The 144,179-nt window shown below is 48.3% G+C and overlaps 2 protein-coding genes across 4 annotated transcripts; one reads left to right on the forward strand and one right to left on the reverse strand.

Moving 5' to 3' along the window:
• The first annotated feature begins 42,976 nt into the window (after positions 1 to 42,976).
• Positions 42,977 to 64,507, forward strand: CCDC167 (coiled-coil domain containing 167). 3 transcript variants are annotated; one of them, XR_009453521.1, is made up of 5 exons: positions 42,986 to 43,066; positions 58,099 to 58,241; positions 58,410 to 58,462; positions 59,731 to 59,903; positions 63,933 to 64,507. XR_009453521.1 is itself a non-coding variant. In XM_059701810.1 (4 exons), the coding sequence occupies exons 1-4, from the start codon at positions 42,983 to 42,985 to the stop codon at positions 59,832 to 59,834; spliced, it is 336 nt and encodes a 111-aa protein (XP_059557793.1). In that variant the 5' UTR covers positions 42,977 to 42,982; the 3' UTR covers positions 59,835 to 60,060. The 3 variants fall into 3 exon arrangements, 2 of the variants coding, with proteins under 2 accessions (XP_059557793.1, XP_059557792.1); XM_059701810.1 differs by lacking the exon at positions 63,933 to 64,507 and having other exon boundaries at positions 42,977 to 43,066; positions 58,147 to 58,241; positions 59,731 to 60,060; XM_059701809.1 differs by lacking the exon at positions 63,933 to 64,507 and having other exon boundaries at positions 59,731 to 60,060.
• On the reverse strand, positions 61,629 to 118,475 carry CMTR1 (cap methyltransferase 1). The gene is made up of 24 exons (XM_059701808.1): positions 118,320 to 118,475; positions 115,849 to 115,986; positions 97,031 to 97,173; positions 95,090 to 95,248; positions 92,225 to 92,317; positions 89,911 to 89,982; positions 88,478 to 88,572; positions 88,297 to 88,369; positions 81,785 to 81,983; positions 80,671 to 80,789; positions 78,628 to 78,724; positions 78,176 to 78,308; positions 77,321 to 77,500; positions 72,066 to 72,122; positions 71,272 to 71,329; positions 70,720 to 70,788; positions 69,656 to 69,787; positions 68,388 to 68,510; positions 67,664 to 67,755; positions 66,798 to 66,866; positions 65,382 to 65,429; positions 64,392 to 64,504; positions 63,712 to 63,820; positions 61,629 to 63,007 (listed from the first exon to the last, which is right to left on the reverse strand). The coding sequence occupies exons 2-24, from the start codon at positions 115,979 to 115,981 to the stop codon at positions 62,875 to 62,877; spliced, it is 2,499 nt and encodes an 832-aa protein (XP_059557791.1). The 5' UTR covers positions 115,982 to 115,986; positions 118,320 to 118,475; the 3' UTR covers positions 61,629 to 62,874.
• Positions 118,476 to 144,179: the final 25,704 nt, after the last annotated feature.

Consider the following 144,179-nt stretch of genomic DNA (forward strand, 5'->3'; position numbering starts at 1 on the left):
GATTTGTGTTTTGACTTCAGGATAAAGCAAGAACAGAAAAGAACATACAAAAGAAACAAAACACCACCCATTCCTTGGGGTGAAGTCCCAGGCTCAGCACCCTTAGGCCGCCGTCTCCTGGGCCTCCCCCTGGAAGATGAGGAATGAGGGGACTCCTCGTCCTGAACATGGGCTTCCTGGTGAGGGTGATGCACACTTTTGGGTGCCAGTTTACAAAGCTCACTTGGAGCCCTCAGCCTGCCTGTGTTCCCTCCAGGTACCATGACCTCCTCCGAGAAATGCAGAAGCCAGGGGTGGAGGCAGTGGCAGCCTTCTCTCGGCCCGGCCCAGCCGGCTCCTTCCAATCACACCTCGAGGTCTGCACAGAAAGGACAACTAATGACCGAGCTGACGAAAGCAAGGAAAGGGGTCTGTGCATTTCAAATACATTTCAACTACAAGGGGAATGAGCTAAAAGCAAGGGGTTAACCAGAATATTCTATTAACCAGGAACACACACACGCATCCACCCCAACACTCCAGCTGGACGGGACCTTAAACATCACCTAAGGGTGCTGCTCGGGCTTCCCGAGAGCATGTGTTCCTCATGGGTCCCTCTAGCAGACTCGGGGCCCAGTGACAAACACAAGAACCCGCCTTCCCCGAGGAGCAGCTGAAGGCAGCCTGCCATTGCAGCTATACACCCACCACTTACCAAGTATACATTACTATGCTCCAGCCCTTCAGGTCACACCCTGTCATAAATCATCCCCCCCCCCACTTTATAGATGAGGAAACTGAGGCACAGAGAGGTTCAGGAACATGCTCAAGGTTACGCAGCTGGAAGTGGCCAAGCCTGGATTCATATCCAAGTTGTCAGACTCCTGAGCTCAAGTTGCACCGCTACATCCTGCCGTCTCTCCAAGGGGGTGGGGGATCAGTGAATTCTAAAGACGTAAAAAGATATATCGGTAAGAATCCATTTTATTGACAAGGTTTTAAATCACAAAGATAACAGTTGTGAAAAATCTTGAATATCCCTCTGGTTGTAAAACGTTCCTCGTAATAACATGGTCAGCGAGTGAGGCTGCAGCAGACGGCACCTCCCTTCGCCTGGTGGACAAGGCAGGGAGTGTGTTTGGGTCACGGTTACAAAACACTCCTGCCTCCCAGGAATGGCACACTCATCTCAATGGTCTCCTTTTAGATACAAAATACCTGAAGCCCAGAGAGGTTTGGTGACTTGTCAGAGGTCACACAGCAAGTTAGCAGGAGAACCTAACCCACTCAGTTCAATGAACATTATATCACATCTGCCACAGGACTGAGTTATGTGCTTTGCCCTCAGAGCCAGAGAGGAAGCCGGAGGCCAGCTTGTTAGCCGGTTGGGGGCAGGTGGGGGAGGATTAAAACCAGCCCCTTCCATCACCCCACCACAGCCTGAGTCTATTTTCTGCCTAAGTGCAGCTGTTGCTGGGGGGTAGTCACTTAAGGGTTTTAGCCCTTGGTTCTCCTCGGGTGAGGAAAAGGAAAGGCCAGATACCTACTGATCCTTTTATTTGAAGGCCAATGAATCCCTCTCACCTCTGAGAAACTTCCAAATAACCCTCCCTCTTCCAGTAATTCTAGGAGAATGAAAATTGGCTCCCACCTGCTTCTCCTACCACTGCTTCTCCTACCATTCAAGCTAATTGCTTAGGGAGAAGCCAGGAACAGCTTCTTTGTGTGCCTGTGGCCTCCCCCCCGCCCCCAAGTCTGGAGGATATTGATAATCCCCATCAGTGATGTCACAGGACCAGGTGGGAAGGAGGCCACTGTCCGGCAGGGGACACAAAGACAGAGGTCTCCAGCGAGGTGGCCAGAGTGGGGAGAGCAGAGGAAGGGATCCGGGAGTCCCTCTGAAGGTCTGCATTGGAGGCTGTCAGGGGAGGTGACAGCGGCTTCTTCCAGCTAATTTCCTTCCCCTGCCAACCAGCAGAGCTGGCAGATGCACAGGGTTTTCACAGCATATTTGTGTATCTGGCGTTCTCCACTCACGTCCCTCGGGGACCATAGAGATGCGGGGGGGGGGGGGGGGGGGGACATGGTCCTCCATAATTTCAAAGTCAGTTCCAGTTAATGATAAATTCAGAGCTGGGCCGGGTGGAGGAGGACTGGATGGGAGGTGACTTTGCCAGTGAAGACGGCCCCTCCAGGGACATCTTCTAGGAGTCAGGAGAACCATGGGGTGCTGGGGGTCAGGAGAACCATGGGGTGCTGGGGGTCAGGAGAACCATGGGGATGCTGGGAGTCAGGAGAATCATGGGTTGCTGGGGGCCAGAAGAATCATGGGGGTGTTGGGGGTCAGGAGAATCATGGGGTGCTGGGGGTCAGGAGAACCATGGGGTGCTGGGGGTCAGGGGTCAGAAGAATCATGGGGGTGTTGGGGGTCAGGAGAATCATGGGGTGCTGGGTTTGAGATGCTGAGGTGCTTCCCAAGGTCACCTGCCCACTTGACCCGGTCCCCCAGGATGGCTGGGCGGGGCAGGGGAGAATTGAAGAGCATTCTCTCCCACTTGTCTCTTTCTCCCTCCCCGTGGAGGGTGGGGCACGGGAGCAGGCCTCAGCCCCCCTTGGAGCTCCCAGTGACCCCACACTCTGAGAGAAAGGACAAGAGAGGTGTTGCAGAGAGAACTGGAAAGTTCCTCTTCCCGGTCGGCTTGACTAAACCCAGGCACCTGTGAAGAGGTCTCTAGACCAGCAGCCGAGACCAACAGTCCCAAATGCCCGTGAGATTGCTTGTTCATCGTTTGGGTCCTAGAGAGACTATGGCCGCCTGAAGGTCAGGGCTCTGCGTCAGCCTGGAAGCTGGTCAGTGCTCGTCAGAGCTCTGAGGACACTGGGCAGGTCCCCCCCAGATGGCGGCGTGGGGTGCGTGCAGGAGGGCTGTCCCGTGGCTCCTGCGGAGCTCACTCTCCTGTGCCGCCCCAAGGGCGAGAGCTGGAACCGGGGAGGTGGCACCGGAGACCAGACGTGGGCTCTAGGAAAGGGTCCACTTTCTGAGAGCGGGTTAGCGAGAGGCTGTGAGCCTCGCTGGGAGGCGGAGCTTCCGGAAGGGCCCAAAGCACCAGGTGACAGTTGGACCAGGTGGCCCTTAAGGTCCCGTCCAAACCCGAGTCGTGAGTGATGATGGGTGTTCTGATCTCACCGCCCCCCCCCCCTCGGGCTGTAACCATCGGGCGAGGAGAGGCAGAGGCAAATGGGCAGGCGGCCGCAGGGAGCCGGCCACAGCCAGGAGGCCGCTGAATAAATGAGTCAGGCCAACAGCTGCAGCAGAGGGGTGAGCACAGCGGTGGCCGCTGCCGGCCGGGAACACTTCCCCGCTGTCTGCAGCCGAACGGACAAACACCGAGGAAATGACTCTTCCTGCTGCCCAGGGTAGTGTCCGTCCTCAGCACCTCAGGGGAGCGAGGCCTCGGCTCACCCCGTTCCCTGCAGGGCACCCACTCATTCTTCACCAGAGAACCGGGGCCAGGGTGGGGGGTGACTGACCCACAGTCACACAGGTGGTGAGGGCAGGCGTGGGGCAAAGCCCCAGGGCTCCCCACTTGCAGGCCGGCGCCCTTCCCCTGCCCTTGGCTGCCCCCACAGCACCATCTGCTCCTGCAGCAGCTGGGAATCCTTTAAAAAATATGTTCTTCTCAGGCAAGTTCCAACGTGGACTCGGATGATGTATGTGTGCTTGCTGACCCCGGAGGAGCAGGCGGAGTGGGCTCCGGACCCTTTGGAATACCAGGAAGGCGTTACCCTCTGCTCTCCAGCCTCCGTGTTCCTTCCCCACCATACTCTCTCCCAGTCTCTCCGAGACGGAGAAGCGTGGGCATTGGCCATCCCTCACCTTCTGAGCCTTTGCTTCCTTCCGGGAGCCCCTCACACCTAGTCCCCCAGCTGCCTGTGGGGCTGATAAACTCCACTGGAAGGTTCAAAGTGTGCCCCCCCCCCCCACCCTCCCGCCAAGAGAAGGTGCATTCTAAGTCAGGCTCCGCCAGGACTTGACATCAAGGACTCAGGATGATGTGAAGAAATGGGGGTGGGGCAGGTCAGAGAGGCCTCCCTGGCTCCTCAGCAGCTCCCTGGTGGTTAGGAGGGCTGGGCTGGCGGAGGGGGCACTAGCGGGGGTAGGGGGGGGGGGGCGGCAGATACCAGAAATGTGGGCACACTGCCCCAGGTGGGGGCAGCCCCTCTGCAGGCACCAGTGGCAGGACCGACCTCGGCCAGGTGTGTTCTACGGGGACCAATGACCTCTCCCTCTTGGCTGGTAAACCCTGGGAACAGTGGGGGGATGGTCACCACTAATGCACATCTGGACAGACGACCACATGACCCACTGCAGACCATCTTCTTTCACCCCCCAAAACAGACACCCCCTCTCACTGACTTGGGTACCCTCCTGGGGCTCCTCAGCCACACCCTGTCTGGATGCCAGAGGCTGACGCAGCGACCCTGGAGGCCCCGCTGGAGGTTTGGGGCTCCATGGACCCCCAGGAGCAGGGAGGGCGGAGCAGAGTCTCTGTCGGGAACCCGATGGATACCGACCAATACCAACCAAGGGCGCTCGTTCGTGCTTCACCGGCTCTGCGCGGTGTCCCGGGCTCCTGTCCCCTCCCCCGCACGCCTCTCGGACCCAGGGCAATTTCCCCAGAAGTGTGCTCATGCTGCGCCCTGCGAGCCTCCGTACCAATTGACTGGATTTCAATCAGAAATCCATCTCCCTTAAGGACCACTTTGGATAAAAGCAGAGTAACCTGCAATCTAGATGCTGATGCCAAGCCATGATGGGGGAGCCAGAGAGGGCGGCTGCCCCATTCCAGCCCCCCCCCCCCCCAGCGGCGGAGACTCTGTGGAAGGCGGTAGCCTCATCTCTCCCCATCTCTGCCACTGGCCGGACCAGGGCTCCTGCCGGCCAGCTGACCCGGCCCGGGTGTCCTGGAGGGCAGGAAGGGCCACGGGCTCCCCACCTCTCCTCCCTCCCACCCGCCCACCCCACCCTCATCGCCAGCTGCCACTTCGGCCATTCCTTCCTCTCCCGGCCTATGTTACAGTCGGGAAAGGTCCCTCGGAGAGAGAGGGTGACTGCTCCAGGCCCCACCCCTCGGAGACCCCGCACGCTGCGGGCGGGGTCGAGGCTGCGGGACAGAGAGGACCCGCGGAGCGCGGGCGGCTCCCTGGTAAATAATGCGCGCCTCCCGGGCTGCTGCCGCAGGTAGTGTATCAAAGTAACATCGCGCCGCGAATTGCAGTGTAATCGCCGTAATTTAGGGCCCCCTGGGCGAGCCGGCTTCGGGAAGGCTGCGCCGGGACGCAAGGTGACTGGAGCGTCTGCGCCGGCTCTGACCTCTGGATTTCCTCCAAGCTAAGCGAGGCCATAAAAAATGCAGAGCCCAGGCTGTCTCCCAGCAAATGGGGTGTGGGCAGAGGGATGGTGCTCTCCATCCAGAGCCAGCGAGACGGATGTCCGGCCCGAGCAAAGCGAGGTCGCTGGGCGCGCTCCGCTGGACACGGTGAGTGTCCGCGCTGCGCCCACCCTCTCGCCGGTAGCCGAGGGGGCCCGGCAGTGTGTCAGGGCGACTCGGGCCGCCCCTGCCGCTGGCCGGAGGATCCGGAGGACCCGTCCCTCCCACGGACGGCTCCGCAGCCATCTTCCAGGCCCTCCCAGACCCAGCTGCGCCCAGGCTGCCCCCCCGCCCGGCGGCGCCGGGAGTCGGGACAGTTAACACTCCCGCGCTGGCTCTTCTGAGCGGCCTGCTGCCGCCGCCCCTCCCCCAGCCCCGCCAGGGAAAGTCATTCTGGGGCGGAGAGATGATAACAGGAAATGTATTTGCAGGCTCCCTCCTAACTTCTTGATGGGAGCCAGCTGGAAGCGCATGAGCTGTGTGCTGCCCTCTGGGGCTCCGCTCCTGGTGACCCAGAAGGTGATAATCATGAGCTTCTCTCAGGAAAGACAAAGAAATGGAAAGATTTATTGGGCCCTGCAGCCTGTCACAGTGCATTAGCGCGAGCCCCGTGTCCCTGGCCCCTCCCCGGCGCCACAGGGGCGGTGTGTGGCTCTTCAGAAGCCCCCTGCCCCACGCCTAATCGTCAGGACCCGAGCTCCCGTTCCTCCTCGCCCCTCTCCAAATCATTTCCATCTCTCAGCGAAGGGCTGCCACAGAGCCCGGGCTGCCCTGGACTGACACCCCGCTGGTACTCCCCAACCCCTTCCCACCTCTGGTTGTTTCTCTGTAGCGGGGCAGCGAGCCTGAGAGCCAGCCACGCCCAGGTGCATTCTTACAGCAGAACATGCCAGCGCGGCAAGACGAGGGAGGTTGATATGTGTGTGGAAAGATGTCTGGGGTACATTGTTCCACAGAAAAGCAAGTTGCAGCATAGAATGTAGAGAAGGGTCTCATTGTGTTGCATTTTAAATAAAGGCTATATATACTCACACGCTTCCATATGCATAGAAAATGTCTGGGAAGATTAAAATGACTGTTAACAGTGGCTGTCCCACGGGATAAGGAGAAAGGGACTTTAACCTCTCACGCTTACATGTTCGTACTGTTAAATTTTTCCAACAAACAATTGCATTATTTTCATAATTTAGACATAAATCTTCCCCCCTCCCCCTCCAAAAAACAAAAAAAGGAAAGGAAAACAAACCTTCCACTCCAATCCCTTCCTTTGAAACTGGGCGCAGAGAGGGAAAGGGCCTCCCCGAGGTTGCACAGTGATCACAGCCTGTCCCTGGGCCCTGTCCCCATACCAGGCTCCTTCCCAGGCACACAGCTCTGCCAGCCAGGCAGCAGGCCCCACAGGCCCACGAGGGCATCATGAGACCACCCCTTCGCATAGCACAAAGGGCTCCTGACAGGAGCGTGACCTGACTTGAGGGAGCAATCAGATGAAGGCAGGGGAACCAAAAACAAGAGGCGGAGACAAATTTGGACACCTGGCTGGGTGGCCTGCACTTGCCCACGACGCTGCCCTCACCCAGCGGACAGGCCCAGTCTCCTGATACAGCTGGCTTCTCTGGGTCCAGCCTCAGCCGGGGTGAGGATGAAGGGTCACGCCCAGGGTGACCAGCCATCTCGATTTGTCCAGAATGAGTGGGCTCCAAGGATGCGGGGCTTTCAGAGCTAACATTGGGACAGTCTTGGGCACAGTGGGACATGGCCGCTCCTGCCGCGCCGGCCACGCCTGTAGCAACCCACCGAGAGTCTGGCAAGGACATCCCTTGGCAACTCAAGGGTAAAAGCTCCAGAAGCTTGTCTCTGGGCAAAGACAGCCGGCCGCTGCTCTGGCTTTTCTGAGAAGTAAGAAGCTGCAAGAGTTAATTTATGTCTTGTCAGTTGTGATTTCCTCTGGATCCAAGCAGGAGCGCGCGCACACACACACACACACACACACACACACACACACACCTCCTTACCTCTGTCTAGATTGAGGCACGTCAGCGAGGGCCCAGATATACCACCCAGAGCTCCCTGTGCCCCTTTGAGCAACGTGATCCTCAAAAACTCCAGCGTCTTTAATTACACATGGGGCACATCACCGTTCCTCATCTCTCCCTCCCCACCTCAGGAGACAAAAAGGAAATTTCACACCCTGGTGAGCCCAGCTCCTCTTTTCCTCTTTGATGCCAGCCTGGGGTTAAAAAGCAGGGACAGGCAGCACCCGCCTCCTTCGCCTCCTTCGAGTCCCGATTCCTTTGCTGATTTTGAGATTCAAAGCATGCATCTTAAAGATCATAATCTGATTTTGCCGCGCCCGCCTTCCCAGGCGATTAATGGCCCCCTGGCTTCCGCACTGCAGCACCCAGTGCTCTGCAGAAGGCCACGTCCCAACCCCCTCCCCCACAACACAACACCTGCTCCGGCCCCACTGAGGCTCGTAACCCAGAGAAGAAAAGCCTAAAATTAATCCGGGTGGGAGGTGCATTGGGGGGTGGGGGTGAGGGTGTCAGAGATGGAATGGGCAATCCAAGTTCAAATTCTGGTTCTGTCGCTAGCTAGCTGTGTGACTTGGGACAAATTGCTTCCTCTCTCTGGACTTCAGTTTTCTCATCCACGAGTTGAAGGGATAGACCCCGGGGGTCTCTAACGTCCCTTTAAACCCAATAAACTAGACTTCCTCAGCTTAAATCCTGGCTCCCCCTTCTAGCTGGGTGAACTTGGACAAGTTACTTAACCTTTCTGTGCCCCGGTGTCTTTATCTACCTCATTGGGCTGTAGTAAGGATTAAGTGAGTTAATATTTGTAAAGTGCTTAAATAGTGCCAAGCACACGCTAAAGCAGTTACAACAGATATTGGTGGCCCTGCCATATGCCCTCGGCACAAACTAGTCGCACGTGTGGCTCTTGGACTTCCTCTAGCTCCGAGCACCTGTGCTTCTCTGCCTGACAGTCTGTTGTTGTCTTTTAAATATATTTTTATTGATTTCAAAGAGGAAAGGAGAGGAAGAGAGAGATAGAAACATTCATGATGAGAGAGAATCATTGATTTAGCTGCCCACTGCATGCCCCACACTGGGGATTGAGCCTGCAACCCAGGCATGTGCCCTGCCCAGGAGTCAAACTGTGACCTCCTGGTTCATAGGTCAAAGTTCAACTACTGAGCCATACCCAAAGGGCCGGACAGTCTGTTTGATGACCCTGCCCCACCCCAGCCTGCTTGTCCTGAGCCCCAGACAGGCTGGAAGTGCAAAGAGTTTAAGTGTCCAGAACAGCCCTTGACCAATGAGGGTTGGGAGCTGGCATATAAATACCCCAGCCCCCTCACTGAGATAAATCAGAGGCTTGTTCGGAGGCTCCCAGGGGTCCATCCAGCAAGACTGAGCCCAGACCCAGGGTGGCTCCTGCTCTTCAACATGCCCTTTCCTGGCTCCCCTCCTTCCCTGTCCCCTTGCCCGGTGCTTCCCACGGTCCCCTCCAAAGAAACCCCTGGCACTCAGGTCCTTGCCTCAGGTATCACCTGTGCCCTGCACTTTAAAGACATCACCTTCACTTGTTGCAACAGCCTGGTGACGGGAGTGTGGCTGTTCCATGTTACAGGTGCGGGAACGGCCCACGGAGCCTGGGCCCTGCCCGAGGTCGCACCGGAGTAAGTGGCCCAGCTGGGATTTGAACCCCCGTGTGTCTGACTCCACAGGCTCTGTATCTCCATCTGCCTCCCTCGTCTCCTTGCCTCGGGGACAGACACCTCATTCCTTCAGAGGCACAGCGGCAGCTCCTTGCTCCAGGCAGGGAAGAGGGGCGCAGGGCCGGGGCCATCTGTGAGACTTCCTGTCTGGCAGCCACTGACAGCCCCCCCCCTCCACAAGGACTCCTTTTCCAATCACACAGACACCCACAGAGCCCTCGGGGGGCGTAGTCCTGCAGAGCTATCAGGCTCTTGGTAGCACAGCCCCTGTTTAAGAGCTAACATATGGGGCCCCTTGTGGGAAAGTGGCCTCCCAAGGTGCCGGGCTGCTGCCTGCCCAAGGGGACACCGTGCTTTCTGCCCCCCAGCTGAGCCCCCCCTCGGCCTCTGGAAGTGTGCGCTGACATCAAGAGCAGGGGCTACTGCCTGAGGCTGAGGAGCCTCCCAGCCACCTCCCAGAGAGGACCTCGCTTCACACTTGGGCTCATTACCGTTCCTGAAGTTTTGCCAGGCAGTTGGTAATCAATAGCTTTTATACGCACGTGGTTGCAACTTCACAAAGCCTCCCTCCCTCCCTGTACCCACTTCCCCCACTGAACACAGCAGCCGCTGGTGCTGCTTTACTGTGCATCCTTCCAAGAGATCTTCTCCAGCAGAAAAGCCACAGATGGAGGCATTATAGCACACCCTTTCTTTCCACACACCCCCTCTTCCAGAACAACGGATCTTGCAGATCTTTCTATCTATATATATAAAAGCCTAATATGCAAAGTGTCCCCTTGGGAGTTTGACCGACCAGGAGTTTGATCGCTCGCTATGACATTCGCTGACCGCCAGGGGGTAGTGCGGAACAAAGGGAGGCCCCGGCTGGTGCACAAATTTCGTGCACTGGGCCTCTAGTATGTCATAAAGAACTTTCTTGTCCTTTGTATGGCTGTCTAGTATTCCAGTGCATTTTTGTCCTGTAATTGGTTTAACCAATCTCCATTGGCTGGATATTTGAGTGACTTCCAAACTTTCCCTAATACTAACCTTGTACAGTGTGATTTTTGCGCCTTGGAAGTGTATCTACGGAAAAAAATGGCTGGAGATGGAATTGCTGGGGCAAGAGCTATGTGCATCTGTAATTTGAAAGATGCTGCCAAACTGACCTTCGAAGATGGAGAATCATTTACACTGTCGCCAGGCGTGTTCCCTGCTGACTTGGATCTCACAGCAGCCCTAGGAGGGTGGCATATTATTATCCTTGTTTGATGAGAACGTTGAGAGATTCAGCGTTGCCCAAGACAGCCCGATACACAAATCTTTTATTGAGCATTTAACTATATGCCAGGCTCTGTGCTAAGTGCTTTACATTCATTATCTTATTGAACCCTCCCAAGCAATACTATGAGGCCGGCACACTTACCATCAGCATTCATTTTACAGATGAACCAGGTGTTGGAGCTCAGAGAGGTTAAGACGCTTTCCCAGCATCACACAGCTGGTAACTGCAGAGCCAGATTCGAAACTTCTCAGCGTGGCTCCTGGTCTGTAGCTTCGGCCAGGGGCTCTCACTGACTTTGTGCTTACTGTCTTATTGTGCACCCCCAAGTCCTCTAGTCTCTGTGGGGGGTACACAGGCAGACTCCCTTCAAGGCTTTTAACATATAATCGAGGAGCCAGAGACTGAGAGGAGGTCAGAGCTGGAAAGAACCACAGAAATGTTTTTTTTAAAGGGGTCTCTGTCTAAAGCAGGGAGGGAGGGGATGGAAATATGAGGGGATGGTTCTGGCTGCTTCCATGCCTTCATGCCTCGGGGCTCACTGGGGTGCTAAGCTGCCCCACCCTGCATGGGAGGGTCTCACAAAGAGCTGTTCCCTGAAAATGCCCATCGCACCCCTACTGAGAATCTCTGGGACCTTTTGTTCTGCAGAGGAGGACATACAGGGAGGATCCGCCTGGGGCAGGGACGGGAATACAGCCGGTCCACTAGGAGGCAAAGCTAGGACTAGCAACTGCTCTGCTGACCCCCAGGCCAGGGCACAGTGCTCTGAACGCTGCCTGCTGTTGCCTCCTGCACACACTTAAACCAAGAGAACCTGACCAAGCAGCTTAGTGTGTTTGGGGGGGGGGGGGGGGGGCAGGGGGGTAATTACTCAGCACCTGCTGGACACACATAATCATTTAAGTTCCATGATAACTCTGTCATTTCACAGTCCCCGGCTGGAGAAGGAGGGTTCTGAGAGTTTGAGAGCATGGTGGTATCTAAGTGGAGATTTGGGGAGAAGCCTGAAACCCAAGCAGAGGGCTTTACCTCGACTATGACTTGGGCCCCGCTGAGCTAACAAGGTGATTGTAGGTTCTTGAGCCAGGACATGACTCGGTCAGATCTGTGTTTTAGGACACAAACACCGGTGGCAGTGCCTTGCACATGCCCTCCCTGCCTGGAACGCCTTCCCAGCCTGTGCCCCTGGAGAACTCCAGCTGAAAGCTCTCTGCGAAGCACTCCTTGACCCTGGGAATTTGACCTGGTGCATCCACACCTCGTTGTTAGGTGGGAAACCCCTGAAGGAAGTGTCTGAGTCTTACCTTTGCACCCCCAGTGTCAGGTAAGCAATGGAAGCTCCATAAATGCTAATGGAATGAATGAATGGATTGATTGATTGATTGATTGATTGATTGATTGAATGAATGAATGAAGGCCTGACTGAGATAGTGGCAGTAGGAAGAAAAAAAGGAAACGTGAAGCCAAGTTGAAGGAAGATGGACAGGGCCTCTAGACTGGTTAGCTATAATAATAACAACAGTGTGCACTTATATAGCACTCACTGTATACCAGACCCCATAGGGAGGTACTATTATCGTTCCCACTTGACAGATGAGGAAACAGAGGCTCAGAGAAGTTACACACGTTACGCAGTGAAGTCACACAGCTGGTAAGTGATAGAGCTGAGATCTGAACCAAGACATTCTGGCCCTGTTGTCTGTCATACAACTTACAGGGGCTGAAACTGGGATGACGATGCTCAGAGACTTAGGTCTTCCGACCTCTGATGTGTTGCATTATTCTTGCCGTCGCCCCTCCTTCCCACTCATCACCTCCTTGAACCTTCTTACAGGACCCCAGCTCCGGTCCCTACAAAAGGCACAGCCTGGACAGAAGGGCAGAGCCTCTCCTTCTTGAGGCCCAGCGTGGTGGCTGGGGAGCCCCGAGAGTACTGACAGGAGTCAGAGCCCCACCCAGCGGCTTAGGGCCTGCCCCAGCGGGCTCTGGGCGGACAGCCAGTCCAGCGACGCTCTGTCTCTGCCGCACCTCCTCCCTCACCCAAGTCACACTCCACACGCTCAGGTTCCTTTGTGGTGGGTGTTTTGATTAATTTTATTCTAATTAATTCAGCAATCTCAAGCTGTTTGCAAAATCTGCACCGAGCGCGGCTCCGTGATGGAGCTGCAGAAAGGGGCTGCAGACAAACACACGACTCGCTTCTCCGCTGGTGCTATATATATCTACGGCTGGGAGCGGGTGGGCTGGGGAAGGGAGCCGAACGCTGCCTGCCTGCTGCCTCTCAATGTCATTTCCCAAATGCCCTCTGCTTGCCAAGGCCGGGCTTGCTGACTGTGGTTGGAGGACAGACATCCCCAAGGCTTTCTTGCAGGCAGGGGGGCAGGCTCGGTGACAGGGATGTGAGTCCCACTTCTGCCTCTTCTTTTCTGTGGGGCCTCTGGTGGTTTGCTGAACCTCATCAACATCAGCACCCTCACCCAGGAAATGGAGATGAAGCACCTGCCTGGCCACGCCATGGGCCCTGGTCGGCAAACTGCGGCTCGCGAGGCACATGCGGCTCTTTGGCCCCTTGAGTGTGGCTCTTCCTAAGCCTTAGGAGTACCCTAATTAAGTTAATAACAATGTACCTACCTCTATAGTTTCAGTTTAAAAAATTTGGCTCTCAAAAGAAATTTCAATCGTTGTACTGTTGATATTTGGCTCTGCTGACTAATGAGTTTGCCGACCACTGGCTAGGGAATGGGGCAGACCTGGGAAAATGCACCGAAGCTTAAAGTACTGCTGGCGTCGTTATTGGAGAGAGTGGAATGAGATGGTTGGGATTCAGACTGGATGTCCTCCCTTAACCTCTTACCATCTGGGCACCTCGGAGAGGTTACTTCAAGTCTCTATACCTCAGTTTCCACAGCTGTAAAATGGGGGTGAAAATAGCCACCACCTCATGGGGTTCTTGTAAGAATTCAATGAATATGAGCTTTTAGAACAGTGCTTGGCAAGGGGTCAAGCACTAAACAGAAAAGCTTTTCTTGTGGTTTACCTTAGTCATCTTTGTCTCCAAAATCTTCCCAGGCAACACAAATTCCCAGCTATGCAGGGAGCCTTCCTTCCCTGGTGATCTGTAATGACACTTGCACCTCTTTCCTACAGCACCTGCCCTTCCCTTGCTTCTCTGAATGTGTTGAAGTCTTCCTCCAGAATCTCTGTGTCCTCCTGGGTGGTCCATTTTTCTTCTTGCAAAACGAAACACCCCCGATTGCAGATCCTCTTGCCCTAAGCCTGTAGCTCCCACCACAGTAGGATTAAAGGGGCTCGGTTTATGGTTGTTCCAGAAGATCCATCCAAAGGGGCTGGAAGGCAGCAAAGTGATGACTCTAAGGGAACTCATCTTGAATCTGGGTTGGCTAAGCACACACAATGATTTTACTTAAAATCTAAATAAATATAAGAAAGATTTTTTTTCATTGAGGCAATGCCAATTGTCTATATGAATGATGATTTTCTTTTACATGGGGCAGCATTGGGAGGACTATATGGAAGTGGTGGAGGAGAATCCCTCCCAATACACCTTTGGAATCTGTAAAGTGCCACGAGAAGGAAAACAAGCCAACCAGTCAACCAAGAAGGTACCGGGATGGGGAGGGAGGCCACGCTTTAGATGGCTACTCAGGGAAGGCCTCTCTGAGGGGGTGCTGTGTGAGCCAAGCCCTGAGAAGTGAGAGGAAGCCTGTTATGTGGCCATCTGGGCAAGGAGCCGTCCAGAGAGAGGGCACAGTCACGCAAAGACCTTAAGATGAGAATAAACTCGGGTGTTTGGAGACTGGCTGAGGAAGACAGCAGGGCTGTGAGGGCACCGGGTTCAGACCAAAGGGCCTTGTAAGGATCTGGGTTTCATCCTAAATGCTCTGGGAGCCTTTGGAGGATTTAAAGCAGCGGCTTATCTATGACGTTAAAGGTCACTTTAGCTGCCTCTCTAGAATTCATCCATGCTTCCTTCAATCTGTTCATAACAAGATTTACTGCAGATCTACACTTTCTGCCAGCTGTTGCAGGAACTGGGCGTTCAGAGTGGAGCAGGACATTACCCACCCCTCATGGAGCTTAGCAATGATGAGGAAAGAAACATAGAGACGCTTTGAAGGCAGGTGGCAGTGCCATGGTGGAGCTGTGCACAGGGTGTGACTGTGGCGGGAAAGACGGGAGCCCGGGTTGGGAACAGGGAGAGCTGTTGGTTAGAGCAGTGGTTCTTCAAACTGAGTGGCATCAGAATCCCCTGGAGGCTTGTTAAAAACAAATTGCTGCTGCACATACTCTACGCACCTCCCCCCATTCTGACTCATTAAATCTGGGGCGGGGCCTGGGAATGTGCGTTTCTAACCAGTTTCCAGGCAGTGCTGATGCTACTGGTCCAGAGACTGCACTTTTGAGAACCCCTGAGTAGGAGATTGCCAGTTTCTATGGGCCAAGAAGAGCTATTTCCAGGAAACCGTTTCAGCACTCCGGGCCCTGGACAGCTCCAAGCCTCCCCCTTCAATGTTCATCTCCAAACCAAGAGCCCTCTGAGCACAGCCATCTCCCCACCATCTCCCCGCATCTGCTGCCCCTTGGATTCCACTCTCAATCCCTCCTTCCCCTCTCCTTCCCTGGGAGGCACATCTTCAAACTCTGTCCTGCAATCGAAGGAGCCATTTCACTCTCAGCTGCCTTCATGGATTCCTTTAGGATGCAGAAGACCTCAGTTACCCTGAACCCGGCTCCCAGCCAGCCAGCTGAGAGCCCTCATCCTCCCCTCCCCTTCTCAAAACTGTGTCCTGGGCTAGGGATTCCAAGTCCCTCACTCTTCATCTGCATGCCGCGGGTTTTAGTCATTTCACACCCCAGTGGTCAGCCATCTCCCCACGCCTTCCCCTCTTCCTGCCCCCCCTTTCTCTGTGACCTGAATGTCCCCTGTTCTCCCCGTTATAGTTCCCCCTCCCCCTCCCCCTCCCATACTCACCCCTTTGTCCATTTCCTTTCTGCTAAATTGGGCAAGCTTTTTCATAAAAACCTGATTTACCCAGGGTTCCTCAACGAGACAGAGCTAAGATTTCCAACATCAACCAGAGCCCCAAATTTAACATTTATAAGAAGTTCTCCAATTTGGGGATTTCCTAACTACGCTTCAAGTGCAGAACTCTCCAAGGATTTTCAATAGGCAGCTGATCCTGCTCCCCTAGCCTCCACCAGATCGTAAACTCGCGGAGAGCAAGGACCTCGGCTACTCAACTCTGAGAATATGTGCTCAGCACAGCACACAGCACCCGGTAAGTGCGAAGGAAGAGGCCCATTATGGTTACGATGATCAGGACTGCACTGTTGTTATTGATGATACTCCTCTCCTTATGCCTTGCCCAACGCTTGGCACAGAGGGTCCCGACACAGTCTTCAGGGAAACACACAACAGGGCGCAGAGTTGTGGCCCACACCTTCCTGGTCTCCCCTCTCACTGCCTCATTCGCCTGGAACTGCTTCTGTCTCATTTGCCTTTTTCTTTCTTTCTTAACTACGGCCGCGTTCCGAGCCGGCGCGTTCGAGCGATTTTTGTGCAATAACTCCCCACCCCGAACGCCCAGATTTTGGAGGCCTGGGAGATTAGTGTCAGGAGATTTGGTGGGTAATGGGTTCCGGGCAATAGAAAACGGCCCCTTTACAGAGACACAATTATGCAGGTTACACTTGCCTGGCTTCAGACACAGCCACAGACCTCAGGGAAGCTGCCGCCAGCCCGGAGGGTGCACAGGGCCACATTATATAGAATATTCTCCACTTGCTGTAAAGCTGTTGACAAATATATAAGAAACGAGATGATTTTCTTTTCCTTCTTTTCTTTCCCTTTAGCCAAACACTGCAGGCCCTCGTGAGTCACAAAAGTTTTGAGATATTACTCAGAAATATAGGAGGAAAACTCCATATTTCCCCCTGTCAAAGGTTTGGTTTTCTTATTTATTTACTAGCGTGCCACTGGGTAAATTGAACCCTGAACAACATTAAAGGGAAATAAACATATCTCTCAGCCGCTCACGAATCCAGGGCGCTCATGGGCCCAGCGCCTGCCAGGAGCTGCATTTCCAACCCGCCTCCCCAGCTGGGGATAGAGTTGCAGCCTGGGCGGGGGGGGGGGGGGGGGGGGGGGACCCAAGGGCTGCAAAGCAGGGAACCTTCAGCTCCCCACTCCAGCGCATCGGCGTTCCCTCCCCACCTGCCAGCCCCCAAGACCCACAACAGACAAACCCCTGCCCTCGGTGTGCACAGCAACTCTGGGCAGATGCAGTAATTTCCTTTTTATCCCCACCTTTCACACACACACACACACACACACACACACACACACACACACACACACACACACACCACGCGCGCGCCAGCAATGACAAACAGACCGGAGCCACAGGAGGAATGCCATCTCAGTCCTATCTGCATGGCCGCAATCAGAGGGTGGGATGCCTGAGAGCATTCTTATGGCCTGTTTACAGTCACAGAGAATCAATACTTACTTTTGGGAAAGAAAACACACACTGGCCCAGAGACACACACACATATCTGTGGTGGATGGATGGATCGCTCTCATGCTGAAAACCATGACAGATGAGTTTTGTTCAGACCTTATGCATTTTAAAGGTGCATTTCAACTCACTAAATTAGAACCTGGGTCGGTGGTGGCACCCACCCAACCCTGACCTGGCCTCCTCTGTCCCTCGGCGGGGGGGCAGCCAACCAGGGCCTCATTCAGAATTCAATCTCACCTAAACGGTGTGGCTGACTCTCTCTCTCTGCTCAGTTCCAGGACGAGAAAAGCTGGGCCCTGTGCCCAGAGGGGCAGGCCTGGACGAGATGGGTTTATAGGGTGAAGATAGATGCTCCGTTGCCCTGTGGTGTTCAGGTCTCAAGCCCACCATGGTTGTGACTCAAAGCTGATTGGGTTGATGGCAAGGAGTCACACAGGCTCCAGGAATACAAAACCCATTCAGAAACTCTCCTGCTCAAGAACCTGTGGTGGCTCCCACTTACCCACAGGAACTAAGTTTCCTCTCAGTTGCAAGTGCTGGCGGGAGCTTGGGTTGAAAAGGACTCTAGCCCGGCTGGTGTGGCTCAGTGGTTGAGCATTGACCTGTGAACCTGGAGGTCACAGTTCAATTCCTGGTCAGGGCACATGCCCGGGTTGTGGGCGAGATCCCCAGTAGGGGGATCATTGATGTTTCTATCTTTCTAGCCCTTTCCCTTCCTCTTTCTGAAATAAATAAAAACATTTAAAAAGGAAAGGATAGGAAAGGAAAGGAAAGGAAAGGAAAGGAAAGGAAAGGAAAGGAAAGGAAAGGAAAGGAAAGGAAAGGAAAGGAAAGGAAAGGAAAGGAAAGGAAAGGAAGGGAAAGGACTCTGAGGCCCCATGTGGCTCTGCAGGGAGAGTATAGTGGTTGATTAGTGGTGTCTCCCGTGAAATAGGGGGATTGGAGGCACCGGTGCTGAAGAGCTGCCTTCCTTGGATTTCAGAATTAAGTTTAAATACGTCGGCTGTTCTTCCAAACCTCCCCAATGTCTGGCCCCTCTCCAGTGTCATTGCCTACTGTTCTCCAACAAGGCGGTCCCACCCTCATACTTGGCACGTGGCACTTCGGAACAGTCCCTGTGCCTTTACTCAAGCTGGCACCCCTCACCCTCCTGCCATCTCTCCACCTTGGTGTATGAGTTTAATCCCTACTACTTCTTAAAGCCCAGCTCAGATCCTGCTCTCCCATGAGGCTTTCTCCACTGCTGCAGCCCATACTGGCTCTCGAGGTGCTCAGGGGCATCACCACGTGTGGAAATCATTGAAAGTTAGATGAGTGTCCTATTTCTAAGAGCTCATCTCCACAACCCAATTGGTCCCCCACCCCCATCATCGCCTCCAAATGACAATCACGTCTTAGTTGTTTTTGCACCCCCACAGCACTTCACCCAGTTCTTGCCAGACTCAGCCTGGCCACAGGCACCTGCTGATTACCAGGCCTTCCATGGGTTTAACCAGGGGCTTTGAGGTTTCTGGGGTCTTAGAAACCAAACCTGTGGGGCCAAAGGTGGGGTCAGATGAGCCTGCTCAGGACCAGGAGACCGCAAGACCCAAATTCTATCCCTGACTCCCTGTGAAACCTGTGGCCTGGTCACAGCTTAACTAAATTTCTGGGCCTTGATGTGTCCATCTGCAAAATGGGCACCTACTTTCTGCCCCCTTCTTCCCACCACGCAAGAGCCAGAGCTTCAATCTCTAGCCAGAGACACAGGGCCAGAGAACAGACCTCCTTGAATCCCAGTGTCCTCACAATAAAATGTGGCATTCTTGCCCTACCAGAGGTTCTCAACCTGTGGGCCGCGACCCCTTTGGCAGTCGAATGACCCTTTCACAGGGGTCGCCTAAGACCATCCTGCATATCAGATATTTACATTACGATTCATAACAGTAGCAACATTACAGTTATGAAGTAGCAACAAAAATGATTTTATGGTTGGGTCACAACATGAGGAACTGTATTTAAAGGGCCAGAGGGTTGAGAACCACTGGCTAGCCCATTTGGCTCAGAAGGGTCGGGGGTTTGATTCCACTCAAGGGCACATACCTTGGTTGCAGGCTCAATCCCTGAAGCCCATCAGAGAGCTGGTTGGGGTGCATGGGGGAGGCAACCAACCGATGTGTCTCTTTCACGTGGATGTTTCTCTCTCTCTGTCTCTCCCCCTCCCTTCCACTCTCTCTAAGAACCAATGGAAAAAATATCCTCAGCTGAGGATTAACAACAACAAAAGTGTAGCATTCTCACGGGGAACAAGTGCTTGGGAAGGTTCCCTCCGTTCTCTTTGGTCCCACTCCCTGAAGCACAGAAGGACAACTTGGGGAGAGGTGAAGTGGGGAGGTAGAGAGATGTGCGCCCCAGCATCGTATCTTTGGTACCTCTTGCCTTCCTCCAGAGCCCTTTTACACTCCCCTCCCCCCGGGCCAGGAAAGGGTTTGAGAAGACAGATGTGCTCGGAGGAATAGAAAGCCAAGGTGACCCATGTCATCAGGCCTCTCCCTGTCGGATGCGGATGCGCACGGGTCCTTCTTGACCCAAATTCTATCCCTGACTCGTTGTGAAACCTGTGGCCTGGTTACAGCTCAACCCACACAGGGACCACCCCGTGCACAGGTAATAGACAGGCACAGGGACCACTCCGTGCATACCCCGTGCTGCTCCACCTGCCCACCCCGTGTGGCCACTACAAATGGTGGTTACAAACGTCACAAGAAAGTGTCTGTGGCACAGTTGTGTGCAGAAGGCCGGACACAGCACAGTCTGTGCAGTGAGGGTCGCAGTGTCGAAATGGTGAGAAGTGACATCCGGTAGAGGCTACGAGGACAGGCTCTGGAGCCAGACCACGTGGCTTAAATGCCAGCTCTCTCCTCACCTGAGTGACCTTGGCAAGTCACTTGCTCTTCCTGTGCTCAGTTTCCTGGTCTGTAAAGCAGACATGACTACCATGGGCGAGTGAATCTTCAGAGAGAGCTGAGCGCAGTGCTTCCTATCACTGTAGAAGCCACTGGGATGTGGGCTCAGAAGGGGGCAGACTTTGTCTATTTCAGCCACTGCTTTATCCGTGCACCTACAGTAACATTTGCATCCATAAATATTCCGAAATGAGTGAATGGGGGACACACAGACCCCTCAGAGGCTGCCACACACCTGTTCTGTCGGCGAGGCAAACACATACCTCGTGACGGTCTACATGAGTCTGTCTGTGCGTCCAGAGATGTGCTAGGGCGGGGCGGGACACAGCGCAGGGATGAAGGCACCAGGACCCTAAGGCAGAGGTTGCTAGCTGTCTCCATCCCGTTCTCCTGTTCGTCCCTAGTCCTGGAACTTCTGGAATGGCCGCGCCTCCCTTGCAGCTGGACATAGCCATGTGACTGAATTCTAACCAATAAAGGGTAAAGGGAAGTGTCAAACGATAGCTTCTGAACTCTCCTTAAGAGATAGCTGGCACTCTTCCCCCAGCTGACAGGAAGATGGAGGTAATGGCTGGAACTGGAGCAGCTATGTTGGCCTGTGAGGGACCCTAATCAGGAAGTCACCCACCACAGAGTGACATGAGTAGAAGCCTCGGTAGACTCCAGACTATCACGATAGAAAGAAATAAAATGTCTAAAGGTACAAACTAACATTTGGGGGTTTGATATGACCTGCAGCCCATTTCAATCCTAGCTGCGACTGACCCCATCACTGGAAATCACAGTCAGCTGGAGGAGGCACACAGGAAAACCGACCAACTCTGCTGAGGGTGGTGGTAATAGACAGGCACAGGTAATAGACAGGCACAGATCATAGAAAGGCACAGGCAATAGACAGGCACAGGCAATAGACAGGCACAGGTAATAGACAGGTACAGGTAATAGACAGGCACAGGTAATAGACAGGCACAGGTAATAGACAGGCACAGGTAATAGAGAGACTCAGGTAATAGACAGACACAGGTAATATACAGAGACAGGTAATAGACAGGCACAGGTAATAGACCGGCACAGGCAATAGACAGACACAGGTAATAGACAGGCACAGGCAATAGACAGGCACAGGTAATAGACAGGTACAGGCAATAGACAGGCACAGGTAATAGACAGGCACAGGTAATAGACAGACTCAGGTAATAGACAGACACAGGTAATAGACAGACACAGGTAATAGACAGGCACAGGTAATAGACAGGCACAGATCATAGAAAGGCACAGGCAATAGACAGGCACAGGCAATAGACAGGCACAGGTAATAGACAGGTACAGGTAATAGACAGGCACAGGTAATAGACAGGCACAGGTAATAGACAGGCACAGGTAATAGAGAGACTCAGGTAATAGACAGACACAGGTAATATACAGAGACAGGTAATAGACAGGCACAGGTAATAGACCGGCACAGGCAATAGACAGACACAGGTAATAGACAGGCACAGGTAATACATTTGCACAGGTAATAGACAGGCACAGGTAATAGACACAGGTAATAGACAGGCACAGGTAATAGACACAGGTAATAGACAGGCACAGGTAATAGACACAGGTAATAGACAGGCACAGGTAATAGACACAGGTAATAGACAGGCACAGGTAATAGACAGACTCAGGTAAGAGACAGACTCAGGTAATAGACAGACACAGGTAATAGACAGGAACAGGTAAATAACAAACTCAGGTAATAGACAGGCACAGATCATAGAAAGGAACAGGTAATAGACAGGCACAGGTAATAGACAGGCACAGGTAATAGACAGGCACAGGTAATAGACAGGTACAGGTAATAGACAGACTCAGGTAATAGACAGGCACAGATCATAGAAAGGAACAGGTAATAGACAGGCACAGGTAATAGACAGGCACAGGTAATAGATGTGCACAGGTAATAGACAGGCACCGGTAATAGACAGGCACAGGCAATAGACAGACACAGGTAATAGACAGGCACAGGTAATAGACAGGCACAGGTAATAGATGTGCACAGGTAATAGACAGACACAGGTAATAGACAGGCACAGGCAATAGACAGACACAGGTAATAGACAGGCACAGGCAATAGACAGACACAGGTAATAGACAGGCACAGGCAATAGACAGGTACAGGTAATAGACAGGTACAGGTAATAGACAGGCACAGGTAATAGACAGGCACAGGCAATAGACAGACACAGGTAATAGACAGGCACAGGCAATAGACAGACACAGGTAATAGACAGGCACAGGCAATAGACAGGTACAGGTAATAGACAGGTACAGGTAATAGACAGGCACAGGTAATAGACAGGCACAGGTAATAGACAGGCACAGGTAATAGATGTGCACAGGTAATAGACAGACACAGGTAATAGACAGGCACAGGTAATAGACAGGCACCGGTAATAGACAGGCACAGGCAATAGACAGGCACAGGTAATAGACAGGCACAGGTAATAGACAGGCACCGGTAATAGACAGGCACAGGCAATAGACAGACACAGGTAATAGACAGGCACAGGTAATAGACAGGCACAGGCAATAGACAGGCACAGGCAATAGACAGACACAGGTAATAGACAGGCACAGGTAATAGACAGGCACCGGTAATAGACAGGCACAGGCAATAGACAGGCACAGGTAATAGACAGGCACAGGTAATAGACAGGCACAGGTAATAGATGTGCACAGGCAATAGACAGACACAGGTAATAGACAGGCACAGGCAATAGACAGACACAGGTAATAGACAGGCACAGGCAATAGACAGACACAGGTAATAGACAGACACAGGTAATAGACAGGCACAGGCAATAGACAGACACAGGTAATAGACAGGCACTGGCAATAGACAGGTACAGGTAATAGACAGGTACAGGTAATAGACAGGCACAGGTAATAGACACAGGTAATAGACAGACACAGGTAATAGACAGGCACAGGTAATAGACAGGCACAGGTAATAGATATGCACAGGTAATAGACAGGCACCGGTAATAGACAGGCACAGGCAATAGACAGACACAGGTAATAGAAAGGCACAGGTAATACATTTGCACAGGCAATAGACAGACACAGGTAATAGACAGGCACAGGTAATAGACAGGCACAGGTAATAGACAGGCACAGGTAATAGATGTGCACAGGTAATAGACAGACACAGGTAATAGACAGGCACAGGCAATAGACAGACACAGGTAATAGACAGGCACAGGCAATAGACAGGTACAGGTAATAGACAGGTACAGGTAATAGACAGGCACAGTTAATAGACAGGCACAGGTAATAGACAGGCACAGGTAATAGACAGACACAGGTAATAGACAGGCACAGGCAATAGACAGGTACAGGTAATAGACAGGTACAGGTAATAAACAGGCATAGGTAATAGACAGGCACAGGTAATAAACAGGCATAGGTAATAGACAGGCACAGGTAATAGACAGGCACAGGTAATAGACAGGTAATACACAGGCACAGGTAATAGACAGACAGACACAGGTAATAGACAGGCACAGGTAATAGACAGGCACAGGTAATAAACAGGCACAGGTAATAGACAGGCACAGGTAATAGACAGGCACAGGTTATAGGTGTGCACAGGTAATAAACAGGCACAGGTAATAGACAGGCACAGGTAATAGACAGGCACAGGTAATAGACAGGCACAGGTAATAAACAGGCACAGGTAATAGACAGGCACAGGTAATAGACAGGCACAGGTTATAGGTGTGCACAGGTAATAAACAGGCACAGGTAATAGACAGGCACAGGTAATAGACAGGCACAGGTAATCGACAGGCACAGGTAATAGATGTGCAAGGAAAAGCAGAGAGGAGGAGAAACCACGACCCAGTGGGGTCTGCAGGTGGGAGTTGGGGAGAGGGATCCAAGAAGGCTTCCCAGAGGGAGTGACACCCACACCTACATGAATCCCAAAGAATTGGGAGGAGTTTTCAGGATGGTCCGAGTGGAGAGAGAGGGGTGAATGTACTAAAACCGAGACATATGTGAGAGTTTGGGGAGCTCTGGAGAGAAAGAGAGAGAGATTGGTTTTGTCCCGAGGAACCAAGAACTGTTTAGCAGAATGGAGGAGGCAGCCTCTGATGAGAAGGGCTTTCACAGGCCAAGGTTGGGAGGAAGGGCATTCCTGGCTGCGGAACAGCAAGTGCAAAAGCAAAGAGGCCGTGGCTGAGGGCAGGGTCTGAGCAGTGTGCCCCGGAATGTGGCAGGAATAACGGGAGATGGGCTGAGTGTGTAAAGCCCATGCGGAGTAAGACTAGGATGGGGAGCAGGTGCCTCGTGGTTTCAGTGTGTAACGTGTATAAACTCGCTAACCACAACAGCCCTCTGAGGCCAGCACTCACCCTCTCCTTCCGCAGATGCAGGAACCAGGCCCAGGAAGGTTAAACCCGGGCTTCAGGCTGCACAGCAGGGAAAGGCTGGGCTGGGGTCGGAGGCTGGGCAGGGGACTCCTCAGCCAGCGTGCTCCCCTGAGACCTGCCACTCTCACAGAGCCGTGGGCTTCTCGAAGGGCGTGCTCAGCCGTTTCCTATGCCCACCGTCGACGCGCGCCCCCCCCCCCCGCCTCCCCACTATACACACCTGGCAGCCTCTGAGGGCACAGATGAGTGCAGGGATGACCTACAGGAATGCCAGGAGATTTTATGTTGGTCCCAAAGGGGAAAAGGAAGAGAAGGGTCTCCAGGGAGGCTCAGAGAAGCCCAGAGCAGCCAGAGAAAGGCACGTCTGAAAAGGGGGGTGCAGGGTGTATTCAGACAGGGTCTTCCTTCCATCTTAGGGGTGAGACTTCCATCAGGAAACATCACGTCTCTAACCTTGTGTATGTGATAGGGAGGGAGCGACCACCTACATATTAGTGCAGGTCTTACATTATCCCATTTACACCCTCACATTCATTCTACGAGGCTGACATCTCACCCTCCTCTGAGAGCTGAGATGAGGCACAGAGGTGGTAAGTAACTTGCCTGAGGTTGCCCACCTCCTAAATGATGGAGCCAGGACCCGTCCAAACTCAGAGTCGCCTCCCTCTTACCAGGTCTCTGTCCGAGATCTTATATCCATGGCAGAATTCTGTTCAGAGGCGCTGCCTCCTTCTCACAGCCCTGCCGTCCCCTCCCCCTCCCATCCTGCTCCCACAATCTGCAGTCGACATATGCCTCCAAAAGGCAACAAGCCACAGACGTCCTCAGAGGTTTTTCAAAGCGTAGTGTCGTTATGCAAGAGCTGAGGAAATCATTGCTAGAAACACCCTCTGCCTTACTCAGTCCTGGCACGTTCGGCAGAGCCGTCCTACGCCATGAACCTGAGCACCTTCGGGCACCAAAGACCTTGGCCGTTCTCCATCCCCTGCCTCTGGGAGGGAGGCCCCTTCAGTGCGCTGAGCGGGAGAAGGGCTCCTGGGGTGGAGATGAGTCTCTCTCTCTCCGGCCACGGGTCTGTAATAACCTCTCCGCAGGGAGGGGCCCACTGGGAGTGCCACACCGCACAACAGCATGGTGTGCCCTGGTCCCTGCAGCCCTGCTGCCGGCCACTTCCTCGCCCGCCTGGCCCCAGGCCTTCCGTGCCCCGCCGCCCTGCCCAGCTGCCCTTCTGGGGCTTTGCCCTGGCTCGAGACCTGCCCACTCGAGGCCGTGTGGCATCTGAGGCCCAAACTCGAGTCTGACTGTTGGCTGGACGTTGGGCAAGCGGGCTACACGACTGGAGTTCTTCCCGGGAGAAGCCCCAAGTCCAGCCCAGTAAATCAATAAACAAATTAATAAGCAAATGCTGCTGTCTGCTGAGCCGAACTGGGACTCCCGGGCAAACATTTCAAATCAACAACAGCCGCCACAGAGCATGCTGGGAGCCAGTGCACCTCTCTGGGTGGAATTTTCAAAGTCCCCGTCTCTCCCAGGACTAGAGACAAGGCTGGGCAGGCCCCACAGAGAGCAGCAGGGGGACCGGCTGCTGCAGAGGAAAAGGCCTTTGCACAGAGCGGCATCTGCCATCCTCCTGGCTCAGTCCTCTGGCTCCTGCTGAGAGCAGCTCGGTGCGCAGCGGAGGAGCTTTGATCTGGTCCTCCCCGTGCGGATGTGGGTGACAAGGCAGCCTGGGTCCCACGAGGCCCCAATTAAGGGAGCTGACTCTTTACTGCCGACTCGCAGTTACACAGCACTTCTCCGCGGGGCCTGCAAAGAGGGAGGCCAGGAGGATGCAAGGGACTGCGGCAGGGGACCGACCGCTGCGGAGGCCACCGCCATCACCCCGTTTGTGAGAGAATGGGCCAGTAGGGGGCCTGGGCCAGGGAAGACCCTAACTCCAGCTCTGGGCAGCCACCCCCAAGTCTTTCAGGCAGGGGGGCCCTGGCAGAGACCTCCGCGCCAGCTCCCTCCCTCCAGGCCAGCAGACGCCCACCCCTCGGTGCCCAGCAGCCAGGGGGGCAGATGCAAACAGAAATGCCTGGGCGGCTGAAATAGACTCACGCAGACCTCGGGAGACCAGCCGGGAGGCCTGCAGCGCCCTTTCTGAGAGCCTCCTGAATGCCCGCATCTTCTCTTTTGTGCTCACAAATGCCACCCAATCGCAGAGGCCGCTGGGGCTGAATTATAAGCAGAGAGTGTCTGCCTGGGGCGCTGGCCTCTGGGCTGTCTGCCAGGGCTGTCAGGCCGCCCAGACTTCAATACCAACAGAGCGAAGGAACAAGAGAACAGCTCCAGGACCGGCTTGGAAGCTGGGGAGGGAAGTGACCTGTCTTGTGAGGCGGAGGAGTGCAGTCTGCCCGGGGCATTCTGACACGAGGCTGTCTGCAGGCCCGGGCGCACGCTCTCCCGGGTGGGCACCCATGGTGCCCGCAGTCAGAGAAGCCGGCCTTGTAAGTGCTGCCCTGTCTGGCTGCCCGCGGCTCATGCTGCTAATGAGCCTGGGCCCACGCTTCCTCCGCGGCCGTTGGAAGGGGTCTCGTCACTTCGCCACAGCTCCCAGCAAACTCTTCAGAAGGGAGGGGAGACGTCAGCCACACACCCCAGACACTTGGCATGTTCTGGTCATGAAATGCATGTGTGAAAACCCTCTGGTGGCTCGCTGTTAGCCCACAGAACAAGGTCAAAGCTCATGAGCAGACCGGCATCTGAGGGGAGGCCCATGTCCACTTCCTAAGCCCGGGGAAGCTGCATGCGGTGGGTCAGAGCGCAGGCCTGGCCGAATCCTAGCTCCCCTCGCTAGCTGTGTGGCCTTGGGTGCCTCAGTTTCCCCATCTGTAAAAGGAAGGCAAAGAGTACCCGTGTTCACAGAGTTGTTGGGGATTAAATGAGTTAACGCGCATTAAGTGCCCAGAACAACTCCCAGCAGGTAGTAAGAGAACATTATTATTATTCTGAGAGAACAAGGTGGCGGGCCTCCTGGGAGGGAGGTGTCCTGGCCCGCAGTCAGCAGTGTGGGGACAGCGGAACAGAGCGAGAGGGGGACAGGGAGAGGAGTAGCCCTGAAACAACAGGCTGCTCCAGCCTCCTGGGGGGACGATGGAAGAAAAGTGGGAACCCGCTGGGCCCACACGTGAGGTTTACACACAGTCAAATGTGCTGATCCTAAGTGCGCGGCTTCATCGGTTTTTACGTGTGTGTACACTCTTCTAATCGGCACTCGGTTCGAGATGTTTCCCTCACCCCAGAATGTCCCTCCAGGGACATTGGCCTTTTACACAGTCCCCATCAGAGCAGGGAGCCCACACCCGGAGGGGCATGAAATAACCTATTGGGGTTATTTCCGCTGTTATCTCTTCCTTTCCATTTCTCTTCTTGTATGCACTATATAATATACATAATATATTAGCACATCTGTGCCTGTTTAGAATTTGTTAATAGACAAACATCTGCTGGAGATAGGCGCTGAATCTCTCCTGCTCATCCCCTGGACCCCACCCGCCCGCCCCTCCCCCCCCCCCCCCCCCCCCCGTGGGTTCAGGTAGGATTTGGCTAATGGAAGGGCCCATGAGGAGGCCGGTGCAATCAGGAAATTTATGCCGAGGGCTCCCTCCCTGCAGGGCCAGCTCAGGTGGCTGGGTGCCCTGCTGGGAAGCTCCCCACAGATTGGCCCTCTCCCTCCAGATGCAACCACTCCGATGCCACCCTGTGGACTGAGGGCTGGTCACAGCCCCGCTGACTGCACTGCCCTTGTGGCTCCTCCATACCCACCTGTATAAAGAGTCCTTTGTCAATAAGCCTCCTTAGTTTACCGCCCAGAGGGAACTAAAGAAATAAATTCCCTGTCCTCACTCCTCTCCCTTCCCCCAAACCCACCCGGAGCCCTGGAGAGGGCAGCCATCTGGGCCAGGGAGCAGGTGTTGGAAGCGGGGTGCGGATCTGGACGGGCAAAGGGAAGGTCCCCTGCACAGCACCGGAAACCACCGCTGCTCTGGGAAGGCCTTGCCTCTCCACGGGGCTCCCTGCCCCCAGGCCCTCAGTCCAGCTTCACACCCGGGGAAGTGGTGAGAAGTTGTGGCCCTGGAGGAGGGAGCTGCGGGGATCCAGGCACGTGAAATGTCAGAGGAAGAAGTCTGAGCTTCCCCCAGGCGGCAGGGTAGGCAGCTAAGCAATGATCGGCTAACTCCAGGGGAATCCAGGAAGGAGGTGGGAAGGGGCGGGCTGGCTGTCTGATCCCTTCCAACCTCAAAGAGACGGGAGGGGGACTGGAGGCCACAGATAAAAACGCCGGTGCCTCCAGCAAGCCTGTTAGGAAGAGCTCCCGCGCCTTTGTTCACTGCAAAATACACAGATCAGGTTCTGGCTTCCTCTCCAGAGCCGGGGGTTCTGGTGTTTATGATGCGCGGAGAGCGGGGAGGCTGGCGGAGAAGGGGGAAGGGAGTGCTCTCCCCCTCCTCCCTGGGAAAGCGCAGGCCCCCTCCCCCGCAGGCCCATCTCTGCATCTGTGTAACTGCGGCTCCAGGCAGCTTCCGGCATTTCTCTGGCCACAGTGTTCTCATCTGGAAAGTGGCAGTGATGGCACCCACTCAGTGGGTTCTTGGAAGAGTAAATGTGACAACGCGTGTGACAGCGTATGCTCCTCCCCAGAGAAACCACGGTAGTGGGCAAGTGCCATTTTATGGAATCCCTGAAAGGAAGACTTGTCTCTAAGCCTGCCTCCTTGGAATAACAGGACCTTTCCCTACGGGGTTTCTGTGTTCCCCGGGCCCAGCCTTGTTAGGGGGCTGCCCCTGAGCCTGGGAGGAGATTGAGGCTGGCAGTTGGGTTGGAGATCAAACAAACAGGCAACAAGTGAGAACTCTGGAAGGGAAGCAGTTTCCGCGGACAGGCATTCCGAGAAGGGGACATTGGGCCCCAGGAGACAGGGTGCACGGCTGAGCAGCAAGGGTGAGTCAGAATTCCAGGTATAAGGCAGAGTCTGGAACAGGAACATCACCCAGGAGGCAGGCAGGGCAGAGCGCTGTCTGTGTGGGGGGACAGGCTGGCAGGAAGGGCCCCCCATGCTCCACACGGAGTATCCTCATAACCACAGAAGCCCTTCCCAGCCCTTGTCTATCCCCTGCCCCCTGAGTCAGTCCAGCAGTTTGCTTTTATTCTTTAGGCTGCTGAGGTCAGCAGGAGAAAAATGATGCCTTCCTGCCAGTCCTGGAGTCCCTACAAATTCATCATTCATTCATTCATTCATTCATCCATCCAACAAATATTTATTTATTTTTATTTTTTTAATCCTCATCTGAGGATATTTTTACCATTGATTTTTAGGGAGAGTGGAAGGGAGAGGGAGAGACAGAAACACCAATGTGAGAGAGACACATCAATTGGTTGCCTCCCGTATGTCCCCAACCAGGGCCAGGGACCTGCAACCAAGGTACCTGCCCTTGACTGGAATTGAACCGGGGACCCTTCAGTCCGCAGGCAAACACTCTATCCATTAAGCCAAACCAGCGAGGGCCCCCAAACAAATACATATTGAACATCTACCATTTATATTCACTACTCTAGGTCTTAGGGAATACATCAAGGAATGAAATGGAGCTACATTCTGGTGAAGAGAGACAATAAACAAAATATACAGTAAATGCCGTGCAGGAAAATAAGGAGACTTGGGAGGGGGTTCAATCTGAAGAGAATAGCCAGAGAGGATCTCATCAAAAAGGTGACTTCTGAGTGAAGACCTGAAGGAGTGAGGGAGGACACATGTAGGCATCTGGAGGAACATGTTCCAGGTACAAAGCCCCTGAGGTGGGCATGTGCCTGGCTGTTTGACCAGCCGCCAAAGGCCGTGCAGCTGGGGTAGAGTGAGCAAGTGAGAGTAGTAAGAGGTGACAGCAGAGAATTAGTGGGGGATCCAGTAGGGGGACCGTGGAGGCCACTATAACATCCTCAGCCTCAACTGGATCCTCCACACTGTGCTCAGTTTCCCTCTTTTAGACACACCTTAATTTTTTCCCAAATCAAATCCCCTGTACCAATCAGGGTGCATGTGGCTGCAAGTAACAGGAAAAACAACTGGCAGTGGCTCGAATCATAAAGACATCTTATATAATAAAAGCCTAATATGCTAAGTGTCCGGTCATCCGGTCGTCCATTCAACCAATCAAAGCGTAATATGCTAATGATATGCTAAGGCTGCTCAACTGCTCACTATGACATGCACTGACCACCAGGGGGCAGATGCTCCAACCGGTAGGTTAGCTTGCTGCTGGGGTCCGGCCAATTGGGACTGAGTGAGCCAGACACACTCTGGAGCCCTCCTGGGGTTCCTCCTTGGCCCGGATCATGCACCTGTGGGGTCCCTCGGCCTGGCCTGCCCCCTCTCTCAGGACACCTCAGGGGATGTTGGAGAGATGGTTTCAGCCTGATCCTGCAGGCCAGGCCAAGGGACCCCACTGGTGCACGAATTCATGCACCAGGCCTCGTATATTTATTTTATTTATTTTTTATTTTTTTTAAAATATATTTTATTGATTTTTTTACAGAGAAGAAGGGAGAGGGATAGAGAGTTAGAAACATCGATGAGAGAGAACATCGATCAGCTGCCTCCTGCACACCTCCCACTGGGGATGTGCCCACAACCAAGGTACATGCCCTCGACTGGAATCAAACCTGGGACCTTTCAGTCCTCAGGCCAATGCTCTATCCACTGAGCCAAACCAGCCAGGGCAGGGCCTCGTATATTTATACTGGACAAGTGCCTGAAGGGAGTGGGTGGCAAAGCCAGTTTAACAGCTCACAGGTGTCATCAAGGACCAAGGCTCTTCCTGTTCTTTCATTCTGCCGTCCTCAATGTGTCCTCATGGTGACTAGACAGCTGCTGCAGCTCCAGCATCACACCCTTCCCACAGCTCCCCAGATAGAAATAAGGGGCAGGCAGAGAGGTCAAATAGAAATAAAGGAGTCACTGTGTGTGCAGTGAGAGGACAGGAAGCCGTTCTCCTCCCAAATGTCTCTCATCATGGAGGAAAACAGTTCCCCACAGACCCAGCAGACCCTCCCTGTCTCATTGGCTATTGGGGTCACATGTCTTCTCCTGTGCCAATCAGTGGCAGAGGGGTGTAGACGGTCATAACTGATCTGTACCAATTATGACTTATCTCAGGCTGAGCACATTGACTCCTGGAAGAGACGAGTTAGTCCATCAAGGAAGGAGGAATCCTGTGGGGTATATGACGGACAGTGTCTGCCGTGCCCATCCCAATCCCACTGCACCCCTTTTGTAGCACAAAGGAAACAAAAACCTTCAGGCTCGCTCAACCACCCACCTGCCCTCCCGCCCCATCCATTACCCCTCCGGGGCTACCACTCCACTGAACTCACCATTGTTCTTCCCAAATCAGCCACTCTGCCTGGCTTTCCTGTCCCAGCCAATGGCAACACCATCCAATAGTCCAAGGCAGAAAGGTGGGTGGCTTCCTGGACTCTCCCCCTCACCTACTCTCCACATTCTTTTTAAAATCACCTTCTTCATAGCTCTCCAAAATGTCCCCTCCTTTCCATCCTCACTGTGCCTGCTTTGGCTCAGCCCTGGACCATCCCGCAGCCTCTTACCTGGTACCTTTCAGACCAGGGCTGGGAGTAGAGTGAGGGGAGCGAGGCCCCTGAGGGGCAGAACATAAGATGGTGCTCAGCCCCAGGCTCGTGTTACAGCTCTGCTCCTGGCCATCTGCAGCCAGCCTGATGCTTCTAAATCGCAAATTCAATCAGGGTGCCATTGGACCTCAGAACTGCCCAGTTACTCCTCTCTGCCTTGGTCAGAAACCAAACTTTTTAGAATAATCTAGAGACTCCACCTGCCTCCCAGCCGCCTCTCCTTGTTTCCTCCTTTTCCATGCCTTTCATGCTTCAGTCATTCTAGTCTTCCTCACGCTGTTATCTTTGCCTCCTGGGTCCTGGGCCTAGAACACTCTTCACCCATCTTCTGTGCTCCCCTAACTCATTTTTTTTCTATTATGAAATATGTAGGACCTACTGAAAGCTGTAAGTAATCATGCAATTAATACCCTTGGACTGCCACCATCACTTAAGAGATAAAATATTACCAAACAGTGCAAGGCCCCTGGCACCTGTCCCCAGTCACATCCATCTTCCCAACTGTTGGGATGATCATCATCCTGCTTTCGGTGTTTGCTGTTTACACAGCATAGGTTTGAATAGTTAAGCAATATATTGTATTGTTCTGAATATTTTGAATGTTTTTAAACATCAGGGTAGCTCAGTTGGTTAGAGCATCATCCCGATACACCAAGGTTGTGGGTTCAATCCCTGGTCAGGCACATATAAGAACCAACCAATGAATGCATAAATAAGTGGAACAACAAATTAATGTTTTTCTCTCTCTTTCTCTCTTCCTTCCTCTCTCTATTTTTCCCCCCACTGATTTTTAGAGAGAATGGAAGAAAGGGAATGACAGAGAGAAACATCGGCGTGAGAGAGACACATCGGTTGGTTGTCTCCTGTGTGCGCCCCGACCAGGACCAGGGTCAGGGAAGAGCCTGCAACCAAGGTATGTGCCCTTGACCGGAATTGAACCCGGGACCCTTTGGTCCACAGGCCAACCCTCTATCCACTGAGCCAAACTGGCTAGGGTGTTTCTTCCTCTCTCTAAAAATCAATCAATAAAATTTTTTAAAAAATAAAATAAACTTTAGGGAAATAGTTCATATGGTTTACATTCCTCTGCAATGTGTTTCTTCATACAACATTATGTTTGCGAGATTTATTCATGTTGATGTTTGTAGCTCTAGATCAGAGGTCAGCAAACTTTTCTGAAAGGGACAGATAATAAACATTTTAAATTTTGTGGGCACAAGAGTCTGTTGCAACTACTCAACTCTGCCATTATGGTGTGAAAGCAGGCATAGATAATATGCAAATGAGTAAGCGTGACCGTGTTCCAATACAACTTTAATTACAAAAACAGGCAGCAAGCTGGAGAACATATCCCTGCCCCATTAACTTTGGGTTTGGCCTAACAGAATTTAACCCACAGAATGCTAGAGAATGTGATGCACGCAAACAGAGGTTTTTGGTGTTTTTTGGGGTTTTTTAAAATATATTTTTATTGATTTCAGAGAGGAAGGGAGAAGGAGAGAGAAATAGAAACATCAATGATGAGAGAGAATCATTGATTGGTTACCTCCTGCTCTCTCCCTACTGGGGATCGAGCCCACAACCCAGGCATGTGCCCTTGACCGTAATCGAACCCGGAACCCTTCAGTCTGCAGGGCGATGCTCTATCCACTGAGCAAAACCAGCTGGCGCTCAAACAGAGGTTTTGATCATACCTGTGTAACTTGGCCTGTTGCAGTCCTGCCATCTGCCCTGAGAAGAGCATGCTCCCAGCAAGCTGTTGTCTCTGGCCCAAGTCCCTAAGAGAGAGATACACGGAGCAGAGTGAACCTGAGCACAATCACCCCGGATGTCCTGAAATCCAGGAAGCAAGAAGTAAGTGTTATTATACCGTAAGTCACTGAGAGTTTTTTAAGGATTATTTGTTACACAGAACTATTGCCATAGTAGCTAATACAATGGACATTTGAATTGTTTCCAACCTTTGGTATTGCAACAAAGCACATACTTGTAATATGTCAGCTGGTGCACCAATGCCTCTTCAACTCTTCTAGTTACTGCTGATTTGTTTTCCAAAGCTTTGTACTAATCTACACTCCATCAGCAGTGCCTCAGAGTTTCCATGGCTCCATATCTTTGTCAACACTTGGTTTTGTCAGATGTCTGCTGATCTGATGGGTGTGAAATTGCATTGCTGTCTAACTCTTGATCATTTTTCCTTTTCTCAGAACCTCCTTTCCTAACTCCCCAGTCTGAACTAGATTCACATTCTCAGCGCATCCATAGCTCCTTATGTCTGCCTCTCTGGCAGTGCTGGTAACATGGCATTGCGTTTATCTTTTAGTCTGTCGCCAAACACAGAGCCTCTGTACTCCAGCCACAGTAGAGAGCTCAACACATAGCAGGCTCTTGGTAAATAATTGTTGCATAAAGGTTTGATGCGAAATCTTAATCAAACTGGTCAGCTCCTGCCCCAGGGGAATGTACAAGCTGAGACAACTAACTCAGGTCCAAGACACACACCAAGGTGGCTGAAAGGTCAGAGGCTGATTGCTTTTCATGTGGGCATCTGGTTTGGGCTTGGATGCTACTTGTTTTTATGCTAAGATGTAAGCACACCCAGGTGGGTCTCAGGAGATTAGCAGTAGCCGGGAAGCGAGCAAAAACTAAACCCTGAGGGTCTGCGAATGTTTTGTGGGCAAATAAAATATAAACAAGCAGGCAACAGCAGTTGGCTAGCATTTGCTGCACACTGTTCTAAACACTTTGCACATAGTTAGAGCCTTCCAACAACCTATGGGGGTAAGTAGCAGAGGAGGAAAGGAAGAAAAGCAACGTGCCCAAGGAACACAGCCGGTGAGCAGAGGGCCTGGACTGGCTCGAACTCGGGCAGTTTGGCTCTGCTGCTATTCACACCTCAAGGAACTTGGCACCTCCCAGAGATTTACTCTCCAAAGCGCTGAGAACCTCTTTGGATGGCATGGTTTGTTTGGTATACCCAAGGTCACAGCCAAAGGTCAGAGCTCTGACAGATCTTTAAGAAGGGCCTCTCTGCTTCCAGCCAGCATGATAGAAAGAAAACAGGTCTGGAGCCAAGAGACTTTGGTTTTAATCCAAGCTCAGCCACAGACTTAGTTTAGGCTATTTTTGTTGCAAGAAAAAAAAACACATTAATAACTTCAAATTTGCTCAAATGAAGAGAAAGGGATGGGTGGTGCTGGTGGGACACCCAAGGATCAGACCAAGAATTGGACCATGGATAGTGTTTGCATTCATTCTGTGACTTTTTCTCGGGGCTAAGACCAGCATCTCATTCCAGGTTCAAATTCCTGGGAGATGAAACCTGATTGGCCCAGCTTCAGACCGCTGTTTTCCTCCAGTCCAATCGGCTGTGAAGAGGAAGGTGAGAGCACATAAACCTCAGGAAAAGGGGGCCCTTGTGAACGAGGCGGTATCCCCAGAAAGTGTCCAGCAACATTACTAATTCTCTGCAGACCTCAGAGAAGCCATCTTCAGTTTTCTCCTTTGTGAAATGAGAGATCTGATCTGTGTCTTGTTCACCATTATGTCTACTCTATGCCTGGCATATTAGATGCTTAACAAATGTTTGTTGAATTAATGAATGGACTAGAGCAGTGGTTCTCAACCTTGGCTGCACATTAGAATCACCTGGGAATCTTTATAAAATCCTGATTTCTGGACCTCATCCTCCGGAAATTCTGTTTCTTTGTTACTCATCTTGTGGCCCCACCCCATAACAAAGAAACAGAATTTCCAGAGGACGAGGCCCAGAAATCAGGATTTTAAAAAGATTCCCAGGTGATTCTAATGTGCAGCCAAGGTTGAGAACCACTGGACTAGAGCTGTCTCTATATTACATTCTGATTCTGATAGTCTGTCTTCTAGAGTTATTGTATGTGAGAAGTGTGGGTGCTGGGAGCTGCCGTTGAGGGAGGGGAGGGTGCACGGACACCGGCTGCAGGTGCCCGGGAAGCCAATTTAAGCAGCTTTTCTCTGGGCATCTTTCTATGCCCATCCCCTGTCCTCACCACACATCCTTCTGGATGGGCTACTCTAATGGACTCTGTCCCTGGAGAGACAGTGACCTTTGCAAGCTGTCTGGCTGGTTTGCTGACAATAGCCAGCACGGAGCCCTATGTAAACGTGGTCCAGAGGAGAGGACCCGGGATTTGAATCCAATGTCTAGAATCCAGACTCTTGCACTTACTATGTGACCTGGGTGGGCCCCTTAACCCCCCCTGAACACCAGAGTCTTCACTGGTCAAACAGACATGAGCATATTTGTTCTGCCTTTCATAGCAGTGCTTGAGGAAGACTGATGGTTAAATAAATTAAACTATAGTTATGGTATGCTAACTAAGGTTTTTATTTTGTACTAGAGGCCCAGTGCACGAAATTCATGTACTCAGGGGGGCGGGGGGGCGGGTCCCTCAGCCTGGATTACCAGAGGGCACAAGCCAGGCTGAGGGACCCCACTGGTGCATGATCAGGGCCAGGGAGGGAGGCGGAAGGTTGGCCAGCTGGGGAGGGACCACAGGAGGGCTCCAGGGTGTGTCCCACCCGTCTCGCTCAGTCCCAATTGGCCGGACCCAGCAGCAAGCTAATGTACCAGTCAGAGCATCTGCCCCATGGTGGTCAGTGCACGTCATAGTGACTGGTCGATCAGTTGACTGTCTGCCCCCTGGCGGTCAGTGAGTGTCATAGTGAGCGGTTGAGCGGCCTTAGCATATCATTAGCATATTTCACTTTGATTGGTCGAATGGATGACTGGACAACTGGACACTTAGCATATTAGGCTTTTAGTATGTAGGATAATCCACACAAGAGTTTTTTGAGGTACCTACTATTATTATCCCATTTTACAGGTGGTGAAACTGAGACTTGGAGGTTAAGTACTGGCCTGAGATCACACAGTTGATGAGCAACGGAATCAGGTGCCACATTCTAAACCACTAGCTCCACTGCCTTTGTTTATGGCCCAGCTATAAAGAGGTGCATGAAGATGGGGTGGTAGTTATTATTGTTGCTTCACAGGACTTAGGCCCCCTGGGATAAGCTAAACATTGAGGTTTGAGATCCATGGCCTTATGAGACTCAAACTTAGATTCTGGGGAAGCAGAATTTTGGGGTTTATTCCTTCTGGGTGAAAAATCAGTCTAAAAACCACATGAATTAAGACATCTTTGGGCTCTCAGTGAAAGAAACCCAACTCAATCTAGCTTACTCAAAACAGGGGATTTGTTGGCCTCCCTCCTGGGAGGAGCAAGAGTTGGGCACCTGCAACCTGAGCTCCAAACATCAGTAGGGCACCCCCTCTCATCTCCCAGCTGCTGCCCATGTGTGCCGCCTGCCTCTCTCACGACCCACGGGAGCACCTCCTCAGGGAAGGCAGCACGGCTGCCGGCTGCTCCAGGATCACATCCCAACAGCCCTGTGACCAGAGCTCCATTTCCCAGCTAGAGATTAAAAATCTCAGTGAAGAACTCCTATTGGCCCAGCTCACGCCCTGGCCTCTGAGACAATCAGAGTGTGGCTCTGCGATTGGCTGCCCAGCTTGGATCACATGCCACCCACCCATGTGACCAGTGAGAGGGGTTAGAAAAGACGGATGGCAGGCAGAGATGGCAACTCAGATATGCATTCTGAAGGAATCTCTGAAGCCAGTGGTCACCCCAATTTACGTCCTCTCTAACTGGTGACCCCAACCTTGGCTTCCTCCTTGTCAGTCTACATCTACTAATAAAAAGACACCTAATGGGCTGCTAGTTTCATGTTCCTGTCTCCTTCTTCAGAGGGGTTCAGGCAGTCTTCTATGTCGATGGAGGGGTGGTCTCTCCTCCTCTGGAAGCCACTTCATGCTCGGAGGTACCTCAGCTTCCTTGTCTGTAAAATGGGGGTGATGGGGTCTGCCCGACTCCCCTTGCAGAGCTGTGTGAGGACCCACGGCGCTAGTGGATGTGAAAATCGCTCTGGAAAGAACCAAGGGCCATATTTACAAACACAGGATGTACTTATTGATTTATTATGCTCCTGTGTGTTCCAAAAAAAGGATTTGAGGTAGTTCACCAAAATGCACACAATACAGTGAGATAAAAATAAAGCGATAGAGCAAAGGGAAAACAAGGGTAGAAAACCAAAATAAAGCCAGGGAAAATGCTAGCACATGGAAGCCTACGCCCAAAATTCCAGAAGTTCAGATCTGAGCTTCCTCATGAATAAAGAAGTGGGAGGCGTGATCAGTTACAAAAGGCACTGTAGCCATAAGGTAAAAACGTACCAGCAGAGCTTGTCTAGTGCCGGGAGCCGGTCCATCCTTGCTGTTTCAAGGGACCTGGCATATATAGCATACGGTTCTTAATATGTTTGCTCCCCTTGGCGCTGTGTTTTAACCAAGGTCACCTCTCCGAGAAAGGTTGAATCCCCAGGTAGGGATTTTCCCCTGAAGTTAGGGAGGGAATAAAACCCCTCAACTAAGTGCCAGGCGGGTAATTAATCCCTTTAACTACAAACAATCATGCTTAAACTACATAATCTTTTCTCCCTGGAATGGAGATAAGAAACGCCCTAACCTTTGTAATAGAGATTGATAGGATTGAATCAACTGGTATAAATACAGTTGTAACAAGACAGAAACTCTCAGAACTTAGAAGAGAGCCAAGAAGACAGAACCTACACAGAACCTACAGACAGAAGAACTTCGCTGGAGAGAACATGGCAAAAGATCCTGGACTGAACTTGACTACAGAAATATGGTAAGAGAACCTGACTAGAACTTGGTGACTGAACCTAGCTGGAGAACCTGGAGAACCTAGCAAGAGAACATGGACACAGAACCTGGCTGGAGCTCCGAAGCAGAACCTCTCTGGAGATCCAGACCAGAACTTGGCTGGAGATCCTGGCTGGAGATCCTGGCTAGGCTGCTGATCAACTGAATGCTGTCTCCGTGTCCTTCCTTCTTCGCCGACTCCATCCACACCTTTGGGGACCCCTGGACCTGCTGGGGTTGGACCCCGGCAGTCTAGTTGAGTAAATGTTTAATAAAACTAATGTTTAATAAAAATCTCTTCTCATCAAAGAAGACAGTATGGATACCAAGATATTATGAATATTCCTATTCAACACTTTTTAGAATCCTGTCCTTTTGTTTTCATGATGTCATCTGACATGTACTTCAGGGTCGCATGTGGTTTCATCATCTATTTATGATTTGATTTAATTTAGCTAAAAACTGGATACCAATTAAATGTCAAGCAAAAACATCCCTGTCATCTCTTCTGCTTTCTTTTCTTTTTATGGTAAAATGAGTTGGAGTTCCAGGAGTGGTACCTGAGTTCCCCAGTGAGGTATGGGACAAAAAGTTTGAGCATCTTGGCGACGCTGAAACATAAAAATCACCAAGACATAAAACTGATCCAAGCAAGCCATAAAGACACTGCCTTTGCCTCAGAACTTGGACTATAATCTGCTGCCCTGGAACAAAATTCAGCCATAAATCAGCCTCCACTATATTTTAACCACCTACGAAGTTCTTCACTTCTTGCACGAAATGTTTCTGACAGTGAATGATCCCACTCTCCCCCACTCCTGCTCTGAGGAGCCCTCAGGGTGGCAGTGGGGGTCCAGGTCTGTATCCCACCGGTCAGGCAGGCCCAGGATGGGCCAAGGGATGGGATAACTGGGCCAAGGGTCTTCATGAGCGATGCGCCAGGGCTGTGGCTAGCCTGCACAGTGCTGTAGTTGAAAAGGGAGACTCCTGTAGGCATGGGAAACCCTCTGGGTTCCCACCTGGGTGCTCTCTCCCCCATCTGCACCTGATCCAATCTCGATTATCCTTCAGGCCTCAACAAATCCCGCAGCATTCTCTTTTTCCTGAGCTCCTAATTCATCCACAGTAAGTACAGACAGCTGGCATTTAATTATATGATGTCTGGTATTCACTATTTCATGTTGTCAGTCTGTCTCTCTAACTAGATTGAAGATATCTTGAGAGTAATGATTGTTCTTATTTTATATGTTTACCTTATAGCCAACAAGGGTGCTTTATGTCTGGGCACTTCAGAAATAACAAAGTCATCAAAAACAGACTCTGAGGGTGTCGAAGCCGACGAGTTCTGCCCCCATGTGTCCATTTCACAGACAAGGAAATGGAGAGCCAAAGAGACTTGACCTGCCCAAGGTCATACAGTGAGAACCTGGCCCACCCAGGAATAAACCCAGTTCTGTCTGCTAATGTAGTGCTGGCTCTATTTCCCATAAACACTTCACCCTAAAACTCCTAAATAGAAAGTTCAGAACCTCAGCTCACTAAAGAACAAAGACAGACAGACAAACAGACAGCTGGGCCACAGTAATCCATCTGTGCGTGGGCAGAATTTCCAGCACAAAGCCAGGCCGAGCTGCAGCAGGCTCGGCAAACAGTCCCCGTGGAAATCAAAGCCGGTCACTGTATGTACTGGGATGAAAGGACCTCTGCAGGCTACCTGGGCTCTTTCAGCTTCCCCCGGCACCACAGGGGTCAGCACCGTCCGCCACGTCTGGGCACAGGAAACCCATGATTGATGGTCTCAGCAGGAGGGACCAGTACAGGTGGAAAGGGCATCTCCTTTCTAGGGAGAGACACTGTGTATGTTGGGGGCTGCCTTTTGCCGTGAACTAAGAGCCCTTGATAGCAGGGAACAACCTAAGCATTTGTCCCTAACTCCTAACAACACCTACTGTACCGTAGTGTCAAAGCCGATAGAAACCAATATCAAAACAATAATCAAAATAAGAATGACGACAATTGCCAAGCGAAACCCTATCATGAAAAACTGGCAGCGGGCCCATCAGTCCTGCTGAATCTCTCCTGGTCACTCACAAGCCACAGGACTGACCGTTTAGTGGTTCTCACAGCAGCCCACAAGCCTGGCCCCTCAGCTTTGCTCTACAGACCTGGGAGCTGAGGCTCAGCCAACTTAAGCACCTGGCCCCCAATCCACCACTGCAAGTGGTAGAGCTGGGGTTGGAATCCAGGTCAGACTCATTCCACAGCCCCCCTCCCCCCCCCCCTTTCACACAACCCACCAGGGCTCTCATTCCAGTTCCATTTCAAGTATTGGTCCCATTATGAGAACCAGGGAACGAGTCTGATTTGGAAAATCCGAGGCTCTTGAGGGAGAAGGATGACAGCTCACCCTTTATTTCACGGGGAACGGGGGAGAAAGACAAAGCACTGACAGGAAGCTCACCACACCGCCGAGGCTTTTTTGTGGTGCCAAACACATGCGGAAGGAACCACTTCTAAAAGAACACAGTGTTTTCCCTCCTCTTCTCGCCTCCCCTGGGCCCGAGCCTGTGATAATTGGGAAGCACAGAGTCTGGTTTTTCTGGGGTTGGAACCAATGCTGTGAAGAGTGTTCCGACAATAAATGCTGTTGATTGACAGTTGATAGACAACGATCTTGAGGAAGTTTCTCCTGTGCTGGGTGTTAAGCTAAGCTCTGCACTAAACAACTGCTCCGCAGCCTGCTGACTGTTCAGAGAGAATTTACTATGATTTTCCTCTGTGGGCCTCAGGCAGGCGGCCAGCGGAGATGAGATCTCAGGTCGCCTCCAGCACCATCACTCAACAACTATATTATGAGAACACAGACCTGGACGCATTCACACACCGAACCCACAGGCTCACCCAGAAAGATAACTGGTCAGAAAATAAGGAGCTTCGATTTCGGCCTCATATTCTTTGACCCAATAATTCCACTTCTACACATTTATCTGAAAAATTTCAGAAAGACAGAGCGATGTGTGCAAAGATGTTTCCTTAGCATTATTGGGAGGTGATGTCCAACGCAAGAATGGCGGCATTCTCTTGGTGGTATTTGCCACCCTCACAAATAGTGATTTCGAGGACAGAGGGAATGACAGTGTTTTACAAACTGCAGCTCAATATCCATTAATGGGTCATGAAATAAACTTAATAGGTCTCCTGCCACCAACTTTTAAAAAAAAAAATATATATATATATAAAATAGGCTAGAATAGAACATGTGAGCGTGCATTGCGGGTGGTAAAGGTGTTTGTTTATTGCAGCGGTTCTCAACCTGTGGGTCGCGACCCCTTTGAGGGTCAAACGACCCTTTCACAGGGGTCGCCTAAGACCATCGGAAAACACATATATAATTACATATTGTTTTTGTGATTCATCACTATGCTTTAACTATGTTCAATTTGTAACAATGAAATTGGGGGTCACCACAACATGAGGAACTGTATTAAAGGGTCGGCATTAGGAAGGTTGAGAACCACTGGCTTATCGGGAACGCTGGTGGCAGTTTCAGGGGTAGCTAGGCCGCGGGACAGAAGCGCATTTGTACCAGGGGGCAGTCAGAACATTTCAAAGCGCTGGGTCTGCAGTGTCTGTGCAAGAGGGTGACAACAGAATAGAACACCCGGCCGACAGGAAGCCTGGGGGGGATGCACAGAAACGTGGTGTTAGGAGGTGGCAGGACGGAGGTTTTCCGTGATGTGTGTGAGCAAAATAACACCAGACAAAAAGGAGGAATAACAACAGGAGGTCGTGATCAGATCCCAAAAGGCCAAGGAACTCAAGAGAGGGCTTCTGGAGCAGCGGTGCCTCAGGATGGGCCGTGAAGGTTGCACAGGATTTAAATGGGGGGTGGGGGGGGTGCAGGCTGGCCTCAAAGTGTGCAGGGCGGTCACTAAGGGGATGACGGGCAGGAAGAAGAGGTGGGAAAGGCCTCTCGGTGCCCTAAAGGGGCTTTGAATGTGGAAGGCCAGGGGCAGCTCTGCCTGCGGAAATTGCCCCCACGCCATCTACCCGCCCCCCGGCCCCAGGCTAAGGCCAAACTAGAGGTTGCCCCGCACAAACATGGCGGCGGCGCGCTGACCACGCCCCTCAACAAGATGGCGCCCGCCCGGAGCCCCACCTCCCGCCGCTTTGGTGGCCAATGAGGGGGGAGCACGAGTGCTTGCGCATGCGTGGTGCTGCGAATGGGCGCGTCCAATGATGACTGGGGGATCCCGGCGAGCAACATGACTAAAAAGAAGCGGGAGAACCTGGGCGTCGCTCTGGAGGTGAGGGGAGGACGCTGGATGAAGCGGGGTGGGCCACGTCCTTCGTTGTCTCTCCCCGCGGCGGGTGGTGGGTCGGCCCGGTGCAGGTTGGAGGAGGGGCCTAGGGAGGCGTGAGGGTAAGGGCGCCGCGAGCTTGGGAGACGCAAGGGTCTTGGGAGGCCGCTGTGGGTACCGGGCGCTGAGGGGCCTGAGGAAGGAACCGGATGCTGGAGAGCCGGGGGGCGGGGGGACAGCAGAGATGGGAGCCGGGGGAGGGGATTCCGGAGGGAAGAGACGCGGAGGTAACCGGGGCCCCGAAGGGGGCGGGACAGAGAATGAGGTCCTGCAGGGAGACCTTCATTGAGTACCCCGAGGGGCGGGCACAGAGGGGGCGCACAGCGGGGTCGAGGCCTGCAGGTGAGGAACCCCTGCAGGTTAGGGAGCCCACACGGTCTCGTGTGTCAGTAGTGGCTTAACTTTGCTGCGATGGGACATTTTCCCTCTGGGGCCTGAAGCCTGTAATGAAACTTGCCTTGGGAACCCGCGGGAACTTGTAGAGGATCCTGGAGTGGCGGTGTCCCCAAATGGCTTACAAATAACTTGCTGCGACCTGGCGGGTCGTTCAGTTGCCGGGAGAGTCCTCTCCTACAACAGAAGGTGTGGGTTCCGTCAGGGCCTGTCATGGGAGGCTCTCTCTCTCTCTCTCTCTCTCTCTCTCTCTCTCTCTCTCTCTCTCATTCTCAAATAAGTTTTTAAAATCCTCAGGTGAGGATTTAAAAAATAAAAATAGATGCATATGGATATAGCAGCAGCTACGTGCTACTTCGTTTGCATCCTCAGTTCATCCTCAGGACAAGCCTGTGAGATTTTTAAAGACGAGGAAATTGAGGGTTCGAGGAGAGCCTAGTTGAAGCGTTGGAGGTGATTTCTCTTCTAGTGCATCTTGTTGCTGATGCGTTACAGTCCCTCAGGTCACCTCCCAGAGGCTACAGTCCCTCAGGTCACCTCCCAGAGGTTACAGTCCCTCAGGTCACCTCCCAGAGGCTACAGTCCCCTCTGGTCACCTCCCAGAGGCTACAGTCCCTCAGGTCACCTCCCAGAGGCTACAGTCCCTCAGGTCACCTCCCACAGGTTACAGTCCCTCAGGTCACCTCCCACAGGTTACAGTCCCTCAGGTCACCTCCCAGAGGCTACAGTCCCTCAGGTCACCTCCCACAGGTTACAGTCCCTCAGGTCACCTCCCAGAGGCTACAGTCCCTCAGGTCACCTCCCAGAGGTTACAGTCCCTCAGGTCACCTCCCACAGGTTACAGTCCCTCAGGTCACCTCCCAGAGGCTACAGTCCCTCAGGTCACCTCCCACAGGTTACAGTCCCTCAGGTCACCTCCCAGAGGCTATAGTCCCCTCTGGTCACCTCCCAGAGGCTACAGTCCCTCAGGTCACCTCCCAGAGGTTACAGTCCCTCAGGTCACCTCCCAGAGGCTACAGTCCCCTCTGGTCACCTCCCAGAGGCTACAGTCCCTCAGGTCACCTCCCAGAGGCTACAGTCCCTCAGGTCACCTCCCAGAGGCTACAGTCCCTCTGGTCACCTCCCAGAGGCTACAGTCCCTCAGGTCACCTCCCAGAGGTTACAGTCCCTCAGGTCACCTCCCAGAGGCTATAGTCCCCTCTGGTCACCTCCCAGAGGCTACAGTCCCTCAGGTCACCTCCCAGAGGTTACAGTCCCTCAGGTCACCTCCCAGAGGCTACAGTCCCTCAGGTCACCTCCCAGAGGTTACAGTCCCTCAGGTCACCTCCCAGAGGCTACAGTCACTCAGGTCACCTCCCAGCGGTTCCATCCTTGATTGGGCACCTTGGGAAGAAACCAGTCGATGTTCCTGTCTCACAGCTATCTCTCTCTCTCTCTCTCTTTCTCAGAATCAATTAAGAAAACATGTTCTCCACTTAAGATTAAAAAACAGAGAGGGTAATAGTGTTCTTGAGCTTCCTATCAGTTCAGTGCTTCTCACAGTTAAGGCTGCATTAAGAATCATTTGTAGAGCTTTTTACGATGGAGGGTTGAATGCTCCCCTGCCTGGAGTAATTCAGTAGGACGTGTGTGTGTGTGTGTGTGTGTGTGTGTTTGTGTTTTGGGGGGTTGGGGAGTGGTATTTTAAACAAATAATTTGATTTTTTCTATTGATAGATTGAGAGAGAGAGAAACATTGATTTGTTGTTCCACTTATTTATACAATCATTGGTTGATTGTTGTGTGTACCCAGACTGGGAGAACCCACAACCTTGGAATATTGGGACGATGCTCTAACTAAATGAGCTACCCAGCCAGGGCCAAGTCAGATGCTTTCAACAAGCTACACACACCATGCTGAAGCAGGAGGTTTTAGTACCACCTCTTGAGAAACATCAGCCTACTTGGTAGAAAAAAAAAGGTTGATGGAAATAGGTATCTCCTTCTGAAAGGGAGTAATAGATGGTCAAATGAGAAGGCACTGTGTAGTGGGACGAGAATAGACTTTATAGTCTGTGTTAGGACATGGTAAGCTGCTGTAACAGGAACCCCCAAGCCAAAGCCGGTTTGGCTCAGTGGATAGAGCGTCGGCCTGCGGACTGAAGGGTCCCAGGTTCGATTCCGGTCAGGGGCATGTACCTGGGTTGCGGGCACATCCCCAGTAGAGGGTGTGCAGGAGGCAACTGATCGATGTTTCTCTCTCATCGATGTTTCTAGCTTTCTATCTCTCTCCCTTCCTCTCTGTAAAAAATCAATAAAATATATTAAAAAAAAAAAAAACAGGAACCCTCAAAATCAGTGGTTTTAAGAACAAGAAAAGTTTTTTTTTTTTCTAACATGCTAAAGCAGGGATGGGCAGACATTGTTTCTAAGGTTTAGATAGTAAATATTTTAGGCTTTGTGGGCCATATGGTCTCTGTTGCAACTACAGTTGATCCTCATTATTCATGGAGTCTGTATTTGTGAATTTGCCTACTTGTTAAAAAGTATTTGTAACCCCCAAATCAATACTTAGAGTGCTTTTGCAGTAAGTCACAGACAAACTCAAAGCAGTAAAAAAGTTGAGCACTGGCTGGTCACGGGTTCAATTTCTGGTCAAGAGCATACACCTGGGTTTTAGGTTCCATCCCCAGCCCCAGTCAGGTCAGGTGCTGAAAGCAACCAATCAATGTGTCTCTCACATCGATGTTTCTCTTCCTCCCTCCCTTCCACTCTCCCATGCTGTTCCTCCCACTCTCTCTAAAAACAGCGGAAAAAGTATCCTCAGGTGAGGATTAACAATAAAAAATTGTGGTCACTGGAGGCCTACAGATCCCACTAAGTTTGAACAAGGTAGTATTCTGCCTTCTTATTTTTAGTTATTTTTCTTTTTTAAAAATATATTTTTATTGATTTCAGAGAGGAAGGGAGAGAGAGATAGAAACATCACTGATGAGAGAGATCCCACACTGGGAATTAAGCCCACAGCCCAGGCATGTGCCCTGATTGGGAATCAAACCATGACCTCCTGGTTCATAGGTCGATGCTCAACCTCTGAACAACACCAGCCAGGCCTTATTTCAGTTCTTATATAGTAAACAAGTGTCCTTTTTTTGGTCTATTTAGTGCCACATTTTTTATAATTCTGTGCTTCTTGCTGGTGATTTTGCTGTTTAAAATGCCCTCAAGTGTAGTGCTGTCTAGTTTTCCAATGTGCAAGAAGGCTTCATGTGCCTTACAGATAACATGTGTGTGTTATTTTGTTCAGGTCTGAGTTACAGTATTATTGACTGTGTGTTCAATGTTAATGAATCAAGAATATATATGACAGTAGGCCTTTTTAAACAGAAATACACACAAAACAAGGTTTTTTATTGATCCATTGATAATAATGATGTGACCAGAGGCTCACAGGGACCTAACCTGGTGCAGTATTTGCTTATTCATTTTTGGTAGCAGCTTTATAGAACATAACTACCACAAATAACATGCATCAACTACACTCAGATAGGCTATCTTAGCACAAAACCAGCCATAGACAGTATATAAATTAATGGGTGTGACTATGTTCCAATAAAACTTTATTTACAGAACAGGTCCACAGGCTATAGTTGGCCAACCCCTGGTGTAGAGTACTAGGACAGTAGTGGTTCCGCTGTATTCCTTCCATCTTGTGTCTCTGCCTTCCCCTAGGTCCTTGTTGTAACCTCATGAATGAAACCAGGCCACACCCACTGGCTGGGAAAGAGAGAATGGAGAAGCACACCCGCTATCTTAAGAGTCCTGGGCCTAAAGTGCCCATTTTCCATTGGCCAAAATGCAAGCTAAGAAGCAAGGCCTCACCTAACTGCAGGGGCAGGCTGGGAAATACATTCATCAGTTAGGAGGCCACATGCCCAACTACAGCCTGATTGCAATGGAAGAAGGAGCTAGTGTGTTTTAGTGCAGCGGTCACCAACCTTTCGGACCTCACGGACCACCAGTGGTCCACAGACCACCGGTTGGTGACCACTATTTTAGTGGACATTCCACAGTCTACACCAGGGGTGGGCAAACTTTTTGACTCGAGGGCCACAATGGGTTCTTAAACTGGACCGGAGGGCCAGAACAAAAGCATGGATGGAGTGTTTGTGTGAACTAATATAAATTCAAAGTAAACATCATTTCATAAAAGGGTACGGTCTTTTTTTTTTTAGTTTTATTGATTTCAAACGGGCCGGATCTGGCCCGCGGGCCCTAGTTTGCCCATGGCTGGTCTACACAGATTGCAACTTACCTCACAGTGTGGTTTTGTGGATTAAATGAGGAAATCTATTTAAAGTGCCTAATAGATGCCTGGCAGTGTTATCCTATATAATAAAAGGCTAATATGCAAATCAACTGAACAGTGGAACAACCGGTTGCTATGATGCGAACTGACCAACAGGTGGCAGACTCTCAATGCAGGAGCTGCCCCCTGGTGGTCAGTGTGCTCCCACAGTGGGGAGCACTACTCAGCCAGAAGCCGGGCTCACAGCTGGCAGGCACAGCAGCGATGATGGGAGCCTCTTCCGCCTTCGTGGCAGTTGGACATCCCCTGAGGGCTCCCGGACTGCGAGAGGGCACAGGCAGGGCTGAGGTTCCCCCCCCCCCAACCCCCCAGTGCATGAATTTCATGCACCAGGCCTCTAGTTATCAATAAGCAGTGTTCTGTATTAGCAGCCTTTGTGGTTCTTGTGGGTGTTTTTTATCATGACTAAGTCAACCCCCTTGTTTGGACTTTAGTTTTCTCATCTGTAACTTCACCAGGGTTTACAGACTCACTATGGTCAAATACAGATGACAGATGTCTTTTGTTTGGCTGACATGGTTTTAAAAATGCTTTGAATTTGGGGCGGGTGTGGGGAGATCTAATACCACCTTATACCAGTTACATTTGCCAATATTTTTTTTTTACCTGTCAATACCAATATACTAGTAGATATTTACATTTGCCATCTTGATCTCTAAGGTTACTTTTTGCTTGGATATGCTAACATTTGAGATCTGTAACTGTGCACCTTAGAAAAAGCGTGGCATCTGACTGTCTCCTCACCTCATTCGTCCATTGCCCCCAGCGGGTCTGAGTATTGAATGTGCACTGATGCTCAGTAGCAGTAGATATTGTCCTCATTAAAAGTTGTGTGCTTAGAGCCAATGAAGTGGTGATTTAATCAGAAATGTTTGTTACTCTGACCAGGGCAATAAAACCCCCACAAGTGAGTGATCTCAGCACCTGCAAACAGTCCCCACTTGTTGTAATGAAGCAATTACTGAGCGGGCAGCACTCACCCCGAGGGCTGGCTCGGGCCAGCTGTATGGGGCAGTCACCTTGCAGGACAACCAAGGCACCTCCTAGCCTCCCCCACTCATGGCTACCCATGAGACCTTTTTATCCAACTCATTTGCCACCTTGTAAGATTTCAGAGTTGGAAAAAACTGGCTATGCGTTTTAACTTCTGAGAGTTCATTCTGAAGAGCAAGAAAGAATTACAGTTCAGATGAGAAATCACCATTCTCTGGTACTGATTTTAATGCTGTGTGGGAGGAGGGGGGAGTTGTATTTCAGTCAAAACTGATAGGCGGGTTCTGGCTGAGGGAAAGGTTGCATTTCAGTATAAAGTGATAGGATTTTGGCTGGTGTCAAACCTGTTTGTTTTTAAACCTCTGGTAGTGATGAGCTGTTACTTGGTCCTTGTGCTTTTCTTTCAAAACTGGACCCTTCAACTTAATGTCTGTAGATGTTTTAGCAGACAGCTGTCTTAACAGATGTGCAGTGTCTTAGTTGACATCTTAAAGGAGATACTTGGTTGGATCTGTTCCCTAATACAAAAACATATCAGTTTGTAAAGCTTTTGGCTACAGGTTACAGAAAACTGACCTCAAGTGACCAAACCAGGACGGGAATGTCCGACCTGAGGGCCGGATGAGGCTCATGAAATCATTTGGTCTGGTCCGGCCAAGGCATTAGGGGTGAGTTAATTAAATGTTTGACCAAATATAGCAGGCTAATTTTTAAGTTGATAATTTTGAATGGCCCACAGATGATATTTATATGTCCAGTGACCCTTGGCCTAAACAAATAGGAGTATACTTCTCCCCCCACCCCCCCAAAACAGAAAATTTGGAGATTGGTGGCATTGGTTCTAAAGCGCAGCTATGCCAGGGCTGGTATTTCTGCTTTCTCTTAACTGTTTCTTCGTAGTCACAAGATAGCTGCCCTAATTCCATTCATCATATCCAACTTCAAATAAGGAAGAAGGAGAAAGGAACTACAACACTCTTTGTGCAAAGCATAAGCCCTCCCCAGTCTCTTAGCAGACTCTGGAACATCTTATTGGCCAGAACTGGGTCAGGACCACTCCTAGCTGCAGTGAGGCTGGTAAACATCTGTTGATCTTTTCTCACTTCTGTAATGGAGTCAAAGAAGGGGGTTGGTAATCGATGCTGTGTTGGCCAACTAATAGTATCTGCTGTAGGGAATAAAAGTTAATGGTAGTCGTTTAGAATTTACTGGAATCCTTATCAGAAAAAAGAGGCCCAGATCAGTGACAATTAAGCTGAGGTGGTAGGTTGAGAGGAGAAAATGGCCTAGTCAGGATGAGCGCCAGAGGAAAGGAGCCTTGACACTTACAATTATCTGTTTCATGTGAGTCCCACTGTAAGCTCCCTGAGGGGAGGAGGGGCAGAAGCATTGAGAGTGGATGAAGGCAGCCTCGGCTCTGGAGCTGACGGAGCCAACCAGTTTTCTGAGACAAGGGCTACAAGCAATAAATATCTACCCAATTGGCTTGAGTGGCTGGAGGAGGCACTTGAACCCTTGTCTCTGATACCTGGGCCTATCTGAGTGGTTTGCTGGTCAGAGGTTAGGAGGCCACAGTGGAGCAGGCAGTTGGGTACTGCCCAGCCAGGGGCTGAAAGGCTGGCAACATGTGGAGACTGTTCAAGGGCCGCTGACCATTAAATGAGCCTCACCTGCTGCCAGGCACAAGCGACAGGTCAGCAGTGAGCAGGTGATTTCTCTCGGCAGCCTGTGTCTGGCTCCGCTCCACTTGACGGGGGGTCAGGAGACTAAAACCTCATTACCTAACACGGCTGGATGTCAGCATGTGTGGAGTGGCTGTTTGCCAGCATCTTAATTAATGAATTCATAAGGCGCGGGGTAGATGCCAGTTCTTGAAAAATGCTTTCAGCCTTTCAGCGATGAAGAAGCTTTTGCTAATTTATCAAAAAATATATTTGGGGAAAGAAGAGAAAACAAACTCCAAACAACGTTCTGGCCAGGGACAGATGAAGGCTTAAGGCAGAGAGTGGCATCTCTCCTGGCAACTGCTCGGCACACGAAGGTCTCGGGGTGTCTCGGGGCTGCGTGGGCTTCAGCAGGGACCCTCGCGTTCCTGACCCAGGGCCAGGGTGACTCTCGAGAGAAACAAGCCCCTGGGCACTCTGCTTCTCCTGAAAATTGTTCATTGATTAAAATTTGGAAAGGTTACCTGTCTTCATTGGCTCAGCCTCGGAGAGGAGCTTCTCACAGGGCCTGATCTTTGGGGAGCCATGGGTGGAGGATTTTCTGCCCCCACAGAGCCCTAGGAGCCTCCTCCACAGAAAAACACCCCTTAAGTAATGCCAGAGTAATCAGCCCTTTGAGGGTTGAAGCCACTCACCGGAAAAACTGAGGCCTGTGTCCCCCATGTGGCTTGGCTGTGTGGCCTGAGGCCCCAGATGGAAAGCCCAGTGCTCTTGCCAGAGACCATCTGGGCAGGTGGTGCGGCTCCCTTGCCGGATATAATAAACACCCGGGGCCTCCGGACTGAAATGGGTGGATCTCCAGAACCCAGTTCCCAGGCTGCGGGGCTGGAGCTGGGACAGCTCACACCACTCAGCTGTGAATTAACTCGTGAAAAGAAAGACTTTGATGCCTACGGGGAAGGAAGGGCACATCAGGCCACTAGCCCACCTTTCCCTTCTCCAAACGGGGTCTGTTTTTTTTGTTTTTAAGTTGAATTTATTGGGGTGACATTGGTTAAGAAAACCATACAGGTTTCAAGTGTACAACTCAGTAAAACATCATCGCACACTGGACGGGGTGGGAGAGGTGGAAGTGGGCACACTGGGTCTGTTTTTGTGGATTTGGGAAGGCGCTTGGGCAGTTACACAGTTTCGGGGAGGGTGCCTGGGGTGCTGCAGCCGGCAGGTGGAGGGTAATTGCCTTCATGAGGGCAGATGCTCGGCTCCCGTCTCAGTGTCTCCCAGCAAATGGATCTCAGTCAGGTTCTTCCCTCACGGAACGTAGCTGTTATGTGGATAGAGACCAGCAAAGCCCTGGACACGTTTACTCAGAATATCTGTGGAGGCCAGATCGCAAGCTTGGGTGGACTTGGACCAGGACCTGGAATGGTTTCCACAGAGCCCTTCTTTGTCATGAATGTTTTCACGAGGGGTTTTAAAGGAGCATGAGTTCTGGAGCAGAAAAACTCGGATTCCTGACCCCACTTCTGCCACTTCCCAATCACATAACCTTGGGCTGGTTGCTTAAAATCTCTGTGCCAGGTGTTAGCTTCTCTCTAAAATGGGGCCAGTCCCTTCCTTGTAGAGTTGATGTTGACCTTGGGTAGCATATATGAAGCTCCCACAAACTGTCTGGCCCAGGGTGTAAGGAGCGGAGGCTGCACCCAGGAGCTAAGAGTGGCTCAGGGCTGGTGGCTCAGGGCTTTCTTGATGTAGGCTGGTAGCTAGCAGCCCGGACTCGGACTGCCTGGCTCTCCGTGGACTGGCTGTGTGAGCCTGGCAGATTCCTTCATCTCCATGGCCTGAGTTTCCTCAGCTGCTAATGTGGATACAAATAACACTGCTCATTCAGGGTTATTGTGAGCATCCCACGAGGGGATCGAGAGGCGCGCAGAAGTGCCTGCACATGGCGCCTGCTGCAGTGGTGCCTCTCCTGGGCTGTGTGGTTTAGTTTGTGTGGACCGTTGGCCTCCATGAGGCAGCTTTGACTCCTTCTGTGCCGTCTAGACACACAAAACTTGGTGATTTGAGTTGGGCTCAGATACCTCAGCACCATGCTTTTTAGTAGATCTTGGTGCCCAGCAAGGACCTGGCCAGGCAGGTGCAGGATGTGCCCTGTAACCACTGCCTGGCTCCTGGGGTGAACTCATTCCCAGCCACTTTTCTCACTCACCGGTTGGGAGCTCCCGAGAGCAAGGCCAGCAAGACCGGAAATGACTGCCTGAACTAGAAAGCAGTGGCCAGTGCCAAGCCCTGAGGGTGCCTCTGCCCTTTCCCAGAAGAAAGCTGGGCCCTAAACAGTGGCAACTTAGGGAGCGGGCAGGGAGCCCCTCCCAGAGTGTCAAGATGATCGAGGGAGCACCAGTTAGCCACCTTCAAGAGGGGAAGCTTCCATAATGGTGCCAGCCTATGGCTCGTTCTTGTCAGCAGAATAAAAGCTGCATGCCAGGCCCTGGTGGCAGCCAGGCCTGGAGCTGGCCCCGTGGGGCCTGACCCGACCAGTGTGCTGGGCAGTTTGTGTGTGAGCTGGCACTCATGTTTCTTGCCCCCAAAAAGGTCTCATCGAGGACTTTAATTCCAGGAGGCTCCATACTCCTGAAAAGATGCCTCACGGGGATTTGAGACAAATTTTACAGTTTCTCTTAACACAGTGGTTTTATGGCATATAGGACCCCAGGGAGACTTCCCTAAAGCTCTGAGAATAAGGTGTTATTCCCCAAGTCAGGTGGCAGAGGGGATTTTGCCTAGCTGCTGGGGATTACTAAACTGTCATCAGAGCGCCTTGGAGCTGCATCTGAAGGAGGGGCCTCGAAGGCCACCGGGAGCGTCCCTGCCCCTGAGGACTGAAAATGAACAGCCCTTTCTTTCCTTGGCATCTGCCAGCAGGAGCAATGGCCGCACTTGGCTGGGGTCATGGCCCATGGTGACCTTGACTGCTGGACTGACTTCAGACCTTAACAGTCTTCTGCAGGAAGCATCCCTGCGTCTGTGGAGGATCCTTGGCCTCATACTTCTCGCTGAGCCTGCCCCTCTGCTCACTCTCAAAGCCACCCGCCAGGCACCCCGTCCTCAGTCTGTGCTTGGATAGGAAGGCAGTGGTTCTGTGGCAGAATTACTCGTGGGCCTTTCCCATACAGTACAGACTTCCTGGATCCTGGCTCCAGGCCTCCTCTAGATGGTCAGCTCCCTCCTCCTTGAGGAATGCTCCTTCCCACTTCCTACCTAAGAGACCTCGTTTCCCCTCAAATTACAGACTTACCCACCAGGACACCCTGCATACTCACCACTGACTGCTTGGTCCTTTAACTGCTTGCATATGAGTTTCCACAACACCTACCGGGCACAGTTTGCGAACTTATAGGGAGCTCACACCACTGCCTTTTTTACTTCCTTGGGTTCCTTTGCAGCCATGCTGCACCCGCTGTCATCTTAGTGACTTAAAGTGTTCATTTTCCTGTATAAAAACGGGCACTTGGTCTTCTGAATATAAACGTAATGTATGGACACTTCTTAATGTTATTGTACATTGGGGGCCCCCCGTGCTGTCTGAATGAGTTCCCTGTCTCAGTCCCCTCCTTGGCTGTAACCACTTTGCCTGTGACAGTCATAGCCAGCATTGCTACCCACCTACAGTGCCAGGAAAATCCCAGCACTGGAGCCAGTCTTGGGCCGCCACACTCCTCCTGCTAATTATCCTGCTATCCAGCATGTGTCGTGGGAGTCTCCATGGCCTCCAGAGTGTAACTCTCCCCACTAGTGTTGGTTGGATCTCTTATGATGGGGCCTCTTTCTGCCTTAGTCCTGGGGCTTCGCATTCCTGCTCCCAGCTTAGCTGGGTGCCAGGACCCATAGAGCCATGGTGTGGGTGAACCGAGGCTCCCCAGAGTGACCAGACCACATGAGTCTGTTTTGCCCTTAGCACTGCTGTAGGCCTGTCATCCCTGGGTTCCACCAGGCCCAGCCTCTACAACCTGGTGCTGGCTCCAGGGCCCCAGCCCAGCTTCTCCCCAGGCCAGTCACGAAGTTCTGAGTATGCATGTCCTGAGCCAGCTGGATGGGCTGGCCTGTGGAGGCCTTGCTGTCCTGATGGCCTACCCTGCAGTCTCCACCCCTGAACTCCACCCTGACTCAGAGGATGGCCATATCCGGCCAGAGGGGTTCCTCTCCCCACTGCTACTGGCCAGTGGCCAGGGCAGATTTGTCCATCAGCCCCACACACATCCAGCTCCTTCTCTTACTCTTGCCACAAATTAACTTTTCTTTTTATTCCCCAAAGATTCAGTGAAAACTTCTCTGATGATAATGGTAGCAAATACTTGCTGAACTACTATGTGCGTTGAGTACTGTTCAAGCACCTTACATGTATTGCCTCACATCGTCCTCACATCCTTGGGAATATGAAACATGATCTTTGTTCTACAAAGATAGGATTAAGGAATATGGCATGTGAGTGACAAGCTGAGGCACCTGGGTGCAGGCCCCACTCCATGTGACCACACTTTTCAGGAGCCACAATTTCAGGTTTCTAGGCACTTGGGCTTCCAACTGCTTGCCCAGCTTTGACTCTTATGTTTCTAGAATCTTCTTGCCATTTGTCTCCTTATTCTGGTCCTAACCCGTGTCTTCTCTCCTGAGCCTTGCTATATCTTCTCTGTTGCCTTCAGCCTGCCGGCAGAGTGAAAGCTAAGGACTGCAGATTTGCAGGGACTCTGCAAAGAGCATAATCCAGGTGCGTGGCATTGAGAGTTGACTGAAAATCTAACTAGGGTCTTCTTTAAGGCCCACTTTCTGAGTCTTCTCCCCCATTCCTGGGCCCATCTTGTCAGCTCTACTCTATAGCCACCATTCCTGACCCCAGTCACAACTAAATTATGCATCCTGACCCTCCCTCCCAGCCTTCCCTGCAGCCAGAGGTCACGTGGAATCTCTGCACCCATTATTACAGCTGCTCGAGAGCCAGCTTCTGCTTCAGCAAGTGCTGCAGGGGTTTGCCAGCAGAGTCACCTTCTGCGGATGGGTTAGCGGCCTTCTAAGAGCCAGCCAGCTGCCTGACAGCCTCAGCCTCCCCCCACTCAGCCCACATCCAGCAGCTGGGTTACAAAGAAGGGGAACTTGCTATTTAGAAGGGAGTCTAGAAAGAGCTGTCAGCAGGACATAAATATTCATAGAGGGAGGTTAGAACTTGAGTCCCTAAAACCTTGATTTGTGTTAGTCTGTTTAAGCCTCATTAAAAAGTAGTAAATGAAAGTGGGGATATTCAGTGGAACTGCAGAGAAATTGGGCTTTTTCAGATAAAGGCCTCCGACTGCCAGCTCCACAGGCCCTGCCCGGAGCACAGCGGCAGATTGGCTTGGCCACTTGCAGCTTGCCAACCTCAATTTAAAGATTTTGCTTAGCATGAGTTCCTGGCCTTGCTCCGGGCCAGTTAGTACTTGTTTGGATACCTGATAGCCTTCTAGAAGTGTTTAGGGATGGAAATCCCCAAACTTTTCCTTCCCAGAATGACATGCAAACCACCGCCTGGCCCAAGGGGTGGCAGGGAGAAATCTAACCAAGGGCTAATACTGCACTAGGTGATCCACAAAGGCCATATCTATGTGCATGACAGTTGCTTCTCCTAACTTCTCCCAGCTTCTTTGGGCACAAGTGGAGGCTTTCAGTGACCATTGCTACATGAGGCCTAAATCCAGCCCAGCCCAACCCTACTCCATGGCTACAAAGACTGCAGTGGGCCAGGCCTGTGGTCTCAAAGGAGACAAATGGCCAACATGCTTCTAGGACAGGAGCTACAGTCAGCCCTAGGGGCCAAGCAGGCACATATATGACTGCAATGGGTCCATCTGGGCCAGACTTGAACCCCAAACTCCAAGTTTACACCCTCTGCCCTCGGGGCTCCCAGAATTTGGGAAGATGAGGTTTGTACACACGAAGTTGGAATGACAGTACATGCTCAGCCTCATGAGAGGACTATTTGCTGGGGGCAGGAGGCAGTACCCCTCCAGCAGAGGCCTCATGGAGGAGGTAGAGCTTCAGGAATTAAGCTTTGTGTAGGACCCAGCATGGAATTTGGTGTTCTGATTGAGGTTTCTACACCATGGAATGGAAACAGCGGATCTCAGGGTGCTGAGGGGCTGGGCTCTGTGTGTTGGGGGTGCTGCTATCAAGACCAGGCCTCCAGCTCTGGTTCCACTGACCATCGGCATCAGCCGTGGCTGTTCCTGGAGCCTGGCTCCCCAGAGCTCATCTCCCGACAGCGCCTATTCTAGGATGGCCTTTGGCCTTCCCAGGCACAGGCCCTGTCTCCTGGTTGGGGCTGTTTCCCAGGACAACCGTCCCTTTGGTGCCCATTAGCAGAGAAATGACACAATTAACCAGGCAATTAACTCAGCCCGATGCAGTCGCTCCCTCCCACAGGACCCTGTTTCCGGAGGCAGAGTTGGCAGCAGGCTGGGCTGCAGGAAAGGGGATAGATGGTGCATCGTCTGTGCCAGGCACTGGGATGAGGGAAATGGCTGGCCCAGGATGGGTGCTGGCCAGGGAGAGGGGCAGAAGGCCTAGGGACTTAAGTGCAACTCTGACACTGGCCTGACCACAGGCCTGGGACTTGGATTCGTACTTGTGATCATTGGTCCCGCCTCTTCAGGGGCCACTCCAAAAGGGACTGGAGCCGGGAACTGACTAAGACCGCTAAGAGGGGAGGAGTGTTTCGCTCTGACTCCTCAGAGAATTCTGTTTGGGGGCCCTTTCTCCCATTCGTGAAATAGAGGTCATAGTTGCTATCCTTCCCAGGGACGTGGTGAGAATGAGTTAAGTCAGATGGAAAATTGAGCATTACCGGGCCCTCTGAACCTTCCCATCTAGGCTCCTGTCAGCAGGGCATTGGTTCAAGAAGAGCAAGCAGGTCCCAGGCCCAGAGAGGTGGCCACTGAGACAGACATCTGGGGACAGATGGACACAGATGAGCTTTCAAGGCCAAATGCATACCAGGACCCAGGGTTTATTTTATCAAGTGTACATCTCTGAAATTATAACCAAAACAAATAGGAAAACTGATAACTTTGGCAACCAACCTTTCAGAAGCAATGTTGCCCCACAGGTTACAGCTACCTTGATGATGGGCAATACTTTGCCTCAAGAACCCAATCAGAAAGAAATAGAAGTTTTTGAGCTGCATTTTTTTACACTCAATACTTTGTATTGGTTCTCATGGTAAAATACATATTCTTACAACTTAGACTAGCTGAACATCAGTGGGAAAATACCTTTGGTTCTGCCCCTCGGTTTCTACCACCCACCCCTCACGTGCGTGGGGTGCTTTGGAGAGGCCGAGCCTTCCCAGAGCATCTCGTTTCATCCCAGGATACCCTTGCGTGGCTGGCGTCTGCCATGTTCAGGGCGGCTGTGAGGCCCTGAGCAACACCCCCGGCCAGTTCCAGTGGGGCTCAGGCTGTACCACATGGAGGCCGAGGACAGCATAATAGAAATGTTAGGGATGACAGGGCTCCCTCCTCCCCATCCCAGAACCCTGCCTATTTTGGAAGTTGGAAGGCTCTGCTGCCCTCTCCAGCGGCTGGTGTGCTGTGTTTCAGATCGATGGGCTGGAGGAGAAGCTGTTGCAATGTCGGAGGGACCTGGAGGCGGTGAACTCCAGGCTCTATGGGGCGGAGCTGAGCCCAGAGGCCAGGTAATGCTCCTGCCCCACCTCCCGCCCTTCTTCAGCCCCTCATAGCTAACCGGGGCCCCCCGACCTGCCACAGACACCTTGGCCCTTGTCCAACTTGCCCTGGAATGCCAGCTGCCCCTTGGGTGGGAAGGAAAAGGCTTGAGCCACAAAACTCCTTCCCCCTCACAGGAAGTCTCTGGAGAAGGAGAAAAACAGCCTGATGAACAAAGCCTCCAACTATGGTAAGAAAGTCCCCTTTCGTTACCAGCCCCACCCTCCAGTCCCAGGGTCAGGAGGGACAGACAGCCCAGGGAGCCCATGAGGTGACAGGGATCCAGGGGGCTCTGCCCCCAGGAGGCTATAAGAACCCACTATCAGCCCAGCAGCCTGGAAGAAGAGCAGGTCTGTTCCTATGTTCCAAGGGAGATAGAGAGGCCTGTGGGTCTGTTCTTCCTGGGACGAAGGGGTATGACAGTAGCCAGGCCCAGAAAAGATTCTCACATCCACCCAGACTTGGGAGGGCTGTTTTCCCTGTCCCCCGGCCCCCCACCCCACCCCCAGGAAAACCCTGTGATGGGAGTCAGGGCCTTGGGGACCTTGAAGGAGGATGAACTTGGGTGCCCTGAAGGGCTACTGGAGTGGAGCAATGCTGCCACCTTCTGGGTGCTGAGGGCACAGCTGGGTAGAACCCTGGCAGGGCACTGAGCTAGAGGGAGGGCAGCTGCTGGGCCCACCACCACCCCTTCCGCCCTCCTGCCCCTGCCTGCTGATCCGCAGAGGCTCATCCAACTTATCTGTTCTGTTCTCCCTGAGGGGCCAAACCTGGCCTAGAACCAGCTCAGAACAGTACACATGGCAGGGAACCTTCCAAAGGGACCGATTTTGAAGAAACACTCAGTGTGTGCAGTGCATGTGCACACACCCCTGCCTGAGCCTGGGCTCAGTCTGGCCTGCCCAGAGCTGGTCTGCAGGATCTCCCTGCTCCCTCTCACAGGCAGAGGCGGGACATCAGTGCCCCCCACCCTAGCAATTTTCACACAAAATCACAGCATCCCCACTGAGACGGTGTGGCTGCAGAGGACTGGCTTCTACCTCACAGCACAAACTGCCTCCTCTTAGTGTCCCTCATTTGTTGGCTGGGCGTCCAGCAGAGGGCACGGAGCCTACCCAGTGACAAGTGGAGGGACTCACCTGGTGGCGCCATGCCACCACATAGCTTGGCTTTCACATGTGGCCTTTTGGTGACCCCTCACACATTCCATCCTCAACTTCAACTGCATTTGAAGAGAAATGGTTGAGGAGCATTGTGTTGGGGCTTTTGGAGGCTGGGTGGGATTTGTAGCCAAAAGGCTGTGAGGATCAAGGACAGAGTCCTTTCCATGGATAAGGAAGTGGCCGGCAGGGAAGAGCTCGGCCCTCAGCAGTGTGTGTACCCACTTGTGGGAGAGGCAGAGGCAGCGGAGAATAGCAGATGGGCCTAAACGACCTGTCCAACACCATTTCCTCCCAGAGAAGGAGCTCAAGTTGCTTCGGCAGGAGAACCGGAAGAACATGCTGCTCTCCGTGGCCATCTTCATCCTCCTGAGCCTCATCTACGCCTACTGGCCTATGTGAGCCTGCGGTTTCTCCAGTCAACAGCCCAGTCACAGCCAAGCAGGCCCTTGAGGGCTCAAGAGGACCAAGGTACAAGGGCATTTCTACCCCACCAGACACTGAGCAGGGCTTCCTGCTGGCTCAGCCCCTCCTGCCTCCGCTCCTGGTCTCCAGGACTGTGCAGGCTCCTCCCTTAGCCCAAGGGAGAGGCAATAAAGAACACCCAGGCGGCTGTGTGCTGAGTAAATGTCACGTCTGACTGCGGCTGGGGGGGGCGGGGGAAGGGGGCGGCGGCACTCAGGAACCAAGAAGAAGAGATGTTCAAGGGAAAGCTCTTGGCTTAGAACTCAGAAGGGGGGTTGTGAATGTGAGCCCTCAACTTAAGTAGGGAATAGACAGCGGGAAGCACTCCCCAAGCCTGAACTACACTGAGAGCCATTTCCAGGGCTTGGGCATCGTGCCACGTGCCCACCACCCCCACCAAACACGTCATGCCCTGCCTGCACCTACGGCAGGAAAAGGGTAGCCTGTGCAGGAAAAGGGTAGCCTGTGCAGCGAAGGGCAACTGGGGACTTGAAGTGGTCGCTTGGCAGTCCTACGGAGGCAAGGAGTTAATCCGTCTTGAAGAGGCAGCCAGGCTGGCGAGGTCTGGCGGAGTGAGTGGGCTACAAGAGCCATGGTAATGACCAGACTGACTTATGGTGACAGTGGGCAGTAAATCAGGCGGGGTCTGCTGGGAGAAGCGGTAGAGGTGGGGCTGAAAGGATGGGGAGGCAGGAGCCGCCAACACAGACATCACACGCTGCCTCTGAGCACATCCCCCAACCCTAGTCCCAGTACAGGGCCCAGGATGCCGTGTGGGAGGCTGGAGCAAGGCAGACAGAACAGGGCAACCAAAAGGGTGAAGGGCTTAGGAGCTGAGATCGCCTCAATTAGGTAAGTAAAACATGGAAAGGAGCTGCCCTGGGAGCTCAGGAAAGGACCATGAGGCTAGGGAGAAGGAGCCAGGTAAAGTGCAGGCAGGCTCTAGAGCAGCGGTTCTCAACCTGTGGGTCGCGACCCCTTTGGCGGTCGAACAACCCTTTCACAGGGGTCGCCTAAAACCATCGTCGCCTAAGACCATCCTGCATATCAGATATTTACATTACGATTCATAACAGGAACATTATAGTTATGAAGTAGCAACAAAAATTATAGTTGGGTCACAACATGAGGAACTGTATTTAAAGAGCCAGAAGGTTGAGAACCACTGGTCTAGAGGAAACCAGCAGTGATGGGACTGGGGAAGAAACTAGCCTGGCCCGGAGTGGGAGGTGCCCTCAGCACCTGCGTGTCTCCCACCCCAAGCACAGCCCCCAGTGCAGGCACATGAAGGAGGGATGCTGGCTGGGGGTTGGCACAATCATCTCTCCCTCCCTTCTTCCTCTGGTCTAGTGGTACTAATTGGTCTGACACCTCTGTTATTTTAGTCACAGACTGATCCTGGATTGTCACAGTATCACCAGAGTGAGCTGTGTGATTTATGTAAGGGGGAAAGTGCCTCCCTACCCTGCTGGGCTGTAGGTTCATTCATCCTCCCATCCTGGCTTCTAACAGAAGCTGCATAATTTGCCGACTTCCTTGGGCCCCTCTCTGGCAGCAAGTAGCAGCTCTGAGAGCCCTGAGCTTGGACAAGGCTCCGATTAAACAAACCCTCTCTTCTTCCAGCACAACTTCCTCCCCTTCACCTTCAGCCCAAGCTGTTTTATCTAAGCCAGTCCCAGACCAAACACGGAGGGCAACCCGCAGCAGCCCCAGCACAGAGCCACACAGGCATTAAAAATATGTTTATCTTTAATGATCCAAGATTTTGCAAGACACACATATACCCAGAACTGGGTGGAAATACAACATTTTAGCAGTGCTGCTGCCAACCTGGGGGTCGGGGAAGGGGGGGGGGGAGCACGAGAGCTGGGTACTGGCTGGAGACACGCCCTCACCGCAGGGTGGAGCCAATTCCAACCTGACAGGGAGCCTCAGTGCCCTATCTCCATGGAAACCAGTCTAGCACTGGGAGGGGGCCCTCGGGAGCCCGTATGAACGTCTCTGGCGGGTATTTCCCATTAAAAACAACCACCAGTGCCATCCCTACCCAAAGCTACTGCCCAGCTTCCCCCCTTCCCCCTCAGCCAACACCACAGAATGGCAAAAGTGACTGTACCCCCTACGGGTAAGAAGGGAAGGGCAGCAAGGTGGCTGAGGCAAATGAAGTACCCTCTGTTGCAGTGGGCCACTGCTGCTGGGGCACAGAAAAAGGCAGGGCTTCGAGGGTGCTTCCTCCCCTTCTAGAGCTGCCCAAGATTTGGGTCAAAAGGGGATGGGGCCCAGGAAGGCTCTACCACCCCAGGAGGCAGTCACATCCACTACCAGACAGTGCGACCTGCATCCTGGTGTGGTGTCCCGGCCTGCGGGACTGTCAGAGGTCTAGGCTGAGAGCTCCAGGGAAGACCAAGACAGTGGGGGGACAAGACAAGAAAATCTTCTCCAACTTGGCATCAAAACAGCAAGTTCAGAGAAACACAACCTTGATTTGTACAGCAGGTGCTCCTGGCCAGCCCCCGACAGTGGCCTCACCCACTAAGGGTTGGCCCAGTAAAAAGTTGGGCAAAGCTGGGGCATGGCCACCCTCAGGGCAGTCACAGAACTCAGAAAAGTGAGTCTACAGGACACAGGAGAGAACAGCAGAGCCAAAGCCCTGCTGCTCTGACACGTCCTCCGCAGCCCCACGTGCCCTGGGCCCTGACCGCACACCACGTAGGAGCAGTGTCTTTCAGGCTGAGTCCTCGCAGGGGAGACAGTTCCCAGACAGGTCTCCGGGGAGGAAAGTCTGAAAGGTGTCCCAGAAGGAACATGTGAGTGTCCTCTGATGGCCCCCGACTGAGCTCTTCAGGGGAGATGGAGAGGAGACCATCCACCCCTCATGGCCAGGCTGTGCTCCCCTGTCCCTTTCGAGAGGGGCCCAGGTAGAGCACCCTAACTCTGAACAGCAGGGCGGTCAGTAGGAGTGGGCGTCCCCGGGCCCTCAGGCGCTGTGCGTCTGGATGAAGGAGAGGACATCCTCCTTGGATAGCTTGTCCGGGTCCTGGGGCTTCTGGGAGTCATGTACACGGATGCCATCCCCCCACTCCCAGAAGAGCCGGCCATAGTAGCAGATGCTGGGAAGGAAAGAAATCAGAGGGCTGTAGCCAGAGAGCAGGACCAAGAGATTACCACCCACCCCTGGCAACTGGTTTAGGGGATGAACTTAAGTGGGGAGGTCCCCACCCAGGACCCCAATCATCACAGCAGGTCCTGGCATCACTATTAACAATGCCACTTGAGGGTCTTCCTTCTGGCAGCCAAAACCCCAGAAGGCTCCCGCTCACTTCCTAGGAAACCACATTTTCCCAATAAAGAGCTGCTGCTGCTGTTGGCATCCATCGGAATGGCTGCTTAAACCTACAATCAACAACCTGGCAAATGGACACTGGGTCCTGACAAGGACAGTTGGGACCCGGAGTTACGAGAGGCAGGGCTGTGGGCACTCAGTGTGTTCGCACCACCAGGACAGTGTCAGCAAGTCAGGGAAGCAGTAGCTGCTCCATGGGGCAGGTGCCCTAAGTGGGATCCTTCCCGGAACCCAGGACCCCCAACCATCCAGCAGGTCCTGGCATCCCTCTCCTCTCTCTGAGCTTACTGCCCAAGCCCAGCCATGCCCTGGAGAGGCCGCCCTCCACACCCCTGTAGAGAGGAGTCTGGCCCTTGCTCAGAGGAGCCCCTGCATTGGCAGCAGTTGGTCCTAGAACCTGGGCTGTGCCCCAAAGGACTGGCTAGCATCCTGGCAGCAGTGCGGGGGACTGCTGAGGGGCAGGCTACTTACTGAAATGGGGCAATGGCGTCTGCAGGGAGCTCAAAGGTAGAGCTCTTGGTTTTCTTGTTGTAGAAGAACTTCCTCTTAAAGCTTTTGCTGAATGCCATTGTCCATGGCTCTGAGGAGAAGAAGAGGAGCCCAGGAAGGACACAGTAACCAAGGGGAACAGGGCAGCCAATGCAGGGTGTGCCCTCCTTCACTCCGTTCTTCCTTCCCTCCCCAAAGTGCAGGCAGAGACCAGCCTGTGAGGACGCAGCCCTCGTCTCCAGCCTAAAGAGGCTCCAGAGGACGACTAAGAGACTTAACCAGCCCACCCAGGCCTGCTAATCTGCACCAGGGCAACATCTGTGGGACCCCAGCAGAGGGCCCTGAAGAAGGGGGTTCTACAGGGCATGCAAATGGCTAAGCCGGACTTTCTGGATCTGCCAGAACACCCCCTTCCTGCCATGAGGACACATGCATATACGAGTTGGGCTCCTCTCTTCCCAGCCCGAACCTAACCCCAGGACCCACCACAGAACAGAAGAGGCTCAAGGCACACAATCCCCCGCCCGCCCCCATGTACCTCAAAGAAATGCCAGCCTGGCCGCTACCCACATTCATAGGGAACCCCTAGCTCTGGCATAGGCAGGACCTGGGCCAATCACCCTGAGGGAGGCGGGGACAGAAAACAGTCGCTCATCACCCACCGTTCACTGTCCTGACGATGTAGAGACCAGTGGGCACAAAGTGCCTGTCGTCCCGCCCTGTGTAGCTGAGCTTTGGGGTGCCGCTGGAGCCCTTGATGATCTTCATCTCCAACCTGGTTCCCAAGCAGGCATGCGGGCAGGAAATGGAGTGTGTGCATGAGAGAGAGGAAGCCCTAGCCATAGTTTCTTGCTATCATCAAAATCACACCAACCACAATAGTTTATCTTAGTTCAACTAGGAAACTGAGGCAGAGGCAGAGACATGAGTGAGTTGCTCCAAGCCACACAAGTGAGTCCAGTGCTGGGTTCGGAGCTCAGGCTTAGGCGCTGGACTCCCAACTAAGCAAAGGCAGGTGGGAAGGGACAGATGCCCCCGACAGATTGCTGTTGCTGGAGTTTCAGGGTGGAAGGATAAGATCTGACACCACGGTTGCCACTGGTCTACTGACTACCACCCATAACATCACTGAGGCCAGTACAGAGTTAACGCGAGAGCACTGAGAGCTGAGGTTAGAGCAGGTGCACATCCAGGATGTGACCCACAGGTCTGAGCTATCCTTCCCACCTCCCCCCGCCACCCCCTCCCCACCTTCCGCAACTAAAAATCCAAGGAAGCAGTTATGCCTCCCTCCCCTCCAGGCTCAATCTCTCTGTCAGCACCAGGAGCTGGGATTTATGGTGTTTCAAGCAGCTTGCTGCTCTGCCCTCACAGGGACAATCGTAACTATTACAGCAGCAATGAGCCCGTATTTCTGCCTGACACACACCCACCTGCTCCCCTCCTGACAGGGTGCTGAATCAGCTCTCAGCCGGGCTCCTGGCTGCAGTGCAGCCACGCTGCCCGGAGGCAAGGCAGGCAGGGGTAAAGGCAGGCTGCCAGGGCCAACTCACCACCCACCCCGATCTCCACAAAAGACAGCAAATCCTGGCCACTGCCATGCGCCCACCTCAACTCCCCAAATCCTCAGCTACCCTGCTGGAGTCACTCACCGGACAAAAATCTTCTCCATTTCCTCCAGCCTGTACACCTCCTTCACCCTGAGGGTAGAGGGATGGAGAGAGGACAAAGGTTTCCTAGGGGGTCATTCTTGTCCAGCAGCAGCTGATAGGCAGGAGGCTGTGCCTGTCCTTGCCCTCTGCCTCAGGCCCTGCACCACCAACCCTTCAAAAACATGCCCCCCACCCCCACCCCCAGCGTGGCACACTGCTATCCTACACAGACAAACACTAGCTTTCAGAGCTGTGCAGCATCCTCTCGGGCCCACCCCAGGGCAACTGGGGAGTGCAACTATGGTTATGGAAGGCGGGAGAGAGTGGAAGGGGCTGGCAGGCCAAGAGGTCTCTGCCAGCATCCACCCCAGTTCGTCATTACCATTACAGAGGCTAGACACGAAGGTGCCGGCGCTAGCCCACATCTGACCACATGGGATTTAGGCCTTCCTGTAGCAGTTACTCCCCAATAGTCCTCACAGGCCCGTTACACAGGGGGCAGGGGGACTCCTACCCAGGGTGCACGACTCCTGTTTGATGCCCAGCTCTCCACCTCTGGGGACCCTTGAACGCACCCTGGGAACTGCCACTGGGGAGGGTCCCCAGAGACCCAGCAGCCAGGCCGCAAGCAGCAGAGGCAGGGTCCCTGGGAGCTGCCCCTCAGGACCAGGCAGATAGGCCAGTGCGAGCACAGGAAGAAACTGCTTTTAGATTTTCCGAGGACATCTATAAAGTGGATTCTCAGTACTGGATTTAATTTTAAGTGAATTCATATTAAAAATAATGATTTTGATAAAGTATAAACAGACATCTCAGTCTCTAGTCAGATCAAGTCCCAGAGGAAACAACTTCAGACCCTGGCCCAGCAATGGAAAGCCGGTCTCCATCGTCTGCTCCCTCAGGACCCTGGGACTCCCACACGGCCTAACAAGGCAGCACACCCTGGCCTTGTTCCCAAGCAGTAAGGGTCCCACTCCTTCAAACCATCCTTCTCTTTTTCACGTTCAAAACTCCCATTCTTTCTGGGCCCTTTTCTCACTGGAAAAAAATGAAAAGGCCAGGTGATATGCTAATGCTGCCCGTGTGAATGAATGCGTGACTCTCAGAGGCGTGAGCTCGCAGAAGCACATAAATGAGGACAGAGCATCGTCGTAAATGAGGACATCTCTGCCCTCGGCAGGAATCTTGTGGAGGTTCACTCACTGTGACCGGCAGGATGGGGAGTTACTCTCGGGTGAAGGAGCCACCTATCTAGCACCCCCAAACAAAGCACTCATCAAGGGCAGTCTGATCGCTAACACCAACCTCGTCTGGTCCCAACACTGGGCCCTCCCATCCCCTTCAGGACAGGGAAGGAGGCAATGGCCAGAAAGAAGCAGTAAGGAAAGGGTTTGGGGAGGAGGGAGATACGCTTACCTGATGGGATTCATGTCAGGCCGACTAGGCTTGGAAACAGCTTTCACAAACTTCTCAGCAAGCTGAATTCTACAATCCAAACACTCACTCAGATCCAAGCCCGGTGCCTCCAGCTGGACCCCACCCCAGGGCATTTTCACGGCTCCAGGCTCCAATGGACAACACTCCTGAATCTGCAGCGAACTGCTCCAAGAGGCAGCTCTCATGTCCCCTGGGAACTCACCCTGCCCCTGTCCACTGACGTCTGTCTGCACGCCCTCTCCCTCTCTCTGGATTCTGATGTCTAATCTCGCTACATCTTGGTTGGTTCCCTGAAGTGTGCCTTCAGCTGCGCCCAGGCACTGCCTCCAGAACTTCTGTGTCACCTATACTGGACATGTCCGTTCTATCACCCCAACCACAGGTGCCAGATGAACCAACTCAGGGTGGCACCAGCATCCTGGTGCGAGACGCCGCTGCTTTTTGTCCCTCCTTTCAACAAAAGTGCTTCTGGAGTGGCGGGCTGCAGATGGACTGACTTCAGCGGGACCACCACACATAGGACACGTTCTTAGAGAAGATCCCTCTCCCCATAAGGTTACCCTCTTATTCAACCTGAACACACATCTCTCCTGTGATCTGAACAGCTGTAGCAAAACAGGAGTGTGCGTATCTACGAGCAGCAAGGCCCAAGCCCTAGCCAACTCTGAAGCGCCAGCACCAACTCTCACCCTGCCCTTGAACCAGCCCATGGGTGGAGGAAGGGAACTCTAAGGGTGCCCTTAAGCAGGGAAGGCCTGGTGAAGGGCCAAGGCCCGGAGATTGCTGCCACAGAGGACCCCTGGCCCACCCCTCCCTCCTCCCCTCCCCCAGGGCCCAGGTCAGACCGCTGGTTAAAGTGCTGCTCCCGCACGTCACTGCCATTCAGCACGAGGACATCGAGGATGTGGATGGCACTGATCTTCCGCTGGGCCTTCCCCTAGAAGGACAAGGACACTGCCCACCGTGCCAGGCATCGGCCAAGGGGCCCACTCCGCCCACCACTGTACCTACAGCCGGGGAAGGGTAGGGCTCTAAACACAGGGTATTTCTTTTGCCTCCCTCCCAGCTGATTCTCAGCCCGGACTGGTGAGGCTCCTGAGCACACAGAGAGCTGAGGCTCTGGGTGATGACGCCCATGCATCTCAAACCCGTGAGGCTGCCACCATGGTGCTCCAGCCAAGGGCCTGGCTTCCCTCCCCTGTCAACTGTTCCCACGGACTGTTCTGAAAGTCACCCATCTGCTGTAACATCCAAAGCTCGTGGGAAAGTTGCTTCTTTCCGAAGGGTTCCCTGGTTAAAAACTAAATCAGCAGCTAAAAAATACCCAGCAGGCCCACCGGGCCTCGATGCAGAGATGACCAAGGTTTCCTCCTTCGCACACAGAGACTGTGGTCCTTCCTACCTGAACATACCATGCCAACTGCTTCAGGGGAAGGAGTAATCAGCAGGCCTTCCCCGGCCCTGGGTGGAACAGTCAAGCACAACATACACTATAACCCCGCTAACTTGGGAGAAAGGCCAGGCTCAGCTGTGCCAGGGCCAGGACACAGGAGCAGAACCACCTCTGACCTCCCCTTTCAGCTCATGGACAATCTCCACAGAGAGCAGGGTGTCCCGGGGCAGCTCTGTCTTCAGGTCCAGCTTGACCCAGCGGTCTGACTGGCGGCCGTCCCACGTGTAGATCTGTGACTTCTACGGGTAGAGAGAAAGGGCTGGGTCAGGCAACCACGGAGATTGAAGGATGAGAGGATCGGTTCTAAAAGGGCTTTTAGTTGGTGGCTACAGCTGATGTCAGAAGAAAATGTCTAGATCAGTGGGTTGTACTTCAGTGATAAGACATTGTGTCGTCCTCCACAGCCTCAGTACTGGTGTAGGGAACAGACCCAGGGCACCATTCAAAAGGCCTAAGTCCATGATTAGTGACCCTCAAGAAAGATCTGGCTTAGTGTATATGTCTGAGGTGGGTTTGGTAAAGGGTCCAGACAGCAGAGGGGAGAAAAGAAAGTAACAGAAAAAAAGGTAAAGTGTGAGAGGACATAGAGAAAGTAAGTGAGGAAGGAGAGAGAAAATTATATAGAAAGATAAGTCGGAGTGGAAAGAAAGCAAGGATGACTTGACCCATCAAGTAACATACAGAACTGCCAAAGATTTCCCTCAGCTCACCATAGATTTCCCTGCTCACACCTGAGGGAAATCCAAGGCCCCAGGTAAGTCCAGGTAGTGTCTTTGCAAAAAGAGATGACATGGGGTGGTGGTGGTGTTGCAAAGAAACAACTACATAGCCCTGGCCAGTTTGGCTCAATGGATAAAGCATCGGCCCGTGGACTGAAGGGTCCTGGGTTCGATTCCGGTCAAGGGCACATACTCTGGTTGTAGGCTCGATGCCCAGCCCTGGTCAGGGTTTGTAGAAGGCAAACAATTGATGTGTCTCTCTCATGGATGTTTCTGTCTTTCCTCCTCCCTCCCACTCTCTCTAAAAATCAATGGAAAAATATCCTCAGGTGAAGATAAACACAAAAAAAGTAAGAATTACATAGGCTCAAGCCAGATGGGCCTGCTGACCATCCTACTAGCTCAGGAAGCTTCATATGACAAGGCAAGAGGCAGTGTTCCCATTAGCAATGCAGAGATGAGTAAGCAAATACATACATAAATGAAAGAATGAATGAAAACAGCTAACTCAGGAAAAAAGGAAGTGAAGTTTCATGAACTAGCTTCCCTGGGTTAAAGCCCAAGTTCCTTGGTACCAAGAGAACATGCACTGAGTGGCGGGCAGCTGTCCAGATTCCCAGAGGCAAGTCCCTGCCCTCGCTGGGCAGGAAGCCCGCTGCACTTACCCCCAGGCCCAGGAGGAACTTCTGCTCACTGCCAGACACCATGCAGCGGTAGTCGAGCACTGGGCGGATCTTCTCCAAGGTTTTGGAGGTGAGCAGCGTGGGCTTATAGCTGAAGATGTCGATCTCAGTGCCCTGCAGCCCCGGGTCAGAGAAAACACGGCTGGGTTGGGGGAAGGGACAGGCGCTCAGTACGGATGTGGGTGCCTGTACAGGAGTGGGGCAGGCTGGGAAGGTGAGGGGCAGGAAGCACATGCTCCCTGAAACATCCCTTCCACCCCAGCTCTCCCTAACCAAGCACTAACTGCGATTCCATCTGCCTGGAGTGTTCCTTTAGGACCGGTTAGGGGAGGCTGGGGAAGGAAACCACACCAAGTCTCCAAGTACAGATGGGTTTACCTGAGCTATAAGGAAACGTCACCAGAATATAAAAGTCACCCTTTCAATAAAGCTGAAGGCAAGGACTTGCCAGCATTCAATTTGAGAGCAAATAAGTGATCTCTCTGGCCCATTCAGAAAAACGGACACATGCTATTCTTTTGAGGCCATCTTCAACCTCATTCTCGAAACCAGCGCAATGGCCCATGACCTGGGCCAGATTCAAATGAAACCCAGGGAAGAGCTGGAAGGCGGGTGGTAGAAAAAAAGGCAGAATTCCAAGGACCAGATCATCAGAAACAGGACAGGGAGCCTAGAGTTAGGCCAGACCCATTACAGAGCTCTCCTGGCAGCCCCTCCGCCCTCTGCCCAGCTCCCCTGCCCCAGTTCAACCCATAATTCATTTCTCCTCTGCAGGCAAATCTCACGGGACCCTATATTTGCCAGCACCATCGCCTGGTCGGCAGGAATGCTGAGCACAACATATCTCAGGACAAGAATCTTCAGGGAGCCTGATGGGTTTTCGGGGACTCAACACACTACACCCCAGGTTCCCACTCATCCCAGCCCCCCGGAGCCAGTGGTGCCTGCACAGCCCTCTGGAAGCCAGGCATCTGGGGTCTCAGTGAGACCTCCCACATCTGGAGTCAGGCCTCTCTGACTTTATTTTCATCAGACACCAAACTTACCTGGATCAGCTCAAAGAACTTAGACTTCGGGTCCGAGGAGGAAGGAGCCACACGAGCCTGGTCCGGGATCTGAAAACAGGCAGCAGAGAGCTTTGGTTTTCAAATGGACTTTTGACCAAGCCTGTGTTAGTCGACGTGAGTGAGGGTGTAGGTCAGACTGGGGAAGAGCAGACGGCATGTAGCACAGGAGGCTAGAAAGAAGGGGCGGAGGTGGGTAATGCAGTCACCGCTCCCTTTCAGGCCCAGTGGTCGCACACCCCACGTGCCACTTCCCTTTCTCTGGGGCTATGGCCACGGTTGCTACACAGAGCCACCAGCGGCAAAATGAGGCCTGTTCACACACCACCTTTGTCCTTTATGACCCAGCTGTAGGGCCCAACTGGCAGTGACAGGCCCAAGGAGGTAACACCCAGCAATGCTGAGACTGCCAGCTCTGGAATGCTGTGAGGGTAGGCAGACATTTTCATGGGGCGATTGGGAATCAAACCTATTCTTCTTTATAGCTTCCCTGCCCTGGAGCACCCCCCTGGGGACTGGGGTCAAGATGCTCACCCCCCAAAGACGGAGGCACTGTTTCCGGATCTCTGCCTGCCGAGGCTCACTCAGGGTCCTGGGAAAATGAAGCCAGCAAGTGATTGGAACTGCGTGAGGTACAGGTGTGCCTCCTGTGCGCCCCTCAGAAGCCCAGAGAGGAGCCCATGAACGGACGTGCACACGCACGGAGGCCACGCTGCCGTCAGCCCAGATGCCTGTCACACTCACGTGGCTCTGCCTCTTGCAGATGGGAGCTCAGATGTGCAAAATGGACGACCTCCCCTTAGCACCACGAAGGGAAAGGAGGAGGCCACCCTCCTGACCTCTGGCTGCCAGGGTCCCTCACACCCTTCCTCCAGTGACCAGCGCCACACTCTGGCTCCTCCTCTGCTCACACAGGCCAGTGAGCCCATCCCAGTGGACATGACTAGGCCTCAGAAAGCCGAATCAGCGTATGCTTGCCCCTGCCAGAGGTCTTCCCTAACCAGCCCACCTTTCCTCTCTGACCACTCTTTATTCTGGGTCTCCTGAGTTATGTATTCTACACCCTCTGATACACTGTTAATAACTTCTCCTGCATCCTTTTCCTAGGATGCTCTCACCTTCCCAAAGACATCATAAAGTCTCTGAGGACAAGTTCATGCCAGATGCTTCTCTGGCATCCTCCACAGGCCACAGTAGAGGAGGAGATAAAAGAGCACATATTTTTAAACGTTTGTTGAAATGAAATAAACAAAGAGCTCAGGGGGAGGAGCAAAACCGAGAGCTCTTCCCTTGGAGTAGATGAATCCTGTAAAGGGGGCAGGACTCACGTGTCTTGAACAAAGGCATGGATTTTGGCCAGAGCTTTGATCTGCAGACTACAGTGGCTAGAAGAAAAAAAAATCTTGATCTCAGAGGATTACCAAGAGATAGCCAAAAGACATCAGGACAGAGACGTTTAGCAGGAACATTAACCACCTATATTTGGGGGAGGGGCTAGAGAGTTAAAGAGAAACCCCTCAACCGCACGCCAAAATACAGTTACATGGGAGAAATGAGTTCAACCCTTCACACAATCAAACCCCAAGTCCTGCTAAAAGCAAGGTTTTGATCCCATCCTTACTAACGTGAAAGTGGTGAACTGATTCTAAAGCAACAACAAAGCCCAGACCCAGTTTACAGACTGACTCAACCCACCTACACTAACAGCTGCCCTTTCTACTCTAGTCTCCACTGTTCTTTTACATACACTTTCTGACATTTAAAAAAAAAGTATGAGACGTGATAAAGCCAGAAAGTCTGACCCATTGGCAAGAGGGAAAACAGTTCAATAGAACAAGGCCCAGAGATGGTTCAAATGTTGAAATTACCAGACAGGGCCTTTAAAATAACTGAAAACCATGTCAAAAAGATCTACTGAGAAAGGTATATAACATTAATAAGAAGATGGAGAATATCAGCAGAAATATAGAAACTATATTTTTAAAAAGGAAATAAGGCCTGGACAGGTCGCTCAGTTGGTTGGAGCGTTGTCCCGTACATCTAAAGGTTGCGGGTTTAATTCCAGGTCAGGGCACATTCAATCCCTCAGTTGTGGAGCATACAGGAGGCAACTAATTGATGTTTCTCTCTCTTTTTCTTTCTCTCTCTCTCTCTTTCCCCCTTCCTCTCTCTAAATCAATACACATATCCTTGAGTGAGGATATGAAGAAAAGCAAAAAAAAAAAAAATAATAATAACAGACATGAAATATATATTAGAGATAAAGAATGATTTTGATGGGCTCATCAGCAGACTGAACACTGTAGAGGAAAGAATCAGTGCGCATGAGGGAAGACAGAAACTCAAACTGAAACATAAAAAGATAGAAAAGTGAAAACTATAATAGCTCTGTGGACAATAACAAGCAGTTTAACATAAATATTAACTGAAATCTCAGAGGAGAGGAAAGAATAGGACAAAAATATTAACAAGTTAATAGCTAAGAATTTCTCCAAATTGATAAATGAAATCAATCTATAGACCCAAGGTAAAAACCCTAAGCAGAATCCATACAAAAAACACACAACACATATAATCACATCATGGTCAGCATGCTGGAAACAAAGTTCATCATGAAAGCAATCAGAAGAGAAAGGACACTGGCATACAGGCAAACAATGGTAAGAAAAATGGCTGACTTCTCATCAGAAGACAAGGAAAGCAGAGAACAGTATCTTTAAAGCGCTGGGGGGGAAACATTGCCAACTTTGAAATCTGTATCTAATGAAAATATCCTCAAAAAGTGAAAGGGAAATCAAACATCCAAAGACAAAAGCTGAAGGAATTAGTCTCCAGCAGACCCATTCTACAAAAACAGACTAAAAGGCTCCTCTCCAGCCCGGCCTGGGCCCTGGTCGGGGCGCATGCAGGAGACAACCAATCGATGTGTTTCTCTCACACTGATGTTTCTCTCTGTCTTTCTCTCTCTCTTCCACTCTCTAAAAAATAAATGGAAAAGTATCTGCGGGTGAGGATTAATAACAACAATACAAAAAAAAAAAAAAATAGACTAAAAGAACTTCTTTAGGGTGAAAAAAAACGATTCCAAATAGAAACCTGGTTCTGCAGGAAGGAATGAAGAGCACCAGAATGGGTAAATATGTTAGTAAATATCAAGGAACCTTTAAAAATAATTAGATGTACAAATATAAGAGCCGTGTTATCTTTAAATCTCTTTAAAAGATTATATACTGTTTTAAAAAATAATGGCAATGTAAAATATGGTTTTCTATAAAACCAAAGCACAAAGGAAGGAAAACTGTAAATGCATGTTTACTGTGGTATGGTTCTTACATTGTTCATGAAGCAGAATACTTTTTGAAGATAAACTATGATAAATTAAAGATGCACACTGTGATCTCTAGAGTTAACAACTAAAACATTACACACAAAAGGCATAAAAAGAAAAAATCCAAGGAGATAAAAAGAATTACTACCAAAAAAAATACTGAATTCACTCCCCCAAAAAGGAAGGAAGGAACAGAGAAACAAGTAAAAGGCAGGATAAACAGGAATCAACCAAGACAGAGGGTTTAAACCCAAACAAAGCAACGATTACAGTCCCTGAAATGTACTAAACACCCTTTAAAAGGTAGAAACCGTCACAATGGACAAAAAGGTAAGACTCAACCATATGTTATTTACAAACACAAAGACAAGCTGAAAATAAAAGAACATAAAAAGATGAACCATGGAAATACTGAGCAAAAGAAAGCTGATGTGGCTCTACTGATATCATAAAGTAGACTTCAAAACCAAGAGTATACTACAAATAAAGAAGGACATTTCATAATGACAAGAGGTTAATTTATTAAGACAGAATAATCTTAAGTGTGCATGTGCCTACTAATAACAAAGATCCCAAATATATGAAGCAAAAACTAGCAAAACTAAAGAAATAGACAAATCAGCCCTAACCGGTCTGGCTCAGTGGATAGAGCGTCAGCCTGCGGACTGAAGGGTCCCAGGTTCAATTCCGGTCAAGGGCATGTACCTTGGTTGCAGGCACATCCCCAATAGGGAGTGTGCAAGAGGCAGCCAAATCGATGTTTCTCTCTTATCGATGTTTCTAACTCTCTATTCCTCTCCCTCTCCCTTCCTCTCTGTAAAAAATCAATAAAATAGCCGAAACCGGTTTGGCTCAGTGGATAGAGCGTCAGCCTGCGGACTGAAGGGTCCCGGGTTTGATTCCAGTCAAGGGCATGTACCTGGGTTGCGGGCACATCCCCAGTGGGACATGTGCAGGAGGCGGCTGATCAATGTTTCTCTCCCATCGATGTTTCTGACTCTCTATCTCTCTCTCCCTTCCTCTCTGTAAAAAATCAATAAAATATGTATATTTAAAAAAAAATTTTTTTAAAAATCAATAAAATATATATTTTTTTAAAAAAGAAATAGACAAATCATAATTGAACAATCATAACTGAAGACTTTAACAGCCCTCTTTAAGCTAGTGACAGAATAAGAAGTGAAATATCAGTTTAAGATGTAGATTTGAAAATCACTATGAACCAACTTGACCAAATTAACATTCAAAAAACACTATACTCAACAACAGCAGATGGAATATTCACTAAGACAGATAATATGATAGGCCATAAAAAAAGCCTCAATAAATTTCAAAGGATGAAAACCATATTGAGTATATTCTGAGTATAATGGGACAAAATCTAATAGGTAACTTGGAAATCCCAAAATATCTATAGATATTAAATTTCACGTATCTCATAATCCATATATCAAATAACAAGGGAAATTTTAAAAATATTTTGAACTGTACAATGATGAAAAAAGATAACATACCAAAATGTGGGAGCTAAGCAGTCCTTAAAAGAAATTTTAATATGGTTACATTTAAATGCTATACATAAGTGATTAATTAAATAGAATAAATAAAAGAAAATTATTAATTCCTTTATTCTTCTTACTTTTTGGGCTTAATTTGCTCTTCTTTTTCTAGCTACTTTGATTTTAGACTCTTTTTCTTTTAATATATTTATGTATTAATAATAGTATAAAGAGAAATTTATTTCACTTAAATATACATATATAAACCACTTAAGAACGTCAAAAGAATACAGATTTAGAGACTGATATCCTTTATAAACATAGACACAAAAATCATTAATAAAAAAATTAGTAAATCAAATGTAGCATTATCTGACCAACTCGAGTTTATGCAAAAATGCAAGAATTGGCGCGGCTAGCGTGGCTCAGTGGTTGAGCATCAACCTATGAAGCAGGAAGTCATGGTTCGATTCCCGGTCAGGCCATTTGCTCGGGTTGCGGGCTCGATCCCCAGTGTGGGGCGTGCAGGAGGCAGCCGATCAATGATTCTCTCTCATCATTGATGCTTCCATCTCTCTCCCCCTCTCCTTTCCTCTCTGAAATTAGTAAGAATGTATTTTTAAAATAAAATAAAATAAATGCAAGATTTGTTTGCCATCTGAAAATCGCCAATGTAATTCACTGTAAATGAAAGAAAAAATAATTTCTATAGATACATAAAAAATATCTGACAAACATCTATTCATGATAAAAACTTCAACAGACAAAGAATAGAAGAAAACTTGGACAATCTGATCAAAGGCAACTACAAAAAACCTAAGCTAACATCATACTTAATGGTTAAACATTTTACACTTAAAATCAAGAACAAGGGTAGGATATCTGTTCTCATCACTTCATCATCATACTGGATGAGCCAGTAAGTGCAATGAGGCAAGAAAAGAACAGAATTACCATTAAGATCCAGCAATTCCACTTTTGGTATTTCTCCAAAAGAATTGAAACCAGGATACTGAAAAGGTATCAGCACCCCATGTTCACCATAGCACTATTCACAACAGCCAAGATGTGGAAACAATCTAAATGTCCATTAACAGGTAAATGGATAAAATTACCCTATTTGCCCTCCCCCCAAGAAACTACTACTGACTCATTGCTGCTATATAACTCTCCAAGCTACTTCAAAAAACTTTTTTCTAATGCTTGCCACCTAGAAAACTGAGCCAACTGTCACAACTTTACATTATTACCACTAATGAGATGGAGGAAAATAAGTAAACAAGGTTAAAAACAAAAAACACCAGCATTCAGATCACCCATCTGGGGAACTCATGAACTGGCAAAAACTTTGGTACCAGAACCTCCAAAGCCTGTTGTAACTTAGGTTCCAGCCTCCTCCTGCCTCCAACAAGGCAGTAACCATGATGGCCTTTTACAAACAGAAGCAATTAAAGGGAAATTACTGCTGCCTCAGGGACACAGAGCTGCTCTCTGTTAGATTTCACTACCATACCATCAGGCTCCCATGGGCATGGCTATGGCAGCCAGGCTCCCACCAGCCACCCTTTTGACAGGGCACGGGAGCAGGATGAGGGTCCCCAAGGTATTCTTAAGTCCTAGGGAGCCTAGAACAAGCAGACCAATCCCAGTTACCCATTTTTCAGGGTTGACAAAATGATACCAAGAGCCAATCATTTTAGTCCTTCATTCTCTGATCTTCCTGGTGGTACCAGCAAAAAACACCTGTTTTGCTTACCTTTCATTGGACCGTATCATGTAGTCGGTAAATTCATGGTCTCCCTTGATCACCTCCAAGGGAACCACAAGGTTGACATCGGAATCGGTGTTCCGCAGCTGGTTGAGTTTAATATTGACTGAGAAGAGGTACTCGCGCACGTCATCTATGCCCACCTTCAGGCCCTTGCACACCACATACCTGGCAGGAGAAACCCTGTCACTCCACTGAGCAAGCGCCTCCCTGCCAATCTTCCTCCTCTCCAAGCCCCTTGCTGAGTCATGAAGCTCAACAGCCTTAAGTCTATTGCACAAAGAACAGCACAGACTCTGTGCTGCAAAAGTTCACCTCAAGTTCTTCCTTTTTCTGTTGGGCTGTATTTCCTACTCTTTATGACAGTGGTTCCCAACTGCCCTCTGCCAGGCTGGAGGGGTTGAACTTAACAGACTCATCAATTAGACTCTCTAATTGATTTTTAACAAGCCACCAACAATTCAGATTGGCCACATCTCTCATATTGTGCATGGGCACTGTGTCCCACCTGGGATGCCAACAGTGCTCCTGGCTGGTGACCCCCCTGCCCTGACCCAACCCATGTCTCTCCAGGTTTCCTTCTACTGACCACCTCCTCCCTCCTGGGCAAGCCAAGGATCCCCCACATAAGGCTGGTGAACAGGCTGTGGAGAAGGAGGCAGAGGCTGACTGGCATATCACAGGGCCGGTAAGATCCAAATCCTGACCGCCCTTGACTCTAATCACTTCTTTAAAGCCAAGGCTTTTAATGTAGCTTGAGTGGCCATGCCAGAGAGATGTACCAGGTCTTGTGTTCTGACATTTAGCCAACTAGTCTGATGAAAATGGAGAGGAAAACCTCACCTCTCTGAGTTGGCAGGACGGCTGGTAATCGGCTTAAAGAGACATACTCGTTCAAAGCAGCAGTACAGCAGGTAGATAAGCCCCACGCTGAATGGTGTGAACAGGTCGAAGGTTTTACAGATGAAGTGACCTCCTGGATTACAGAGAAAACACCAAGAGCAGTCAGTGGTTCTAGTCCAGGAGGTGGGTGAGGTAATCTCAGGGAGTAAATATGACCAAGTCAGGGACTTGGAAACTGGGTCCATTAAAAGTCAGAGGCAACTTAAGAGGGAGACTGAGCTTTAGAGGGGACTTGGAGGATTCTAGAGCACTTTCTTCCCTAAATTCCTCATTCAGCTACCTGTCACCTGACATAGAACTTTTTTTAACTTCCAAGCCAACTCTTATGCATGCTCTTCTCCAGCAGGGCCTCTACTGGGTGCCGGGGTGGGGAGACAGCAGAGGAGTGTCACCTGTCCGGACAACAGAAAGCGCCATGAGGAACTGGCAGAGCAGCAGCTGCTTGCTGAGGATCTCCTGCAGGTTCTCCTGGCCCTCCACGGAGAAGCCCTGAAATGGAGCACAAGGATCGGGGTGGGAACCAGAGTGATGAAGACTGAAAGGCATCCCTACCTCATCTTCATTTCTTCAAGTGTTTTCATTGCTCTCCACCACCTGACTGAGAGAGACACAGCTCGGCATTTGAATTACTTTGGCCCGGTCACATGGCTCATTACAAATAGGACCCAGGCCTGACGACTGGACCAGTGCCATTTCCAGAGGGTGGAACCAACTCTACTTTTCCAAGAAGATGGTCCAAAAAATTATAAAACTCGTTTAAGAATCCAAGGGAAGAGTAAGACAGAACAAAGGCAAAACACTGGCTAGTCACAGGCCAACTGCAGGACAGGAAACAGAAAGCTCGGTGAGTCTGACGAGGCCTGGGAAGCACGTATGGCGTGAATGCTCTGCCTGGGCTCACTCAGCCTCTGTACTGACCGCTGGACAGGCCCATTTGGTGACAGGAGAAAAGTCAGCAAAACTCTGACAGACAGTGACCTTTCTTTCTTTGCTGATGAAGGATTTTCTTACAAAACCCATTCTCCTGTCCCAAGACCATGAAGCCTCTACTTCTAGCTGGCAGGATCTCTGGCCAGGGTATTTGTTTAAAGGATGCAAGTACTTTGCTATTCCTGGAGTGGTTTCCCTCCCTGTGAGAGCCCAGCAGGGAGCAGAGAGCCAAGCTCAGAGCAAGGAAAGGAGGCCAGGGGCTGGGCGCCTGGGATAGGGCAGATCTTTAATGGGCACAGTTTCAATTCTGCAAAATGAAAACACTCTGAAGATCTGTTTCAGGACAATGTTAATTTATTTAACCCTACTGAACTGTACATTTAAGAATGGCTGAGCTGTTCAATTTAAGTTAGGTGTTTTTTACAATAATAATAATAATAATAAGTAAATGAGGCTGTCATCTGTTAAGTTGGCCCCAGCAAGACCAGGTCTCCCTGACTCAGTCCTAGGAAGGTAATAGCTAAGTGACCCAAAATAAAAAATGTTGAGCAATGTATTCCAAATTTATAGATGCTCCTCAAAATGCATGCCTGTTTATGGGGTAAATAAAAAAAAGAAAACAAACAAAAACCCAGCCCAGGTCACCAGCCTACAGTGCCGAAGCAGAAAGACAATCCCTGAGTTGCCCCTCTAGCTGCCAGAGTGCAACGGCTGCCTCCCACGCACTATCAGACCCCTGCAGCTGCTCACCCGGAGCAGCCCCCCCACCCCCCAGCCTGTCTATGTTGTTCCCTGCTGTGCACAATGCTTTCAGACCCTATGCTGACACCCTGCACATTCCTTCACCTTCCCACAGCCAATACTTGAAAGGCCACCCAACTTGCTCCAGAGCTTTCTCTCAACTCTAGCCATGTGACCCTGGAGCAACTGCCACATTCTCTGTCCTTCCTCTAGGCCAAGCGGTGGCTCACTCAGGAAAGACGATCACCCACTAGGTGGGAACGCTGCAGTGGGCTCCCCGCAGCTGCCCCAGGAACAAGGCTCCTTGAATATTCACTTTAGCCCAGCCACTGGCAGCCTCCAGGGGGTCCCCCCCACCCCCCACCCCACCCCCCGAGCTGCTGCCTTTGTTTCTGTGGTCATCTATCAGCCCATCCCCAGGCCTCTGCCAGGAGCAGCGCCTGGGTGACAAATGATGGAAATGTGCTTCCCAGTTAGTTCTGCATAGTTCGTCTCCTTTGCTGTGTCTCACAGCCGACTTAGACCCTTTGAAGAAATGAGCTGAGAAGGGCCACCTCCTCCACGAAAACATCCCGCCTTGGCAAAGTCGTCATTGAAAATATGTACAAAAAAATAAAACTTACATCATAAATCCCCTACTACCTGAATAGTGAGCTAGCACCTCCGAGGGCAGCTAAAAGGCGAATAAAACAAAACAAATGCAATTCTCAAGCCTCTAAGGAGACAAACTCCTAAAGCACAGCCTTTGGAAAACGGTCACCTACCCCGTCGGCCATCAGAAAGTGGACACCCTTTCGATCTGTGTTATCCAGGACAAAATTCCGAAAAGCAGTGATGTTCTCTGGGCGGGTGATGTCTCCATCTCCATCGATCCCACCCTCGCCTGCAGGACACAAGATCCAATTAACCTCATCGGGCCTGTGCATCCCAAGAGCTGGGGCATGAGCTCTCTGCGGCTGTGAAAAAGGTACCAAGTGGGCCTTGAGTTCCAGGAGAAAAGCCCCTGTGAGGAGCAGCTCACCGCAGGACCCCCCTGCAAAGCTGCCTTACAGTGATGGACAGGAGGCAGAAACAGGGCCCTGCTGCATGGAATAAAGCAGAGATGACAAGGAGTTAACCAGCCAAAAGTCATCAACTGAACAGAGAGCCTTCCTCCTCAGCCCAAAGTTGTGTTTAAAGCACCTACATTTCAGAACCAATTTTGACTTTTTTTGGGCTAATCCTCACTTGAAGGAATCTTTTCCCATTGATTTTCAGAGAGTGGGAAGGAGTGGGGGAGAGAAACATGGTCAAGAGAGACACACATTCAACTGGTTGCCTCCTGCATGCGCCCCAACCAGGGCCGGTGATTGAACCTGCAACCCAGGTACGTCCCCTTGACTGGGAATCGAACCCAAGACGCTTTGGTCCGCAGGTCGACGCTCTAACCACTTAGCTACACAGGCCAGGGCCCAATATTGTCCTTTTACTAAGGACTGTTAAAAAAGGACTTGGGATCTGGTGCCAATCACAACAATCAAGCCAGGGTGGGTGAGGGGACTGCTGAAGGGCAGCTGAGCTGTCTGTTATCAGTACTTTTCACACCCCCACACAAGGCTGGTATGTTAATGACCCTGCCAGTTCTTGGCCAGAGATCAGGCAATTTCATTATCTCCTGTCATCAGAGAAGAAAGGAGGAATGCATATGGCCTGGATGCAAGTGTAACCTGTACCCCACAGGCCTAGGCACAAAGGGACAGACTAGGGGGAACCAAGACCTTCATGACATGGACTGGGAGACCTGGGAAAGAAAACATGGCAAGTGGGTAATAGCTGCTTCTGACCTACGTCTCCACAGAGGGCTGTCCCAGAGCCCCGAGTGCCCTCCTGTGTCCCTACCGTAATAAGGTTCAAAGAGTTCACTGGAGGCCGAGTAGAAGTCCTCCAGCTTAAAGTCATTCGGGCCCTTCAGAGTCATGCCGAAGCCCTTCGCGTGCCACTTCTTCCTCCACAGCACATACTCCGAGAAGCCACCGGGGCCTGCACAGACGTCAGCAAAGTACAGAAGCTCCGCTTCCCGGTCCTTCACCAGTGGTCTCTGCAAAGGCCAGGGGAGGACAGGAGAAGGGGAAAAAGATGGCTCAATGGCAGGAAGGAGAAGGCAGGGAGTGAAATCAGCCTTTCCCCAAGCACAACGCAGAGTCCCCGCCAGGCCACACACCCAGCAAGTGTGTCTGGGACCATCACCCCACCCCAAAATACCCGGATGCCTTGCACACCACCAGGCTTAGCTCAGACTCCTAATGAAAACATCTTAATGGGCACCTGGGTATGCACTTTTTGTTTCTCATCATCTTCACCATATCCTGCCTTACACGAGTCCTTGAGCAGAATAGACGCTACATCCCCCCATTACAGACAGGGGGGAAAGTCACAAAGCGTGCTGCTCCCAGCCATCTGCAACAAAGCTCATCAGAGTCCAGTCAGCCTGACTGCTAGACTCAGGTCTTCCTGTCCAACCCAGCGTGGGGAGCCCTGCCGCCCCCCCATCTCAGCCACAGCACCCATCTCTCCAGACCACAGTGTCCACTTCCCTGCTCCCTCTCCATCCTCCTCGGCACTCCCTTTTTTTCAATTAACTTTTTATTTTGGAATATTTTTAGATTTACAGAAAAGTTGCAAAGACAGAATTCTCATATACCCTTCACCCAGTTTCCAGTTTTACTAATACCTTACATTGTCAAAACTAAGAAGCCAACATGTACACTGCTATTCACTAAGCTCCAGGCAGGATTCCGATTTCACTAGAGTCCTTGTTCTGTTCCAGGATCCAATGCAAAATACCACAGTGCATTTAGTCTACACCCCTTTCTCCTTCTCTACATCCCTTTCTTCTCCTGCCTTTGCCCCTCTGCTAGCCGGAGGCCTGGGACAGTGCACAGCTGGGAGTTGACAAAAGAGAGAAAAGGAGACACCAGTGTGCAGCTTCCAGGCAGCCCTCGGAGCACCCACCCACCTCAGGAATATCTATATTACAATAATCATTTGAATTTGCATTGGATTATAATTTTGGCCACCTGAGTAGCTTTAACTCTTATTAATATAAAATTCATCCTGAGCCCTAGCTGGTTTCAGTGAGTGGATAGAGCATTGGCCTGTGGACTGAAGGGTCCCAGGTTGTGGGCTCTATCCCCAGTTGGGGGCATGGAGGAGGCAGCCAATCAATGATTCTCTCTCATCATTGATGTTTCTATCTCTCTCTCCCTCTCCCTTACTCTCTGAAATCAATAAAAATATATTAAGAAAATAAATAAATAAAATTCATGCTGAACGAAGCATGGACCTGTATTGTGTGTTTACACTTCCCTTTAGACACCTGGGCCCTAGATGGTGAATTCTACTTGCCCAGACCCTCCACAGCAGAGAGGAGGTACCATCTATACCAGTGACAAGAGGCTGAGCTCTAGAGTGGGTGGCAGGAGGACACTGATGACCATCAGCAGGGAGGGGCTCAGGCAGCTCAGCCTTTGCTCTCTATAAGCTGCCATGGCTGGGTGCTTGTCCAGAGCTCTGCAACTGCTAGATCCAGACCAGAAAGCTTTAGGGGAAAGTTATAAGAGAGAAATAGAAAACTAATGTGCACAACCCAGTCCATTTCTAGGTGACAAGGGCCTTCCCTCTGAGGATGGCTATCTAGCTTTATCAAAACAGTGAAAAAAAGTTTTTGGAAAAAATAGCTTGAGCTAAAAATAAACATTGTCACAAGCCCACGCAGGCATGCTGGGATGCATCAATGCTTTCTCTCCTCCCCCACCACTCTTTGTTCCTGAGCTATCAATTGTTTATATATTTGGATTTTATTTATTTGCACACAAAAAAGGCCAAATGGCATTTGCCAAGAACATTATTTTAGCACTTTCCTGACAGCGAGGTAGTAATGAGGCAGGGGTTACAAGTTGAAGGCCTGCACAGACTGGAAAGTGGGAAACTAATGTTCCTCGCTGCGGGGTGTTGCCCTAGCCCCCAGCCCAGGCTCCAGCCTCTCCAATGAGCCACTGGCCCAAAGGAAAACTAGGGGAAGGAAGAGGAATGAATCAATAAAAGCATCTCACCTCCAAAACAAGGACATAAATATGATCTCATTTTGTGATTTCAAGACATGTGGCCCTCACAGGCCACAGCCAGATCTTTCCACAGAAAGGACAGCTGGGGTTCTCGCCTCTTCCACCTACTGGCTGTGCAGTCAATGGCAAGCACACAATTTATGTCTTTAAGCTCAAGCTTCCTCAACTATAAACTGGAACTAATATAGGTTATTTCTCCTTTTTTTTTTTAATCCTCATCCAAGGATGTTTTTATTGATTTGAGAAAGAGAGTGAGAGAGAGAGAAACACAGATGAAAGAAACACTGATCGGCTGCCTACTGTACATGTCCTAATTGGAGATTGAACCTGCAACGTAGGTATGTGCCCTGACTAGGAATCAAATCCGCAACCTTTTGGTGTATGGGACGATGCGCCAACTAACTGAGCCACCAGGCCAGGGCTGTAGGTTATTTCCTAAGAGCGTTGCAGGGTTAAATAAATTACCACCTATCAAAAACCTTATAAACTGTAAAATACTAAACAAACCTAAGTTATCAATTCAGCTAGATCAACTATCATGGAGTCAGAACTTTGTCCTTTTCCATCTCTTTCTCTTCCCAATGCCTCAGTGGGCACTTTGTACATGCTAATTTCCTCTAAGACGGCACAGAAACTTAAGGATCCACATTCAGTTTTTGTCTCTTGTTACACTTCAAAACATGTTTTCTTACTTCAACAATATCCCCAGGCACACAAATTTCTAACATAAAGATAGATATATATAAGAGCCAGGGGCCGTCACATCCGAAACAACCAAATGGAGGACCGAACAGGCTGAGTGGGGTGACCAGGCTGGCAGAGGGGTTAGTGAGGGACAACCAAACGACTGAACAGCAGGCTGCATGGGGTGACCACGACGGCAGGGGGGTTAGTGAGAGACGCCCAAACGACTGAACAAGCAGGCTGCGTGGGGCGACTAGGCCAGCAGGGAGGTTAGTAAGGGATGACCAAATGACTAAACAGCAGGTTGTGTGGGGCGACCAGGCCAGCAGGGGGGACAGTAAGGGGCAACCAGGCTGGCGGGGTAGCAGTTAGGGGTAACCAGGCTGGTGGGGGGGGGGGGTGGCCAGTAAGGGAGGACCATGCTGGCGGTGGGGGATGACAATTAGGAGCAACCAGGCCATGGGGGGGGGGGGCATTTGGGGGAGACCAGGTTGGCGGGGGACAGTTGGGAGCGACCAGGCCAGCGGGGTTGGGGGGGCAGTTAGGGGCAATCAGGTTGGCAGGCAGAGGCGGTTAGGGGTGATCAGGCTGGCAGGGGGGCCAGTAAGGGGCGACCAGGCAGGCAGGCGAGCAGTTAGGAGCCAGCTGTCCTGGATTGTGAGAGGGATGTCCAACTGCCAGTTTAGGCCCGATCCCCAGGATCGATCGGGCCTAAACCAGCAGTCAGACATCCCCCAAGAGGTCCCGGATTGGAGAGGGTGCAGGCTGGGCTGAGGGACGCCCTGCCCCAGCCATGCACAAATTTCGTGCACCAGGCCTCTAGCCCTATATAATAAAAGGCTAATATGCAAATTGACCAAAAGGTGGAATGACCAGTCGCTATGATACGCACTGACCACCAGGGGACAGATGCTCAGCCTGAAGCCAGGCTTACAGCTGGGGAGCACAGTAGCGGTGGCGGGAACCTCTCCCGCCTCCGCAGCAGTCAGACATCCCTTGAGGGCTCCCGGACTGGGAGAGGACGCAGGCCGGGCTTAGATATCCCCCCCCCCCCCCAGTGCACGAATTTCATGCACCGGACCTCTAATGGTTTATATTAAGACTTCCAGATACCCAAAGAATCTAAATTCCCTTCTTTCCTTAGTCTCTTCCAATTCTTGCTTACAATTTCTTGATTTCCCTACCCTAGTCTCTTTTCAACTTTTACCACAACCTGAAGAACCAGAAGCACATGGGAAAACCTGAGTCGTGTTCCCCTCCCACTTTCCACCTCTAACCTCTCCACCCCATCCCAAGCTTCAAGTTCTGCATCCACGCTCGTATTCTACAGCCAGCCTGATCCAAGAGCTAGAGACCCTAGCAAACCTGGCGTGTGCCCAGGGCTTCAGCCACTCCCATCTCTCCTGGGAGCTGCTCTAGCACATTTCTGCTCACCTGAAAAACATGCTAAGCCTGCTGGCCTTGGCTGTCACTCTGGTCCTCAGGGGAAAACAGAGAGCAAAAGAGAGAAGAAAACTCTAGAGGCTAGAGAGAAATCACCTTTTATAGTGGAATGCAGAGAAACATCTCAGAAAGGGGAATTCTCCATGGCCACTAACAATCAATTCAGGTCAAGAAGCTGCCTCAAGCGTTACAGACTCGGCTGCCTTTTCCTATGTAACTAACATCTCCACCCCTCTACCTGAATGGTACAACCTGATGCCTTCTTCATTTTCCTGACAGCAAAAGACAACAACCAGACACTAGCTGCTGGAGGCGTTTTCATTCAAAAGCCCCAAATGATGCTGTGACTTCCCATCAACTTGACAGAGCTCTTCTGCTAGGCAGGGGTTTAAAATCATTTGGAACTCAGAAAATTAAATCAACATTATATCAACCTAATTTTCTCAAGATACTAATTCCAAGAGCCCCTTTGTGCTGCCTGCTGGTACTAGGAAATGGGGAGGGAGACAGGGGAGAGAGAAATGACTAAAGGCTGGAGGGGTCTAAATGCCAGTTTTGCCAGCAGAGAAAGCAGTGAAGTAGGTGGAGCTGAAACATTAAGAACTTGGAAAGGAAGTTTTTTCGGTGACTGGATAGTCAGAAGGCCTAATGGAAGGAGGGTGAGTGAAGCAGAAACAGGCAAAGAGAACTAACTTTCTAGAACTGGGTAAAAATGCTTTGAAACCCTGACAGTAACGCTAAAATGAAATTTCCTTTATTTTTTCTCTGTCATCATGGAGGGTCTGTGTTCAGAGAAATGAGATGCAGCAGAGTAGAAAATCATCTTGCTTTACCATTTCTTGAGAAGGGCCAAAGCCTGATAAGTATGATCCCACACAAAGCTTGTTCCAAGAGGCAGGAAGGGAAAGTGGCCACATCAGAACTCACAGATCTGAGAGCTGGACAACTCTTTTTTAAAAAATATATATTTTATTGATTTTTTTACAGAGAGAAAGGTAGAGGGATAGAGAGTTAGAAACATCAATGAGAGAGAAACACCGGTCAGCTGCCTCCTGTACACCCCCTACTGGGGATGTGCCTGCAACCAAGGTACATGCCCTTGACCGGAATCGAACCTGGGACCCCTTAGTCCGCAGACCGATGCTCTTCCCACTGAGCCAAACAAGGTAGGGCTGGCACAACTCTTAAGAGCCGTTTGGTCCTACCCTGGCCCTCTTGCAGGTTAGCAGGGCTAATTTCAGAGATGAGGCAGCTGAGACCCAAAGAAGGCGTGTATTTAAGTGACAACTCCTGCAATGGAAGTGGTACACTCCCTGCCAGCCTCACTGAACAACACAGCATGACATGCTGATTTTAAATGGACCAGTGGAAGGATAGGATGCCCACATGTCATTCAACTCTCAAATATTTCCCAGAGTACTCTCCTCTCATACCAGAAACACCACCCAAATCAGATGATGTCACAATTCCAAATTGGGAAATAAACTCACTGTAAGTTCTACTCTACCTCATCCATGGTAAAAAGGCATGCTAAAGCCCCTGGTGGCAACTGGTCTCCACACGTCATGAGCACAGAAAGGCTTTACAAAATCCCAGTCCTACACCCCTACCAGCTCTCAACTCCACCAGAATGTCCAGAACCTAAAAGCGCCATGGGGAAAGGGATCACATCTATCTCATTCAAAATTATATTCCTAGTGCCTAGCACTGTGCCTGGCACAAATAGGGGCTGGATAAATACATGCTTACGGAAAGCAGTAGGGGCCCATGCTCTAACTCATGGCCTCATCTCCCTGTTCTCCAGGCCTTTAGATGCCACAGCTGCTGATTTGGCCCAGGAATGTCCCTTCTCCACTGCTTCCAGCCCTGCCCACCTCCTCTGGGAGTGCACAACAGGACCTGCAGCATCGGGGGCTGGGCCTTTGGGCCTGCAGCCCTAGAGACAATGCTTTTTGGGACACTCTTAGGACCACAGGGACACACTGTGGGGCCCTTTCTCAAGAGCTCAAAGCAAAATATCTAACATAAAATGCATCTCTAACATAAATGCAACTCTAACACATAGCAGCTATAATTACATTGCACAAATGGCAATTTCTGAGCCACTGAAGCTTAAGCCCATTTAACACTATGAATTCAGAAGCAGAAACTTGTTCTCACCCCATAAGAGTCCCGTGGATTTGTAAAAATGCGATCAAACACAAAATCCATATTGGCCATCTTCATTGCCGCCCTGCAACAAAGACAGACAGAGCTCAACTCAGTACCAGACACGGAAAGCTGAAGTTCAAAGAAAAGGCGGAGGGTCAGGTCAGGGGAGGGGAGGGAAAAGTCAGCAAACCTGTTCAGGAAGAAGACTCCTCGGATCATCTCGTAGGGATTGGCGCGGGTCCGAGCTCGCCGCATCTCCTCCCCATCCAGGACATCAAACACACTCTGCCCAGAGAGAATCAGAGCCTCGAGGTGAGCATCATCCGCTGGCAAGGGGCAGGGCTCTTCAGAGCCTGAGGAGCCCAACGAACAGCATCCAAAGAGAAGGCTCCTGCTGTATCCCAGCTCTAAAATGACCGGCTGTGTGACCCTAGATAAGTTGCTCAATCACTCTGACCCTCAACTTTATCGCCTGTAAAATGGTACACAATAAATGTAAGCACGTCCCTGACACATGGTCAGTGGTTAATAAATGACCGCCATGGTTAAGCACAGGGCCACCTCCTGGCATTGCTAATCCTCATAGCAAATCTCTTTGTCCACTCCAGCATCGACTTCCCAAGGGACTGGAGTCTGATACCAAGGCTCTCTCGACTGGGGGTCATTGAGAGAGGGCAAACAAACCAAGACCAGGCCTCCTGATGGCAGCTACCACGTAGTAGGGATCCCTGCTCCCTTCTCCAAATTCCTCTCTGATTTAAAAAAACAAACAGCCTCACTTCACAAGAGCACCAGTCACTATAAAGATATTCCCAACCCTCTGCCTGTCAAAAAGGTAAGCTCTGAGGCCAGGTGGCTCAGTTGGTTGGAGAGTCATCCGTACACCATAAGGTTGCGGGTTTAATTCCCGGTCAGGGCGCATGCAGGAAGCGGCCAATCAATGTTCCTCTCCATATCGCTGTCTCTCTCTCTCTCTGCCTCTCTCTCTCAAATCAATTTTTAAAAATCAATAAAAATAAGTAAGCTCTGAGGCCTTGCTGCTTCTCCAACCCATTTCCTCCTCAGTTTCCTTGGCTCTTTCTGTCCCGAGCAATACACTTCCTGGCCCAAAACTCAGGCCTCAAGGTATCAAGAGAAGGCTACTCATCCAGCACGTTAGGAGCCTCCCCCCAGCATTTCATTTAATTCTCACAGCAACCCTACAAAGTATTTTCTCCCTATCTTATAGATGAGGACACTCAACTCAGCAAACCTAAAGCAACTGGCCCAAGGTCACACAGCAAAAACAGTTGCAAAACTAGGATTTGAATTCAGGTCTATCTAATGCTAAAGAATGGTTTCAAACCTTTCATTATATCAGCCAACCCCCCAGGATTATAATGAACCAACCCACTGAGGTTAAGTGGATCCTTTCCTGGCTACTGACCACAGGGACACCACAACACTACAAAGCAGAGCGTCACCAGGAAAAAGGACGCCTTGGAGAAATGTACAAGCTGCACATCGGACCACCAGGAAAATAACAGCTAAACTTCAGCCCCCACAAGTGACTCAAAGAACTGGAAAAGCCCAGGCAGCCCTTTACACACAGTTTTCAACTCCAGCTCTAGCCACAGGCCTTACCTTACACTGCAGCACGCTGTGAAGCAGGTCTTCCCCACAAAACTCTGTTTCATCTTCAATAATCATCTTCCTCTACAGGGAGAAGAAAACAGTCAGTAATGACCATGTGTGACTGCACTTGGGGGGATGAATGGAGAAACTAGGGTTCCAAATGAGTAGCGAAGGGGCTTGAGTTCCTGCCAAAAAACATCAATCTCTGAGGAGCAGGAACTTGTGAGAAAATCCTAAATCCTCTGGCAAAACCCCAGGTGGCTATGAGACGAAGCAGCCCCTTGGGTACTCTGACTAGAGCACCATATGGATACAAGACTCGTGAATGCCAAGGCTGAGAAAAGCAAACAGGAAGGAGACATTCAAGCTGTCTGTCCCTAGGGCATGGAGGCAGAAGGATGGGACTACCCCAAATGACAGAAGCCTGTCCTTCAACGGGTAAGCCTCTTGCTCTGTGATGAGTATGATTGCACGACACTAGGCACTGACCCGGCAGCGCCACAGAAAACAAGGGCTCAAGAGAGCCTCCCAGCAACCCTGTGATGGTGGCTGTCAAGTCCAACATCACGTCTGAGTGAGGCCACTTCTACACCATCGGTGCTCAAGTTTAGTGTTCTCAGGTTTTACACTTTTCAAAACCACTGAGGACCTCAAAGAGCTTTTATTTATGTGGGAGACATATAGATATATACATCGAGGTTTATTATTAAAACTAAGGAAATTTTAAAATATTAATTGAATATAAAAAACAATGTTAATAAAAATAACGCATTTTTATGAAAAATAACTATATTTCCAAAAATAATTTAGTGAGAAAAATGGCACTGTTTTCCAGTTTTGCAAATTTCCTAATATTTGTCCAAGCCTGTGTAGCTCAGTGGTTGAGCATTGACAAGGAGGTCACGGCTCAATTCCTGGTCGGGGCATATATGTGGGTTGTGGGTTCAATCTCCAATGGGGGGGGGGGGTGCATCATTGATGTTTTTATCTCTCTCTGAAATCAATAAATATATATATTTTAAAAACTTTCTTAATAGCTGGCTTAAATAGATGACACCAAGATTCTCCTTTATATTCAACTGGTTCTGAAATTATCTCATAGGCTCTGGAAAACTCTACTGGGCACTTTGTGAAAGAATGAGAGTGAAAAAACTTTCAGTATCATTACAAAAATAACTAACTTTGTAGACCCCCCTGGAAGTGTATTAGAGATCCCTGGGAGCCCCTATACTTTGAGAACTACTCTCTAGATCAGTGGTCGCCAACCGGTGGTCCGCGACCACTGGTGGTCTGTGAGGTCCAAAAGGTTGGTGACTGCTACTCTAGACCACACTGATTTAGTAGCTATCTACTTTATTCTTACAATTTTCCAGGGGATATTAGACAAATTCCCTCTGTAACAACTCCCTCATTACTTTCTGAGGACAGGTACAGTGTCTTTTCATCTACCTGGAATAATGCCCAGCTGTAACCAGTGAGGAAGATAAAAGTTGTGCATTTTGTGTTGTCTTGCAAGCTAAATGACTAGGAGAAAAAAACCTCTCTGCCATATGTCCCAGGGGCATATCTATAAAGCCATTAACACACCATATTAACACACAGTTTTATTCCTGCCAGAATGGTCAGATTCACATTTTTCACATCTATACTAATAAAAGGGTAATAAGCTAATTAGACCGGATAGACCGGACATCCTTCCAGACAAAGCTGCAGGGCTGCGAGGGCCGAGGGCCAACAGCGCAGGAGAGGCAGCGGCCGCAGCTCCTTTCGCAGAGGTGGCTACACGGTTCCGGTCCCAGTGCTGCCCCTTCCGCAGAGGCAGCCACAGAGATAGCAGCGCAGGCCTGGTCCCGGTGCCACGCCTCCGCAGAGGCTGTACGGGGTGCAACCTGTTGTGCCTCAACCTCCCACAGACCCTCCCCCAGCTGGCCTGGCCCCAGATCGCCCCCCACCCACCAGTGGGCAGGGGGCGGGGCCAGTGCTAAGAAGCAAGGACCAAGGGCCAGCACTGCAGCAGCCAGCAGTGGCAGCAGCAGGGTGATCAGGGAGGCGCCTTCCCCTGATCGGCCCAGTCGCCTCCCACAGAAGGAGGCCAGACTTTGGCTTAGGCCTGCTCCCCAGGGGGCCTAAGCTGTCAATAGGACATCCCCTGAGGGCTCCCGAACTTGAGAGGGGGCAGGCTAGGCTGAGAGACCACCCCCAGTGCAGGAATTTTCATGAACCAGGCCTCTAGTGTATAAACACATACATACCAACTCGAAGAAGAGGAAAAGTCAGGAGATAAGTGCCAACATTTTTAGGGTACATTTTCCTGAAATCCTACCTTTCCCACAACCATCCAATCGCTCATTTCCTCAGTGTCGGGAATTTCAGTGGTACATTCTGGGAACCATGACACCTGCTCACAGGCACTAGGCTACAAACAAAAGAGAGGCAATTAAGTCAGGTAAGACAGGCCCTCGGAACTATGCCCCATCTCACCAGGGCTTCCCCAAAACAATCAAGAGGGACTCAGACAGAGTGGAAAGAGTCTGGGAAGCTGAGGCCAAAGGCAGCTGTTAGACATGAAAATTGAGAGCTGGAATTCTCAAGTTTAACTTCTGAAGGCCAGGTCCAATTCTGGTTTCAGTCCCTAGAAACTTCCCAAACCTTCAAAGTATCCTTCATTTGTTTCAATATTTTTTATGAATACCATTATGGACACTGAGTTAAAAAAAGACATAGTCCTTGTCCCAAGAGGCAGTGGGGATACAGAGCAGTGGGGATAAAAGATGTGTCTCTGATAGGTAATCACATCAGGAAGACACTAAGCAATGAATCTCACCTCCTGATGCCTTTCAAAGTGTTACAAAATAAATAGGATTTCCCACCCATTCATTCAAGATAGGGCAGAAACTAGCACCTCTAATGAACTACTTCCTCATAATTTCCTTATCAAGCCCAAACAGTGGTTTTCACCCTGCTATCCATTAGGGTCATCTGCAGTCCTTTTAAAAAGTTCTGGTGCCTGGGGCCTACCCACAGAATATATGATTCTGTTGATCTGAGGTGGGAACTGGATATAATTGCATTGTTAGAAGTCCCCAAATGATTCTAATGTGCAGCCAGGGCTACGTTCACTGGGCTAGAGAGACATGGATTATGAAACTTTAACAGGTGGCTAACCTGCATGGCAGCTTTACACATTCCCTCCTGAGCAAGTGTGAAGAAGAGACTCACCATTGCAAATTGAAGCAATGTGGTTAAAGGTAATATTACATGCTCTGAAAGGCATAAAATGGTATCACAATGGAAGGTCTGAAGGGCAAGCCAACCACCATCAACAGAGAAAAGAGTAAAAGAAAAATTACTGAAGCCTTTTGTCAATGAATCAGGCGGTGAATCATGGCTTCTCTCCTTGGTCAAATCCATCACCTTTAAGCATACTTGGTTGTGCTTTATATTATAAACTTTTTTTAAAAAAGCAACTTATGCCCAGCCAGTGTGGCTCAATAGTTGACCGTTGACCTAGGAACCAGGTGGTCACGGTTTGATTCCTGGTCAGGGCACATGCCCAGGTTGTGGGCTCAATCCCCAGTAGGGGATGTGCAGGAGGCAGCCAGTCAATGATTCTTATCATTGATGTTTCCATCTCTCTCTCCCTCTCCCTTCCTCTCTGAAATCAATAAAAATATATATTTTTTTTAAAAAGCAACTCATATATACTTTGGATACCCCTATAGAAATAAAAAGAATATTCAATCTCCCCATGGAAGTCTAAATATAATAAGGCTACCTGCAAAGTGGACTTTGTCTGAAGCTTCCAACTTTGCCCTCTCCCTCCATCCTGGCTACAGAAGTCACTAAGCACCTTCCTGTAGTGACTCTAGGAATGGGAGTCACCTCAGGCCACCCAGACTCATCTGCCTGAAAGAGGTGACCACCATCTAACAGTTAAGCCACATTCTTAACCAAAAGATACGGCATCTTTTGTAAGAGAAAAACTGAATTATGGTAGATGATAATTAGAACACCCTTGTCTCAAAAAGGAATTTCAATGGCCTGTCTCCATTAAAAGCAGAAATTTTATGGGCAAATTTCGTATCTCAAGTTTAGCACTTAGTTCTAATTCTGTTCCACTGAGAGAATTGGGGCTTTTTACTTGTTTTCACACAAATGAGGACACAGAAAGCACCAAGAATTTCTGAGGTAAAAACCTACATCTAGCACCCAATTACAAATATTTACCCTATTCTGCACTGTCTCATCTGCTATTCTGCTGGTCTCGTCTCCTTCCAACTACAAGGCAACACAGCAGGACCACATCAGAACCCATTAGCTCTTGGCTTGTCAGCTTCTTACGCTGAAGCCTTATTAGGCTTTTATCATGCACAGGTTGATGGGAGATTTTCCTGAACTGAAGCATCAGAGAGACAAATAAAATATCAATTTTCCAGAGCTCAGAACCACATCTGAAGCTAAATTACAGCAACTATGTAGAAGATTAGACATTTGTTTTCTATTTCCTCTAGTTTCAACTCCATAATGGTAATATTACATCATTATTTTTAGGGGCTTTTATTATACCTACTTCAAATCCTTTGTGGAATAAGGTAGGACATAAATAAATGAATAAAAATAAAATCACATTATCTGTACCATGAAAAGGAATGAGTCTCTTTGGGTATTCAGGGTAAAACAAACAGGTACCCAAGTAGGTAAGCAGACTAAATCCACAATGAAAAAGCCATATGGCATAAACAAACACCTGCTTAGAGGTTCAAGGACCTTACATGGCACCTAATCCAATCACTCATACAATGGGAAAGTGGGTCCTCAATCGGCCACTTGAACCGTTTCAGCAGAGGAAGCTCACTACCTTCTGAGGTATCGTAGTCACTAGTGAAAAGCTGTATTAAGGTTCTTTGTGGAGGTAAACCGTGCCTTCCAGTATCTTCCACCCATTGGTCTTAGATAGTCCTATACGAAGCAACAGGAAACAAATCCACATCCTATCATTCCCCCTCCCCCAGACTTGTTTTCCATTCTGGACATCCCCAGAACCTTCCATGTAAGAAACTAGTTCAACCCTCACTAACCACCCTGATCAAACTGCCTCTGGAGACTTCTAGTGTGTCAATGTGACAACTTAAAGGCATGCACCCAAAACCCCAGTGGCTTTCTGCCTTCTCCTCCCCACACCAGTTACCTCGGGCTCATCTCGCCAGTCCACATTCAACTCCTGTTCAAAGCCTTGCAACGTCAGACCCAAGCCTCTTCGACCTTTCTGATTAGAGGCCTCAACGATGTCCTTCCGACCCTGGCTGTATTTACCCAATCCTTCACCTTCCCTGAAGCCCATCTTGGCCTGAAAGAGAGAAATGATGGTGCATTTATATAAACAAATAGATAAAATGGAGCATTTTATACAAACAGACATTTATGTGGCCCTTATCATGTGCCAGACATTCTGCTAGACCCTAAGAAATATAAAAAAGTAAGGCCTCGCCCAGCTAGTAAGGCTCAGTGGTAGTGTCGACCCATGAACCAGGAGATCAATGGTTCAAATCCTGGTCAAGGCACATTCCCAGGTTGTGGGCTCAATCCCCAGTAGGGGGCATAAAGGAGGCAGCCAACCCATGATTCTCTCTCACCATTGATGTTTCTATCTCTCTCTTCCTCTTTCTAAAGTCAATTTAAAAAAAAAAAAGATTTTTAAAAGTAAGGCCAAAAGTTTTCCTTCTAGCCTAATAAAGAAAAGAAGCATAAATAAAAAACAAACAAACTGCAGTTTAACTGTGGGTCCAATGGCTGTCTCCTTTGGAGGTGAAAATCCTCGTGAGCCGCAGTTTGCCGACCAATGCTCTAAGCCAGGGGTCCTCAAACCACGGCCCGCGGGCCATATGCAAATACAAATATTGTATTTGTTCCCGTGTTGTTTTTTTACTTCAAAATAAGATATGTGCAGTGTGCATACGAATTTGTTCATAGTTGTTTTTTTAAACTATAGTCCGGCCCTCCAACGGTCTGAGGGACAGTGAACTGGCCTCCTGTTTAAAAAGTTTGAGGACCCCTGATCTACACAATGGAATACTATGCTGTGGTAAAAAGGGAGTTCTTACCATTTGCAACAGCATGTATGAACGGGAGAGCATTATGCTAAGTGAAATAAGCCAGTCAGAGAAAGACAAATACCACATGATCTCACTCATTTGTGGAATATAATGAACAACATAAACTGATGAACAAAAACAGATCCAGAGACAGAGAAGCATCAATCAGACCATCAAACCTCAGAGGGAAGGCAGGGGAGGGTGGGGGTAAGGAGGAGAGATCAACTAAAGGACTTAAATGCAAGCATATAGGCCTAACCAATGGGCACAGACAACAGGGGGGTGAGGGCACGAGTGGGGGAATAGGGGGTAACGTGGGGATAAGGACACTTATGTAATAACTTAATCAATTAAAAAAAAAAGCTGTACTACCCAAAGCAATCTATAGATTCAACACAATCCCTATTAAAATACTCATGACATATCTCACAGATCTAGGACAACTATTCCAAAAATTTATATGGCACTCAAAAAGACCATGAATAGGCAAGGACAATGAGGGCCTACAGAAGCCCAAATCAAAAGATCAACAGAAAAATTGCTTCATGCAAAACTGAGGTCTTGGAGGTACTATAAGCTCCTGAACAGAATCATTTTTTTAAATGTCACAAGTATCAGCTCATACTGACCTCTAGAGTTACTGGGCTCAATTATGTATCCCCAAAATCAAAGACCTAAATCTCAAACCCAAAGATCCTTATCTAATAAAAGAACTCAATCCTAAGAAGATTTTTGTCTATTTCCCCTGGAGGGCGATTACCAGAAGCAGGCCTGAGCAACCACTGCATATGGATGAACTCCAAGGCACTGGTTGCCAACCGGTGGTCCGTGAGGTCCAAAAGGTTGGCGTACACTGCTCCAATGTGAACAATACCTCTATTGAAAAGAGAGCCACACTCTACTAAATTTCAGTAGCTAAAAAGCAAAGGAAAAACTCACTCCCTAGCATTTCTTCTTTTCATACCAATCAATACAAATTCCCTTCTCTCTCACAATTCTGGTGCAGCTTTAGAAACCCAACCCAAGTGCCAACATACCATAAGCTTCTGGGAGACGCTATTGTACATGGAATAGCGGGAAGAAGTTCCCTCCACAAGAGAGTCTGCTTTGAATGCATCATCAGAGCTGCGTTGCTTCCCCTCAGTCTCACTGTCAGACCCACTGAGGCTTGTGGTAGATACTAGAAAAGAAAGAAGGAAAATATTTAGGTGAGTTTATGGCACAAAATTACCTCAAGAAGTCTAACTTCATTTATCTAACTAGTGTTTAATATATGCATTACATTACACATATAAAGTTCATAAAATCACTCAGGGTCAAATGCATTCTCTACCTCTTAATAACTGTGTAATCTTGGGCAAGTACCAAAAATTCCTAATGGTACTTGACATACAATGGTGACTCGAAAATATGTTTTCCTTTCCCATCTTTTCAATTTCTTTCCCTACCAACTAAGATGGTAATAACTTCCTCACAAGTAATTGGAAGCCGAAATAATGTATTTAAAGGACATTGCTAAATGTAAACTATATTTATTGAAGATATAATTGTCAGACTAAGAGTTTCTGATTGTTTAATCTCCTAGTTTCCTTTGTTTTCAGTCCTTCAAACTTATAGGTAAGAGGAAGATAACTATAGCACAACCTTCTTGCAAAAGGTCTCCAAGTAAGATGCACCTCAGCAGCTGTCAGAGTGGTAGGTTATGTGACTCCTGGCCAAAAGCAGGAGGATCAACAGTCTATTCACTGTGACTGGCTCTTTCCCTCTCTTTTACAGAAATACTAGAGGCCCGGTGCACAAAAATCGTGCACTCAGGGGGAGGGGGGGTCCCCTCAGCCAGACCTGTGCCCTCTAGCACTCTGGGAGCCCTTGGGGGATGTCTGACCGACAGCTTAGGCCTGCTCCCCATGGGACATCCTTAGCGGTGCTGAGGAGGCAGGAAAGGCTCCCGCCACTGCCACTGTGCTCACCAGCCGTGAGCCTGGCTTCTAGATGAGCAGCGCTCCCCCTGTGGCAGCACACTGACCACCAGGGTGCAGCTCCTGCATTGAGCATCTGCCCCCTGGTGGCCAGTGCGCATCACAGCAATAGGTCGTTCCACCATTGGGTCGCATATTAGCCTTTTATTATATAGGATGGGTAGCAGAGTTTCAGTTTGAGAAGAAGAAAAGTTCTGATGGTTGCATGACAATGTGAATGCACTTAATGCCACTGAACTGTACATTTAGAAATGATTAAAATGGTAAATTATATGTTATGTATGTTTTATCACAAAAAGTAAAAGAAATAAATTAAAAATTCATTAGAGGGACTTAACAGGAGATTCTAAATGATACAAAAAAGAATCGGTGAACTTGAATATAAGTAAGTAGAAATTACGCAGTCTGAAGATTAAAGAAAAATACACAGTGCTCAGAGGTCTGTGGGACAGCATCAACATAATAACATATACCTAATGGCTGTATCCAAAGGAGAGGAGAGAAAAAGAAAAGGACACACATTTAAAAAGAAATAATGGTCAAAAACTGATGAATCTATATAACCAAGAATGCAACAAACCTCAAGTAACATGAATACAAAGAGATCTGCACCTAGACACATCATTGTCTAAGTGCTGAAAGACAGAAAAATCTGAAAGCAGCAAGAGAAAAAATGCATTACAGTTGGCTGACTTCTCATTTGAAACAATGGAGGCCAGAAGACAGTGGAATGACATACTCAATGTGCTGAATAAAAAATTCTAAACCAGCAAAACTGCCCTACAATAATGAAAGTAAAATACATTTCTAGATAAAGACAGATTTGTTGATATCAGGAAGTCAGTTAGACTGAAAGGAAATAACACCAGAAAATGACTCAAATCCATGGGGAGAAAGGAGGAGCACTAGAAATGGTAAATATGTGAGTTAATATGAAAGAATGTATAAACATATTTTTTGCTCATTTCTTAACTATCTTAAAAATGTAAGATTATTATTATAAGGCAATTATTATAACATTGCATTACTGTGTGATATTACACACACACACACATAGACACATATGTGTGGTAAAAACTTTGTGAAAAACTGTCAATGATATAAAAAACAGGAACCATTATTTCTAGGAAAGTATAGAAAGCCATTCAGTGTCATGTGCAACAATAGCCAGATACTTGGAAGGTTCAATTCTTGAGCAACTGCTGCTATAATCCGTATGTCTATCTGAGGACTAAAAGTCATTAAGGCCAGATAAGGTATGATTGTCTTGTTTTATAGTACACACTAGAGGCCCAATGCACGAAATTCATGCACGGTTAGGGTTCCTAGGGACTGCCGGCCGCTGCCTCCCTTCCACTGGCTGGCTGTCTGCCACCGCCCCCTGGTGGTCAACGCATGTCTAACCCCAGGTCTGTCAAACTCTCACCTGTGGGGACAATTTGCATATTAGCCTTTTATTATATAGAATATTTCTTGAATATTTTATTTAGCATACAAATTATTTTTCTGTAGGTTCATAAAAACAATTAAAAACCACTAAAAAGCAAGTTTCAAAAGTCACTTTGAGCATTAAAATAAATAACATTAGTAAGGTATAATGACCTAATGCTGCTATAACCATATACATACATACATACATACATACATACATACATTAGGGAAAAGTTTTCCTTCTTACTTACAATTGAATGCCAACCACTAATGCAGAAGAAAGATGGCATTAGAAATCCACCATTTAGTAGCTATCATTAATAAAAATTGGTTCAAGCAAGAGTCATTGGATGCTAAAACTAGTTGGTAAAAGTTTGATGAGGCGCAAAACATTTACATAGTTTCAAACTATTTGTTAATTGCAAAGGGAAAAATAGAAACTTTACAGCCTTGGCCAGGTGACTCAGTTGGTTGGAGCATCAGTTGGTTTGGTTCTCCGTCAGGGCACATACCTGGGCTATGGACTGATGGATTCAATTCCCAGTCAGGGCGCCTACAGGAGGCAGCAGATCAATCTCTCAATCTCTCTCTCTCTCTCTCTCTCTCTCTCTCTCTCTCTCTCTCTCTCTCTCCTCCCTCCCTCCCTCCCTCCCTCCCTCTCTTCCTTCCTCTCTAAAAATCAATAAAGAAAAAACATATCCCTGGGTGAGGATTTTTAAAAAAAAACAGTTACTTCACAGCTGAGAAACTTGACAGGCACACCGATAACAGAAATCAAAGTTACCATCACTACTGAGAGTACAAATTGACTTATGCTCCCACCTCATAAGAGGGACACAGTATCATGTCTATGTAACTTTGACAAAAGTACATAACTTCAATTTAATTAGGAGGAAACGATAGACAAATGCTGAGGAGCATTCTACAAAATAACTCTTTTAAAGTGTCAAAGTTATGAATGGCATAGATTTAGGAACTATTCCAGATTAAAGAAGACTAAAGAGATGTTACACAATTTGATTATGATACTGGATTGGTCCCTGGATGGACCAGACACTTTTTCCAGTTTTGATGTGGTGTAATTAACAAAAAAACTGTAAGATATTTAAGGTATATAACATGATGAATTGATATGTGTACATTGTGAAGGGATTCCCCCTCATGAGCTAATTAACACATCTATCAACTCATGTATTTAGCTTTTTTGTGTGCGAGAACATCTAAATTCTACTCTCAGCAAATTACAATTATACAATACTAGTGGCCCGATGCACGAAATCCGTGCACATTAAAAGGAAATTAATTAGAGGAAATATTTTGATATTGCTGTTTGCCCTTTCTCTATAATAGAATTGTCAGAGATAAAAGAAAATTAGTAAAATGTATATGAAAATCTTCCTTCTGTCAGAGTCTTGGGCATGCTCCAGGACCCAGAGTCAAGTCCCTGCCCACCTGCGTGCACCTCAAAATCATGTGAGACCCAGTCCTGGCCAGCCCCACCCCCATCAAGACCCGCCGGGGCGGGGGACACGGCTTGAGGTCCCCCATCATGCCCCACCGGGTGGGGGGCGCAGCCTCAGGTCCCTGCTGATTGCTCGTTATGGGTTGTTATGGGAACCCTGCCTCCCTGTGGGCACAGCCATCTTGTGATGGTGTGATGGAGTGAGGATCAATTTGCATATTACCTCTTATTATCTAGGATAGAGTTGTTACCATGCTATAATTAGATCCTCAGACCTTATTCATTTTATAACTGACAGTTTGTACCGTTTTACTAATTAACCTCTCCCTATATCTCCCACCCCCCAGCCCCTGGCAATCATTTCTCTACTTTTTCTATGAGTTCAACTGTTTCTTTTTTCTTTTTCAGATTCCACATGCAGTATTTGCCTTTCTTTGTCTGCCTTATTTCTCATAACATAATGCCCTTTATATTTATCCATGTTGTTGCAAATCAGAGGATTTCCTTCTTCTTTTAAGACTAAATAATAGTCATCTAAATACACACACACACACACACACACACACACACACACTAGAGGCCCAGTGCACAAATTCGCACATGGGTGGGGCCTGGCCAGCCCAGCCTTGATCGGGGCAGGGCCTGTCGGGAAGAGATGGTGGAAGGTTGGCCGGCCAGCCTGCCCCAATTGGGGCCCAATCCGGGCTGAGCCCGCTAAGGGGGAGGGGCCACAGGCAATTGGCCAGCGGGCCCCGCCTCCAATTGGTGTTGAGGAAGTTGATCAGGGGCGGGGCCACCCAGGGGGAGGGGCCATGGGCGGTAGCCGCTGGCCTTACTCCTGATCAGAGTGGGGGGGGGCGATCAGTGGCAGAGCTGGCCTGGGGGAAGGGATGCGGGCCCATGGGGTGGTGGGGGCGGATTAGGGGTGGGGCCAGCCAGGGGGAGTGGCTGTGGGCAGTGGGCCAGTCGGCTCCGCCCCCAACTGGTATTGGGGGCCCAATCAGGGGCAGGGGCAGGATCAGGCGTGGGGAGGGGCTGCGGGTAGTTGACTGGCCAGTCCAACCCCTGATTAGGAGGTGGGGCCCGCTGGGGGGAGGAGCTGTGGGCAGTTGGCCTGCCAGCCCTACCCGATTGGACTGTGGGGGGCTGGCTGGGGGTTTGGCTGCAAGCCAATGGGGTGTGGGGGCCTATCGGGGGTGTGGCCAGCAATCGAGAGGGGCCACAGGTGGTTGGCTAGTTGGCCCCACCCCTAATTGGGGTGGGAGGCCGATCTGGGTTTGGGCCAGGCAGGGGGAGGGGCTGTGGGGGGGTTGGCTGGCTGCCTCGCCCTTGATCGGCATGGCAGAGGCCAATTGGGAGTGGGGCCAGCGGGGGGGAGGGGCCACAGGAGGTTGCCAGCTTGCCCCACCCCCCAATTGGGCCAGTTCGCTGGCCGCAGTGGGCTTAATAGCGACCGGTCATTCTAGTCGTTACAGTATTCCGGTCACTGGCTTTTTATATACAGTAGGTCCTCGGGTTATGTCGAAGATCCATTCCTACAGCGCGACGTAATGTGATTTTCGCCGTAAGTCGGAACCCACCTACATAAGCACCTACGTCACTCACATGGAGCAAATACACAGCAGTAATGAAGTGAAACAGTAAAAAAAAATTTAAAAGAAAGATAACAATTCCTGACCTTTACTTGTGGTAAATACATAATAAAAAATATAAAGCACATATGTACATATGTTGAATAAATAAATAATAAAAAACAAAAAGCATATATGTACATACATCGAAATGATGGAACATTTTTTTGTTGTAAATAAATGGGAGATGGCAACATAACCACGAAACGACGTACGTCAAGTCCAATGAAACCAGAGGACTGTCTGTATATAGATAAATTTCTTAACTTGAAATCTATTTCAACCCAATGTAATTTTACCCAGATAAGGTCTTAGGCAAACCCACCCCAATTTGGAAATAGACTGTATCTCAAAAGATTTTATTAAATTTATGCATATTCTGCCCAGCTGGCGTGGCTCAGTAGTTGAGTGTCAACCTATGAACCAGAGTGCCGGGAGCCGGTCCATCCTTGCTGTTTCAAGGGACCTGGCATATATGGCATACGGTTCTTAATATGTTTGCTCACCTTCTTGGCGCTGTGTTTTAACCAAGGTCACCTCTCCGAGAAAGGTTGAATCCCCAGGTAGGGATTTTCCCCTGAAGTTAGGGAGGGAATAAAACCCCTCAACTAAGTGCCAGGCGGGTAATTAATCACTTTAACTACGAACAATCATGCTTAAGCTACATAATCTTTACTCCCTGGAATGGAGATAAGAAACGCCCTAACCTTTGTAAAAGAGATTGATAGGATTGAATCCACTGGTATAAATACAGATGTAACAAGACAGAAAGACACAGAACTTAGGAGACAGAACCTAGGCACAGAACCTACACAGAACATTCTCTAGAGACAGAAGAACTTCGCTGGAGAGAACATGGCAAAAGATCCTGGACAGAAAGTGGCCTCAGAACCTAGAGACAGAACTTAGCGAGAGAACATGGCAAAAGATCCTGGACTGAACCTGACTACAGAAATTGGCAAGAGAACCTGACTAGAACCTGGTGACTGAACCTGGCTGGAGAACCTGGACAGAACCTGGCTGGAGAACCTAGCGAGGGAACATGGCTACAGAACCTGGCTGGAGAGAACATGGACACAGAACCTGGCTGGAGATCCTAAGCAGAACCTCTCTGGAGATCCAGACCAGAACTTGGCTGGAAAACCATGGCTAGGCTGCTGATCAACTGAACGCTTTCTCTGTGTCATTCCTTCTTCGCCAACTCCGTCCACACCTTTGGGGACCCCTGGACCTGCTGGGGTTGGACCCCGGCACCAGAGGTCACAGTTCAATTCCCAGTCAAGGCACATGCCTGGGTTTTGGGCTCAATCCCCAGTATGGGGTATGGAGGAGGAGGCCAATCAATGATTCTCATCACTGATGTTTCCCTCTTTCTTTCTCTTTTCCCCCGACCCATCCTTCCTCTCTGAAATCAATAAAAAGATTTTTTTTTAATTTTTAAAAATGTATGTATATTTCCATTAAAAACGGTATTAGGAAAAACAAAGATGGCGGCATAGGTAAACACCGGAGTTTGCTGCCTCGAACAACCACGTCAAAAATACACCTAAAAGACGGAACGGACATCATCCAGAACCACAGGAAAGCTGGCTGAGTGGAAGTTCTACAACTAGGAGGAAAGAGAAAAGCATACCGAGACTCAGAGGAGGCGCAGTGCTGAAGTAAAATACTAAGGTGTGGAGTGCATGCGGAGCAGGCTGGCAGCTGAGGGCGTGGTTGTTGTTTTCAATCGGGAGGGAGTCTCAGGCTCTGAGCTCCAGTTCCATCCGAGTCTCTAGGGACCCAGACTCATACGGGAGAAGTGGGACTGTCTGGCATCGCTCAGAACCCTAGAGCAGCTTTCTCTCCATGGAGCTTGCAGCGATTACTGGGACACTGAGAAGCAGAGCCTCTGAGGGCAAGACTGAGAGCAGCCATAATTGCTAACCCCGCCCTGTTGATCCCGTGGGACCCGCCCCGCCCAAGCCCTGCAGGGAGACTTTTGCTGGATAGCCTCAGGCAAAGGCTAGATTAGCACCTCCCTAGAGATCCAGGAGCCAGGAAGCCCAGAGGTCAGAGTGGGACCATCCAGTTTTCAGCTCCGTGGAACTATAAAAGACACACTCAGGGGGCAGACTCAGTGAGCACCAAAGCCCCATCGAAGCAAGTCTAGCCCCAGAGGGGTGTCTCCAGCACAGAAGTTCTCCCACTGCAGACACAGCTGATTCTCACAGCCAGTTAGCCTGGAGGTCAATTCCTCTCAGTGATACCTACAACAATCAAGGCTTAATTACAACAAGACTGTGCACAAAGCCCACAAGGGGGTGCACCAAGAGTGTCTACCTCAGGTAATTGGGACACTTAGCACAGAAAGGCACTCTATCGACACAGCGAAGCATAAAAAATGCCGAGACAAAGAAACAGGACACCAACGACAGAATTGGAGGAAAGCAAACTGCTGGATATAGAGTTCAAAACCACACTTTTAAGGTCTTTAAAGAACTGTCTAGAAGCCGCCGATAAATTTAATAAGGCCCTCGAAAAGACTGGTGAGACCGCCGATAAATGTAGTGAGATCCTCAAGAAATCTAATGAGACCCTCGATGTTGTGATAAAGGACCAACTAGAAATTAAGCATACACTGACTGAAATAAAGAATATTATACAGACTCCCAACAGCAGACCAGAGGATCGCAAGAATCAAGTCAAAGATTTGAAATGCGAAGAAGCAAAAAACACCCAACCGGAAAAGCAAAATGAAAAAAGAATCCAAAAATACGAAGGTAGTGTAAGGAGCTTCAAGCGTACCAACATCCGAATTATAGGGGTGCCAGAAGAAGAGAGAGAGCAAGATATTGAAAACCTCTTTGAAGAAATAATGACAGAAAACTTCCCCTACCTGCTGAAAGAAATAGACTTACAAGTCCAGGAAGCGCAGAGAACCCCAAACAAAAGGAATCCAAAGAGGACCACACCAAGACACATCATAATTAAAATGCCAAGAGCAAAAGACAAAGAGAGAATCCTAAAAGCAGTAAGAGAAAGAAAATCAGTTACCTACAAGGGAGTACCCATACGACTGTCAGCTGATTTCTCAACAGAAACTTTGCAGGCCAGAAGGGAGGGGCAAGAAATATTTAAAGTGATGAATAGCAAGAACCTACAACCAAGACTACTTTATCCAGCAAAGCTATCATTCAGAAGTGAAGGCCAGATAAAGAGCTTCACAGATAAGAAAAAGCTAAAGGAGTTCATCACCACCAAACCAGTATTATATGAAATGCTGAAAGGTATCCTTTAAGAAGAGGAAGAAGAAAAAGGTAAAGATACAAATTATGAACAACAAATACACATCTATCAACAAGTGAATCTAAAAATCAAGTGAATAAAAAATCTGATGAACAGTATGAACTGGTGATTGCAATAGAATCAGGGACATAGAAAGGGAATGGACTATTCTTGGGGTGGGGGGAGAGGTGTGGGGTGAGGGAAGAGATTGAACAATAATCATGCACCTATGTATGAGGACAGTGGGTGGGGAGTGAGGGCGGAGGGTGGGGTGGGAACCGGGTGGAGGGGAGTTATGGTGGGAAAAAAGAGTAACTAATGTAATAATCTGAACAATAAAGATTTAATTAAAAAAATAAATAAATAAAATGAATATAAATAAATAAATAAATAAATAAAAATGGTATTAATTGCAAACAAGGAAAACTACAGAACAGGAAACAAGGGGGGGGGGGGGGTTATTGAATCTGAACCCAAGGCTTGAGAAGTTATGTAATGCTCAACAGTATACACATCTCATTAATACGTTACTATCCTTGAGAGAAGGTGAGGGGGAAGAAATTAACAAAAGAACTTAAATGCATACTAGAGGCGCAGTGCACGAATTCCTGCATGGGTGCTGTCCGGCCGGCCCGGCCTCAATCAGGATGGATCAGGGCTCGGCCTGTCAGGAGGAGGAGATGGCGGGAGGTTGGCCGGCCGGCCCGCCCCGTTACGGGTGGGTATGGAGTGCCAATCAGGAGCCAGCGGCCTGGGGGAAGGGCCATGGGTGGTTGGCCAGCCGGCTTTTTATATACAGTAGGTCCTCTGTATCGGGGTGAGGGGGCCAATCTAGGGTGGGGCCAGCTGGGGGGGGAAGTACTGCGGGCGGATCAGGGTGGTGGGGACCCATTGGGGGCGTGGCTGGCCGGGGGGAGGGGCTGCAGGAGGTTGGCCACCAGCCCCGCCCCCTATTGGGGTTGGGGGTGTGATCAGGGGTGGGCCAGCTGGGGCGAGGGGCTGCAAGCCTATGGTGGTGGGATGGGCTGATCGGGGGTTCGGTTGGTGGGGGGGGGGGAACAGAGGGGGCATTTTGGCCGGCAGGCCCCACTCTTGATTGGAGTGGGAGAGTCCTATCAGGGGCAGGCCGGCAGGGGGGAGGGGCCACAAGGTTGGTCACTGGCCCCACCCCCTGATGGGGCCGTTTCGCTGGCCAAAGTGGGCGTCATAGCGACCATTATGGTCATTACAGTAGCTGCCTTTTTATAAAAAGATATGCATAACCCATGGACATAGACAATAGTGTGACGAAGGCAAGGGGGTGGGAGGACTCAATGGAGATAAAAAAGGGGGATATTTGTAAAACTTTCAACAATAGAGATAAATTTTTTAAAAAGAGAAAATAGAATTTTTAAAAGGAATAAATTATTTTTCAGTTTATGTGTATTATTCTTTTAAACACCCATTAGTTAGAAGGATATAAATGTTTATTATTTAGACCTAAATTTTTAATAAACTGAAATGTTAGGTATTTCTTTTGGTGTAGGAGCAAGGTGAAAAAAGTTAGGGTGGCACTAAATTTTCCAAGACCCAAGAAATTTTGAGAAGCTCTGCTCTATGTATTGGAATAGATAGATCACCCAGACATTGTCAAATGAATAACAGAAAAGCGAGACCATATACATGGAATCCTACCTTCTGTGAACTGATCCATCCACTTCCCTATGAGAATACAAACTTGCTGAGGGTTGACATCTGAGAGGAGGGAAGCCTTCCCCAACACCCAGGCCTCATTCTCCCTTCCACCCACTGGGCTCCAGCAGCACCAGTATCACATCATCAGCACAGCACTCATCACATTGCCTGAGAGCCACTTATTTGGACAGGGTCACTGCTAAAGATCAGGAGCTGCATCACAGTCAACTTTCTATCTCCCACACCTGGACTGAGGCTTTCAACTTAACAGAAATTAATTAAGTGCTCACTGTAGTGAATTTAAGTGACTCATCTTGTTGCCACCTTTGCTAAGCACCTATTGAGTGTACAGCTCTTTAAGATATTTCCTCTGGCCCTGGCCTAGTAGCTCAGTTGGTTAGACAATCGTCCCCATATGTCAAGGTTGTGGGGTTTGATCCCTGGTCAGGACACATACAAAAATCAACCAGTGAATGCATAAATAAGCAGAACAACAAATCTCTCTCTTCCTTCCTCTCTCTAAAAATCAATCAATAAATAAAAATTTTAAAGTAAGTTATTTCCTTTTACACGACCTCGTACAAGTAGTACAAGTACAAGTAGTTAGAGTTCAGCCCTCAGAAGCATCATTACATTTGTTCAAACCCTAGAGTAAACAACACCAATATAAACTATGGGCTCTGAGTGAATGATGTGCCATTCGGTCGACCGCTCAACCAATCGCTATGACGTGCACTGACCACCAGGGGGCAGATGCTTCTTGCTGCTGGGGTCCGGCCTATCGAGACTAGACAAGAAGGCAAGACATACCCTGGAGACCTCCCATGGTCCCTCCCCAGCCGACCAGCCCCCATCAACCCCAATCAGGACTAGGCGAGATGGCCCGATTAGCCCTGATCACCAGCAAGACCAAGATACCCCACCCATGCACGAATTCGTGCACCGGGCCTCTAGTCAATTATAACAGATGTCCATTCTGGTGAGGTATGTTGATAATGGGGAAGGCTATGCATGTGTAGAGATACCATTGTACTTTCAATTTTGCTGTGAACCTTAAACTGCTCTTTAAAAAAAAAGTCTTTAAAAAAAATTTTTTTTAAGATAAAACACTAACAAAAAGTTTGAGCATGAGAATAGAATACCTATATCCTAAAAGAGAACTGGCTCCTACTAGATCAGGAGTGGGCAAACTTTTTGACTCGAGAGCCACAATGGGTTCTTAAACTGGACCGGAGGGCCGGAACAAAAGCATGGATGGAGTGTTTGTGTGAACTAATATAAATTCAAAGTAAACATCATTACATAAAAGGGTACGGTATTTTTTTTTTTTTTTTAGTTTTATTCATTTCAAACGGGCCGCATCCGGGCCGCGGGCCGTAGTTTGCCCACGGCTGTACTAGATCATAATATTTAGTAGCCTCCCCATCACCACCACCCCAGTAGGCTGACATATGGAATCTGTCAGAGTCCAAAATATCGATATCCTTTAACAGATCAGACAACAAATTTGGTTCAGGACCTATTATACAAAAGGTCCATGCTACATACAACCAGGTACTATCCAAAAGTAACAATCCTACCCTAAGAGAGCCTAAAAATCTAATAGCTAAGATAAACATACATTTTTTAATGATTTAACATTTTGCAAAAGAAAGAAAAAGCAGGTGAACATGTTTTTAAAAATCAGGATAAACTTAAAACCAAAATCCTGGCTCCTAAGCAGTTAGCAAAGAGGAGTTTTGGTTGAGAATGTCTGTGTATGAGAGGCACCAAATCTGCCCCTTCCCCTTAAGGTGGCTATCCAACTCCCTTAACAAGGAGCCAATTTGGTGTTGTTTTCATGTGTGTTTGTGTTTTATTGATTTTAAAGGGGGGGGGGAAGAAGGGAGGGGGAGAAAGGGAGGGAGGGATAGAGGGAGGGAGAAATAGAGAGAGGGAGGGAGGGAGGGAGGGAAGGAGAAGGAGAAGGAGAAAGGAAGGGAAACATTGATTGGTTGACTCTTGTATGTGCCCTGACTGGGGATTGAACCCACAACCTGGGTATGTGCCCTTACTGGGATGATGCTCCAACCAATTGAGCCAAACAGCCAGAGCAAGAGCCAACTTGTTTACAGGACCAATGCCAAAGTGCCACACTCAAAGAAAGACCCAGAACATTAACAGTGAGTAACCATGGAAACTGAGAAGTGAAATTTATTTTGTCTTGCACTTTTCTGCCTTTCTATGGGAGAAATAATACATTCGTTTGAAAATTAGGGTTATGCCTGGCTGGTATGGCTCAGGGGTTGAGCATCAACCCATGAACCAGGAGGTCACAGTTCAATTCCCGGTCAGAGAAGATGCCCGGGTTGCTGGCTCCATCCCCAGTGGGGCGCATGTAGGAGGCAGCCAATGCATGATTCTCTCTCATCATTGAAGTTTCTCTCTCTCTCTATCCCTCTCCCTTCCTCTCTGAAATCAATAAAAAAATTTTTTAAATAAAGAAAATTAGGGTTAAAAAAAAAAAAAAACTATTGAGAAATAAAGTACCATTCCAAGCCTTGGAAAGAGTTTGGTTCCTGTCCAAAGAAATCTTCAGAGGACATCAGATCTGAGGGAAAAGACCTCCTGAATGACTGGAGACTGAGCGTGGGCCTTCCACCTATTCTTCGCCTCTCTTCTGTAAGAGAGTGCCCACATGCTGCAGAACCACCCGTCCAAAGGTGCAGCTTCTCCTCACACAGCTGCTTCCCTGCCTTCCACCTGTACTACTTAGTGCAGAAAAAGGTGGGGCCAGGAATGGGAGCAGCTCCCTACTCGGGCCCTATATTTTCCTTTGGGGCAGCCCAGGAATCCCGGGTCCTGACTCAACAGAAGCTATAACGTTAAATCAGTTATTGTTCCTTTCACCGGTTGTCTGGGGATGCACAGGTCTATCTATGCGAAGGTTAGGAACACCTGGCAGCCTCAAAGGAGAGTGTGCACTTGGTCCAGCTCTAGGGCGCTGCCAGGATGTCAGGTTTGCTTGTCCCATTAATGGGGATCCACCATCTAATGATAAATGTCATTCCTGCGCATGCAGGGTTCCTGCCACCCTCAGATCTCAGAGAGAGCTCTTCTGTTTTCTTTGTCTTCATCACATTTTTGGACCAAAATGGCAGAAAGACCCTAATTTGGGTGGAGGTTCATCAGGCAAATGAGTGATGATTCTGGTACAAAGATCTTTCCACTCCATTTCTCTTCCCTAGGTGTCACCTAACGTACAGCTGCCCTGTCCAGATTCTGAGAGCGGGGCTGATGGGAGCTAAAATACCATCCTACTAGACAGACATTTCTTCGTGAGGTCAAGAAGTATGATGGATGAACAGATAACCCTTATTTCTCTTTTATTTCATGTGGTATGTGAAGCCAATTCTTGGCCTGACAGGATTTAAGACAGAGTTCCCCAGATTAGTCCCAATGTCCACAGACTATTACAGCTACTACTCATTTTTACCCCTGGGCCTTTGGGGCCACTCTTTTTAGATGAAAAAGAGACAATTGCCGTGGCTGCAGCAGAAACTAAAGAGGAGGTTTAGTCTCCCAAGACTGCTAAAAATTTAGCAAACACTGAACAGACACTCTTGTAATGAGGGTATAAATTAACGGGACTAATAAGTCAGTCTATTAAAATCATTAGTTTCATTAAGAATGTGCCAAAGCTGGGTGGCATCCCCATTTACCTCCCAGGAGCCCCTCTTCTAAAATCTATCGGAGAGCCCAAAACATTACTTAGAGTTTTCATTTACGATTTCTCTCTACCTGATAGAGGGCATTACTCTTAAGTCATTTTAAAGGAAGAGGCTTCCCAGCTACTGGCCAAATCTTTGATAAGGCAACAGAACAGTAGAGCAAACATGCCAAGATTAGAAATGACAGTGGCAACACACAAGGAGGGGCAGATCCAAACACCAGTGGCCACGGTGAGTAGCACAAAGATACAGAAGAATAAATTATGGATTTTAATAAACATCCCATCCCGCCTAACACTGCTGTGGAATACACTCATTCCTGTTTAAAAACTCAATTTCTTCTTCATACCAGACAAATGGTAACTCGTTAGAGCAATTTAAACAGGTACCGATAAAGGAAGTTTTTGATTAAGGTCATGAATCTGGACTGACAGGAAAGCAATGGTGTTTCAGGGAAAATAGCCTATTTAGGGAAGACTTAAGTCTGGTAGAGGGGAGGCATTGTTAGTGCCATGCTGGGGAAGGACCCTGGCAGCTTCCAAGGCACATGCTGTGGGAGGGCCAGATGCACACACCTAAGGACCAGTTTCCCTGTGAGAAACAACCAAAAGGCCCTGGCCGGTTTGTTCAGTGGATAGAGCATCAGCCTGTGGATGAAGGGTCCCAGGTTTGATTCTGGTCAAGGGCACATATCTCGGCTGCAGGCTCCTCCCCAGCCCAGGCCCTGGTCGGGGCTTGTGCAGGAGACAACCAATAGATGTATTTCTCTCATATCTATATTTGTCTCTGTCTTTCCCTCTTTCTAAAAAAAACAAACATCAATGGAAAAATATCCTCAGATGATGATTAAAAAAAAATAACCGAAATGAACAAAATGACCTCCACCTGTCTCTCACTTCAAAAGGTTGTTATTTAATAGCAAATTTCCAAGAGTTTATTTAGGCTTGAAAGTACCTTTAAACTTCTCTTAAAATGTTCAAAATAATCACATGATGCCACAGTGGCCATGACAACATCCCTTTCTTCTTTACCCTGGTCAGATGATGTCAGTCTCGGACCTGGCAATACAACCACCTTGTCAATAATGTAAAATAAACTGATGAAATTAAAAAGACCTATTAATGAGTCATCACACTGATCTAGCAGAAGTCACACAACCCGACTGGCGTGGCTCAGTGGTTGAGCATTGACCTATGAACCTGGAGGTCACAATTTGATTCCCAGTGAGGACTCATGCCCAGGCTGCAGGCTGGATCCCCAATGTGGAGCATGCAGGAGGCAGCCGGTTAATGATTCTCTCTCATCACTGATGTTTCTCTCTCTCCCCCTCTCTAAAATAAAAAATATGTATATTAAAAAAAAAAAAGAAGAAACAGCAGAACAAACAAGGCCCAGCAGACAGAAATAGTAACTACTGTTTTTTTTGTTTTTCTAATTATACTCCCTAAAGAGCATTTTTCAATCACCCATTTGAACAGTATATGCAGGTTGAAATGGTTGGAACAAAAAGAAACACACCTGCTTTAATGCTATGACTTAATGGATATGTAGTTTCTGGTGAGACAGTAACTACCAGGGCACACTGTCCAGGGGATGGATGCCTTAGAGGAGCCAATGCAGAACAGAAATGATATAAATGCTCATAAGTACTTAATGAAATGATCTTTTGTAGACTGGAAAGCAGGCAAAATGAAAGAGGCAAAGCATTTTAAGCTTCTTGGAAAAGATACTACTGTTGCCTTCTATCAATTTTATTCAGTAAATATTCACTGAGCATTTACTCCATAATATTTACTGAGCTTTTACTCCATGCCAAGCACAGGGTTGGGGGGATTGGGGGGGGGGGGGAGTCAAAAGAGCAATGTTGCTGAAGGCACTAGACTCTAGTCCTCAGAGTTTTTGTGTCGATGTGGAGCTGCCCCATCCTAAAATAAGTTGACCCAGGGAAATCTGGCATGTGTGCTTGCCTCTACCTCCTGCCTCATTTTCTGCAAATGAAAGGGACCAAATGGCCTATTGCCAGAAGCATACACAGTACTGGCCACCTCTAGACTTCCATTCTGCACACATGGCAGCAGCAGTCAATCCTGAGTCATACGGTGCTACTTGCAGAAAGGTTAAAGCTATTTGGTACAATTCAAGGGAGCCTGTGAGGGGGAGAGAGCTAATCTCAATTCACAGTCACATTTTTAAAAGCTTGAAATTTAAATCAGACTGGTTCCCTTGAAAGATCCTTAACCATATACACTTACCTTCCTCTACCTGGACACTGTGCTCTCCTTACTTCAGAGAGATGTTACTTGAGAGCAAATGTTCCCAAGAGCCCCTTGGAACTCGATACTGCCACCACCTAAGTGTCGTTTATTCCTCCAGGCATGCTCTCCCTTCTTCCCTTGTAGGCCTCTCTCTCCTCATACCCCAGAGCCCTACCCAAGGAGACCCTCTACCTGATACTGCCACCACCTAAGTGTCGTTTATTCCTCCAGGCATGCTCTCCCTTCTTCCCTTGTAGGCCTCTCTCTCCTCATACCCCAGAGCCCTACCCAAGGAGACCCTCTACCTTCACCAGCTGCTTAAAAATCGCAGGTGAGAACCAAAATTCCCTTTCCTCAATAGTCCCTAGAGCAAATGCACCAATGTTTTTTACCTTCCTACTTAGTAACCTGTTACATATAGCCTTTCTCACCTATCCTGGGACTCAACATGACAACTTTAAAGGCACACACAAGTTTATGAGTCTCTTATCCAGCCAGGACCACAGCCACACCAAATGCTTCATTAGCTGTGCCCACCTGAAAGCTTCTCCTCTCTGGACCAGCTTCTCAGTACGGCTGATGAGTAACTGCCCTTCAATTAGCCTACCACTTACTAGTATGAATAAACTGAATTTTCTACCACCCTCAAAGGATGCTTCACACCCTTACAGTTACCAATCTGTTGCCAAATTTCATTTCAGTTTACCAGTGGCCCAGCAGATGATCCAAAAGGCAAGACAGCTGGTTAAGTAGTGCTTCCCAAAAGGTTATGTCACCTAGTCTGGAACAGGACATTTGGAAATGGGATATTTGTAGATGTAATCAAGTTAAATGAGGTCATACTATATTAGGCTGGGCCCTGATGTCCTTAAAAGAAGAGGGAAATTTGCCAAAACCGGTTTGGCTCAGTGGATAGAGCATCGGCCTGTGGACTGAAAGGTCCCAGGTTCGATTCCGGTCGAGGGCATGTACCTGGGTTGCGGGCACATCCCCAGTGGGAGATGTGCAGGAGGCAGCTGATCGATGTTTCTAACTCTCTATCTCTCTCCCTTCCTCTCTGTAAGAAAATCAATAAAATATATTTAAAAAAAAAAGAAGAAGAGGGAAATTTGAACACAGAGACAGAGGCAGAGACTGGAATTATGCTCCTATAAGCCAAGGAAAAGCAAGGACAGCCAGCAACCACCAGAAGATAGAAGAGGCAGAAAAGCATTCCCCCCAAGAGCCTTGGGAGGGAATATGGCCTTACTGACACCTTGATTTCGGACTTCTGGCCCGTGAAGAATAAATTCCTGTTGATATAAGCCACCCGGTTTGTAATTTGTTACAGCAGTCATGGGAAATTAATACAGCTAATAATTCTGGGTAAATGCAAATACAGCTACTTCTAATTGCTTGGTATTTGAGGCAAGCTCATAGACCAGCAGTTCTCAACCTGTGGGTCGCGACCCCTTTGGGGGTTGAACGACCTTTTCACAGGGGTCGCCTAAGACCATCGGAAAACACATATTTAATTACATATTGTTTTTGTGATTAATCACTATGCTTTAATTATGTTCAATTTATAACAATGAAAATACATCCTGCATATCAGATATTTACATTACGATTCATAACAGTAGCAAAATTACAGTTATGAAGTAGCAACAAAAATAATTTTATGGTTGGGGGTCACCACAATATGAGGAACCCTATTAAAGGGTCGCGGCATTAGGAAGGTTGAGAACCACCGTCCTAGACACTTTACAATTTCTCACAGAAAGCATCTGTGTAAACTGTGAATGTCCATAATCCTAAGAAACAGGCAAAGCAAAATGTTACTTTCAGCTAAATGAGTGAAATCCTTTGAGCTTAATGTAAACAGTGAATACTGGCATGTTCCAATTCATTTGGGTATTTTGTTCACAACTGCTGAGGGAATTGAGAAAACAATGCAAAACCCTAAGGGGAATTAGGCCACAGCACTGCAGCAAGAGCCTCAGGATCATTAACTACTGTTAAAAGCACAAGATGAGCAAAGCACACCTGGTTTTACTGCCCTTTGCTTCACTGTGCTTCACAGATGTTGCATTTTTGTTTTTTACAAATTGAAGGCAAGACGCTCTGTTTAGGACTCACTATTGCGGTGATCTGAAACCAAACTCGCAGTATGTTCAAGGTATGCCTGTACTTACACCTGGTTTATGGCAGCAAAAGAGTGCCACCTGCTGAAGGACCAGCAACAAAACTACTGCACTTTGTAAAAATTCCAATTTTCTATTTAAAACAAAGTTCCCCACTCCAATTAGAAGAATGGCAGAAAGGAAGAGAGTCTACAGCCAACCTATCTCTGCAGAATTTGCCTAATTTTCCGCAAGGAGCACTGGACTGTAGTCTGCCCAATTTAGGCTCCGGGGACTCACATGACCAGATGACCGGTGGCCTCAGACCACACAGGCAAGCATACCTTTGGCTGCATGATTGATAGACGAGGGGGGTTCATCATCAGATGTAGAGCTGAGGCTCAGGGCAAGCTCTGCAACTCTTTTCTTCTGTTTCTTGATAGGGGCAGTGCACTCTGGATCATTTCTCCTCTTCATTGTTGCTGCAACCATAAATCCAGACAAGACAGTCAGCTGCTCATGTCAGAGTCTCTAGGATCAGAGCAGGGATCCGAGAGTATAAATTATAAATGGGATGGGATTTGGCAACTCCAAACCACTTCCAGTGCCAGCACTTGAACAGCCTCTTCCTCAAAGAGGTCCAGTATGGATGCTAGCCAAGCTCGGGCTTTCAAAAATAGTCCTTAGTTTCACTGTAAAATGTGGTACTCACAGACTCAGAGGCCTCTGGGCCATTGATGTCAGATACCAAAAAGTCATGGGCCAACTCCACACACCACAGGGGGGAAAGCCTTGGGAAACTGTTATTCTATACTTTGATGCAACACTGGCCATGTGTAACAACAATGTACCCTGGAAATGTATTATGAAACTATTAACCAGTGACTATTAACCAATAATTTCCAAGGTGAACAGATCATCCCAGAATGATTGTTCTACCACTGTTATTATGTTACCCATATGATACACTGTTTCTTGTGTTGTTTTTGTTTTTGTACTTCAGGATGTTTAAAAACATGAACAAAATTGGGAAAGGAATAGAAGCACTGGTTGACTTAGGACTGAGGAAATATGAGGGAGAAAGTTATTGGAACTGGATGTAGCCATAGCATAAGACTCATGTACAAAAGTAGTAATTTTAAGAACAGAAACCCACCTCCACAAAAAAAGAAAACAGGCAGGCACCATGCCACCATCATCCATGCCCATGAGTAGGTACATGAGGTAAGCATGAGGAAAAAATAATAATAATAATAAGCCTTATAAGACACTGGGGGATAGGGGAGGCTAGGGGACTGTCTAGGGCAGGGGGATAAAATGGACACATATGTAATACCCTTTGTAATACTTTAATAAATAAATAAAAAATTTAAAAAATAATAATAATAATAAGCCTTAGTCGGTTTGGCTCAGTGGATAGAGCCTCCCCCTGAGGACCGAAGGGTCCTGGGTTAGAGTCAGGTCAGGGGCAGGTACCACCACCTTGCAGGCTCCTCCCCCGCCCGGCCCCCCTGAGGCGCCAGCAGGAGGCAACCAATTCTCTCCCATTGCTATCTCTCTCTGTCTTTCCCTCTCTCTCCCACTCTCTCTAAAAAATCAATGGAAAAATATCCTCGGGTGAGGACTTTTTTTAAAAAAAAAAATGTGATGGAAGAGATTAAGAAGACCCTGACATCTTAAGAAATGAAGGAGTTACAGAGCAACCAATACTAGTGAATACAGTGCGGTTTATACACAGCTGATTGGCCGTAACAGGACTCAGAAAAAGGACTCAAAACAGAAGCCAACAGGGCTGCAATCCTTGGGAAAGAGGAGGTGCAGGGGCAAAAGAACAGACTTACAATAAAACCAAAAAAGATACCAGTGATCCCGTCGACCTCACAAAAACCCGAAATCACATGTGTCCCTTATTTCCAGCTCAGAGATGAGCCCGTCAACCGAATGCATAACCTGATCCTTCCCAGGGAGGCAGCCTCTCTCCCCCCAGGCGCAGGCAGAGGCCCTCCTGGGGTCGTAGGAAGAACAGACGACACTGAACAAACAGCAGGCAGGGCCAAGCTGAGCCACATTTCCCTTTAAACCTATCTTATATGCCCCCCTCCCGCCCAAAAAAAAAATTCCATAAAAGCAAAAAATAAAAGGCCCCACTGGTCCTTAGTGCCTCTGGAGACGGAGCAGGGGAACTCCATGTGGACAGCGCTGGGGTGGGTGCAGGAACAGGCGAGCAAACAGCTGGGTGACGGAGGGTGCTGACGCTCTCTCCAATCCACCTTAGGCGGGCGCCTTCCGCACCATCTCCTCCGCCCTCTCACTTCTCCGCTGGAGAAGACGGCGGCCCACGACGGGAGGCCGCACAGCTTCCCGGTGCCCCGCTCCCGGGACCTACGCAGGCCCGAGGGTGCGCCGGCGGGGAACTTCCGAGGGGAAGGCCTGGCTCTACCCGCTGCCGCCCCCGGCGAGGGCTTCCCAATCCCCGCTCCAGGCTGCTCCCCCTGGGCCTCGGGTTCGCTCGGCCGCCCCCGCTCACGGAGGGAAGAGACGCCCTCCCCTCTCCCCGGACCCGTGTCTCCACTGGAAGGTAACGTGAATGTGTGCGTGTGCGCGCGGAGACCAAGTCAGCGGCGGCTCCGCTCCGGGAGCTGGACGAGCGATGTGGGGGTGGGGGGGAGGGAGGAGGGACGAGAGAAGGGGCGAGAAGCGGCGGGGGTAGCCCGCGCGCGGGTGCGGGTGCGGGGCCGAGGCGGCGGTGGAGGGGAGGATGCTGAGCCCGCGCGCCCGCCCGCCCGCTGCCCCCGGGCCGCGCGCCGGCACTCACACGGAGGGGAGAGGGCGAGCTGCCAGGGAGCGGAGAGGGGGGTCAGGCCACCGCTGCCGCCGCCGCTACCGGGCCCGGCCCTGCTGCCGCCAGGACCGCCAGCTCCTCCCTCACTTTCGTTTCCCCGGCCAGTCCCGGAGCGCCGCCCCGCCGTCGCGCTCGGGTCCCGCCCTGCGGGCCGCGCCGCTTGATGACGTCACGCGGCCGCTCCCTCGCCCGGCCGGGTCCCGGCCCGGGGAAGACCTCGAGGGTTCCGGCCGCCCCGCCCCCGCCCCCGCCCGGCGGCCCAGGGAGCATGCGCGGGAGCCCGGCCCGGAGAGGATACGAAAGCAAAATAACCGAGCATCTTCTCTTCCGGCTCCGCCGCCGGAAAACATATAAAAACTAAAAGGGCCGGGTGTCGTCACATCACCGCATCTCACTTCACCTTATTACATTCATTTTACAGATTAAGGAAAGTTTAACGAGGTGGCCGGTACACTGGTTGAGGGCAGAGACCCAGGCTTCCTGTTGACGATGCATCCCCAGCATCCAGCGCACAGAACATCCTCAGCAGACGTTGAACAGAGGTCGGGAAGATGGAGGGAATACCGTCTTGGGCAATTTACCACGTGGACGCAGATGGCTTCCCCTTCCAAACCCATCCTTCAATTTCCAGGCCAAAATGACTAAAAGTCTGCAGAACATCCCCAGTCACTTCACACCCAAAATGCAAATCCGACCTTATGTTTTCGCATAAGCCTACTCTGTTCCCAGGGAATAGCACCACCATTCATTCTGTTGGTCCAAACAGAAATCGGAGGAGGCCCGTCTCATTTTCCAGTCTCCGATGTCTCCTTCATGGAGATCACCTCCTAATTACTTCTCAAATCTATCCATTCTTCTCCCACTCCGTTGCCACTACCCTCTCTCACTTGGATTTCTCCAATCATCTCCAACTCATTGTGCCTGTCTCCAGTCGGAATCTCTCTGGTGCATAAAACCAACGTGATTTTAAAAACATTTTTATTCTGATCTTGTTACAACTTGTCAATGATTAAAACCCATCAATAGCTGCCACTTCTCTGAGGATGAAGCTACTGGCGTTAAGATGGCTGCAAGCCCCTCTGATCCGACCCCTTCTGCAGCAGTGCCTGTGCTCCTACTGGTCCCTTCCCTCTCCCTATTCTGGTTTTCGCTCAGTTTCTCCACCATGCCATGTCTATTAAGGGCTCGTTCCACTGCCTGGATCACTCCTCCCCCTTCTTTGCTTGACTAATGTCTACTACTTATTAGTTTAATGTCCTCATATCTGGAAATCTTTCCTGACCCCACAAGTCTGGGCTGGGAGCTGTGGAAGCACCTACCACAGTGTTGCTGCCTCATCTGCCTCAACCACTCAGTTGTAAACTGGTTGCAGGAAAGGTTATATCTGTGTGTCTGTATTAAATCTTGAATACAGTGACTGATAGTAGGTGGGAAATAGACAATTGCTGAGTCTGTGGAAGTATGGAATATGAGTGAAGGTTAAGTGACATGCTCAAGGTCACAGCGAGAAAGTAACAAATGAACATTTAAACCCAGGTCTCTGGTTCTAAAGCTGAGTGTTTTCCCCTCTCACCAGGGTTCTGCACATGTGTTGTGCCTTGAACACCTTTGGGAATCTTATAAAGTTTATGTGTCCATTCTCCACACAATAAGTTGAAGGGCACAAAAGAAAATGCATAGGATGAGAAAGGAAATCAATTATATTGAAACTAGAGGCCTGTTGCACGAAAAGATTCGTGCAATAGGCCTTCCCTTCCCCTGGCTGCCTGCACTGGTTTTCCTTCGGCACCGGGGAACCAGACCTTCGCTTGGGCCAGAGCAGCTTTCAAAGCCTTCGCTGCTCCGGCCGGAGCCGCCTTATGTCTTCGCTCTGCCGCTTCGCGCCTACATAGTCAAATTAACCGCCATCTTTGTTGGATATCTTTCTGATTAGCTGATGGGAAGCATAGCAAAGGCATGGTCAATTGCCCTGTTTGTCTATTATTAGATAGGATACAGTTAACATATCTAACATATTGTGTGATTTGTTTTTAATTTTAATGTAAAGCATTAAATAATGAGGGAATACACTTAAAATATAGAAAAATTAAAATGTATTTTTTAATATACATGTGTGAATCCAATGAATAGTACTGTAACAACCAAACAAATATATGGGAGAAAGATAAACCTTGATTCCTACCCCACACCATATATAAAATTAACTCAAAATGGATCAAACCTAAAAATACAAAGCTCATAAAAGAAAACATAGGTGACTATAGTTAACAATACAGTATTGTGTATTTGGACATTTCTAAGAAAGTAAATCTTAAAATTCTTTATTACAAGATAAAAAATAGTAACTATATGAGGTGATGGATATTAACTAAACTTATGGTTCATCATTTCCCAATACATACATACTAGAGGCCCAGTGTACAAAATTCATGCATGGGTAGGGTCCCTAGGCCTGGCCGGCAATCAGGGCTGATGGGATCTTCCAACTGCTGGCCAGGGCCTTCCTTCCGGCACGTCATAGGGAGCAATGGAACTCCTACTCTCCCAGTCGAACTTTCGAGGGGACACTTTGCATATTAGCCTTTTACATATATAGATATCAAATCATTATGTTGTATACATTAATACAATGTCAAATGTCAATTATATCTCAATAAAACAGGAAAAAAGTGAAAAAAGAGAACGTCAGAGAATAACTTTGCAGACTTGGAATAGACAAAGATTTTTTACACAGGACCCAGAAAGCATTAATCAATCAGGAGAAAAAAAAATTAAAATAGACTCCATCAAAATGAAAAGGCATCTGCTCATCAAAAGACACCAATAAGAAATTGAATAAGGGCCCGGCTGGCATGGCCCAGTGGTTGAGCATTGACCTATGAACCAGGAGGTCATGGTTCAATTTCTGGTCAGGGCACATGCCCAGGTTGTGGGCTTGATCCCCAGTGTGGGGTATGCAGGAGGCAGCTGATCAATGATTCTCTCTCATCATTGATGTTTCTATCTCTCTCACCCTCTCCCTTCCTCTCTGAAATCAATAAGAAATATATTTTTAAAAAAAAAAGAAAAGAAATTTAATAGGCAAGCCACAGACTGAGAGAAAAAAAATTATATATATATATATACATATATATATATATATACACACACACACACAACTATATATATATGACAAATCACTTATACCCAAAAATATATAAAATACCCAATAATAAAAAGAAAAACAGCCCTGCCCAGTGTGCTCAATAGTTAGAGCATCACCCCCTGCACCAAGGGTCATGGGTTCGATTCCCAGGGAAGGGTGAGTACCTGGGTTTCAGGTTCAATCCCTGGCCCCTGTACATGCAGGAGGCAACTGATCCATGTCTCTCTCTCTCTCTCTCTCTCACTCTCTCTCTCTCTCTCTCTCTTTCCCTCTCTCTCCCCCCCTTCCACTCTCTCTGAAAATCAATAGAAAAAATATCCTCAGTTGAGGATTAACAAGCAAAAAACAAAAAAAGAAGGAAAAACATTATTCTAAGTCCTGTCAAAATGGAGAAAACACATTCCATCCCATTTCTCTCACTGAATGCAATTTAAACCTTAGGCAGAATGCATGGAACACCGACGTGAAGATTCTGAAAAGTAAATGGTGGCAGGATTACTGGGGATGGAAACTACAAGTCAAATAACCACCAAATCAGGACTGAGTTCCCCAATTTCCCCCCCTCTGGTATCTCCCTGCCCAGACTGAAAGGCAGCTTGAAACCTAAAACTGTGCTACAGGCACAGATAGGAAGCTCCAGGAGAAGCGACAACGTGGGCTCTGTGGATCAGAGACGGGGTTTGGGGGAGGGGGACCCATGGTTTTTCTTGTGTTGTTTCTCTGATCACTTTCACCCCAGTCTTTAGGCAGTCACAGGGTAACCACGGTGCACATCCACAGTCCATTAGAACCACAGCCCACAGGAGGCAGGGAGGAATGTGTGGCTTGACCTAACTGGGTCAGTTTCCTTTTAAAACAAACACACAGCCCCGGCCGGTTTGGCTCAGTGTTTAGAGCGTCGGCCTGCGGATTGAAAGGTCCTGGGTTCGATTCCAGTCAAGGGCATGTACCTTGGTTGTGCGCACATCTCCCCTAGGGGGTGTGCAGGAGGCAGCTGATCAATGTTTCTCTCTCATCGATGTTTCTAACTATCCCTCTCCCTCTCTGTAAAAAAACGAATAAAAACAACAACACACAAACAAAACCCAGACCAAAAAACCAACATTCTCCATAGGATTTCATCAAGACCCAGAGTCACGTATGTTATATTCAAAATGTCCACGATAAAATCTAAAATTACTCAATATACAAAGAATCAGGAAATGTTCAACGTTTTGCTTTTAATTATTGTTCAATATTTTATTAGTTTCAGGTGTACAGCATAGTGGTTAGACATTTATAAAACTTACAAAGTGACCCCCCCAATAAGTCTAGTACTCACCTGACACCATATACAGTTATTACATTATTGACTCTACTCCCTAAGCTGTACTTCACATTTTGTAACTGCCAACTTGTACTTCTTCTTTTTTTTTTTTTAAATCTTCACCAGAGGATATTTTTTCCATTGATTTTCAGAGAGAGTGAAAGGAAGGGAGGAGGGGGAGAGAGAGAAACATCGATGTGAGAGACACGTCAACTAGTTGCCTCTTGCACACGCCCCAGTTGGGACTGGGGATAGAACCTGCAACTGAGGTGCAGGCCCTTAACCGGGAATTAAATCAGTGACCTTTGGGTCCACAGGCCGACGGTCTAACCACTGATCCAAACCAGCCAGGGACCACTTTGTACTTCTTTGTTGTTGTTGTTGTTAATCCTCACCCAAGGATATCTTTCCATTAATTTTTAGAGAGAGCGGAAGGGAGGGGGAGAGACAGAGAGAAAGGAACATTGATGTGTCTACACAGGCCCTGATCGGCGCTAGGGATCGAGCCTGCAACTCAGGTACATGCCCTTGACCAGAATCTAACCAGGATCCTTCATTCCATGGGCCCACGCTGAGCCAAGCCGGCTAGGGCTAGTTTGTACTTTTTAATTCCTTTTTTAAAGTAAAAAAAAAAAAATCAATAGACTTTTACCTTGTGAGGGCACATATTTTGGAATTAGAAAAGGGTTGTTTCTGTTTGTTTTTATTAAGACTTGACTTTTATACAGCAGTTTAAGGTTCACAACAAAATTGAGAGGAAGGTACAGAGATTTCCCACACGCTGTCTGCCCCCACACATGCACAGCCTCCCCCGTTATCAGCAGCTCCCATCAGCATGATACATTGATTACAACAGAAGAGCCTGCATCGGCATATCATTATCACCCAAAGTCCATAGTTTGCATTACAGTTTACACGTGTGCGTCCTATGGGTTTGGATAGGAGTGTAATGACATATATTCACCATCGCAGTTTCAGACAGAGTGGTTTTACTGCCCCCAAATCCTGTTCTCTGCCTACTTACTACTCCCCGCTCCCCTCCCTGGCAACCGCTGATCCTTTTACTGTCTCCACAGTTCTGGCTTTTCCTGAAGTCAGACAGTGGGAACCATACACTAGGTAACCTTTCAGGCTGGCTTCTTTCAATTAGTAATTTGTATTTAAGTTTCCTCCATGTATTTTCACGGCTTGAGAGCTCATTTCCTTTTAGCACTGAATAGTACTCCATTGTCTGGATGTACCACAGTTTCTTTATCCGTTCACCTACTGAAGGATATCTTAGTTGCTTCCAAGTGTAGCAGTTGTGAATAAAGCTGCTATAAACATCCATGTGCAGGTTTTTGTGTGGACGTAAGTTTTTCAGCTCTTTTTGGGTAAATACAGCGCCAAGGAGCACAATTGCTGGGCCGTATGGTAAGAGTATGTTTTGTTTTATAAGAAACTGCCAAACTGTTTTCCATAGCGGCTGTACTATTTCACATCCCCACCAGCAGTGTATGAGTTGTTGTTTCACGCCCTCATCAGTACTTAGTGTTGTCACTATTCAGGATTTTGGCCATTCTAATAGGTGTGTAGTGGTATCTCATTGTTTTAATTTCCCTGATGACATATGATATGAACTACCTTTTCATCTTTGGTGAGATGTCTGCAAGGTCTTTGGTCCACTTTTTAAAAATATATTTTTTTAGCCCTAGCCAGCTTGGCTCAGTGGATAGAGCATCGGCCTGCGGACTGAAGGGTCCCAGGTTCAATTCCAGCCAAGGGCACATGCCTGGGTTGCGGGCTCTATCTCCAATGGGGGGTGTGCAGGAGGCAACCAAGCAATGATTCGCTCTCATCATTGATGTTTCTCTCTCTCCTTCTCCCTTCCTCTCTGAAATCAATAAAGAAATATATTTTTTAAAAAACACACGATATATATACACATATTTTTTAATTGACCTCAGAGAGGAAGGGAAAGGGAGACAGAGATAGAAACATCAATGATGAGAGAAAATCATCAATCGGCTGCCTCCTGCATGTCCCACACTGGGGATTGAGCCTGTAACCCGGGCATGTGCCCTGACCAGGAATTGAACTGTGACCTCCTGGATCATAGGTTGACACTCAACTACTGAGCCACATCAACCTGGCATTTGGTCCAATTTTTACTTGGGTTGTTTGTTATTTTATTGTTACATTCTAAGGGCTTGTATATTTGGATAACTCATTTATCAGATGTGTCTTTTGCAAATATTTTTCTCCCAGTCCTTGACTTGTCTTCTTATTCTCTTGACATTGTCTTTCACAGAGCAGAAGTTTTTAGTTTTAATGATGTCTAGCATACAAATTATTTTTTTCACGGATCATACCTTTGGTGTTCTATCTAAGAAGTCATCACACCCAAGGTTAGCTAGGTTTTTTCCTATGTCCTCTTCTAGGAGTTTTATAGTTTGTGTTTCACACTGAGGTCTGTTATTCCTTTTTTGTGAAGAGTGAGTTAATTTTAGTGTAAGGTTGTGTCTAGACTAGTGTTTTTGAATGTGGATATCTAGTTATTCTGGTACCATTTGTTGAGAAAACTATCTTGGTTCCATTGTATTGACTTTGCTCCTTAGTCAAAGATCAGTTGACTATATTTATGAGAGTCTACTTCCGGGCTCTCTGTTCTGTTCTACTGATCTGCTTGTCTATTCTTTTGCCAATACCACACTGTCTGGATCATTATAACTTTATAGTAAGTCTTGAAGTTGGGTGGTATCAGTTCTCCAACTTTGATAGTCTTCTTCAATAATGTGCTGGTTATTCTGGGTCTTTTGTCTCTGCATATCAACATTAGAACCACTTTGTCTATATCCACAAAATAACTTGCTTGGATGTTGATTGGGATTGCATTAAATCTATAGATGAATTTGGGAAGAACTGACATCTTGACATCTTCCTATCCATAAACATAGAATGTCTCTCAATTTATTTATTTCATCTTTTATTTCATTCATCAAAGTTGTGTAGTTTTCCTCATGTAAATCTTATACATACACATATTTTGTTAGCTATATACCTAAGTATTGCATTTTTGTGAGTGCTAATGTAAATAGTATTGTTTTTCATTTCAAACTCCACTTGTTTACTGCTGGTATGTAGGAAAGTGATTGACTTTTATATATTGACCTTGTATCTTGCAAGAGATAAATGTTTTGATAACAGCTATTATACAACACAAACAAGAACAAAATAAAGTATTCAAATTTTTAAAAAAATATATATTTTATTGATTTTTTACAGAGAGGAAGGGAGAGGAATAGAGAGTTAGAAACATCAATGAGAGAGAAACATCGATCAGCTGCCTCCTGCACACTCCCTACTGGGGATGTGCCCGCAACCAAGGTACATGCCCTTGACTGGAATCAAACCTGAGACCCTTCAGTCCGCAGGCTGATGCTCTATCCACTGAGCCAAACCAGTCAGGGCAAGTATCCCAATTTTTAAATGGGCAAAAGACTTGAATAAACATTTTTCCAAAGAAGATATACAAGTTGCCAAAAAGCATAAGGGCATATGTTCAACATCACAAATCATTACAGATATGCAAATCCAAATGTCAACGGGATATCACTTTATACCATTAGGATGGCCACAAGTGTCGGTGATGGTGTAGAGAAATTGGAGCCCTGGTGCCCTGATGGCGGGAATATAAAAATGGTGCAGCCACTACGAAAACAGTATAAAGCTTTCTCAAAAAGTCAAACACAGCCGAAACCGGTTTGGCTCAGTGGATAGAGCGTCGGCCTGGGGACTGAGGGGTCCCGGGTTCGATTCCGGTCAGGGGCATGTACCTGGGTTGCGGGCATATCCCCAGTAGGGGGCGTGCAGGAGGCAGCTGATCGATGTTTCTCTCTCATCGATGTTTCTAACTCTCTGTCTCTCTCCCTTCCTCTCTGTGAAAAATCAATAAAATATATTTAAAAAAAAAAAAAAAGTCAAACACAGAATTACCATATGATCCAGCAATTCCACATCTGGGCATATATTCAAGAATTGAAAGCAGAATTTCAGAGAGATATTTATACACCCATATTCAATGCAGCCTTATTCACAATAGCCAAGAGGTAGAAGCAACGCAAGTGTCCATCAATGGATGAATGTAAAATATATATATATATACACACACACACACACACAAACATACTAGCAGTCTGGTGCACGGATTCATGCACCGGTGGGGTCCCTCGGCCTGGCCTGTGCCCTCTCGCAATCCAGGACTCCTCGGGAGATGTCAGACTACCGGTTACGGCCCAGTCCCTGCAGGCCAGGCCGAGGGACCCCACTGGTGCATGAATCCATGCACACCATGCACAGGGCCTCTAGTATGCATATAAGATCTTTGGTTAATCTCTTCCCGCCCTCCCCCTCCCCCCGCCCCTCTGAGATCCATCAGTCTGTTCCATGTTTCCATGCCTGTGCATTGAGCGTCTGCCCCCTTGGTGGTCAGTGCATGCTCATAGCTACTGGTCAAACGGTCGAATGGTCGAACAGTCGCTTAGGCTTTTATATATATAAAAAATTCAGCTTTAAAAAAGAAGGAACTCTTTTAATAATTGGATGAACCTTGAGAGCATTATGCTAAGTGAAATAAGCCAGTCATAAAAAGACAAATACTGTCTCATTACACTTATATGAGGTATCTATAATAGTAAAAAGCATAAAAATAGAAAGTAGAATTGTATTTGCCAAGGACTGAGGAGAAGGAAATGGGGAGTTATTGTTCAATAGGCATATAGTTTCAGTTTTGCAAGATGAAAAGTGTCCAAAGATCTGTTACGAAAAAAAACATAAATATAGTTAGCACTAATAAACTGTACACCTTAAAATAGATAAGATAGTGAATTTTATATTACCTTTTTTTTACTATAATTGAAAAAAACAGCTAATAGAATCATAATCCAAGAAAGAGTAAAGACTTTTTAAATGAGTAGAAAGATAGTAAGTATCATCAGAGGGGAAAAAAAAAAAAACATAAAAAGAACCAAATGGGAATTTTAGAATTGAAAAACACAGTTACAAAAAAAAAAAAAAATTTCACTAGATGGGCTCAAGAGCAGAATGGAGATGACAGAAGGAAAGTCACTGAACTTGAGGATAGATCAATGGAAAGTATCAAATATGAACAACAAAGAGTAAAAATGAGGGGGAAATTTAAACTTCAAGAATCTGTGGCGGGGGAGGCCTAACACTCACGTCATCAGAGTTTCAGAAGGAAAGAAGAAAGAGAAAATATTTGATGCAGATAAAACATTTAAAGAAATAATTGTTGAAAACTTCCAAAAGTTGGCAAAAGACATAAACTTAAAGTTCAGCCATCTCCAAAAAGGGGAAACACAAAGAAATCTATTCCCAAACCTATAATAACCAAACTAGAAACAAAACTGAAAACTAAAGACAAAGAAAGTATCTGGAAAACAGCTGAAGAAAAACTATGCACCCCATATAGTAGCCAGGAGCCATTAAAGAGGCAGATGACCTATGTTTTTCTCTCCTTGATTTTAGAATGACTGTTGATTTCCCATCAGAAATGTCAGGAATTAAGAAAGAACAATAAAAATGCTTAATATTTAGGTAAATAATTTTCTCCTCTTAAGTCCTTTAAAATATATGTGACAGCTGACAGCAAAATATGTAACAATGTCTGATAGAATTTTCAATGTATGTAGGTGTACTATATATGACAACTACAACAAATGGGGTAGGACAAAAGAACCTATAAGGTATTAAGATTTCTGCATTACACTTAAAGTTTCAAAATACTAATCCTAAATAGACTGTGAAAAGTTAAATATATATAATTTTACTGCACTTTGCTGTGCTTCACATATGTGTTTTTTTACAAAGAAAAGGCAAGACCCTCCACAAGCAATAAGATTATGCCTTGCTTAATTGTAGTGCTCTGGAACCAAACCTGCAAAACTCTGAGATATGCCTGTATTGCAATCCCTAGAGAGCAACTTCTTAGAAAAAAGATTTAGGGCCTGGCTGGTGTGGCTCAGTTGGTTGAGCATCGACCCATGCACCAAGAGGTCACTGGTTTGATTCCAGGTCAGAGCACATGCCTGGACTATGGGCTCTATCCCTGGTAAGGGGTGTGCACCCCTCTCCTTGATGTTTCTATCTCTGTCTCCCTCTCCCTCCCTCTCTCTCTCAAATCAATTTTTTTAAAATATTTTATTGATTTTTTACAGAGAGGAAGGGAGAGGGATAGAGAGCTAGAAACATCGATGAGAGAGAAACATCGATCAGCTGCCTCCTGCACACCTCCCACTGGGGATGTGCCCGCAACCAAGGTACATGCCCTTGACTGGAATCGAACCTGGGACCCTTCAGTCCGCAGGCCAACATTCTATTCACTGAGCCAAACCAGCCAGGGCTCAAATCAATTTTTAAAAAAAGATTTAGGAATTCCAACTTCTAGAATGTGAGAGTAAAGACCTCTGTAACGCAGTTCTCCATAAAATCAATGAAAACATGGGCTAACTTGTCAAAAATCAACTTCTTTAGAACTATGGAAATAAACCAAAGACTTCCAACAATCCAAGGAATGTCTCTTCAAGAAAAATGGTCTCAGTAAGAACAATGGGCTTTGTGGTATTTAATGTGCCTCAATCCTATCTCCTTATCACCAGGTCCCTGGTAGACTTGAAAACCAACAAACTTGCAACTATGTTAGCTAAAAAAAGCCAGTGGCCATTAAAGAGCACAAAACAAGCTTGAAGCTTCCCCAACCCCCTCCCCAAGACATGTCACTATTTGACCTGCCTGGAAGCTCCACTGAAAAGCTCCATTCTCAGAGCTTGTCTTTATTTTACCTGACTCCGAGGTCACTCTGTGAAAAAAGTACTATTTGAAAGGCATTGCCGAAACTAATAAGTGGCAGCTATTTAACACTGCAACTGCTTGCAGCAGCATTAACAACTGGAGCTAACAAAAACCTTAAAAGAAATATCTGGAAAAAAAAAAAAAAAGAAATATCTTGGAATGAGTTGCCCATAGAAGTTTCTGAAGAGCCCTAAAATATTGCCAGGTATTTAGCAGGCCACATGCATGTGCAGGGCTATGTACATGCCCAGGAAAGACCTCAGAAGGCCCCATCTCTCACCTCTGACTGACTTTGAGGCTCTATACAAGACAAAGGCAGAGTTGTAAACAGCCTCTCAGAGCATTGAAGCCATATCCCAACTTACAGACTCTTGACAAAGGCTTGGAGATGTATTGGTTCAAGGCATCTAAGGAAATCCATCTAGTCACTAGCTGATCATTAAGCTAACCAAGCAGAAACTTCAGTGGCCATGCATGACAAAGAATATAGACTTTACAGAATTAGTTCAGGAAAATCACTAAAAAATAGCAACAAAAGCAAACTGTACTTGAATGTGTATTCTGCTGTTGTTGGATGAAATGTTCTACAGTTGTGCCCTGACCGGTTTGGCTCAGTGGATAGAGCATCGGACTGAAGGGTCCCAGGTTCGGTTCCGGTCAAGGGCATGTACCTTGGTTGCAGGCACAACCCCAGTAGGAGGTGTGCAGGAGGCAGCTGATCGATGTTTCTCTCTCATCGATGTTTCTAGCTCTCTATCCCTCTCCCTTCCTCTCTGTAAAAAATCAATAAAATACATATTTTTAAAAATGTTCTACAATTGTCAATTAGATCTAGTTGATAGGTAACATTGTTCAGTTTTTCTATATCGTTGCTGATTTCGGTCCACTGTTCGATTGATTACTGGAGGATGTCTTATATCCATGGTTTCCACATTATTTAAAATATTCAGTGTTCAACACACACAGAAATGATAAAGCATGCTCCATACATGGGAAGCAGTGAGGGGAACAGTCAATAGAAACTATGCCTGCAGAAGCCCAGAAGCTGAACCTAGTAGACAACGGTTTTAAATCAGCTATTATAATATGTTCAATGAACTAAAGAAAATGATATTTGAAGAATTAAAAGAAAGTATGAGGACACTGTCTCACCTAATAGAGAATATCAACAACAAAAAATAGAAACTATTTTTAAATGAATCCAATAGAAATATTAAACTTGAAAAATATAACTGAGCTGAAAATTTCACTCATTGGGGCTTGTTATGGACTGAATTGTGTGTTCCACAAAATTCACACGTTGAAGCCAAAATTCCCAATGTGGCTGTATTTGGAGATAGGGCATTTAGGAGCTAATTAAGGCTAAATGGAGTCATAATGGACCTTCAATAAGATTAACAACTGGCTTCTTATCAGAAATCATGGAAGTCAAAGGGCAGTGGGATGCCATTCAAAGAGCTGAATGAAAAAAACCTGTCAACCAAAAATTCTGTATCCAGAAAAACTAAGCTGGGGGCAGGGGATGCAATGAAAACAAACAAACTGGGGGAGGGGTGCATGAAGGAAAAATGAAGACATTCCTAGATAAGCAAAATCAGAGAATTTGTCATCATCATACCTGCCTAACAAGAAATACTTCAAGGACAAGGGTTGGCAGGGATGTGGGGAAAGGAGGCCTCATACACTTTTGGGAATGCAGATTGGTGCAGCCACTATTGAAAACAGTAGGAAAGTTTTCAAAAAATTAAAAACGGAAATGGCTTATGACCCAGTGATTCCACTTCTGGATGTATAGTTTAAAAAACCCAAAACACTAACTCGAAATAACATATGCACCCCTATGTTTATTGCAATGTTATTTACAATAGCCAAGATAAAGAAGCAACCCAAGCGTGCATCAATAGACGAGTGGATAGATAAGCTGTGGTACATTTACACAATGGAATACCACTTGGCCATAAAAAAGAATAAAATCTTACCATTTGAGACAGCATAAATAGACTAAAAAAGTATGCTAAGTGAAATAAGCCAGACAGAGAAAGACAAATACTGTATGATTTTACTGACATATGAAGTCTAGAGAGCAAAATGAATGAACAAAATAGAAACAGACTCATAGGTACAGAGATCAGACTGATGGTTGCCAGAAGAAAGGGGGATTGGCGGGCTGGGTGAAAAAAGTGAAAGGATTAAGAAATACAGATTGGTAGCCTCAAAATAGTCATGGGCATGTAAAATACAGCCTAGGGAATATAGTCAACAATCTATACATATAAAGAGGTAATATGCTAATTGGTCCTAACGGTGTCCCAGTCACGACCGGTCAACAGGCTGCACTTGCACAGGAGCTGGTGGGCAGGGACGGGGATGGGGACTTCCGCCCCCAGCGGGGTCCCACGCAGGCCTGCCCAGCGCTAACGTCATGCTGCCTGCGTGTGTCCCTGGCCAGGGACGTGACTCTGCCTGTGTCCCCGACCTGGAATGTGATGCTGCCTGCGTGCATCCCCGCCCAGCGCTGATGTGATGCTGCCTGTGTGCGTCCCTGGCCTGGGATGTGTCGTGCTGCCTGCGTGTGTCCCCGCCCAGCGCTGAGGTGAAGCTGATTAAAATATTTCCTCTAAAAAAAGAGGAACAAATGTAATAATCTGAACAATAAAGATTTAATTTAAAAAAAAAGAAAAAAATATTTCCTCTAATTAATTCCCTTTTAATGTGCATGAATTTCGTGCACCGGGCCACTAGTATTGTAATAATTATGTATGGTGCCAGGTGGGTCCTTAAAATATCAGGGAGACCACTTTATAAAGTATATAATTGTCTAACCACTATGTTGTACACCTGAAACTAATACAAAGTAACATTGAATGTAAAGGGAATAAAGTAAAACCTGTGGCCGAAGAAGAACAACAACAATAAAAGAAATACTGAGAAGAGTTCTTCAAGCTAAAGGAAGGACACTAGGCAGTAAATGGAGTCCACACACAGAAATGTATAGCGCCAGTAAATGTTCCCTCAAATTAACTTTGGGAATAGGCAAAAGAAAAGGGTTGAAAATTACATTCTTGAAAATTACATTGCTTCTCATATTTGTCTCTGTTTCCTAATCAGAAAACCAAGTCAGAAGCAGCTGAGAAGACACATTTTTATTTCTTATTTTAGTAAAAGGCAAAAGATTTATGCGGTCTGAAGAGAAACCACAGCATTATTTTTCTTATTTTAAAATAAATCATGTTAATTTTAAAAGCTACTCAAAGAGATAGAGTCAAAAACTTACTAGATAGCCATGACCGGTTTGGCTCAGTGGATGGAGCGTCGACCTGCGGACTGAGGGGTCCCAGGTTCGGTTCCAGTCAGGGGCATGTACCTGGGTTGCGGGCACTTCCCCAGTGGGGGGATGTGCGGGAGGCAGCTGATCAATGTTTCTCTCTCATCGATGTTTCTAGCTCTCTATCTCTCTCCCTTCCTCTCTGTAAAAAAATCAATAAAATATATTAAAAAAAAAAAAAGCAAACAACTTACTAGATAGCCGAAACTGGTTTGGCTCAGTGGATAGAGCGTCGGCCTGCGGACTGAAAGGTCCCAGGTTCGATTCCGGTCAAGGGCATGTACCTGGGTTGCAGGCATATCCCCAGTAGGAGATGTGCAGGAGGCAGCTGATCGATGTTTCTCTCTCATCGATGTTTCTAGCTCTCTATCTCTCTCCCTTCCTCTCTGTAAAAAATCAATAAAATATATTAAACAAAAAAACTTACTAGATAAATTAAAATGGAATATTTTAAATTTTTATATAATCCAAAAAAGGCAGGAAAGAGGAAACAGATATTAAGAACAGAGAGAATAAGCAGAAAACAAAATAAAATGACAGACCTAATCCAAACATAACAATAACTATATTAGATATCGATGCTCTAAGCACACTAATTAAGACAAAGCTTGTCAGAAAGGATTTTTAAAAATCAGGAACCATCCTGGCTGGTGTTGCTCAGAGTTAGAGCATCTCCCCGTACACTGAAGGGTCTTGGGTGCAATTCGCAGTCAAGGGCATGTGCCCAGGTTGCAGAGGCAACCAACTGATGTGTCTCTCTCACATCGATGTTTCTATCTATCTCTATCTCTTTCTCTCTCTTCCTCCCTCCCTTCCACTTTTTCTAAAAAATCAATGGAAAAAACATTCTCAGGTGAGGATTAACAGAAATAACTAAAAATAAAAATAATAATAAAAATCAGGAACTAACTATAAGCTGTCTGTAAAAACTCACGTAATAAAGGGGTGGGCAAACGTAGGCTAAAAATAACAACAAGTAATAAAAGAATAAACTGTCTCACATACTCAGTATGATAAACGTACTTTTACCCACCTCTATAAAGGCATATATCAGTTAAAATTTAAATGATTAAAAAGTGATATACACTGGCTGGTGTTGCTCAGTGGTTGAGTGTCGACCCATGAACCAGGAGGTCATGGTTTGATTCCTGGTCAGGGTACATGCGCAGGTTGCAGGCTCGATCTCTGGTGGGATCAACGCAGCCGATTCATTGATATTTCTATCTCTCTAGCCCTCTCCCTTCCTCTCTCTCTAAAATCAATATATATATATATATATATATATATATATATATATATATATATATGTATATATATATATATATATACACACACATACATTTAAAAAAACGATATACCAAGCTCATCAAAAGGAAGCTGAAAAATCTACAATAATATCAGTCAAATCGATGTTAGAGGGAGGAAAATTTTCAGGGATAAAGAGAGACATTGTACAATAATAAAAGGATACATTCATCAAGAAGACATAACAGCTACTCTTACTTATATGTGGAATCTAATGAACAAAATAAACTAATGGACAAAATAGGTCCAGCAGCGTGGATACATGGTACAGACTGACAGATCTCAGAAGGGAGGGGGAGGGGGGGCAGGAAGAGATTAACCGCAGAACTTCTATGCATATATGCATAACCCATGGACACAGACAATAGTGTGGTGAAGGCCTGGGGTGGGGCAGGGTCTGGGCTGAGGGGGACAAACGGGGAAGTATGGGGGGATCTGTAATACTATCAACATTATTTAAAAAGAAGACATAACATTCCTAACTATGTGTGTACCTAATAGCAGAGCTTCAAAATAAAAGTGAAAGCTGATAGAAACCAAAGGGAAAATGTTGGGGGCCAGATGAAAGCTGGCAAGGTCCTTGCACCTGTAGGGGCTAGCAAGGCTGGGACCCTTACCCACACAGTTTTCCCAGACTTGTTTGGATGGCGATTATCAGTAGAATGGGAGCAACATTTGTAGAATGAGAACAGCCTTTCATAGCTTGCCAAGAAGTCTGTAACTATTTACTGAGATATGCTGTACCGAGAACTTGTCCTTCTGCTGTATCTCTCCCTTGGAGATTAAGAGGAACAAAGAATACATTCCTCTTGACAGACCTCCGATTCAGTGTGTTGTGTATAAATAGGATTGTGTAGCTAATAAACTCGCTTCAGTTCATCAAGAGAACTGGGGTCCTCCCGACCCCGCTTTCCTGTCTTTCTTTCTTTTCTCAATTCCCACCTCCCTGCCTCAGCCCGGCTCAACCCTGTCAGGCTGGCCCTGACAGGAAAATGGACAGCTTCACAATTATAATCGGAGAGTTCAAAACTCATCTCTCAGTAACCAGTATAACAGTAGACAGAAAATCAGCCAGGATATAGACAAATTGAACAACATCATCAATCAATTGTATCTAATCGACGGTGCAGAACTCTTCACCCAGCAACAGCAAAATACACATACTTCTCAAATACACAGGTGCACCAAGATAGACAACATCCTGGATCATAAAACAAACATAACGTATTTAAAATAATTGAAATAATACAAAATAAGTTCTCTGAGTATATGGCATTAAAGTAGAAATCAATTACAGAAATCTAATGAAAAAAAATCTCCAAATACTTGGAAATTATTGTAATTATTCTAAATAATCCATGAGTCAGAAAGAAATCTCAATGGAAATTAGAGAATATTTTTAACAAAATCAAAATGAAAATACAACATGTCAAGATTTGTAGGATGCAACTACTTCATGCTTACAGGTAAATTTTATTGCATTAAATGCTTCTATCAGAAAAGAAGAAAGGTCACAACTCAACAACCAAAGTTCTACCTTAAGAAACTAGCAAAGGAAGAGCAAATAAGTAAGCACAGGGAGGAAATAATAAAAAATAAAGCTCCAATGGTTACACTCTGTATAATTCCATCTCCATGACCTTCAGGAAAAGACAAAAGGGACAAAAGAATAAAAAAGATTTTTTAAAAAAAGGGACAAAGAATAGATCACTAATTGTTTGGAGTTAGGAATGGGGAGAAGGCCTGACCATAACACAGAACGGGATCCATGAGGGGTTGCTTCGGGTGATGGAACTGCTTTGTACCCTGATTGTGGTGGTGAGTAAATCACATATGTGTTAAAACTTACAGAACTGTACACCAAAGAGCCTATATGTGGTTAGCTATCAAGAACATGCAACTCAAACCATAGTGAAGTACCATTTCACATCCATTAAATTACATATACGGACAAAACCAAATGTTAATAAGGGTACAGAGCAGCCAGAACTCTCACACGTTGCTTGGAAATCATTGTGGTAGATTCTCATGAAATTAAACCATGCACCTTGTAGAGGAAAGACTATTCCATGGCATGGCCACTGCCTGAGAGCTGCCGGCCCTGCCAGCTCAGTCCGGGCAGAACACAGATTGCTTCCCTAAGTCCCTTCAAAAACTGTCCAACCAACCCCTCCCTGAAACCCACAGCAGGCTGCATTGTGGCAGTTTCTAGACCAGGCCCTCGGCCCACCCTGGCTAAGCATGATGGGTGTTGTCCCCTTATGCAGGGCAGGCCGTGCCTTATCCATCCTGCCCCGTCCTATATAACCCTTTACCGCCTGCTGGGCAGTGCAGAGGATGTCCATGGCATCTTGCCACCGCCTGGGACACGCCTCAGATGTAAGTTCTTTTAATCAACTCTTAATGTAACTATGGAGTTGTCAGCCTCTTCCTCTAGTCTCACAGCTCCCCCCAAATTTTCCCAACACAACTCTATGACCCAGCAGTTTCACCTTCACATATTTGCAGAAGTAAACGCATATGCACACAAAAGTCTGGCTCATGAATGCTCATAGCAGCTTTATTTATCGTCACCCCAAATACGGAACATGTGCAAAAACAGAAGCCAAGCATAGAAGCGCACATCTCTATGACTCCATTTACATAAGGTTCAAGAACAGTAAAAACTGACCTAAAGGGATTTCAGAAAAGTGACTAAAAAATGTGAGGGAACCTTCTGGGGTGCAGGAAATGTTTTGCCTCTTGATTGATTTGGTGGTTGGTTGCCAGGTACATCCGTTGTTGAAATTCATGGAACTGTTCACTTAATTAACATCTGTGATGCTGTAACTACAGAACCGGCTCAAGACGGTCCTTCCTGTTTAACCATGTGCCCAGTTGTTTTTCCGAGACAACAGACCAAAGTTGCAAGTCATGCAGCCCGAGCATGCCCAGGGAGAGAACTTTGACCTTCGGCTGCACCCGGAACCAAAGTCTCACCCTGAGACACACACACACACACACACACACACACACACACACACACACACACACGGAACCAAAGGATCAGGACATAACTAGAACTTTAACACCAGAAACCTTTCAGAAGCAGAGGGTCTGTTGTCCAGAAAGATCCGGTGCCCTTACCATAATGACCAAGCCCCGAGGCCCTCCCATTAAAACTTGCCCTGCAGCCCCTCGAACCCTTAAAAACTTGCCTGGCCTGGCTTGTGTTGTTGCAGAATTTACCAGGCGTCCAGGAATCACACAACGGGTACTCGGAAGATTCAGGAAAAACCCTTTATTCAAAGCAGGGGATTCAAAGATCCAAAGCCTGACAGATTGAGATTACTATAAATATATATATATATTTCTAAATTCTTTGTTTCCTAACTTCTAGGCTTTCATGGCAGGCTTTCGCAGCCCAACCTAAGTGAGTTAGAATGGGGAAGTAAGATTACATCTAAAGGCCTGGCCTGGGTGGCGTCAGTGACTCCCCTCTGGCTAAGCTGTTAAATTCTTAGTTTATGGCCATTGTAAACTGGGAGTATTGCCTAAGGAAGGGGCAGAGACTTAATTATAGGCTAACAAAAATGTGCATCAGAATACTGGTTATCGGCACAGATTCCGATTGCTAGCCCCACCCCCCACCCCCAATTGTCTTATATTTCCCTTCAGTATGACTCAATGGTAGAGCGTCAACCTATGAACCAGGAGGTCACGGTTCGATTCGCAATTAGGGCACATGCCCAGGTTGTGGGCTCGTTCCCCAGTGTGGGGCTTGCAGGAGGGCAGCTGATCAATGAATCTCTCGTCATTGATGTTTCTATCTCTCCCTCTCCTTTCCCCCTCTCTGAAATCAACAAAAATATATATATTTTTAAAAACTCGTCTGGAACCCTGTATCAGGGAGTTCAGGCTTTTGAGGACTAGCTTCCTGTTCTCTTGGGTGGCACTGTTCATAATAAAATGGCCAATATTTCTCCACTGCAATTCTCAGTGTTTACTGGTAGTGTTTGGCTCTGCTAGTGCCAGGTGGACAAACTCTTTCTGTTCCATAACAATTTCACTAGAAATAAAATTTACCTCAAAAACCTATCATACATATGGCCGAAATCGGTTTGGCTCGGTGGATAGAGCGTCAGCCTGCGGACTGAAGGGTCCCAGGTTCGATTCCGGTCGGGGGCATGTGCCTGGGTTGCGGGCACATCCCCAGTGGGGGGTGTGCAGGAGGCGGCTGATCGGTGTTTCTCTCTCATCGATGTTTCTGGCTCTCTATCTCTCTCCCTTCCTCTCTGTAAAAAATCAATAAAATATATTTTTAAAAAAAAACAAAACTTATCATATATATGAATAAAAAAAGTGAAAACGCTGTTATTTAGCATAAATAAGAACACCAAATTGAGTTGACCTTTTGAAATGCATGTTTTGTTGGTTAACCAATTTTTTATTTTTATTTTGATGGTGAGAAGCATTGGTCAGAAAATCCCCATTCATGTATTCATAAAGTTCTGCTCTTGCAAATGGGATAAAGCTTCTAGAGTTCTTTTTTTTTCTTTTTATTTTAGAGAGGAAGTGAGAAGGAGAGATAGAAACATCAATGATGAAAGAGAATTATTGATTGGCTGCCTCCTGCACGCCCCCTACTGGGGATCGAGGTGTGCCCTTGACCAGAATCAAACCCTGGACCCTTCTACCCACAGGCTGATGCTCTACCCACTGAGCCAAACCAGGTAGGACTAGAGTTCTTTTTAATCAAGGAAAGAATGATCCTTCCTCAAGGAATATCAGAATTCTCCAAGTATGTTGCGTTACAACCCCAATTGTATTTATTCGTCCTAAGATTAATGAATTAATCTTCAGTTAGGTCTACATCTTTAAATCAGAAAGAAATGAATGGCACATCTGTGCTTCAATTTAGAAGTCATCAAGATAGAAATAGCTTTTGAAAGACTTCTGAAGTGTTCCAGAAATTTGCATATATATATTTTTTTCAAAGAAATAGAATTTTGCATTACAACTGCATCTTAGAAAATCATATCCTCCAGTTTTGTCCTTTTCCATCACTTAACCAAAATTGTTTTTAATTTTCAAAGAAGTATCTGTAATGTTGACTTCATAACATTAAACTGAAAGGTTTAACTCAGTCTCATTGTTAAAAGTTTATGCTAGGTAAGCCAATACAGGGATAAAGTTCCTTTTCTCATAATGTCTCGAGTGGATTTTCCTTCCTTTCTTTCTTTTTAAAATTTCAGTTAAAGTAAAACTTCTGCCTTAGTTTGAGAAGGTGTTTGAAGGCAAATCTACATGAAGGCAAACGAACTCCTGCGTGGTGGAGTAGGAATTCATATGTGATTCTTGTTATCTTTACAAAAATTTGAAAAATGCATTTGAGCCCTAACCCGTTTGGCTCAGTGGATAGAGCATCAGCCTGCGGACTCAAGGGTCCCAGGTTCGATTCCGGTCAAGAGCATGTACCTTGGTTGCCGGTGAAAGGGCGAGGGCTATGCCCTCCATCTTGCCCTGTACCCTCCATGTTGGGGCAGCCGCCATGTGCTCAGGAGAGTACCTTCTTCCCGGAAGCCCAGGCCCCTGCTGGCCACGCCCAGGATTTCTTTAAACTAACCAATGACAATCAAGGGACGTGCGTGCCATAGAGATGACCACATCCTGTGTAAGAAGACCCGACTTGAGCCTGGCCAATCGGCAGGGCCCACAGTCAGCTCCCCTCCCCTCACTCCACCTCCTATTAAAACCCTGTTTTTCCCACGGTGGACTCACTCTGCTTCCTGTCGCTGTGTCGGCCAGGAGGGGGAGTCGAGCTAGCTCAAATAAAGAACCCTCTGCTTTTGCATTGGACTGGCTGGCTCCCTGGTGTGGTCTTTTTGGGGATCTTGAAATCTGGGCATAACACCGGCACATCCCCAGTAGGAGATGTGCAAGAGGCAGCTGATCGATGTTTCTCTCTCATCAATGTTTCTAATTCTCTATTCCTCTCCCTTCCTCTCTGTAAAAAAATCAATAAAATATATTAAAAAAAAAAAAAAAAAGAAAAATGCATTTGAGTCAAGATCTGCTCTGATGAAGCTGATGACATTCACGGCTGTTGACAAAACTTCCTTTCCTTCCAGGGCTATAGAAGAGCCTACTGTCAGTGTGAAGAGTGCCCATGTGAAGTTTCCTTTTTCATGAAATAGCAGGACTAGATGAGGTACCAAGCACCTCAGCGGCTCCCTCAAGTACAAAATATGACAGTTTTCTTTGGCAAAAAATAGTGTTACCATTTCCAAAATGTCCACAGCCTTTGTAGTTTCCCAAATGACTCACGAAATAAGAATTCTTCCTTGATGGCATCAGCGTGTATACAAGAAAAGAAGGAGGGAGCCTGCAACATTGACAGAGGGGTGAAGAGACACATCTTATTTAGGTGCCCTTTCAGGCTGGGCAGATGTGAGATGCTCAACATCATACGCAGTTCACATTCATTTACACACACACACACACACACACACACACACACACACACACACACCATGCTGGCTTTTGTGTTCCATCGCATTCAATAATGCAAACAAAACAATATAACACATGGTTTTCACCATTTGTCCTATTCTTTGACATTTCACTTTAAATTGGGTTTATAAAAAGATACAAAATAAAGCTGAAATAAAACATTTCATTCCATTTACTTATTTTAAATAATTTCAGACTTATAGAAAAGTTGAAAAAATAATACCAAAAATTCCCATATACCCTTGACTAGGTTCCCCAATTGTTAATATTTTACCCTATTCACTTTATCATTTTCTCTCTATGGATACACATAATCTCTATATATACATAGTTCTTTCTATTATCATTTCATGCATGCACACATATATGTTCCTCTCTCTGTATAAATACATATTGCTTTTATGTACCACTTGAAAGTAAAGTGTAGGCATAATACCTCTTTATTCCTAAATACTAAAGTGTTTTATAAGAACAAAGGATAGTCTCTTACTTAACCACAGGGTAATTATCAAAATCAAGAAGTTAACATTGAGCCCTAACCGGTTTGACTCAGTGGTTAGAGCGTTGACCTGTGAACTGAAAGGTCCCAGGTTCAATTCCGGTCAAGGGCATGTACCTTGGTTGTGGGCACATCCCAAGTAGGAGGTGTGTAGGAGGCAGCTGATCGATGTTTCTAACTCTCTATCCCTCTCCCTTCCTCTCTGTAAAAAATCAATAAAATATATTTTTTAAAAAAGAAGTTAACATTGATATACTTTAATCTGCAGACCTTATTTATATTTCACCAATTGTCCCATGTCCTTTGTAGTAAATAATTTTTGGATGAATAAATAAAATGTGATATATCACATTGGCAAAAAGTAGGTTTACAGTTGTGGGTATGTGAAACACTGAATTTATTCATGTATTATTATTTTTTGTTTATTGTATTATTTTCATATAAACAACTGTAAACCTACTTTAGCCTCACCCTGTATATGCAGAGAACCCCAAACAAAAGGAATCCAAAGAGGACCACACCAAGACACATCATAATTAAAATGCCAAGAGCAAAAGACAAAGAGAGAATCTTAAAAGCAGCAAGAGAAAGAAACTCAGTTACCTACAAGGGAATACCCATACGACTGTCAGCTGATTTCTCAACAGAAACTTTGCAGGCCAGAAGGGAGTGGCAAGAAATATTCAAAGTGATGAATGCCAAGAACCTACAACCAAGATTACTTTATCCAGCAAAGCTATCATTCAGAATTGAAGGTCAGATAAAGAGCTTCACAGATAAGGAAAAGCTAAAGGAGTTCATCACCACCAAACCAGTATTATATGAAATGCTGAAAGGTATCCTTTAAGAAGAGGAAGAAGAAGAAAAAGGTAAAGATACTAATTATGAACAACAAATATGCATCTATCAACAAGTGAATCTAAGAATCAAGTGAATAAATAATCTGATGAACAGAATGAACTGTTGATTATAATAGAATCAGGGACATAGAAAGGGAATGGACTCACTATTCTTGGTGGGGACAGGGGTGTGGGAGATGCGGGAAGAGAGTGGACAAAAATTGTGCACCTATGGATGAGGACAGTGGGGGGGTAAGGGCAGAGGGTGGGGTGGGAACTGGGTGGAGGGGAGCTATGGGGGAAAAAAAGAGGAACAAATGTAATAATCTGAACAATAAAGATTTACTAAAACAAAAAATAAAAAAAAATAAAAGTTAAAAGGTAAAAAAAAAAAAAAAAGCCAGCCACCAGAACGCTGTAATGACTGGAACAACCGGTCACTATGATGTCCACTGCAGCCAGCGAACCAGCCGATTGGGGGTGGGGCCGGCTGGCTGGCCAACCTCCTGCAGCCCCTCCCCCTTGCCAGCTCTGCTCCCAATCAGCCCCTCCCACCCCAATCGAGGGCAGGGTGGCCAGCCAGCCAACTGCCTGTGGCCCCTCCCCCACCATGCCAATCAGCCCACAACCCCTCTTCCCAGCCAGCCCCAACCCCGATCGCCCCCCTTACCCCAACTAGGGGGTGGGGCTGGCCGGCCAACTTCCTGCAGCCTCTCCCCCTACCCAGCCCCATCCCAGTTCAGACCCCCCACCCTGATTAGGGTGGGGCCAGCCAGCCAACTGCCTGTGGCCTCACCCCCTGGCCGGCCCCACCCCCGATTGGCCACCCCACCCCATTGGCTTGTGGCTCCTCCCCCTGCCTGGCCCCCCACTCCGATCAGGGGCAGGGCCGCCTGTGGCCCCTCCCCCCAGCTGACCCCGCCCCTGATTGCCCCCACCACCCCATTGGCCCATGGTCCCTCCTTTCAGCCAGCTCCACCCGCCCCCCCATAAGACCCCCCACTCTGATCAGGGGCAAGGCTGGTGGCTACCACCTGCGGCCCCTCCCCCCTGCTGGCCCAGCCCCTGATTGCCCGTCCAACACCAATTGGGGGCAGAGCTGGCCGACCCACCACCCACAGCCTCTCCCCATGGCTGGCTCCACCCCCAATCAGCCCCCCAGCCCAATCAGGGGTGGGGCACATTGGCCAATCGCCCACAGCCCCAAACCCCCAGCCAGCGCGGCCCTGATTGGGCCCTGATTGGGCCCTGATCGTGGCAGACACTGACCAACCTCCCACCATCTCCTCCTTCCAACAGGCCCGCCCCGATCCACCCTGATCGGGGCTGGGCCAGCCAAACCCTACCCATGCACAAATTTGTGCACTGGGCCTCTAGTGTATGTATACACACAGACACACACACATATACATATATGTATATATATAATTTAGATGACTATTATTCACTCTTTAAAAAAGAAGGCAATCCTGTGATTTGCAACAACATGGGTAAATCTGAAGGGCATTATGCTACGAGAAATAAGCCAGACAGAGAAAGGCAATACTGCATGTGGAATCTGAAAAAAAAAAAAAAAGAGAGAGTTGAATTCATAGAAAGAGTAGAGAAGTGATTGCCAGGGGCTGGGGGGCGGGAGATACAGGGAGAGGTTAATTAGTAAAAGGGTACGAATTGTTAGTTATAAAATGAATAAGGTCTGAGTATCTAATTATAACATGGTAACAGCTCTATATTGTATAATTGAATTTGCTGAGAGTAGAATTTAGATGATCTCACACACAAAAAAGCTAAATACATGAGCTGATGGATGTGTTAATTAGCTCATGAGGGGGAATCCCTTCACTATGTACATGTATATATATCAAATCATCATGTTATATACTTTAAATATCTTACAGTTTTATTTGTTAATTACACCTCATTAAAACTGGAAAAAGTGTCTGGTCCACCCAGGGACCAATCCAGTGTCATAATCAAATTATGTAACGTCTCTTTAGTCTTCTTTAATCTGGAATAGTTCCAAAATCTATGCCATTCATTTCATAACTTTGACACTTTAAAAGAGTTATTTTG

The sequence above is a fragment of the Myotis daubentonii genome, chromosome 6, assembly GCF_963259705.1.
Source record: "Myotis daubentonii chromosome 6, mMyoDau2.1, whole genome shotgun sequence".
NCBI classification, from domain to species: Eukaryota; Metazoa; Chordata; class Mammalia; order Chiroptera; family Vespertilionidae; genus Myotis; species Myotis daubentonii.

What these genes read in the sequence shown, in the direction of transcription:
- CCDC167 (XM_059701809.1), top strand. Translation starts at nt 43,025, where the DNA reads ATGACTAAAAAGAAGCGGGAGAACCTGGGCGTCGCTCTGGAG. An exon ending in GAGCTGAGCCCAGAGGCCAG is followed by an intron (nt 58,242 to 58,409) that starts GTAATGCTCCTG and finishes TCCCCCTCACAG; the next exon opens with GAAGTCTCTGGAGAAGGAGA. An exon ending in GAACAAAGCCTCCAACTATG is followed by an intron (nt 58,463 to 59,730) that starts GTAAGAAAGTCC and finishes ATTTCCTCCCAG; the next exon opens with AGAAGGAGCTCAAGTTGCTT.
- CMTR1 (XM_059701808.1), bottom strand. Translation starts at nt 115,981, where the DNA reads ATGAAGAGGAGAAATGATCCAGAGTGCACTGCCCCTATCAAGAAACAG. An exon ending in ATCCACGGGACTCTTATGGG is followed by an intron (nt 81,984 to 88,296) that starts GTGAGAACAAGT and finishes TGGCCTTTGCAG; the next exon opens with AGACCACTGGTGAAGGACCG. An exon ending in GAGCAGCACTTTAACCAGCG is followed by an intron (nt 66,867 to 67,663) that starts GTCTGACCTGGG and finishes TTTGGATTGTAG; the next exon opens with AATTCAGCTTGCTGAGAAGT.